This window comes from Ranitomeya imitator, chromosome 2, assembly GCF_032444005.1.
Source record: "Ranitomeya imitator isolate aRanImi1 chromosome 2, aRanImi1.pri, whole genome shotgun sequence".
Lineage (NCBI taxonomy): Eukaryota > Metazoa > Chordata > Amphibia > Anura > Dendrobatidae > Ranitomeya > Ranitomeya imitator.
The window spans coordinates 571,541,212-571,675,453 of NC_091283.1; the positions used below are offsets into that span (position 1 = coordinate 571,541,212).

At 45.5% G+C, this 134,242-nt stretch overlaps 2 protein-coding genes and 2 non-coding genes across 4 annotated transcripts; 1 reads left to right on the top strand and 3 right to left on the bottom strand.

Moving 5' to 3' along the window:
• Nucleotides 1–23,980: 23,980 nt before the first annotated feature.
• Nucleotides 23,981–24,053, bottom strand: TRNAR-CCU (transfer RNA arginine (anticodon CCU)). Its single transcript has one exon. It is a non-coding gene; the product is annotated as a tRNA-Arg (tRNA).
• Nucleotides 24,054–24,291: 238 nt separating this feature from the next.
• Nucleotides 24,292–24,364, bottom strand: TRNAR-UCG (transfer RNA arginine (anticodon UCG)). The gene has a single exon. It is a non-coding gene; the product is annotated as a tRNA-Arg (tRNA).
• A 4,669-nt stretch (nucleotides 24,365–29,033) lies between these two features.
• On the top strand, nucleotides 29,034–77,228 carry LOC138667597 (5-hydroxytryptamine receptor 3A-like). The gene is made up of 9 exons (XM_069755734.1): nucleotides 29,034–29,085; nucleotides 34,107–34,276; nucleotides 44,042–44,086; nucleotides 44,175–44,284; nucleotides 50,021–50,190; nucleotides 54,697–54,845; nucleotides 61,224–61,434; nucleotides 70,044–70,172; nucleotides 76,805–77,228. The coding sequence occupies exons 1-9, from the start codon at nucleotides 29,055–29,057 to the stop codon at nucleotides 77,050–77,052; spliced, it is 1,263 nt and encodes a 420-aa protein (XP_069611835.1). The 5' UTR covers nucleotides 29,034–29,054; the 3' UTR covers nucleotides 77,053–77,228.
• A 7,352-nt stretch (nucleotides 77,229–84,580) lies between these two features.
• On the bottom strand, nucleotides 84,581–100,753 carry ATP5PD (ATP synthase peripheral stalk subunit d). Its single transcript, XM_069752152.1, has 6 exons — nucleotides 100,639–100,753; nucleotides 93,722–93,852; nucleotides 86,301–86,397; nucleotides 86,146–86,217; nucleotides 85,519–85,581; nucleotides 84,581–84,760 (listed from the first exon to the last, which is right to left on the bottom strand). Exons 2-6 carry the CDS (start codon nucleotides 93,841–93,843, stop codon nucleotides 84,629–84,631), a joined length of 486 nt encoding a protein of 161 aa, XP_069608253.1. The 5' UTR covers nucleotides 93,844–93,852; nucleotides 100,639–100,753; the 3' UTR covers nucleotides 84,581–84,628.
• Nucleotides 100,754–134,242: the final 33,489 nt, after the last annotated feature.

Sequence of the window (134,242 nt, forward strand, 5' to 3'; positions counted from 1 at the left end):
CATGGCCGCCCCCCCAGGTCACCCAGACTGTCAGAATATACAGCGATATAGCATGGCACTCACTCAGGTGCCGGTAGCAGCTCCTCCAGTCCGGAATCTGCCTGTGCCTGATTAGTTCAGCACTGCACACAGCCAGGAGAGCAGAGCAGGAGAACTCTCCGCCCACAATGTCACACTGGCTGTGTCCTTAACCCCTATGTGCCTGGCCCTGCACTGACTGAGAAGATGCTTGTGCCAGGCAGGGCAAATTGAAAGGGTAGAAAGGGTTAAAGCGGCCAGATGGATGTATGACTGCGTGAGTGGGCCCCCCTGTCTTGTCAGGGCCCTGGCACTTGCCCGGGTGCGCCGGGTGCTGACGCCGGCCCTGTCCGTGGGCTGTGCTATATACTACGTGGCTGTGGTATATACTACGTGGCTGTGCTATATACTACGTGGCTGTGCAATATACTACGTGACTGTACTATTTACTACGTGGGCTGTTATATACTACGAGGCTGTGCTATATACTACGTGGCTGGCCGCGAACAATCAGCGACAGGCGCGTCTGCGAACTGGCGCGGGATTTGATCCACGCTTCGCTAATTGGTCGCGGCCGGCCAAATCCTGTGTATTCAATGTATTATTCTAAAATCTTCATAAATAAACTACATACATATTCTAGAATACCCGATGCGTTAGAATCGGGCTACCATCTAGTATACTGATAAAATCCATTCAATGTTAAGCAGCTGCTGGAAAGCAAATGATAGATTTCATATAATATGGTAAAAATGTGAAATGTGTATACATAAAGTCTAAATCCATGTTAGTGATTGCAGAATCCTTTAGAAAGGCAACCATACTTCTCATCTTTTTCACATCTGCAACTGGAAATTTAAATCAATACTTAAAAAGTGATTTCTAAACATAAATAAAGTGCAAAGGACACTTGGCTCTAAGTATGCAAGGGATCTTTTAATTTTACTGAAACAACTGACAATGAAAAATAAGAATTTTCTGAGCCTCGATAACCCATTTAACTACATAACACCCATTCAAACAAGTAGTGTGTAAGCCATGACTTATCCTCACCATAAAAATTGCCATGGTTGCATGGTGACATGATTGACGGTTCACATTCTAGATTTTACCAATAATTCACATGGATGGCTTTCCACCATGAAATGTTTGTAGTCTTGCACTACACTGGGCACAGGGTGGCATGTTGACCTCATTTCCATCACTACTGTAGCCAGCAGTTGGCTTCCATGGTCGCATGCTATCAAAGCTCACTGTTCGCTGCTCCTATATCACAGCATAATGTAGGCAAATGGGGTTGCATTGTGACCTGCAAGGCACTGGAACTGTTAGGACTGGCGGAACGCACCAAGAAAGGTGATGTAGATGCGTTCGCAGTCCGGGGTCCACCGTGCAGGTGAAAACCTGCTGCTAGTAAATACAGACTATATGGCGGTACACTAAAGTATATACACGTGGGTTCAACCTCACCCAGCGTGAAGGGAGCAATCCTGTTGCGTCACAGGATCGCGGTACCGCACCTAAAGCGCCAGCGAGTAGTCAGCGTACTTAACCCCAACTGGGATTGAAGTCCAATTAGACCCTCGCTGGCACTACACCGCAACTGGGTGTGTAAGGAAACTAAATATAAATATATCAATGCACAGGAGTGCGAGCAATGCCGCACTGACGGACGCCACCAACCACACTGGCTTGGGTATGGAAAGCGCAAGGCAAGCGCACGGCGCCGTACAGGCGGACACAGCAAGAGGACGCTGTAATGTGTGTATCGTGCAGATGATTAGTTGGGCGCTAGATAGCTACCAACATCCGCGAGCAGACAACAACTCTAGGGAGGGATATTTAGGAGCTTTCATCCATCGACATACATTCATCTACACACACACATATAACATTATGAGACAATACTAGCGCATGGCCGTGCGGTCATGCGCAGTTTAAATAGTTGCAGCACAGGAAGTGGCCACAGAAACTTTGCCCTTCCAAGACCTGCCAAGAGGACCAATGGAACGTGCTGCAGTGCTGCAGAGCCTGAGCACATGACCCTCGATCTCCAACGGGAGATCTTGCCCGGGGCATGCTCAGTGTGTGCAAATAAGGACTTAGATCCAGAAACGTCCACTCGCCGCTGCCCAGCACTGGCTTTAATGGCAGAAGCAGGAAAAGCAGCAGCAACTCTTCGCACAGAGTCAGACTGAGCGAGACGCTGGGATCGACGTCCCTGCTGAGCAGACTCCACTGCGGCTGGAGGAGAATGGGAGACCACAGCGGAGACGGATCGAGATTCCCCCTGTGCAGCAGAGGAAACTCGACTCCTAACATGGCCCCCCCCCTCCTTGGGCCTCGCTACGTTCGAAGGCAGCAATGAGCTGCGGAGCCCGAATGTGCTCAACAGGCTCCCAGGACCTGTCCTCGGGGCCATAACCCTTCCAGTCCACCAAATAAAATTTTTTACCACGCACCACCTTGCACCCCAAAATAGCGTTCACCTCATAATCGTCCGTAGACGAACCCGATGTCCCAGCAGATGACTCGGAGAACCGGGACATATACACGGGTTTCAAGAGGGACACATGAAAGGTGTCGGTGATACCCAGGCGTGGCGGAAGGGCCAAACGATAGACCACAGGATTAACCTGCTCGAGGACCTTGAATGGGCCCAAGTAGCGAGGAGCAAATTTAGTGGACTCAACTCGCAGCCTGATGTTACGGGCGGAGAGCCACACCAAGTCGCCAGGAGCAAAGGTCGGAGCCGGGCGCCGATGAGCATCGGCGGAGGACCTCATTCTCTCCTTAGAGGCCCGAATGGCATCCTGAGTGCGGTCCCAAATATCCCGTGCCTCCACAGCCCAGTCTGCCACCCTGGAGTCGGCGGAAGACACGGGCATAGGCACAGGTACCCGTGGATGCTGACCATAGTTGAGGAGGAATGGGGTTTGTCCAGTGGAGTCGGCTACGGCGTTGTTCAGTGCAAACTCTGCCCATGATAGCAAGGATGCCCAGTCATCCTGCCTGGCTGAAACAAAATGTCGCAGGTATGTGACCAAGGTCTGGTTGGCCCTCTCTACCAACCCATTCGTCTCGGGATGATAAGCGGAAGAGAGATTCAACTCAATACTGAGAAGACGACAGAGCTCTCTCCAGAACCGAGACACAAACTGGGGACCCCGGTCACTGACAATTTTGTCTGGCATACCATGCAGGCGGAAGATATGTCTAATGAACAACGCTGCCAAGGCCCGTGCAGAAGGTAACCGTGGTAGCGGCACCAAATGCACCATTTTTGAGAAATGATCGGTGATGACCCAAATGATGGTACAGCCGCGAGACTTGGGCAAACCCACAACAAAGTCCATCCCGACCATCTCCCAGGGCCTATCTGCCACCGGCAAGGGATAGAGCAAACCAGCTGGCCTTTGACGCGGAGATTTATTTTTGGCGCAGGAGACACACGCCAGAACATAATCCCTGACATCCCGGACCATATGCGGCCACCAGTACGTCCTCGCCAGTAGCTCAGATGTCCTCTTTGTCCCAAAGTGTCCACCCACCCTGGACGAATGAGCCCAAGAGAGAACCTCCGGTCGCAAATTAATGGGCACAAAAGTCTTGCCCGGAGGCACAGACTCTAGCGAAACCGGCGCCACGGTTCTCAGGCTCTCGGAAGGGACAATAAGCCGAGGCTCCTCTTCCTCCTCCTCAGTTGACATAAGGGAGTGAGAGCGTCAGCACGGATATTCTTCTCCCCGGCGAGATAATGAAGAGAAAAGTGGAACCGGGAGAAGAACAGGGACCATCTGGCCTGGCGAGAATTTAGCCGCTGAGCTGTCTGCAAATAGACCAAATTTTTGTGGTCCGTGTAAACTTGGAAGGGAAACCGCGCACCTTCCAGAAGGTGTCTCCACTCCGAAAAGGCCAACTTCATTGCTAGCAACTCCCTGTCCCCGATGGAGTAGTTCCTCTCCGCTGGCGTGAAGGTCTTAGAGAAGAAGAAGCATGGATGCTTCCGACCTTGAGCATCCTTTTGGTAGAGGACTGCTCCAGCACCAACGGACGAGGCATCCACCTCCATTAGGAATGGCTTATCCACATCGGGACGATGTAAGATGGGAGCGCTAGCAAAGTGGGACTTAATAGAAGTGAAGGCCTTGGAGACCTCTTCCGACCACAATTTGGGATTCGCTCCCTCCTTGGTGAGGGCTACCAAGGGAGCTACCAGAGTTGAGAAGTGGGGAATGAACTGGCGGTAATAGTTTATAAACCCCATAATGCGCTGCACCGCTTTAAGAGAATGGGGCTCTTGCCAGTCCATCACAGCCTGTAGTTTGGCAGGATCCATAGCCAATCCCTGGGCGGAGATGATATAGCCCAGGAAAGGTAAGGACTCCTGCTCAAACACACACTTCTCCAACTTTGCATAAAGAGAGTTTGCCCGTAGGAGGTTGAAAACTCTGCCAACATCTCTCCGGTGGGAGTCAATATCAGGAGAAAAGATGAGAATATCATCCAGATAGACTACAACCGAGGTGGAAAGCATATCCCGGAAGATGTCGTTGACAAAGTCTTGGAAAACGGCAGGTGCATTACAGAGCCCGAAGGGCATCACCAGATACTCATAGTGCCCATCTCTGGTGTTAAATGCCGTTTTCCACTCGTCCCCCTCACGGATGCGAATCAGGTTATAAGCACCCCGCAGATCTAGTTTAGTAAACACTCTAGCTCCCCGAAGCCTATCGAAAAGCTCAGATATCAACGGCAAAGGGTACTTGTTCTTAACTGTGATAGCATTAAGACCCCTGTAGTCTATGCATGGACGTAGTTCTCCATTCTTCTTCTGCACGAAAAAGAACCCTGCCCCAGCAGGTGACACTGACTTCCTGATGAACCCTCTTGCCAGATTCTCTTGTATGTACTGAGACATTGCCTCCGTTTCCGGGAGAGATAATGGATAGACTCGACCCCGGGGAGGCTCAGCACCAGGCAAGAGATCAATAGGACAGTCATAGGGGCGATGGGGCGGAAGAGTCTCCGCTGCCTTTTTGGAGAACACGTCTGCATAAGACCAATATTGCTTGGGGAGAGAGGAGAGATCTGCGGGTACCTCTGTAGTAGTAACCTGAACGCACTCTCGATGACACCTGTTCCCACAAGATTCACCCCATCCCAGAATTCTGCCTGAGGACCACTCGATGTGAGGAGAGTGGTACCGTAACCAAGGTATCCCCAAGAGAACCTCATCAATTCCCTCAGGAATGACGAGTAGAGATATAATCTCCTGATGAGATGGTGACATGGACAGAGTAAAAGGGATAGTTTGATGTGTAATCTGTGTGGGCAGTGTCGACCCATTCACCACTCGTACCGTTACTGGTTGAGATAGCATGACCAGAGGAATTGCGTGACGTTGGGCGAAGGCTGAAGACATAAAATTGCCCTCCGCCCCAGAATCCACGCAGAGTTCTACCGAGTGAGAGGATGAGCCCAATGTTATTGTCCCCTTAAAGGACAATTTGGAGGCAAACGTCGCCGTGTCTAGTGCACCTCCACCAACTACCACTAGACGCTGACGTTTCCTCGACCGCTGGAGACATCTGGAGGCAAGATGTCCAGACTGTTGGCAAAGATGACAAATCTGGAGTGCACGAGCGGTCCGGGACTTAGATCCTGCTCGAGACTCTTCCACAGGCTCATGGGGCTCAGGAGCCTGGTCTGAAGATTCCAAAGGTTTGGCGAAGGTGGGAGCCAGCCGAAACCTCTGCCTACACTGGGCTCGCTCTAACCTCCGCTCGCTCTAACGGAGATCAATACGAGTGGATAGAGTTATTAATTCCTCCAGTGTGGCGGGAATCTCCCTAGTGGCCAGGGCGTCCTTAACGTGGTCAGCCAGCCCCCTCCAAAATATTGGAATGAGGGCTTTATCCGACCACTCCAGCTCAGATGCTAAGGTGCGGAAGTGGACGGCAAAATGACTGACCAAGGACGAGCCCTGAGTCAATGCCAACAATTGGAGCGCCGTATCATGGGTGACACGAGGTCCCAAAAAGACCTGTTTCAGAGTGCTCAGAAACAACGGAGCACTCTGCACCACATGATCGCTATGCTCCCATAGCGGCGTAGCCCACTGCAACGCTCTGTCCGACAGAAGAGACACTATAAATCCCACCTTAGCCCGCTCTGTAGGGAAAAGAGAGGCCAGAAGCTCAAGATGGATAGAGCACTGACTCACGAAACCCCTACAAGACTTACTGTCACCAGAGAATTTCTCTGGAAGCGGGAGGCGAGTTAGAGTCGGGACAGGAGCGGCAGTGGACAAGGTGGCTGCAGCAACACTAGCAGCCTGAACAGCGACAGCAGTGACATCCACAGCTGAGGTTGAACGCTCAAGAGCCGCCAACCTTCCCTCCAGCTGCTGGATGTATCGCTGTGAACGCTGATCGTCCATCATTTACTAGCCAGACCCTGGCGCTAGTATTCTGTTAGGACTGGCGGAACGCACCAAGAAAGGTGATATAGATGCGTTCGCAGTCCGGGGTCCACCGTGCAGGTGAAAACCTGCTGCTAGTAAATACAGACTATATGGCGGTACACTAAAGTATATACACGTGGGTTCAACCTCACCCAGCGTGAAGGGAGCAATCCTGTTGCGTCACAGGATCGCGGTACCGCACCTAAAGCGCGAGCGAGTAGTCAGCGTACTTAACCCCAACTGGGATTGAAGTCCGATTAGACCCTTGCTGGCACTACACCGCAACTGGGTGTGTAAGGAAACTAAATATAAATATATCAATGCACAGGAGTGCGAGCAATGCCGCACTGACGGACGCCACCAACCACACTGGCTTGGGTATGGAAAGCGCAAGGCAAGCGCACGGCGCCGTACAGGCGGACACAGCAAGAGGACGCTGTAATGTGTGTATCGTGCAGATGATTAGTCGGGCGCTAGATAGCTACCAACATCCGCGAGCAGACAACAACTCTAGGGAGGGATATTTAGGAGCTTTCATCCATCGACATACATTCATCTACACACACACACATATAACATTATGAGATAATACTAGCGCATGGCCGTGCGGTCATGCGCAGTTTAAATAGTTGCAGCACAGGAAGTGGCCACAGAAACTTTGCCCTTCCAAGACCTGCCAAGAGGACCAATGGAACGTGCTGCAGAGCCTGAGCACATGACCCTCGATCTCCAACGGGAGATCTTGCCCTGGGCATGCTCAGTGTGTGCAAATAAGGACTTAGATCCAGAAACGTCCACTCGCCGCTGCCCAGCACTGGCTTTAATGGCAGAAGCAGGAAAAGCAGCAGCAACTCTTCGCACAGAGTCAGACTGAGCGAGACGCTGGGATCGATGTCCCTGCTGAGCAGACTCCACTGCGGCTGGAGGAGAATGGGAGACCACAGCGGAGACGGATCGAGATTCCCCCTGTGCAGCAGAGGAAACTCGACTGTGGCTGGAGGAGAATGGGAGACTGCAGCGGAGACGGATCGAGATTCCCCCTGTGCAGCAGAGGAAACTCGACTCCTAACAGGAACCAGTTGGATTTTTGGTAAATTTCTTGTGGCTATTGCAGCACCTTGTGTGTTGCAAGTCATGCCTACATGATGCTGTGATGCATCCGCAGCATACAGCAATCTTTGGTCATGCAACCGGTCTCATGGCCAAAATTGCCGCAGAGTGTCAGCATCTAACTTGACATGCAGGTTTCAAATCTACAGCGCTGGTCAATTTTATATTGAGTGTGGTTTCAGACAGGGGAGTGCAGTTTGTGTCCAAGTTTTGGAGGGGTTTTTGTAAAAGGTTGGGTATCTGTTTGATCTTTTCTTGAGCATATCATCCTGAGACTAATGGTCAGACAGAGAGGACCAATCAGTCTCTGGAACAAATCTTGCGATGTCTGACCACAGCTCGGCAGGACAATTGGTGTTCCTCTTTTCCTGTTGCTGAATTTGCTTTTAATAATCACATTAATCAGTCCGCAGGCACCTCCCCTTTCTTCTGTAATTATGGGTTTCACTCTCATTTTGGGGAATTTTCCCGACTGGATTCAGGGTGTCCCGGGGCTGATCTAGCTGTTCAACGGTTAGGGGAGGTGTGGCAGGAGGTTCAGAGGAACATTGGTGAGGTTCAGGGGAGGTATAAATTCTTTGCTGACAAAAGACGATCTGTGGGGCCACTATTCCGGGTTGGGGATAATGTATGGTTGTCCACCAGGAATATTAAGCTTAAAGTTTCTTCGGCTAAGTTGGGGCCCAAGTTCATTGGCCCTTATGAGATTATGGAGGTAGTCAACCCTGTGGCCTTCCATTTGCGCCTTTCTCCATCACTATGGATCCCCAACGTTTTCCATAAAGCTCTTTTGAAACCATTGGGGTCTTCCTCAGGAAAAAGCAAACAAAATAGTATAGGGCTATACTCAGTATATAATCCAAAAAAGAAAAACAACCCTTAAAAATATCTTTAATAAACCATGTTAACCCTTTCACGACATGCGCCGTACATCTACTGCACATGCCGTGAATCCCCCTTTGATGTGGGCTCCGGCGGTGAGCCCACATCAAAGTCGCGACATGTCAGCTGTTTTGTACAGCTGACATGTGCGCGCAATAGCGGAGGGTGAAATCGCTATTCACCCACCGCTATTAACCTGTTAAATGCCGCTGTCAAACACAGACAACGGCATTTAACTACCGCATCCGGCCGGGCGGCCGGAAATGACGTCATCGCCGACCCCCGTCAGGGGTCGGCGATGCAACACGAAGGTAACCATAGAGGTCCTTGAGACCTCTATGGTTACTGATGCAGGCCTGCTGTGAGCGCCCCCCTGTGGTCGGCGCTCACAGCACACCTCCATTTCTGCTACATAGCAGCGATCAGCAGATCGCTACTATGTAGCAGAGCCGATCAAGTGGTGCCAGCTTCTAGCCTCCCATGGAGTCTATTGAAGCATGGCACAAGTAAAAAAAAAAAGTTTTAAAAAATATGAAAAAATATAAAAGTTTAAATCACCCCCCTTTCGCCCCATCCTAAATAAAACAATTAAAAAAAAAATCAAACATACACATATTTGGTATCGCCGCGTTCAGAATCGCCCGATCTATTAATTAAAGAAAAGCATTAACCTGATCGCTAAATGGCGTAGCGAGAAAAAAATCCAAAACGCCAGAATTACGTTTTTTTGGTCGCCGCGACATTGCATTAAAATGCAATAACGGGCGATCAAAAGAACGTATCTGTGCAAAAATGGTATCATTAAAAACATCAGCTCGGCACGCAAAAAATAAGCCCTCACCCGACCCCAGATCATGAAAAATGGAGACGCTACGGGTATCGGAAAATGGCACTTTTTTTTTTTTTTTCTTTTTAAGCAAAGTTTGGAATTTTTTTTCACCACTTGGATAAAAAATAAACTAGTCTATGAACTCGTAATGACCTAGAGAATCATAATGGCAGGTTAGTTTTAGCATTTAATGAACCTAGCAAAAAAGCCAAACAAAAAACAAGTGTGTGATTGCACTTTTTTTGCTATTTCACCGCACTTGGAATTTTTTTCCCGTTTTCTAGTAAAAGACATGGTAAAACCAATGGTGTCGTTCAAAAGTACAACTTGTCCCGCAAAAAATAAGCCCTCACATGACCATATTGACGGAAAAATAAAAAAGTTATGGCTCAGGGAAGGAGGGAAGTGAAAAACGAAAACGCAAAAATGAAAAAGGGCCGCGACTTGAAGGGGTTAAAAATACAATATACTAATAATACCAACCAACATCAAAACCAGGTTGGCACCCTAAATTCGCCTTGCCGCCCCCACTCCACGTCGACTGTCCCTTCTAGCCCTATTCACACCCTACCCAACTATCCACGCCCAAACCGCAACACCATACACACAACCACAAGCCTTGGTCAAACTAAAGAAAAAAAATGAATTTTGATAAAATAGCACAAGATATAGTATTGCACTGAAAAAGTTATTGCACTTGGATACACTTAGAGTCAAAAACTGTTTCCTAAGATCACTCTTTTAGACATCAAAATATACAAAGAGTCCCCCGCAAAAAAAAAAGGGGTGCTCCAAACTTCAGCTTATTGGGAAAAAATGTAAAGTGCTCTTGTGCTAATGAATTATTCTACTGGCAGTAGAATAGTTCATTAGCACAAGAGCACTTTACATTTTTTCCCAATAATCTTGTGCTATTTTATCAAAATTCATTTTTTTTCTTTAGTTTGACCAAGGCTTGTGGTTGTGTGTATGGTGTTGGGGCTTGGGCGTGGGTAGTTGGGTAGGGTCTGAATAGGGCCAGAAGGGACTGTCAACGTGGAGTGGGGGTGCCAAGCCGAATTTAGGGTGCCAACCTCCACTGCCAGGAAGGTACAGTCTATTAGGAAGCAATTAGGGATATAGCTAGGACTGTTTTTCCCCATTAATACTTCCTGGCTCATTTATTTTTGTACCTATACCCCGCCCTGATCTTGGTTTAGGTGTTGGTTGGTATTATTAGTATATTTTTGGGGTTTTTTTTCAAATATTTTTTATTGATTTTTCATTATATGGGGATATGGATAAAGGGGTGAAGGAAAGATAAGGAAGGGAAAGAAATCCCCAAGTATTATGGGGATTGAGGGAAAAAAGACAGGCGTATGTACAAACCAGCAAGCAGTAGCATAAGTTTACCCGAAATAGCCGTCGCTTCGTAATAGCACCTAAAACTAAAGCAATCTTTCAAAGTAATAGATCAGAATGAAATGTAAACAGAGTTCAATGTTGCTTAAAAAAAAACTAAGCGTAAAAGTAATATTAGTATGCTCAGGTAATGAACTTGAAAATCTGTGAGGCAAAGGTAAAGTAAATAATGATAATGTGTAGTATAAAGCCTGCCACGTCCGGGACTGCCCCATGGCAACCCAAGGACTATGTCGAGGAAAAGTTCGGTTCGAAAAAGAAAAGTTTATAAAGTGGAAAAGAGTTATTTCAGTTACTCAAATAACCTATTATAGATTAGCCACATTGTAGAATGGTCAACCAGGGCAGAAACCCAACTTCGCTGTGGAGGGTGGACCAAAGGAGGCCCCAGAGGACTTAATTCCAGCATGTTTGAGAAATTCAATGCTCTTGTCCGGAGAAGAAATATGAAATAATCCCGACGGGAGTTTCACCTGGAGCGTTGACGATCTAGTCCAGATGTAAGAATGCCCGGCTCGTAATAGTTCACATGTCATATGCGAAAAGGCTTTTCTATTTTGGAAAGTGGCCTTTGACAAGTCCTTACAAAAGGCCAAGTGTTTGTATGGGGATGAAAGAAATCTCGGATCCCTCGACACACCAAGAAGCGCATTTCTCACCAAATTTGGATAAAACGATACAATAACGTCACATGACAAATCCTTTGGAAGCGAGGGCGGTCTACGTATTCTAACGGCTTTTTCGATCAGAAGACTTTCGTTAGCATTAGGAAATAGGTAGGAGATCATTGAGGAGATGTAACCTTCCAGCTGGGAAGACTGGATCATCTCTGGTATACCCCTGATCTTAATGTTATTCTTTCTTCTAAAATCCTCAAAATTGGCTAAGTTGGTTTTGAAGAGATCCATATCTTTTTGTATCTCATCCAGTGAATTTGAAGATTTGGGTATGGTTTGAGAAATGCTATACTCGTTCTTTTCGTTTTCGTTGTTAAATGCAAGTTATTCTGGAACAAGCGAAGAGCCAACAGATATGGTAGAAGGATTTAACTCGGTGTCAGTATTTACCAAAACTATTATTTCTTTAAAAAGCTGTTTTATGAACGTTTCAGATGCTTTTGAGTTATTTGTTTGTTTAGATTCAAAATTGACCCTTTTACTGCAAAGATTCGTTGTGATTAGAAATGCTTTAAGAAGAGACACCATGAAGCCCTCTGTTGGATAATCATCAGATGCCGGAATCTCCTCCAATAATAATGGGTTAGGGGAAGAGTTTTTAGAATTACAGATTTCAGCTGGTTTAAATTCCTCATATGAAGCCTCATGTATTGGAGAGCACCCAGAGAGGTCACCTGTATCATAGTCCGAAGTATCAGAAGTGTCAGTATTCCCAGAAAACTCCTTTGAGTGTAAATCCTCCAGTCCCTCCAAAGAACCAGTAGAACTATTCGATTGATCTGTCAATGTGTCCTCGTCTCCTCTACCCCCATGCGCTCTTAGTGAAGCATCAAATCTATCAAAAGAAGTGAGTAAATCCTTATAAAACTCCGTATTGGACTTGGTATCGTCCAATAGAGACATATGACTCTCAGAGATTCCCCCTAGTAATGTCTCTTTAAGATTCTCATTTTGCAAGTCTTTGATGTTATGGCAGGGGGGCTTATTTCAATAAGGTTATGGCTTAGTCGCATTTTAGTAAAATCAATCCTCCTATTATCGCAGGTATCCCCAGCTAGATCCCCTGCATTATGATCATAGAGGAAAGGCTGCACATGTGAATTGGGAATGTACAGCGTTCTGCTTACTGGCGCAGATGTCCCTTTGCCCTCTCCTGTCTCCTGCTCAGATCTCAGTTTTATGCCGTCCATTCCTAGAGCTGTGCTTCCCTCTTCCATGTCGGAGTTCCCCCAGCTCGGCGTCGCGTCTCCCCCTTCTGTGTGCAGCGACGCACTTACTTGTACCGCCGACGCTGCTCTCAGAGTCCGGGATCGGGCTTTTGTTAGTGAGGGTGTCCTGCTCCGGACTCCCTCACTTCCCCGGAGTTCAGAAGCATTGCCATCCCCCTGCAGAGTGACCTGACCAGCGGCCGTCGCCATTTCTCCTTTCCCCCTGCAATCTCCCGCCTCCGGGTATATTCCACAGCTGGCTCCCGCGTTCTTACCAGCCTGCAGCTCCCCGGACCGGTCCTGCTGCAGCGCCGTGTTGTCTCTCTCCGGCGCTGCTGTGTTCCGCTGCTGTGTCTCGGCAGCCGCCTGCAGCCTCGGCACAAACTCCGGAGCGCTGTGCCTTAGCTGCGGCGGCATGGGCGCCATCTTGGATCCCGGCCTGCTCCTGACGTGCTGAGTCACCTTCTCAGTCCGGCTTCTGTCCTCGGCGCTGCGGGTGTGCTCTGAAGCTGTGGCAGTGGTGTGTGCTCTGCCGGACGGGGTCCCCTGGTGCGGCGGTGATCCCTTCAGCCTCTGCTTGTATTGGGGGCCGGACCTTGTAGCTGCAGACCTGACCTCAGTCTTTGTGTGCGTTGTTGGGCCACTGCTTCTCCCCGTTTCGATCTGGCTCCAAATTAGGTTGTTCTTTGTGGGAACTAGTCCCTTCCGTGCAGAGTTGGTTCCTGGCATGATATAAATGCCTCCAATGTCCAATAAAACTAATCTTTGTAAGCTTTTAAAAGATTTTTCAGGGGTTATTGCGGGAACTCCTAAAAAGCAGGACTTCTCCCTTCCCCTAGCAAACCACGCCCCCTAGTATATTGTATTTTTAACATGGTTTATTAACCCCTTCCCGACCCATGACGCCACGTAGGCGTCATGAAAGTCGGTGCCAATCCGACCCATGACGCCTATGCGGCGTCATGGAAAGATCGCGTCCCTGCAGATCGGGTGAAAGGGTTAACTCCCATTTCACCCGATCTGCAGGGACAGGGGGAGTGGTAGTTTAGCCCAGGGGGGGTGGCTTCACCCCCTCGTGGCTACGATCGCTCTGATTGGCTGTTGAAAGTGAAACTGCCAATCAGAGCGATTTGTAATATTTCACCCATTATAACGGTGAAATATTACAATCCAGCCATGGCCGATGCTGAAATATCATCGGCCATGGCTGGAAATACTAGTGTGCCCCCACCCCACCCCTCCGATCGCCCCCCCAGCCCTCCGATCTGGCCGGTACACTGCTCCGGCTCCCCTCCGTCCAGTGCTCCGCTCCCCCCCGTGCTCTTGTCCGCTCCCCCCGTGCTCCAATCACCCCCCGTGCTCCAATCACCCCCCCTGCACTCCGATCCACCCCCCCCGGTGCTCCGTTCCACCCCCCCGTGCTCCATTCCAGCCCCCCCGTGCTCCGTTCCACGCCCCCCGTGCTCCGTTCCACCCCTCCCGCACTCCGATTCCCCCCCCCGTGCTCCGATCCCCCCCCCCGTGGTCCCCCCACCCCATCATACTTACCGATCCAGCCGGTGTCCCGTCCGTCTTCTCCCTGGGCGCCGCCATCTTCCAAAATGGCGGGCGCATGCGCAGTGCGCCCGCCGAATCTGCCGGCCGGCAGATTCGTTCCAAAGTGCATTTTGATCACTGAGATATAATCTATCTCAGTGATCAAAATAAAAAAAATAATAAATGACCCCCCCCCTTTGTCACCCCCATAGGTAGGGACAATAAAAAAAATAAAGAAATTTTTTTTTTTCCACTAATGTTAGAATAGGGTTAGGGTTAGGGTTAGGGGTAGGGTTAGGGGTAGGGTTAGGGTTAGGGGTAGGGTTAGGGCTAGGGTTAGGGGTAGGGTTAGGGTTAGGGCTAGGGGTAGGGGTAGGGGTAGGGTTAGGGGTAGGGGTAGGGTTAGGGTTAGGGTTAGGGCTAGGGGTAGGGCTAGGGTTAGGGTTAGGGCTAGGGTTAGGGTTTCGGTATGTGCACACGTATTCTGGTCCTCTGCGGATTTTTCCGCTGCGGATTTGATAAATCCGCAGTGCTAAACCGCTGCGGATTTATGGCGGATTTACCGCGGTTTTTCTGCGCATTTCACTGCGGTTTTACAACTGCGATTTTCTATTTGAGCAGTTGTAAAACCGCTGCGGAATCCGCACAAAGAAGTGACATGCTGCGGAATGTAAACCGCTGCGTTTCCGTGCAGTTTTTCCGCAGCATGGGCACAGCGATTTTTGTTTCCCGTAGGTTTACATTGAACTGTAAACTCATGGGAAACTGCTGCGGATCCGCAGCGTTTTCCGCAGCGTGTGCACATACCTTTAGAATTAGGCTATGTGCACACGGTGCGGATTTGGCTGCGGATTCGCAGCAGTGTTCCATCAGGTTTACAGTACCATGTAAACATATGGAAACCAAATCCGCTGTGCCCATGGTGCAGAAAATACCACGCGGAAACGCTGTGTTGTATTTTCCGCAGCATGTCAATTCTTTGTGCGGATTCCGCAGCGTTTTACACCTGTTCCTCAATAGGAATCCGCAGGTGAAATCCGCACAAAAAACACTGGAAATCCGCGGAAAATCCGCAGGTAAAATGCAGTGCCTTTTACCCGCGGATTTTAGAAAAATGGTGCGAAAATATCTCACACGAATCCGCAACGTGGGCACATAGCCTTAGGGTTAGGGTTGGAATTAGGGTTGTGGTTATGGTTAGGGGTGTGTTGGGGTTAGGGTTGTGGTTAGGGGTGTGTTGCGGTTAGGGTTGTGTTTAGGGTTATGGCTACAGTTGGGATTAGGGTTAGGGGTGTGTTGGGGTTAGTGTTGGAGGTAGAATTGAGGGGTTACCACTGTTTAGGCACATCAGGGGTCTCCAAACGCAACATGGCGCCACCATTGATTCCAGCCAATCTCGTATTCAAAAAGTCAAATGGTGCTCCCTCACTTCCGAGCCCCGACGTGCACCCAAACAGTGGTTTACCCCCACATATGGGGTACCAGCATACTCAGGACAAACTGCGCAACAATTACTGGGGTCCAATTTCTCCTGTTACCCTTGTGAATCAAAAAAAATGCTTGCTAAAACATAATTTTTGAGGAAAGAAAAATGATTTTTTATTTTCACGGCTCTGCGTTGTAAACGTCTGTGAAGCACTTGGGGGTTCAAAGTGCTCACCACATATCTAGATAAGTTCCTTGGGGGGTCTAATTTCTAAAATGGGGTCACTTGTGGGGGTTTCTACTGTTTAGGCACACCAGGGGCTCTGCAAACGCAACGTGACACCCGCAGACCATTCCATCAAAGTCTGCATTTCAAAAGTCACTACTTCCCTTCTGAGCCCCGACGTGTGCCCAAACAGTGGTTTACCCCCACTCATGGGGTATCACCGTACTCAGGAGAAACTGGACAACAACTTTTGGGGTCCAATTTCTCCTGTAACCCTTGGGAAAATAAAAAATTCTGGGCTAAATTATTTTTGAGGAAAGAAAACGTATTTATTATTTTCACGGCTCTGCATTATAAACTTTTATGAAGCACTTGGGGGTTCAAAGTGCTCACCACACATCTAGATAAGTTCCTTTCGGGGTCTAGTTTCCAAAATGGGGTCACGTGTGGGGGGTTTCTACTGTTTAGGCACATCAGGGGCTCTGCAAACGCAACGTGACGCCCGCAGAGCATTCCATCAAAGTCTGCATTTCAAAACGTCACTACTTCAATTCCAAGCCCCGGCATGTGCCCAAACAGTAGTTTACCCCCACATATGGGGTATCACCGTACTCAGGAGAAACTGGACAACAAATATTGGGGTCAAATTTCTCCTGTTACCCTTAGGAAAATTAAAAAATTCTGGGCTAAATAATTATTTTTGAGGAAAGAAAACGTATTTATTATTTTCACGGCTCTGCATTATAAACTTCTATGAAGCGCTTGGGGGTTCAAAGTGCTCACCACACATCTAGATAAGTTCCTTTCGGGGTCTAGTTTCCAAAATGCGGTCACTTGTGGGGGGTTTCTACTGGTAAGCCACATCAGGGGCTCTGCAAACGCAACGTGACGCCCACAGAGCATTCCATCAAAGTCTGCATTTCAAAACGTCACTACTTCACTTCCGAGCCTCGGCATGTGCCCAAACAGTGGTTTACCCCCACATATGGGGTATCAGCGTACTCAGGAGAAACTGGACTACAACTTTTGGGGTCCAGTTTCTTCTGTAACCCTTGGGAAAATAAAAAATTCTGGGCTAAATAATTATTTTTGAGGAAAGAAAACGTATTTATTATTTTCACGGCTCTGCATTATAAACTTCTATGAAGCACTTGGGGGTTCAAAGTGCTCACCACACATCTAGATAAGTTCCTTTGGGGGTCTAGTTTCCAAAATGGGGTCACTTGTGGGGGGTTTCTACTGTTAAGCCACATCAGGGGCTCTGCAAACGCAACGTGACGCCCACAGAGCATTCCATCAAAGTCTGCATTTCAAAACGTCACTACTTCACTTCCGAGCCCCGGCATGTGCCCAAACAGTGATTTACCCCCACATATGGGGTATCAGCGTACTCAGGAGAAACTGGACAACAACTTTTGGGGTCAAATTTCTCCTGTTACCCTTGGGAAAATAAAAAATTGCAGGCTAAAAGATCATTTTTGAGAAAATATATATTTTTTTTTTTCATGGCTCTGCGTTATAAACTGCTGTGAAGCACTTGGGGGTTCAAAGTCCTCACCACACATCTAGATTAGTTCCTTTGGGGGTCTAGTTTCCAAAATGGTGTCATTTCTGGGGGATCTCCAATGTTTAGGCACACAGGGGCTCTCCAAACGTGACATGGTGTCCGCTAATGATTGGAGCTAATTTTCCATTTAAAAAGCCAAATGGCGTGCCATCCCTTCCGAGCCCTGCCGTGCGCCCAAACAGTAGTTTACCCCCACATATTGGGTATCTGCGTACTCAGGACAAACAGGACAACAATATTTGGGGTCCAATTTCTCCTATTATCCTTGGCAAAATAGGAAATTCCAGGCTAAAAAATCATTTTTGAGGAAAGAAAAATTATTTTTTATTTTCATGGCTCTGCGTTATAAACTTCTGTGAAGCACCTGGGGGTTTAAAGTGCTCAATATCCATCTAGATAAGTTCCTTGGGGGGTCTAGTTTCCAAAATGGGGTCACTTGTGGGGGAGCTCCAATGTTTAGGCACACAGGGGCTCTCCAAACGCGACATGGTGTCCGCTAACAATTGGAGCTAATTTTCCATTCAAAAAGTCAAATGGCGCGCCTTCCCTTCCGAGCCCTGCCGAGTGCCCAAACAGTGGTTTACCCCCACATATGAGGTATCGACGTACTCGGGAGAAATTGCCCAACAAATTTTATGATCCATTTTACCCTACTGCCCATGTGAAAATGAAAAAATTGAGGCGAAAAGAATTTTTTTGTGAAAAAAAAGTACTTTTTCATTTTTACAGATCAATTTGTGAAGCACCTGAGGGTTTAAAGTGCTCACTAGGCATCTAAATAAGTTCCTTGGGGGGTCTAGTTTCCAAAATGGGGTCACTTGTGGGGGAGCGCCAATGTTTAGGCACACAGGAGCTCTCCAAACGCGACATGGTGTCCGCTAACGATGGAAATAATTTTTCATTCAAAAAGTCAAATGGCGCTCCTTCCCTTCCGAGCCTTACCATGTGCCCAAACAGTGGTTTACCCCCACATGTGAGGTATTGGTGTACTCAGGAGAAATTGCCCAACACATTTTAGGATCCATTTTATCCTGTTGCCCATGTGAAAATGAAAAAATTGAGGCTAAAAGAATTTTTTTGTGAAAAAAAAGTACTTTTTCATTTTTACGGATTAATTTGTGAAGCACCTGGGGGTTCAAAGTGCTCACTATGCATCTAGATAAGTTCCTTGGGGTGTCTAGTTTCCAAAATGGGGTCACTTGTGGGGGAGCTCCAATTTTTAGGCACACGGGGGCTCTCCAAACGTGACATGGTGTCCGCTAAAGAGTGGAGCCAATTTTTGATTCAAAAAGTCAAATGGCGCTCCTTCCCTTCCAAGCCCTGCCGTGCGCCCAAACAGTGGTTTACCCCCACATATGAGGTATCAGCGTACTCAGGACAAATTGGACAACAACTTTCGTGGTTCAGTTTCTCCTTTTACCATTGGGAAAATAAAAAAATTGTTGCTAAAAGATAATTTTTGTGACTAAAAAGTTAAATGTTCATTTTTTCCTTCCATGTTGCTTCTGCTGCTGTGAAGCACCTGAAGGGTTAATAAACTTCTTGAATGTGGTTTTGAGTACCTTGAGGGGTGCAGTTTTTAGAATGGTGTCACTTTTGGGTATTTTCAGCCATATAGACCCCTCAAACTGACTTCAAATGTGAGGTGGTCCCTAAAAAAAATGGTTTTGTAAATTTCGTTGTAAAAATGACAAATCGCTGGTCAAATTTTAACCCTTATAACTTCCTAACAAAAAAAAATTTTGTTTCCAAAATTGTGCTGATGTAAAGTAAACATGTGGGAAATGTTATTTATTAACTATTTTGTGTCACATATCTCTCTGGTTTAACAGAATAAAAATTCAAAATGTGAAAATTGCGAAATTTTCAAAATTTTCGCCAAATTTCCGTTTTTATCACAAATAAACGCAGAATTTATTGACCTAAATTTACCACTAACATGAAGCCCAATATGTCACGAAAAAACAATCTCAGAACCGCTAGGATCCGTTGAAGCGTTCCTGAGTTATTACCTCATAAAGGGACACTGGTCAGAATTGCAAAAAACGGCAAGGTCTTTAAGGTCAAAATAGGCTGGGTCATGAAGGGGTTAAAAATATTTTTAAGGGTTGTTTTTCTTTTTTGGGTCTTCCTCAGGGGTTGCTCCATCTCCGCCGCTACCTATTTACCTATTTCAGTGGATGGTCAGAGTGAGTTTGCGGTAGAACGGATTATTGACTCTCACATGGTCCGTCGCTCACTCCAATATCTAGTTCATTTGAAGGGTTATGGTCCTGAGGCTCGGTCCTAGGTTCCGGCACGAGCGGTCCATGCGGATCGATTGATCCAGGCCTTTCATGCTCGGTATCCTGGGAAACCTGGGGGTCCGGTGCCTCCCCTTGAGAGGGTACTGTCATGATCCAGGTCAGGGTTTGCTTCTTGCTTTTCTTTCCCCAGTCTGGTTATGGTGGGGTTAACCTTTCCTGCCTCTCTTTGGTTCATGGGTGGCTATTTATTGGTGCCATTTCTGATAGCATGTGTCAGTGATAATTCCAGTCTCTGGCTTGAGCAGCTAACCTGTATACCCTAGTGATCCTTCTGCCTCTGACTATCCGTATTTATGTCTAACCCGTTCCCTTTCCCTGACTTAGTGTGTGTTTGGTGGTTTCATACAGTGTATGACTCGGCTTGAATTCTGAACCCTGCTTCCAGCTTTCCATCTCTGTTATTACGCTTCCCATCTTGGATCCTGTGCTCCCGTCTGGTTCCGACTTCTGGCTTGTCCCTGACCTCGTGCATTGCTATGACCTCTGGTACTTCGTCTTCCTGTTTGTTGCTGACCGGCCTGTCTGACTTCTCTGCCGCCTCCTAGTGGCGCTCCGCGCTTTGCACTGTGGTGCTACACTGTGAGTGCTACGTTTTTCCCCTTACATGCGCCCCCTGGTGGAGGTTGCATGCAACTGCCTTGCAGTTGCCTTACAGCAATATGGTACAGAGGATATCTGCCAGTATTTTGATCAAAGAATATTAGTGGGCAGACATCATATACATGCTATCCGGCTAGATGCTGGCTAACTAAGCACATCACCATGTAAAAAGTAACAAGTAACATAGTAACATAGTAACATAGTTAGTAAGGCCGAAAAAAGACATTTGTCCATCCAGTTCAGCCTATATTCCATCATAATAAATCCCCAGATCTACGTCCTTCATACAGGTCCTTCTCAAAAAATTAGCATATAGTGTTAAATTTCATTATTTACCATAATGTAATGATTACAATTAAACTTTCATATATTATAGATTCATTATCCACCAACTGAAATTTGTCAGGTCTTTTATTGTTTTAATACTGATGATTTTGGCATACAACTCCTGATAACCCAAAAAACCTGTCTCAATAAATTAGCATATTTCACCCATCCAATCAAATAAAAGTGTTTTTTAATAACAAACAAAAAAACCATCAAATAATAGTGTTCAGTTATGCACTCAATACTTGGTCGGGAATCCTTTGGCAGAAATGACTGCTTCAATGCGGCGTGGCATGGAGGCAATCAGCCTGTGACACTGCTGAGATGTTATGGAGGCCCAGGATGCTTCAATAGCGGCCTTAAGCTCATCCAGAGTGTTGGGTCTTGCGTCTCTCAACTTTCTCTTCACAATATCCCACAGATTCTCTATGGGGTTCAGGTCAGGAGAGTTGGCAGGCCAATTGAGCACAGTAATACCATGGTCAGTAAACCATTTACCAGTGGTTTTGGCACTGTGAGCAGGTGCCAGGTCGTGCTGAAAAATGAAATGTTCATCTCCATAAAGCATTTCAGCCGATGGAAGCATGAAGTGCTCCAAAATCTCCTGATAGCTAGCTGCATTGACCCTGCCCTTGATGAAACACAGTGGACCAACACCAGCAGCTGACATGGCACCCCACACCATCACTGACTGTGGGTACTTGACACTGGACTTCAGGCATTTTGGCATTTCCTTCTCCCCAGTCTTCCTCCAGACTCTGGCACCTTGATTTCCGAATGACATGCAAAATTTGCTTTCATCAGAAAAAAGTACTTGGGACCACTTAGCAACAGTCCAGTGCTGCTTCTCTGTAGCCCATTTCCTGCACACGCCTGTGCACGGTGGCTCTGGATGTTTCCACACCAGACTCAGTCCACTGCTTCCTCAGGTTCCCCAAGGTCTGGAATCGGTCCTTCTCCACAATCTTCCTCAGGGTCCGGTCTCCTCTTCTCGTTGTACAGCATTTTCTGCCACATTGTTTCCTTCCAACAGACTTACCATTGAGGTGCCTTGATACAGCACTCTGGGAACAGCCTATTTGTTGAGAAATTTCTTTCTGGGTCTTACCCTCTTGCTTGAGGGTGTCAATGATGGCCTTCTTGACATCTGTCAGGTCGCTAGTCTTACCCATGATGGGGGTTTTGAGTAATGAACCAGGCAGGGAGTTTATAAAAGCCTCAGGTATCTTTTGCATGTGTTTAGAGTTAATTAGTTGATTCAGAAGATTAGGGTAATAGGTCGTTTAGAGCACAGGTCCCCAACCGCGGACCAGGACCGGGCCGTTGGGGTTTTTCAGCCGGTCCGCGGCGCCGCTGACAGCTAGCTTCGTGGCCCTGCGCCTGGTCAGAGCACGCTCTGTGACAGCTCGCAGCTCCCGGCAGAGAACATTATGCAGGACGGGGCGGGGCGTCAGGCGGGTCTTAGTGACACAGCCCTCCTGCGCAGCATGGTGTGTTCCTGACGGGGTGGGGCGGCAGGCTCTCCTCACTGACACGCCCAGTGGCGTATCTAGGGGGGCGCAGCCGGCAGGGGGGCGCAGTCGGGCCGCCTCATTCGGCGGTCCGCAGTGTCTCCCCCGGCGGCTGCATTCTGCCGCCCCCGGTCAGGGAGTCAGCTGTTCTCTGTGCCGACTGTCAAGCTGACAGCCGGCACAGAGAAACTGCAGAGCGCCGGCTCCCAACAAGTGCAGAGGTGAAGGGGAGCCCCTGCAGGGTGGCTGTGACGGGCAGGGAGAAATCCCTGCAGCTCCACTGCCCAGCGATCTGTCTTCCTGCTTCCTCTCACACAGACGCGCCGCTGGATGACGTCATCATCCAGCGGCCGGCTGTGTCAGAGGAAGGCAATGAGATGCTGTGGGAGAGTGCGAGGAGAGGTGAGAGGGGTGTGTGAATGTGTGTGTGAGAATGTGTGTGTGAGAATGTGTGTGTGAATGTGTGTGTGTGATTGTGTGTGTGAGAATGTGTGTGTGTGAGAATCACATTCTCATTATAAATGTCATAATTATATGATAAGTATGCACTAAGCTCCACCCCTCCATAACTCCACCCCCATATGACCAGAGCCCCGCCCCTGCCCCACCCCCACCCCACCGGGCCATGGAAAACTGGTCTTGCTTAAAGCCGGTCCCTGGTGCAAAAAAGGTTGGGGACCTCTGGTTTAGAGAACCTTTTCTTGATATGCTAATTTATTGAGACAGGTTTTTTGGGTTATCAGGAGTTGTATGCCAAAATCATCAGTATTAAAACAATAAAAGACCTGACAAATTTCAGTTGGTGGATAATGAATCTATAATATATGAAAGTTTAATTGTAATCATTACATTATGGTAAATAATGAAATTTAACACTATATGCTAATTTTTTGAGAAGGACCTGTATTACCCGAAGTGACATGATGCAGAAGATGGCTGCCAAATGCAGACCACAGCGTCCCTACTCACCCCTCATCGGAAACAGCTGCTTTAACGGTCTGGCAAAAGTTCATCTTTTAAAGATCTATGCCCTGATTCATCAAGGTGGCATTTTGTGCACCAGTCTTGATGAACTGGGCACAGGAGTAAGATGTGCCAAATTCAATTATAGCAGGAGCCCACGGCAAAGCCTCCTCGCGGTCGAGCACCTAATTTTGCGGTATTTCAAGAAACGTTTACTCCATAAAACTGGCGTAAACGACTTAATTAGTTGATTACTTGATGGGTCTATTAATGTCTTCTTTATCATTTAACAGTTTAAATAAAGTGGATGTGATTTCATTCAAATTAAAAATGTATATAACAAAATGCAATTGCATAAAGTGCAGAATCCTGACATTTACGCACTGAAAAAAAAACAGATTAAAAACCACTGATTCAAATTAGCACCAAAGCACAGCAAAAATGGAAAATCAGAGCAGATTGCTTCGGTATATTTTCCCAATACCTGCAAAAAAAACCACAGCGGGAAAACAAACATTTTTGATGCAGTTATAGATTGACGCAAAGTGATGGTGAATTGGAGCTGAATGTATATAGCTAATAAAAGATAAAACACAAGATCGAGATAAATTGAAACAAAAGAAGTTCCAGACCACAGAAATATATAATAGCTCACAGATATACTACGGATACCAGAAAGGGACAAACATACATCGAGGAAAACGCTCCCTTCTAATGTAAACTAAGCATGGAGAAGCACAATGTGAGCGATGACTCCCTCTACTGGTGCTTCCTGTAATGGCAGGAGTATACTGTAAACGTCGAGGTTTAGATAGTAAAAGATATAATTATTAATGTGATCACATAATTAGAAAAAAAAAGTCCTAAATGCATATAAACTTTAAATTATGTAAATAAATAAAAAAAAAGAAAAAAAAAAATCCTTACTCACCCCAGATGGGACTCGAACCCACAATCCCTGGCTTAGGAGGCCAGTGCCTTATCCATTAGGCCACTGGGGCTGCACTCTCCTCATCCACCTCTCTAGGTAACAAATAGAAATTAAGCAGAATAACAATGTTGAGATGAGATCTTGTGATTTTTTTTTACAGGCTATTCTATTCAATACAAAGGGATTTACTTACAAACACTTTTGTGATATGGAAATACTAAAATCTTAGCGTATTATGAATGCAGCATGGAGCGGTACATACAGGATCACAGCCGAAGCTCAAGAAACCGAAAGAGGAAAAAAAAAAACGACCACGAAGGGACTCGAACCCTCAATCTTCTGATCCGAAGTCAGACGCCTTATCCATTAGGCCACGCGGTCAGTGTGTCTGCTGCTCACTGCAGGTTGTATCAGACCAGCAACTCTCTCCTGATCCAAGTGTTGTGACTGACTGACAGGACTGCTGCTCAGAACAGAAAGCCTGTGCATACTGGGCCTGACAGAGAGCCTGTACATACTGGGCCGGACACTTCTTATTGCGATGCTGACGTTGGTTTCTTATTCGGCAATTTTTTCTTTTCTGTTTTTTATACGTTGAACAACAAAAAAAAATCATCACAATAATAAGGCCGGCGTCACACTAGGCGTATGAAAATACGGTCCGTTTTCTTTACGGTCGTAATACGCAGAAATGTTCCCAAAATAGTGATCCGTATGTCATCCGTAGGCAGGGTGTGTCAGCGTATTTTGCGCATGTCATCCTCCGTATGTACTCTATGGCATCCGTACAGCGAGATTTTCTCGCCGGCTTGCAAAACAGACATACAATGGATCCATGGACTCAAATATTCGTTAAAACATATATACAGTCTATCTACTATATAATTATCTAAGGGTCACTTCCGTCTGTCCTTCTGTCTGTCGCGGATATTCATTGGTCGCAGCCTCTGTCTGTCATGAAAATCCAAGTCGCTGATTGGTCGTGGCAAAATGCCCACGACCATTGCCACGACCAATCAGCGATGGCCATAGTCTGGCAGCGAAATGGCGGCTGCTTTACTTTCCTGCAGTCAGCGCTGAGCGCTCACACAGGGTTAATGCCCGCGGTCCGTTAACGCAGCTATTAACCCTATGTGACCAGCTTTTTACTATTGATGCTGCGTATGTAGCATCAATAGTAAAAAGATCTAATGTTACAAATAATAACAATAAAAAAAAAAGGTTATTCTCACCTTCCAAGGTCGCGCGCTGTGCTCGGCAGTGCAAGCAGCAGGTTCCGGTGCCAAGGACGCTATGCGAGAAGGACCTGCCATGACGTCACGGTCATGTGACCGCGACGTCATCACAGGTCCTGCGCTCATACCAACCCTGGGACTGGAAGCTGCCGCGTGCACCGCACACAGGGCCAGGACTTCAAGGGGCCTTCGGATCAGGTTTTTAAATACATCAGATAGGGATTATATACATTAGACAGGACTGCTCTATTATGGGTATACCTTGGCGATTGGTGGAGCAGCTTAACATACTTTTTTTGCAAAAAAAAGTATTAACTAAATACCCTGTATTTTTTCATTTTTTGACTAGCACTTGCTTACTTACTGTGACCTTTTTACAACAGAGTATTTTTTGACCTCTCTGTGCGCTTTTGTGTTTTCAAGTTCTTTGGTGGTGTGAACAGGTTCCTACAGACTTGTTCGCTATGCAGGTGGCCCATGTGTTTTTGGTTTTACCTACATATTCTAGAATACCCAAAATGTTAGAATCGGGCCACCAGCTAATATATATATATATATATATATATATATATATATATATATGTCAGTGAGACACACATATATATATATATTTAATACAGCCAGGGCCAGCTCCAGGTTTTTGAGTCTCAGTGGGCTCCCCCTTTAACACATACCACGATTCATCATCGCATATAAACACAGCCATGTAGTATATAACATAGCCCACGTAGTATATAGCACAGCCACATAGCACATAACACAGCCATGTAGTATATAACAGTCCACGTAGCATATAACACATCCACGTGGTATATAGCACAGCCCATATAGTATATAGCACAGCCACATAGTATATAACACGGCCCACGTAGTTTATAGAACAGCCATCTAGTATATAGCACAGCCCACGTAGCATATAACAGCCCACATAGTATATAACACGGCCCACGTAGTATATAGAACAGCCATGTAGTATATAGTGAGACTTGCCCCATATAGTGCTGCACAAACGTTATGGCCCCATAGATGCTCCATACAGACACTTGCCCCATATAGTGCTGCACAAACGCTATGGCCCCATAAGATGCTCCATAAAGAAACTTGCCCCATTTGATGTTGCTGCGATAAAAAAAAAAATCACATACTCACCTCTCCGTCGCTCAGGCCCCCGTCACTTTCAATATTCACCTGTCCTCGTTCCAGCCGCCACTCCATCTTCTTCAGCGTCTTCTGCACTGACGCTCAGGCAGAGGGCGCGCACTAACCACGTAATCACACCCTCTGACCTGAGCGTTACTGCTGAAGACGTGGAAGACGGAGCGGCGGCTGGAACGAGGAGCAGGTGAATATCGCGCAGCGCTGCACTCCCCTCCCCGTTATACTCACCTGCTCCTGGCGCTGTGTAGTCCCTGCTTCCCGGCGCCAACAGCTTCTTCCTGTATTGAGCGGTCACCGTTACCGCTCATTACAGTAATGAATATGCGGCTCCACCCCTATGAGAGGTGGAGCTGCATATTCATTACTGTAATGAGCTGTACCATGTGACCGCTCAGTACAGGAGGAAGCTGGGGAGCCGGGGACCTGCAGGGACCGCGCCAGCCGCCAGGAGTAGGTGAGCATAATTAGACAGCCCCCGGCCGCTCCCCCTCCCCTGCCGAGTCAGCTCCGTGATGTGCCGCTAGCTGAGGGCCCCTGGGGGAGCGGTGGTCCTGGGCACTGGCAGCTGCCTGCCCTTAACGCCGGCCTTGAATGGGCCCCCCTGTCTCGCCAGGGCCCCGGCATTTGCCCGGGTACGCCGGTGCTGACGCCGGCCCTGAATACAGCACAAGATAGCAGAAAAGCCGGTAATTCAATTGCCAGCTTTTGCTATCTCCTTCACAAACCCGAAAGGATATGAGACATGGTTTACATACAGTAAACCATTTCATATCCCGTATTTTTTTACATATTCCTCACTACTAATGTTAGAAGTGTATGTGTGCAAAATTTTGGGACTCTAGCTGTTAAAATAAAGGGTTAAATCACAGAAAAAACTGGCGTGGGCTCCCACGCAATTTTCTCTGCCAGAGTGGGAAAGCCAGTGACTGAGGTCAGATATTAATAGCCTAGAGAGGGACCATGGTTATTTGCCCTTTCCCCCCTGGCTAAAAACATCTGCCCCCAGCCACCCCAGAAAAGGCACATCTGTAAGATGCGCCTATTCTGGCACTTGGCCACTCTCTTCCCACTCCCCTGTAGCCGTGGGATATGGGGTAATAAAGGGTTAATGTCACCTTGCTATTGTAAGGTGACATTAAGCCAGGTTAATAATGGAGAGGCGTCAATAAGACACCTATCCATTATTAATCCAATAGTAGTAAATGGTTAATAAAATACACACATTAGGAATAAAGTATTTTATTGAAATAAAGACACAGGGTTTTGTAATAGTTTATTATACTCTCAATCCAATTGAAGACCCTTGTCACCTGACACAAAGTTAAAATTAAAAATCAACAATATCCAATACCTTCCATCATTCAGTCTTGTCCCACGCTGTAAATCCATCTGAAGGGGTTAAATAATTTTACAAGCAGAAGCCTGCTAATGCAGCCGCCCCTGCCTGTAAAAACCCGGGGAATGAATGGAAAGCAGGGGAACGTAGCTACCTAGACTTGCGGTGCTGCGCCCCCTGCTGGCATAACCTCAGATGATCTCGAGCGTGGGAGTTTTTCTGAATATTTTCTCACAGTATATATGTTTTAGGCCTGTTTCACGTGGGGCGGTCACGTGGGGCCGCAGATTACAGTAATGAATATGCGGCTCCACCCCTATGGGAGGTGGAGCCGCATATTCATTATTGTAAATGAGCGGCCCCACGTGACCACATACAGGAGAAGATGCGGCCAGACCAGGAAGCAGCGACAGCCAACGAGGGAGGCGGGTGAGTATTTTCAGAACAGCGGGGGGGCGCACAGGGGGTGGGAGGGCTGGGGACACATAGATCTTTATTTTAAACACTATTATTCATATTTTCTCTGCAGCAAACGCTGCTGCAGGGAAGATATGAATCGCGGATTCAACATGGTGCGTGTGGTACCCAGTGGGCACACGGGCGGCACACGTGTGCCACACGTGTGCCACACTGATGTGCCACGTGAGCACACGGACACCTCCAGTACCGATTTTATACGGTACTGGAATTATCTGGACGTGTGAAACCGGCCTTAACGAATATTTGAGCCCATGGATCCATTGCATGTCTGTTTTGAAAGCCGGCGAGAAAATCTCGCAGTACGGATGCCATATGGATTGCATACGGAGGATGCCATGCGCAAAATACGCTGCCACACCCTGCCTACGGATGAGGTACGGATCACTATTTTGGGAACATTTCTGCATATTACGGCCGTAAAAAACGGACCGTATTTTCGTACGCCTAGTGTGACGCCGGACTAAAAAAAAGGAGCAAAAGTTTGACAAATGTGAGATGCAAAAAGTCCAATCTGAAAAAACAATTGATTTATTCCATCGGCCCCTATATGTCTAACAGTACACCATTCATAGAAGAAATAACTGCAGGAGAAAAAAGCGTTATTCCAGTCATCCAGCGTTACCCGAAAATAGTAATTTTTGGAGATCTTAAGTGTCTTAAAGTACTCTAAAATGTATTAACATCTTAACAGAACAAAACTTTTGCACTTTAAAATCATCATGATAAGCAAAATCAATATTAGAGAATGTGTAGCGAATACACAAGAGATTGGAAATTGATGCAGACTTATCATCAGCTTCTCGCTGCTCAGTATAAATGCTCCTTCCTTCTTTATCGACAGACTGCTAGGAACGCTGGAACAATGTGGCTGCTGCTCTTGTGTCTGTTAGCCGGTATGTATAGTGCTTGTTATGTTCTCTTTAGTTTTAATATTTGGAATACTTTCTGTTTGATAGTATGGATAAGAAAGTGAATGTGAAATAAGCACCTGACAATTTATTTCATTTTTTCCTTGTGAAATTCTATCACCCAAACACATTTTCATTTTTCAATAAAGCGACTTATTTTGTTGTAATAATGCTCATTTGGGGTAAGTGAAGAATATTGATTCAACTTTCCTTATTAGAGTGGGTGTAAGAATAATAGCAGTACCGGGAGAGGTTTGTTTTTTTGGGGGGGAAATACCAAAATCACTATGTGTCTGTGTGTGTTTATATATCTTTGCTTAATAAAAAACCTACTAGAAACACAAAAATAATGCGTTTTTGGGGGTCTTCATCTGAAAGCCTTAACTTTTTCATTTTTCTACAGACAGAGCTGTGTATGGGCTTATTTTTTGCAGGATGAGTTCATGTTTTTATAGGTATCATTTTATAGGTACATAGGACTTTTATTTAGTCATTTCTTTATTAGTTGTTTTTTTCTTTTATTCTGTTCATTCTGTGGAAACGCTGATATCAGCTGCAGTATGTTTCGCAGATGGATACATAATTCCTATGCTATGAATGGGGTAAAAATTATAATCTATGGCGATTTACATATCTGTATATTTTTACAGACTGTGTGTTCGTGCTAAAAATGTCCGCTTTTCCCAGTATCACAGATGGGTCGTGATAAAACACGTACAGCACATGGATGGCATCAGTGTTCCATCCATTTTTAACACTGCAAAGTATAGGAGAAGCTTTGTAATTTATTTATCTATCTGTGAAAACACTGATGACACTGATGGATAAAAACAAACTATACACTGATGACACACCGATCCAAAACACTGATCACACTGGTGATATTTTTTCACATATGTGTTTAAACACGGATGTGAAAATGAAGCCTTATAAAGAGTGAACTAAAAAGCAATCAAAAACTCACGTGTAACCTAATATGATACCAGTGTAAAAGTAAACTACTACAAAAAAACAAACCCACGCAAAGCTGTCTATAGAAAAATGTATGGCTCTTGGAGACAAAAAAATATATATTTTTTAATTTTTTTTTATCAAGCAAAAATAATTTTAAAAAAAGCACAATATTTTGTAAATGGAAATGTGAGGTTTTTTTTTCAATCTTCTCATACTTTCGGAATTGAAAATATATGAACCTGATCTCTTATATCGTACCCTACAATGCTTCATGTATCACTTTCACCGACAGAGTGGTGTCACTAATGCATTTTCTCTGCTCTAGTTAAATACTTATCAGCTGCCGTCTTCTTCTGTTCTCGACACGGCTGCAGTCGGTCTTCTGCAGATGTGAAGCACTCCAGTGCATGCTGGGTGGACCAGATATCACTTTTCATTGTAAGTTTATGAAAGCCAGAACGAGGCCAGAACGAGGCTCTCATAGACTTACATTGAGATCTTGCGACCATTACCTCTGGCTTCGGGTCGGTCAGGAAGCGAGGACGGCAGCTGATCAGCATTTTACTAAGGGCAGGAAACAGTAATATGTCATACCACTACAGGTGCAATAAAAAAATGCCAGGGCGGTGCTTTCAGTATTGCAGTATACTGTACCTGTTGTGTGTGCAGAGCAGGATGCCATTCAATGAGGCGGTAATAGTGCGCTCAGATGAACAGAAGCAAGTGGCTGCAGGGAGAATATAATTAATTTTCTCCCTGTAGTTGTTCTTCCATTAGATTGCTGCACATGTTTAAAACAGTAATTACCTGCACTATGTCTGCAGATAAAAACAGGTTTCTTTTGCTGAGAGGTTCCCTCTAATACCTTAGTGGCCACCAATACGTCTTTTTACTGTCCTGAGATATAAGAGAATAGCATTCCCCTGCGGGGTGACAATCCTGTAGCTGTCGGCTGTACACTGTAGCTGACAACTTGCTTCATCAGCCATGATCAGTGGTACACTGTAGCTGACAACTTGCTTCATCAGCCATGATCAGTGTTGGTACCGACAATAGCACTTAACCCCTTAAATGCAGCTGTCAATAATGACTACAGCATCTAGATGGTTAACAGAGTGTGGGGATCCCTCTTTAATGCCCTCGGCACCCTGAGATCTTCATCATGTGGTCTCAGTGTTTGTGATGGAAATTCATGGCCAGATAATGAACTTGGAGTCTGCCGGTTTTAGCGGCCTGTTCAGAAGTTACCAACATTTTTATGGTAAAAATAAACTTCTTCATTCCTGTTATGCCACATTGCATTAATTCCTGAAAAGCACCAGAAGGGTTAATAAACTACCTGAAAGCAATTATGAATACGTTGAGGGGTGCGGTTTTTAAAATCTTATCACTTTGGGGGGTTTCCAATATACAGGACCCCCAAAGTCACTTCAAAACTGAAAAGGTCCCTAAAAAAATAGGTTTTGTAAAATGAAAAATGAAAAATTACTGCTACATTTTTAAACCTCCTAAAATTCTAACAAAATAAAACAACGTTTTACAAATGATTTTCATAGCTGTGGTTAAAGGGGTTGTCCAGTACTTACGGTAGATATTTTGTTGACCCATCCAAATCGTTGGGGTCTGACACCTGGCACAGATCAGTTGTTTGCAGCTCCCATATTGGATGGGTGTTGATACTGTACCTAGAACAGCACCTCTCTGTACAACTGTAGAGTGGAATTTCTTGGGTGCTGCAGCTCAACTCGCATTGAAGGAACGAGCATAGCTTATTGGTGGGGTGCCAGGTGTAAGACCCCAATCGATTTGAATAGTGCTCTTTCTTAAAAAAATGGACAACCCATCGATCTGGTATTGATGACCTATCCTGAAGCTATGTTATCTATATCTAAGTACTGGACAATCCATTTAATATAAATATAATTTTCAGTTATTGTTCTGACTACGCTGAAAAGCCTAAGAATAAAATAAAAGAAAGAAAAACCGACCAAAAAGTCCAAAGAAATATATTTTATTACTTGCTAAAAAGCTAAAATCAGAGACAATAATGGAAGAACAATGTGTGCAAGGACAATACCAAATTGTAAAAATTGTAAAAATACAAGGACGCACATCCACATATGATATATACATACTAGATGGTGGCCCAATTCTAACGCATCGGGTATTCTAGAATATGTATGTAGTTTATTTATGAAGATTAAAGAATAATGCAATGAATACACAGGATTTTCTGGGTAAAATATATACATTATCAGTGAAGCGGTGTTTAAATCCAGCACCAATATCACTGATTGGTCGCGGCCGGCCGGGCGCAACCAATCAGCGCAGCAGGGTTCAAATCCAGTGGCAATTCACGGCCGAACTGCACCTGTCACTGATTGGTCGCGGGCAGCTGGTGAGACCAATCAGCGACGTGGGATTTCCGTTACAGACAAACAGACAGAATTAGACGATTATATAGTAGATACCCGATGCGTTAGAATCGGGCCACCATCTAGTATTCATATAAACATTGGTGCTTACATTTATTTTTTTAACCCATTGGACACACTGCCATTGTTTTTCTCCTGTCTTTATTTTAAGAGTCAAAACTTTATTAGTCATCTATTGCTGTATGACAGCTTGTTTTCTACAGGATAACTTATAGTTTTCAAAGACAACATTTATTTTACCATATGATAAACTTAAAAATGGGGAACATTTTTATTCTCTCCCTTACACACTGTCCTCCATGTTGTTCTCTCCCTCACAGACTGTCCTCCATGTTATTCTCTCCCTCACACACACTGTCCTCCATGTTATTCACTCCCTCACAGACTGTCCTCCATGTTATTCCCTCCCTCACACTGTCCTCCATGTTATTCTCTCCTTCACAGACTGAACTCCATGTTATTCGCTCCCTCACAGTCTGTCCTCCATGATGTTATTCTCTCCCTCACAGATTGTCCTCCGTGTTATTCTCTCCTTCACAGACTGTACTCCATGTTATTCTCTCCCTCACAGACTGTCCTCCATGTTATTCTCTCCCTCACAGACTGTCCTTCATGTTATTCTCTCTAGTATATGTATGTAGTTCATTGATTGGTCGAGGGTTACAAACAGACTCTTAGACAATTATAGATATAGATATGAATTAGACCACTCCCTGACGAATGCTACAAGCTGAAACGCGCATCGGGTCAGCACGCCATCCACAGTGAGAGTGACTGCCTCATTTGTGTAAGCACATTTATGGTCGCTTAATTATGTACTATGCTTTTATTCACTTCATTCTTTATCAGCATTGCTAATGTATTGGCACTTTATTTTTGCACACTTGATTATTAAGCATTGATTTTATTATTAAGATTTGCTCCGTGTTCCACAAGGATGCACTTAGTATTTTATGGTGCACATTTTTCAGATTTTTTTTGCGTTATTTATGCAATATACAATTTTTTATATATTTTTGTCACTTCTTATTTTACACTTTTTTAGCTTTTTAACAGTAGCATTTGCTATTTCTGTTTGATCTATTTCATATATGTATATATCATATGTGGATGTGCGTCCTTGTATTTTTTTACAATTTGGTATTGTCCTTGCTCACATTGTTCTTCCATTATTGTCTCTGATTTGAGCTTTTTCGCAAGCAATAAAATATATTTCTTTGGACTTTTTGGTTGGCTTTTCTTTCTTTTATTTTGTTTGGTTTTTCCCGATTGTCCGTGATTTGTTTTACATTGTCCTATGCTTATGGTAGCTATATTGAATTGGTTATTCATCTTGATTGTAACTTAAAAAAAAAAAAATTATACTTTGTACTCTGCTCCCATTTGCATCCCTTTTTTTCAATATTTTTTGGTATTAAAGCCTGAGAATAGTAGTATTTGTTGCATAAATTAGTATTAATTTGTCTGCTCATAACCAATACACATTTTTATGGTAGCAAAACATTTGTTTCTCTGTTTAACCTACGGTATTGTCTAAAAAGTATAAGAACATACACAACTGTCATGTACTACATTATCATACAATCCATTATCTCCCTTTTTCATTTGCCTTTCCAGATTACCCCCCTGGAACATTGCCAAATCAGACGTGCAAGCACTATGATGTTGTCGAGTATCTTAATATCACAGAACGTGAAAATCTGCTATTAATGTCTATGCCAAAAAATGACTGGACAAAGCCATTGATTGTCACAGTGGATACAGTGTTTGTCTCCATCCTGGCTGTGGTGAGAGCATGTTCTAGGGCAGGGATCCTCAACCTGTAGCTCAGGAGCCACTTGGGTCTCGCTTGCTTTTGCGTGGCTCGAGGCTGTCTGCCAGCTTGGCGCATGAACACCAGGTCTAGTAAGAGGTATGAAGAAAAGGTGTTCAGATGGTGATTTCCATGAGTATTTACTGGCCCTTGAGAGATAAATTAAAGGGGTTGTCCAATACATGAGCTTGGCGCTAATTGGGTGCCAGGCTCACATGTTAAAACAACCATATGAGGGCCTTGGGAACATGAGTGCCGACACTGCTGGAACTATGCTGGCATGGGAGGTGAGTAAAAGCTTTTTTATTTTATCGGGGCCAGATATTTAGATCAAGAAGGGGTTTTCCTAATAGTGGACCACCCATTTAAGGAAAGAGGTACCCTAGACATAGGATGATACTGCCAGATAGAAGGGTTGCTTAAAGCTGGATACGATAACATGGTGAGAGTGCTTGATGCAAAAATACCGAATGAAGGTTAGGAGAGAACCACTAGATGCAAGTATACTGCCACGGTGTGATTTCTATGGGGAAGCTTTGGCTGTCTTTATAGCAATAACGGAGGTTTTGGGTGTCACTAGTGTGGGGGAGGCTGGAGCTGGATGTCTTTACTTGGGGGGCTCTGAATGTGATGCACAACTCTCTCTCAGGCCTTTTTCACAATGTCAATGTCTCCAGTACGTGTGGTGACAGTTTTCACACATACCGGAGACACGTACACATGTAGACCCATTCAAGTGAATGGGTCTGTGCACATGTCAGAGTGTTTCCACGGACCGTGAGTCCGTGGGCAAAGTACACTGACATGTCTGTTTTTTAACAGCAGCACAGGCTACAAAACATCCCTCACACGGGCACACGTATGACACACAGGGATGCCTGTGTGACATGTACCGGCGCCTGAGTAGCAGCAGTACAATTAGCACTGAAGACAGCTGTCATCATTCTCTGCCAGTGACCAGTGCGAGCAGGGGAGAATAATGAGAGTTGTATTCAGCCGATAACAGCGACAGCAGATGGCGGCTGATGGGACTATTACTCCCATCAGCCTACACCTGCTGCCGCTAATAACAGTGAGAGCAGGCGCTCTGATGGGAGTTGTTTGGCTGCCCCTGTTCTTTCTTCAGGGATTTATTTCTATCCCACTTCCCAGTTCCGGGTGGAACTTGCAGCTCTCTGGCACCCCTCTTACCCTCAGGTCAGTCAGGGAACTGCACCTAGGTTAATTAGTCTCCAGATAGGCTGCCTGGTCATGTACTGGCTACTGGGCACGCTGCAGTGAGGGCGATATACCTATTCCCTGCCGTAACTGGGCAATACTCTTATAAACCCCTTTCCATCACTGCCAGCTATACCCAAGAAGCTCAGACTGCTCTGCTGCCACCACCTCCTATTCCTATGATTAATAGTGGGTCAGGAGCCAACCCAATCAGTAGCATCATTTACTTCAGAGGACATTGGAGGTACGTTTTAGAACAAGGGAAGCGAAGCCAGTAAATATTATAGCTTTTACTCCAAAAAGATTAGGCAGTGTTTACAGAGTTTCTGTTAGCTGACTTCCTGGGCAAAAGACTAAAGGTCCCTAAAATTAGGTTGAACTCTTATACCCTCTGCTTGTGACATCACTGAAGGGCTGGATACACCCCCTGGGAAAGTTATGGAAAACCTTAAAAAGCTCATAGCTGTCATAACTCGGTCTGCGAGGCTTGTAGACGGGCGACAGAACTATCATCTTTCCAAGTATGAAGTTGCCGTTCATTTAAGTCCAAACATGACTTAGCTATGTGACTCGGGAAAGCAGTAATGCGTTTCTCAGGTTCTGCTAGGCGCTGAGCTCCCAAAACCCACCAGATGGGAGCCCTGTCCCTGTGGTTTCCAGAAATATGGGCTTTCTATTTCTATGAATATTCTGTGCTAATATATTTGGTCTTAAAGGACCACTGTATCTAGACAAAGAGATTGCCATGTGCTGATACACTATACTTTCAGTTTCCCAGCTGCATGCAGGAGGGAGAGGTGGAGGAATCACACACTGGAGTTTCACAATACAGCTGTATTGTCAGCAGGAAGAAGGAGCTGGGGAAAAAGTTTGGGTCAAATTTGCTGCGTGTCGGGGCTGGCATGTCACTTACAAAGACAGGAAGATGCAGCAGCCCTGAATGTGTGTGTGTGTGTGTGTGTGTGTAAACTATGGAAAATTCTAGAAGGGTACTTTTGAATAAGAGCACATTCATAATATCATTACAGGAGTATTCATCACCTACCGCATGTGCTATAAATAAATAAATAAATAAATAAATAACAAATTTGGCATGGCTTCCCTGTATTTTTGATAGCCATCCAGGCAAAACTCACAGCTGGGGGCTGCAACCCTCAGCTATCAGCATTAGTAAAGGCTGTTTATTAAGAATAGAGGGGTCGCCACGCTGTTTTTTCTTAATTATTTAACCCCTTCAAGACCCAGCCTATTTTGACCTTAAAGACCTTGCCGTTTTTTGCAATTCTGACCAGTGTCCCTTTATGAGGTAATAACTCAGGAACGCTTCAACGGATCCTAGCGGTTCTGAGATTGTTTTTTCGTGACATATTGGGCTTCATGTTAGTGGTAAATTTAGGTCAATAAATTCTGCGTTTATTTGTGATAAACACGGAAATTTGGCGAAAATTTTGAAAATTTCGCAATTTTCACATTTTGAATTTTTATTCTGTTAAACCAGAGAGATATGTGACACAAAATAGTTAATAAATAACATTTCCCACATGTTTACTTTACATCAGCACAATTTTGGAAACAAAATTTTTTTTTGTTAGGAAGTTATAAGGGTTAAAATTCGACCAGCGATTTGTCATTTTTACAACGAAATTTACAAAACCATTTTTTTTAGGGACCACCTCACATTTGAAGTCAGTTTGAGGGGTCTATATGGCTGAAAATACCCAAAAGTGACACCATTCTAAAAACTGCACCCCTCAAGGTACTCAAAACCACATTCAAGAAGTTTATTAACCCTTCAGGTGCTTCACAGCAGCAGAAGCAACATGGAAGGAAAAAATGAACATTTAACTTTTTAGTCACAAAAATTATCTTTTAGCAACAATTTTTTTATTTTCCCAATGGTAAAAGGAGAAACTGAACCATGAAAGTTGTTGTCCAATTTGTCCTGAGTACGCTGATACCTCATATGTGGGGGTAAACCACTGTTTTGGCGCATGGCAGGGCTTGGAAGGGAAGGAGCGCCATTTGACTTTTTGAATCAAAAATTGGCTCCACTCTTTAGCGGACACCATGTCACGTTTGGAGAGCCCCCGTGTGCCTAAAAATTGGAGCTCCCCCACAAGTGACCCCATTTTGGAAACTAGACGCCCCAAGGAACTTATCTAGATGCATAGTGAGCACTTTGAACCCCCAGGTGCTTCACAAATTGATCCGTAAAAATGAAAAAGTACTTTTTTTTCACAAAAAAATTCTTTTAGCCTCAATTTTTTCATTTTCACGTGGGCAACAGGATAAAATGGATCCTAAAATGAGTTGGGCAATTTCTCCTGAGTACACCAATACCTCACATGTGGAGGTAAACCACTGTTTGGGCACATGGTAAGGCTCGGAAGGGAAGGAGCGCCATTTGACTTTTTGAATGAAAAATTATTTCCATCGTTAGCGGACACCATGTCGCGTTTGGATAGCTCCTGTGTGCCTAAACATTGGCGCTCCCCCACAAGTGACCCCATTTTGGAAACTAGACCCCCCAAGGAACTAATTTAGATGCCTAGTGAGCACTTTAAACCCTCAGGTGCTTCACAAATTGATCTGTAAAAATGAAAAAGTAATTTTTTTTCACAAAAAAATTCTTTTCGCCTCAATTTTTTCATTTTCACATGGGCAGTAGGATAAAATGGATCATAAAATTTGTTGGGCAATTTCTCCCGAGTACGCCGATACCTCATATGTGGGGGTAAACCACTGTTTGGGCACTCGGCAGGGCTCGGAAGAGAAGGCGCGCCATTTGACTTTTTGAATGGAAAATTAGCTCCAATTGTTAGCGGACACCATGTCGCGTTTGGAGAGCCCCTGTGTGCCTAAACATTGGAGCTCCTGCACAAGTGACCCCATTTTGGAAACTAGACCCCCCAAGGAACTTATCTAGATGCATATTGAGCACTTTAAACCCCCAGGTGCTTCACAGAAGTTTATAACGCAGAGCCATGAAAATAAAAAATAATTTTTCTTTCCTCAAAAATGATTTTTTAGCCTGGAATTTCCTATTTTGCCAAGGATAATAGGAGAAATTGGACCGCAAATATTGTTGTCCAGTTTGTCCTGAGTACGCTGATACCCCATATGTGGGGGTAAACCACTGTTTGGGCGCACGGCAGGGCTCGGAAGGGATGGCACGCCATTTGGCTTTTTAAATGGAAAATTAGCTCCAATCATTAGCGGACACCATGTCACGTTTGGAGAGCCCCTGTGTGCCTAAACATTGGAGATCCCCCAGAAATGACACCATTTTAGAAACTAGACCCCCAAAGGAACTAATCTAGATGTGTGGTGAGGACTTTGAACCCCCAAGTGCTTCACAGAAGTTTATAACGCAGAGCCATGAAAATAAAAAAAAAAATTATTTTCTCAAAAATGATCTTTTAGCCTGCAATTTTTTATTTTCCCAAGGGTAACAGGAGAAATTTGACCCCAAAAGTTGTTTTCCAGTTTCTCCTGAGTACGCTGATACCCCATATGTGGGGGTAAATCACTGTTTGGGCACATGCCGGGGCTCGGAAGTGAAGTAGTGACGTTTTGAAATGCAGACTTTGATGGAATGCTCTGTGGGCGTCACGTTGCGTTTGCAGAGCCCCTGATGTGGCTTAACAGTAGAAACCCCCCACAAGTGACCCCATTTTGGAAACTAGACCCCCAAAGGAACTTATCTAGATGTGTGGTGAGCACTTTGAACCCCCAAGTGCTTCATAGAAGTTTATAATGCAGAGCCGTGAAAATAATAAATACGTTTTCTTTCCTCAAAAATAATTATTTAGCCCAGAATTTTTTAATTTTCCCAAGGGTAACAGGAGAAATTTGACCCCAATATTTGTTGTCCAGTTTCTCCTGAGTACGGTGATACCCCATATGTGGGGGTAAACTACTGTTTGGGCACATGCCGGGGCTTGGAATTGAAGTAGTGACGTTTTGAAATGCAGACTTTGATGGAATGCTCTGCGGGCGTCACGTTGCGTTTGCAGAGCCCCTGATGTGCCTAAACAGTAGAAACCCCCCACAAGTGACCCCATTTTGGAAACTAGACCCTGAAAGGAACTTATCTAGATGTGTGATGAGCACTTTGAACCCCCAAGTGCTTCATAGAAGTTTATAATGCAGAGCCGTGAAAATAATAAATACGTTTTCTTTCCTCAAAAATAATTATTTAGCCCAGAATATTTTATTTTCCCAAGGGTTACAGGAGAAATTGGACCCCAAAAGTTGTTGACCAGTTTCTCCTGAGTACGCTGATACCCCATATGTGGGGGTAAACCACTGTTTGGGCACACGTCGGGGCTCAGAAGGGAAGTAGTCACTTTTGAAATGCAGACTTTGATGGAATGGTCTGCGGGTGTCACGTTGCGTTTGCAGAGCCCCTGGTGTGCCTAAACAGTAGAAACCCCCCACAAGTGACCCCATTTTAGAAACTAGACCCCCCAAGGAACTTATCTAGATATGTGGTGAGCACTTTGAACCTCCAAGTGCTTCACAGACGTTTACAACGCAGAGCCGTGAAAATAAAAAATCATTTTTCTTTCCTCAAAAATTATGTTTTAGCAAGCATTTTTTTATTTTCACAAGGGTAACAGGAGAAATTGGACCCCAGTAATTGTTGCGCAGTTTGTCCTGAGTATGCTGGTACCCCATATGTGGGGGTAAACCACTGTTTGGGCACACGTCAGGGCTCGGAAGTGAGGGAGCACCATTTGACTTTTTGAATACGAGATTGGCTGGAATCAATGGTGGCGCCATGTTGCGTTTGGAGACCCCTGATGTGCCTAAACAGTGGTAACCCCTCAATTCTAACTCCAACACTAACCCCAACACACCCCTAACCCTAATCCCAACTGTAGCCATAACCCTAATCACAACCCTAACCCCAACACACCCCTAACCACAACACTAACCCCAACACACCCCTAACCCTAACCACAACCCTAATTCCAACCCTAACCCTAAGGCTATGTGCCCACGTTGCGGATTCGTGTGAGATATTTCCGCACCATTTTTGAAAAATCTGCGGGTAAAAGGCACTGCGTTTTACCTGCGGATTTTCCGCGGATTTCCAGTGTTTTTTGTGCGGATTTCACCTGCGGATTCCTATTGAGGAACAGGTGTAAAACGCTGCGGAATCCGCACAAAGAATTGACATGCTGCGGAAAATACAACGCAGCGTTCCCGCGCGGTATTTTCCGCACCATGGGCACAGCGGATTTGGTTTTTCATATGTTTACATGGTACTGTAAACCTGATGGAACACTGCTGCGAATCCGCAGCCAAATCCGCACCGTGTGCACATAGCCTAATTCTAAAGGTATGTGCACACGCTGCGGAAAACGCTGCGGATCCGCAGCAGTTTCCCATGAGTGTACAGTTCAATGTAAACCTACGGGAAACAAAAATCGCTGTACACATGCTGCGGAAAAACTGCACGGAAACGCAGCGGTTTACATTCCGCAGCATGTCACTTCTTTGTGCGGATTCCGCAGCGGTTTTACAACTGCTCCAATAGAAAATCGCAATTGTAAAACCGCAGTGAAATGCGCAGAAAAAAACGCGGTAAATCCGCCATAAATCCGCAGCGGTTTAGCACTGCGGATTTATCAAATCCGCAGCGGAAAAATCCGCAGAGGACCAGAATACGTGTGCACATTCCTAACCCTAACCCTAACCCTAGCCCTAACCCTAGCCCTACCCCTAACCCTAACCCTACCCCTAACCCTAACCCTACCCCTACCCCTAACCCTAACCCTACCCCTAACCCTACCCCTAACCCTACCCCTACCCCTAACCCTAACCCTAACCCTATTCTAACATTAGTGGGAAAAAAAAAATTTCTTTATTTTTTTATTGTCCCTACCTATGGGGGTGACAAAGGGGGGGGGTCATTTATTATTTTTTTTATTTTGATCACTGAGATAGATTATATCTCAGTGATCAAAATGCACTTTGGAACGAATCTGCCGGCCGGCAGATTCGGCGGGCGCACTGCGCATGCGCCCGCCATTTTGGAAGATGGCGGCGCCCGGGAGAAGACGGACGGGACCCCGGCTGGATCGGTAAGTATGATAGGGTGGGGGGGGACCACGGGGGGGGGGATCGGAGCACGGGGGGGGGGAATCGGAGCGCGGGAGGGGTGGAACGGAGCGCGGGGGGCGTGGAACGGAGCACGGGGGGGCTGGAACGGAGCACGGGGGGGTGGAACGGAGCACGGGGGGGGGTGGATCGGAGTGCAGGGGGGGTGATTGGAGCACGGGGGGGTGATTGGAGCACGGGGCGAGCGGACACGAGCACGGGGGGGAGCGGAGCACAGGGCGGAGGGGAGCCGGAGCAGTGTACCGGCCAGATCGGGGGGGTGGGGGGGCGATCGGAGGGGTGGGGTGGGGGCACACTAGTATTTCCAGCCATGGCCGATGATATTTCAGCATCGGCCATGGCTGGATTGTAATATTTCACCCGTTATAATGGGTGAAATATTACAAATCGCTCTGATTGGCAGTTTCACTTTCAACAGCCAATCAGAGCGATCGTAGCCACGAGGGGGTGAAGCCACCCCCCCTGGGCTAAACTACCACTCCCCCTGTCCCTGCAGATCGGGTGAAATGGGAGTTAACCCTTTCACCCGGCCTGCAGGGACGCGATCTTTCCATGACGCCGCATAGGCGTCATGGGTCGGAATGGCACCGACTTTCATGACGCCTACGTGGCGTCATGGGTCGGGAAGGGGTTAAATAAGTAATTTTAAAAAAAACGGTGTGGGGTCTCCCCTATTTTTGACAACCAGCCTTGCTAAAGCAGACAGCTGGGGACTGGTATTCTCAGGCTGGTAAAGGGCCATGGATATTCATAGTCATAGTTAGTAAGGCCGAAAAAAGACATTTGTCCATCCAGTTCAGCCTATATTCCATCATAATAAATCCCCAGATCTACGTCCTTCTACAGAACCTAATAATTGTATGATACAATATTGTTCTGCTCCAGGAAGACATCCAGGCCTCTCTTGAACCCCTCGACTGAGTTCGCCATCACCACCTCCTCAGGCAAGCAATTCCAGATTCTCACTGCCCTAACAGTAAAGAATCCTCTTCTATGTTGGTGGAAAAACCTTCTCTCCTCCAGACGCAAAGAATGCCCCCTTGTGCCCGTCACCTTCCTTGGTATAAACAGATCCTCAGCGAGATATTTGTATTGTCCCCTTATATACTTATACATGGTTATTAGATCGCCCCTCAGTCGTCTTTTTTCTAGACTAAATAATCCTAATTTCGCTAATCTATCTGGGTATTGTAGTTCTCCCATCCCCTTTATTAATTTTGTTGCCCTCCTTTGTACTCTCTCTAGTTCCATTATATCCTTCCTGAGCACCGGTGCCCAAAACTGGACACAGTACTCCATGTGCGGTCTAACTAGGGATTTGTACAGAGGCAGTATAATGCTCTCATCATGTGTATCCAGACCTCTTTTAATGCACCCCATGATCCTGTTTGCCTTGGCAGCTGCTGCCTGGCACTGGCTGCTCCAGGTAAGTTTATCATTAACTAGGATCCCCAAGTCCTTCTCCCTGTCAGATTTACCCAGTGGTTTCCCGTTCAGTGTGTAATGGTGATATTGATTCCCTCTTCCCATGTGTATAACCTTACATTTATCATTGTTAAACCTCATCTGCCACCTTTCAGCCCAAGTTTCCAACTTATCCAGATCCATCTGTAGCAGAATACTATCTTCTCTTGTATTAACTGCTTTACATAGTTTTGTATCATCTGCAAATATCGATATTTTACTGTGTAAACCTTCTACCAGATCATTAATGAATATGTTGAAGAGAACAGGTCCCAATACCGACCCCTGCGGTACCCCACTGGTCACAGCGACCCAGTTAGAGACTATACCATTTATAACCACCCTCTGCTTTCTATCACTAAGCCAGTTACTAACCCATTTACACACATTTTCCCCCAGACCAAGCATTCTCATTTTGTGTACCAACCTCTTGTGCATATTGACCCCCACAACCTAAAAATAGCAGCCTGCAGCTGCCCAGAAAAAGGCACATCTATTAGATCTGCTAATTCTCGCGATTTGCCCGGCTCTTCCCACTTGTCCTGCAGCGGTGCCAAGTTGAGTTCATATTTGTGGGGTTGATGTCAGCTTTGCATTGTCTGGTGACATCAAGCCCACAGCTTAGTAATGGCGAAAAGTTATACGTGTGGTACTGATGTGGCGCACAGTTGCCACACGTGTGCTGCAAGTATTACACACATGGACACTTATATTGCTGGTAGCATTTTTTTCCAATACTGGAAAAAAGCCGACGTGTGAAACCGGCCTCAGAGCTGAATGTGGCTGTTGAGGTAAGAAAGTTCTAGTGTTCTAGTTCAGGAACATGAAATACAGTTTTTTGAACCCGGCCTAAGCTGAAGTCATTTCTAGCAATAGTAGTAGGCTATCTACTATGTGTTTTCTTGGCACATCCATCTTGTTTTTACAGGTTGAGAAGACACAGACCATAACAACGTATTTTTGGATACATGCGGTAAGAGGAATTTTAGATCGTTCTTATGGTGTTAGTTAAAAGCACATTCGTACTGTTTCTTTCTGAAAATAAATATTTCTGTTTGCAGACATGGAAGAATGATTTCTTATCATGGGATCCTCAACAATTCTGTAATATAAGCCATATAACAATTCCTTTGTCCTACTTCTGGGTCCCGGACCTCTACCTGCTTGAACAGTAAGAAAATATTCACTGAATATGGGCAAGATGCGTGATTCTAAGCAGTGCACTTCTGTAAATGCAGAGCCTGGCCAGCATTGCAAGGAGTCAGCTGCTTAGTGGATAACCGTACATCTGCACCAAGGCCCGCAAGCATGAGAGGGAGCTGAAGCATCCACACTCAGTAGATGCCGGTTATGTTGCATAGCTTAGTGATGGAAATCAATTACATACTCCTGTCAATCTCTTGACAGCAGCATTTAAGTGGAACGTGGCACGTGCCCACCGACTCCCATTAATGTTACCATGGCAACTGCTTACTGAAGGCTCCTGTGGCTGCCATCTTGGTCCTTCTGTGATGCTTAGTCACAGGTTGAGTTTTGTAGTAAACCGCAATTCAACTATATACTGCCATACTGTTACATGTCAGCATATAGTACAAATAATCAGATGATCATTGGTTTAACACTAGGACTACTGGACTCGTGACCCCGACTAGAACTACTGAAGTGCAAGTAGTCAAAATGACTATACCAGTAGTCCTAGTGTTAAGCTGTCTAACGGTACCAGAAAGTAATGTTAAAAAGTTCTTAAAAGTGTAAATAAATATATATATATATGTATGTATGTGTGTGTATATATATATATATATATATATATATATATACTCACCACCGTGTCACCCAGACAATTTTATGTTTTCCATGAAAACTCATACTTTTATTAGATTGCCTTGCGCAGGCGTGTACTACGGAGGACATAGAATGAACTTCAATCCAATATTGCGGCCAGCATGCAGCCAGCGGGTAAGGAAAGGGTGAATCAAACACCCGAAAACTCCGCCCATATGACCGAAAACCGGTCCAGCCAAATTCAGGTGACAGGTTCCATTTAAAGGAGTTATGAATAAAGTTTGTGTTCGTGATGCCACCTGTGGTTCTCGGTCAGAAGTGACCGACGCTGCTTAAAGGGATCCACTGGGGTGGTGTTATGGCAGCTAAGATGGTATAGTTTCCCACAGGTGAAGCTGGGTTCCCAGGGCTCCCGGTGTTTAGATTAAAATGGTGGGTAGTGTAGAAAGAAACGGAGGACACAGGTTTGCAGCCTCTTTACCTGGTTTACTGAAGACTTCAGGCAGCCACAGTCCGGGGCACCAGATCACAGGTACAGGCAGGATCCGGCCGGCTTGGAAGCAAGTTCAGAGTCCCTATTACCAGGTGGAGTTAGAAGCCTTCCTACTAGCGCTGTGGTGTAGTCCCTTGCTGCCTGTGGCTTCTGTCAAGGTCCTCACTGTTCTCTCTGTCCTCCTCAAAGGTGGGACACTAACCCGTATGACAGGTGGCTCGAGCCTTTTTACAGGGTATCTATCACGACCCAGGCTCTATGCACCACTGTGTCTCCAGGTGTTAGGGCAGACAGGTGACGTGTAGTCCAGCTGTCCTGCCGGTTTCTGCTGTAAGTCTTGGGTTCCCTCACAACCTCGGTCTTCTGGCTACCGGTGTCTGCGCTCTGTAGGGAGGTAGCTCAGTTGCAGCTATTCTCCCCAGTTCTCATTCTCCTGTGCTTCACTTCTTCAGCATGCTCTCTACAATCTGTTTGTTTTTCTCTTTCTCTTTCCCTAGGAGCTGCAGCACTTCTCGTGGCTGCACGGCCCCTCAATTTCCTTCCTTCCTTCCAGGAACTCTCTCTCAGACTGGCTGACTTTCCCTCCAGACCAGAATATATATAGGGGAGCCACCCACAAGCTGTATCAGAGCTCCCCCTTCTGGCCTGGAGTGTGAACATGTTGTATACTTGTGTGTACCTGATAGAGAAGATCCTCCCTTGCTTCCAAGCGTGACATCACTCTCCCCATGAGGAAATCAATGCCACTGTAACAACCAGGAACCAGGGGTGTTACACTTACTTATTCCAAATCTCTTTTACCTTATAGAAATCTCCCAATTTACCAGCACCAAAGCAATCCCAGACCATCACATTACCTCCACCATGCTTGACAGATGGCGCTAGGCACTCTTCCAGCATCTTTTCAGTTGTTCTGTGTCTCACAAATGTTCTTCTGTGTGATCCAAACACCTCAAACTTGGATTCGTCTGTCCATAACACTTTTTTCCAATCTTCCTCTGTCTAATGTCTGTGTTCTTTTGCCCATATTAATCTTTTCCTTTTATTACCCAGTCTCAGATATAGCTTTTTCTTTGCCACTCGGCCCTGAAGGCCATCATCTCGGAGTCGCCTCTTCACTGTAGACATTGACACTGGCATTTTGCATGTACTATTTAATGAAGCTGCCAGTTGAGGACCTGTGAGTGGTCGATTTCTCAAACTACAAACTCTAATATACTTGTCTTGTTGCACAGTTGTGCAGCGTGACCTCCCACTTCTCTTCCTACTCTGATTAGAGCCTGTTTGTGCTGGATACTCTGTGTGTGATGATATCACAGCTTTGGGGGGTTCAATACCTGGTGTCATTAAATGCAGTGGATGCAGTGTGTCATTATTTTTTTAAAGTGACAGAGGGTGTAGCTCTTGTATATTTAGGGAGTTCAAATGTGTAGCAGTACTGAATTAATGGGCCTCAATGTGTGACACTACAAGTGCTTCTAACTAAATTAGAATATAATCAAACAGTTAATTTATTTCAGTTCTTCAATATAAAAAGTGAAACTCATATATTATATACTCAGTACAAAAAGAGTGATCTTTTTCAAGTGTTTATTTCTATTAATGTTGATGATTATGGCTTACAGCTAATGAAAACCCAAAAGTCATTAATTAACAAAAACACCTGCAAAGGCTTCCTAAGCATTTAGAAAGGTCCCTTAGTCTGTTTCAGTAGGCTCCACAATCATGGGGAAGACTGCTGACTTGACAGATGTTCAGAAGGCAGTCATTGACACACTCCATAAGGAGGGTAAGCCACAAAAGTTCATTGCTAAAGAAGCTGGCTGTTCACAGAGTGCTGTATCCAAGCATATTAATGGAAAGTTGAGTTTAAAGGAAAAGGTGTAATAGAAAAAGGTGCACAGGCAACCGGGATAATAGCAGCCTTGAAAGGATTGTTCAGAAAAGGCCATTCAAAAATTTGGTGGAGATTCACAAGGAGTGGACTGCTGCTGGAGTCATTGCTTCAAGAGCCACCACACACAGACGTATCCAGGACATGGGCTATAAGTGTCACATTCCTTGTGTCAAGCCATTCATGACCAATACACAACACAGACAACACCAGAAGTGTCTTACCTTGGCCAAGGTGAAATAGAACTGGACTGTTGCTCAGTGGTCCAAGGTGTTGTTTTCAGATGAAAATAAATTTTGCATTTCCTTTGGAAATCAAGGTCCCAGAGTCTGGAGGAAGAGTGAAGAGGCTCACAATCCAAGCTGATTGAGGTCTAGTGTGAAGTTTCCACAATCAGTGATGGTTTGGGGAGCCATGTCATCTGCTGGTGTATGTCCACTGTATTTTATCAAGACCAAAGTCAGCGCAGCCATCTAGCAGGAAATTTTAGAGCACTTCATGCTTCCATCCGCCGACAAGTTTATTGGAGATGGAAATTTCATTCTCCAGCAGGACTTGGCACCTGTCCACATTGCCAAGAGTACCAATACCTGGTTTTAAAACAACGGTATCACTGTGCTTGATTGGCCAGTAAACTCACCTGACCGTATCCCCATAGAGAATCTATGGGGTATTGTCAAGAGGAAGATGAGACACTAGACCCAACAATGCAGATGAGCTGAAGGCTGCTATCAAAGTAACCTGGGCTTCCATAACACCTCAGCAGTGCCACAGGCTGATCGCCACCATGACACGCAGCATTGATGCAGTAATTGATGCAAAAGGAGCCTTGACCAAGTACTCAGCGAGTTACTGAACATACATTTCAGTAGACCAACATTTTTGATTTTACAATCATTTTTCAAGCTGGTGTTATAAAGTATTGTAATTTTCTGAAATCATGACATTTGGGTTTTCATTGGCTGTAAGCCATAATCATCAACATTAACAGAAATAAACACTTGAGATAGATCACTCTGTAATGACTCCATATAATATATGAGTTTCACTCTTTCTATTGAAGAACTAAAATAAATTAACTTTTTAATGATATTCTAATTTAGTGAGAAGCACTTGTATAAGGATTTTGTGTTTCTATAGAGCAGTAGCCCAACCTTTTTTAACTTGGGAGCCACAATCGACACCCTTATCCCCAATATTAGTGTCACCTATAGCCTACCTTTAGGATTAGAGCCATAGGCACCCCACCCGCAATATAGGCTGCATAATTATATCCAAAGGTTCCCATTTTACCTTCATTCAGTATTCTAGCTTCAAGCACTTGCATCACACTATTGCCTCAAGCTTCAAGCTCCACTCTAACCGTATCCTATTCTCTCCATGTTACAATATTTATCTTGCCAACATCTCCGCGTACCTGCTTTTCTGCACAGAACTACCCATTAAAGTCACCATCTAGAGACCTACTCTTCAGAGCTGCTTTTCTAGACCTGGTGGGCTAAGGCACCAAGCAGGAAGACAGTCTCCATAAACACTTCTTGGGCTCACAGGCCACATTGTAGATCCCAAGCCACAGGTTGATGACCCCTGCAATGTTCTGCAGAAGCAAGATGCCAAACACATCTGAGTATCAAACTCAACAAAGACAACTTGTGGCTGGGAGAAATCATCATAGTGGTCTGAAACGGATGGAGGGAAAAAAAGCAGAATTTCGACAATCAGAGAACATTTCACCCTAGACCTAGAGTGAATGTGTATTTTGCCTCAGACTGTATTTACTTAGTACTGGATTGATTTGTTGATGTTCCTGTGGGTTAACTGTGGATTTAAAACCCAGTTACCTGTGATGCCTTTATAAGACAGGTGAATGTTTACAAGTTAAGATCAGGTTTAGAGGTTCAGTTTTCACAATCCGTATACGGACCACAATGCCCAGACTGACAGCAGGGATCCGAAACATATAGCCTCATAGACACATATGAGGCTGTAAGTTCAGAATGGAAGATCCACGGTTAGTTCAGGAATTGTGGTCTGTATATGGCTCATATACTATTCCCAGGTGAACCAGACCTAAGGGTGAGCTGCTACTCATGCACCAAGGCTGCGTGCTTGCTCCTCAGACAGGCTGCAGATGCATATCCAGAGAACTCAGATGATTTTCTTCCGTGTGCCATCTGTGTTGTGATGTCCATGTGCAATCTGCTTTCATACATCTACATTAAAAATTGTACATGATCAAATACAGTTTCTTAAGTTATTAACAGAAATGTATCCATAAAAATAGAATGCCACATTGATGTTCTTTGTGGGGTCAGATTTTTTTTTACGTACCCATAAATTTAAAGGGGTGAGTGTCAACTGATATACACAAGAAAGTTGTGCATGTTGCAATTTTTTTTCCCCCCACGGACAGTTGGACAGAGAAAAATAGCTAATCTGAACAGCCCTAGTGGACAGCATGGGTGGGTGTGCTGTGCTTGTGCTGGCCAATCAAAAATCAGACTGCGTAAGTCCAATTTATATGACTGTCTGCATGAGCTCCAAGAATTGCAAACCAGTCCCCTATCGTGACTCGTGTCGGTACCCTTTACAGGACCATTTTACAATGCGGCCTTCAGACTTACAAAAAATTACATCTGATCATCCCAAGACTCATGTTATGATTATTCTCAGCTGCAGAATAATTTGAAGTTTGTGGTTTCAGATTTTATAATTATGATTTTTTTTTTTTGCAGAGTTCTTGAGGATACGTCCACTTGGATGAAGTATGCCAATTTGACCCACGATGGCATGATTAAAGCTATTAAACCAATTCGTTTGACAAGCACATGCGTTTTGGACTTTCACTACTTTCCATTTGATACTCAGAAGTGCTCTGTTTCCCTTGTCAGTGCCATGCATCTAGGTAAGTTTTCCAGTAGGGGCTTTTATTAGCCATTGAGCAGCAAATTTCCATTTACCCAATGAGTGCCTATAAATATTATACATTGGGTATGGAAAATATTCAGACCCCTTTAAATTTTTCATTTGCAGCTGAATCACGGACACCATGAATCAAACACTTGCTGCATGATACCAGGAGTGTTTTACTCTGAAAACGTTCATACTCATGTCAGAATAGCCTCCCAAAGATGCTGTTTTGATGTGAACTGCCTCCCTTCCTCGTAATCTTTTGCTTGTGGATACTTCAAAGGTTCTCAATATGGTTGAGGCCACTATGAGTTTCTCTCCTTTTATGCCCATGGCAGCCAATGACTCACAGGTATTCTTTTCAGTATGAGATGGTGCATTGTCATGCATGAAGATAATTTTGCTATGGATGGCACGTTTCTTTTTATGCTATGGAAGAAAGTGGTCAGTCAGAAACTCTATTTACTTTACCGAGGTCATTTTCAGGCTGGCGGGCATGGCTGATAGACAGGCAGGCGAGTACTGGGACTTGAGAATTGACAAGGATCTTAGGAACACACAACGCTGCATAAGCATCTCCCACCTGGTGGAGGTGCCTTAAATAATAAGTGCTCCCCAGCAATTGTCTGAGGACACTCTAGGACAGCGCACTGTCCCTCTAAGAAGCCAGCACCTAAACACTGTTTCGGGGGGAGCTGAGAGCAGTGTGCAGTCCCCGGGCAACCGCAGGGGAACGAGTGACAGCTGCGGTGAGTGTATCGGCGTCTCTGCTGGGGGAGAGTGGCGCAGAGCAGAGGTGCAGGAGACAAGGCGGGAATGGCAAGAGGAGGATAGGGAGGTGCAGGGCTGCGGCAGTGAGAGTGTTGGTGTCTCTGCTGTGGAAGGGGATGCAGAGACACCGGCGTTACAATCAGAAGTCATATAAAGTAGACAACAAATAAATACGTGTTCCCAACATGTAAAAAACAATGACGTTACATGGAATAAACAGTTACATTAATGTAGTAAATAATGTACTAAAAGGCTAATAAGAATAAGTGCTCCCCAGTCAAAATAATTAACCATCATATGATCTTCATGTGAAAAATTAAAAGTAAAGTTGGTCAGTCATACAGTGGGCGAAATAAGTATTTGATCCCTTGCTGATTTTGTAAGTTTGCCCACTGACAAAGACAGTCTATACAGACAGTCTATAATTTTAAGGGTAGGTTAATTTTAACATTGAGAGATAGAATATCAAAAATAAAATCCAGAAAATCACATTGTATAAATTATATAAATATATTTGCATTTTGCAATGAGAAATAAGTATTTGATCCCTCTGGCAAACAAGACTTAATATTTGGTGGCAAAGCCCTTGTTGGCAAGCAGAGCAGTCAGACTTTTTTGTAGTTGATGAGGTTAGCGCACATGTCAGGAGGAATTTTGGTCCACTCCTCTTTGCAGATCATCTGTAAATCATTAAGATTCTGAGGCCGTCGCTTGGCAACTCGGAGCTTCAACTCCCTCCATAGATTTTCTATGGGATTAAGGTCTGGAAACTGGCTAAGCCACTCCATGACCTTAATGTGCTTCTTTTTGAGCCACTCCTTTGTTGCCTTGGCTGTATGTTTTGGGTCACTGTCTTGCTGGAAGACCCAGCCATGACGCATTTTTAATGTCCTGGCGGAGGGAAGGAGGTTGTCACTCAGGATTTTACGGTACATGGCTACATCCATTCTCGCATTGATGTGGTGAAGTAGTCCTGTGCCTTAGCAGATAAAAACCCCCTAAACATAATGTTTCCACCTCCATGCTTGACAGTGGGGACGTTGTTCTTTGCGTCATCGTCAGCATTTCTCTTTCTCCAAACACGGCGAGTTGAGTTAATGCCAAAGACGTCAATTTTTGTCTCATCTGACCACAGCACCTCCCAATCACTCACAGAATCATAAAGGTGTTTATTGTCAAACTTTAGACGGGCTTGCACATGTGCCTTCTTGAGCAGGGGGACCTTGAGGGCACTGCAAAATTTTAAACCTTTACGGCGTAATGTGTTAGCAATGGTTTACTTGGCGACTGTGGTCCCAGCTGCCTTGAGATCATTAACAAGTTCCCCCTGTGTAGTTTTAGGCTGATCTCTCACCTCCCTCATGATCAAGGATACCCCACGAGGTGAGATTTTGCATGGTGCCCGAGATCAATGTCAATTTATAGTCACTTTGTATTTCTTCCATTTTCTTACTATTGCACCAACAGTTGTCTTCTTCTCACCCAGGGTCCTACTTATGGTTTTGTAGCCCATTCCAGCTTTGTGCATGTCTGTGATCTTGTCCCTGACATCCTTATAAAGCTCTTTGGTCTTGCCCATGTTGTAGAGATTAGAGTCTGACTAATTGAGTCTGTGGACAGGAGTCTTTTATAAAGGTGACTATGTAAGACAGCTGTTTTTAATGCAGGTAACGAGTTGATTAGGAGCGTCTAACTGGTCTGTAGGAGCCAGAACTTTTAATGGCTGGTGGGGGATCAAATACTTATTTCTCACTGCAAAATGCAAATACATTTATATAATTTATACAATGTGATTTTCTGGATTTTATTTTTGCTATTCTATCTCTCAATGTTAAAATTAACCTACTCTTAAAATTATAGACTGTTCATGCCTTTGTCTGAGGGAAAACTTACAAAATCAGCAAGGCATCAAATAATTATTTCCCCCACTGTAAGTTAGAACACAAGGAAAAAGTGGTAATAGAGCAGAAAGAGTACTGGAAAATTACATGGTCATAGTGACAGCAATAATGTTCTGGAGATGTTTACCTGAAACGCCTGACGTACGTTTCGCCTAAGCTAACAATGGGGTGATCACTTATGGGAGCATTTCTGTCTTTTTGTTACATCTGGAGAGTTTGTAAATCTTTGATCAATCTTTTATTGAATTCTTCTCAGCTGATTTAATATCACAGACCACAGGAATGTTGAATGTTCAGGGAAACAAAAAGCCTTTAAAAGCTAAACGGTGCAACATTTTTAACAAAACCCAATTGCACAAATTATTTGTAACCCCAGGTGCATGTATTTAAGTTTAAATAAAAAAAAAGCCAAGATTCTGTGTTACAGCATGCAAAGCATAATCAGAAATGTAGTCTGAGCATGAAACTGAGATAACAAAAAGACAGAAATGCTCCCATAAGCAGACCAACAATGTCAACAAACAAAACTCAATGAGAGCACAGCAATCTGTCATTAACATTTTTTTTCTAAACAAATGGTCTTCTTAGATTTGATAGATTGTTGTATCAAGATTTAACTTTTTCTTTGGGGCGGTGCTCTTGAAAACACCTTCAATTACATATTTACCAATTAGCAAAAGAAGAGGTTCATTGTTTAAATACATTGAGGTATAACAAGAGACGCAGCCTCCATTTTCCAGTTCTCTTGTGTTTTCATAATTAATACATAATACATCTACATACAAGGGATGGGGGAACTCATCGCAAAGATTGTTTTTTTTCCCAAACAGGTCACAAGGGCTAAGGCCCCAATTCATAAGGTGTGCACGAACGAAAAGTTAAACAATAAGACTTATACTCAATTCTGGTTCCAGCAGTGTCGGCAATGGCTCTCACGAGGCTTGTGTGACATAACAATATGTCTGGACAAATCAGACATCTGGAGGAAGTACAGTAAAAGAGCAACTGCAACTCTCTCTGGATGTCAGTTACATTTGAAGGAGGAGACTGTAAAGCAGCTAATAATTGGTCACGGGTTTTCGTGTGATGTAACAATGTCACACAAACCCTAGAATAGCCAGTGTTGACACCCCTGGAATGATGCCAGTAATGGAGGTTTTACTTGGAGAAACAGAGTGATTGAGAAAGAGTTGTCCAAGTAGCGGACAACCCCTTTAATGAAGTGTTTATTTCCTCCTCCACACCTTGTACATTGCTGCAGATTTAAGCTTTCAGCACAATCATTCAGCATTCAGACAGTATAGGAGACTGAACTGTTATCTTGGGAAATACTGCAACCGTTGTCTTAATCATCAAATACATGGAAGATACAGAGGAGATCTGACAAACAAAACTGAGGTCATACAATAGATTCTAAACATTAGTAAACTCCAGCAGTTCCCACAGCGCTATCTGATGTCTCCTAACCCTAGCCCTTCATGGGCAAGATGCAGCTGTGGCTATTACTCGCACATTCACGACTTGTGAGCCAAATCATGACCCCTTTGCTTGCTGTATAAGTTCTTGCCACTGAGTAGAAAAGTGGAAGGGATCAACTTGGCCCAGGACCACATTCTCCTAGGACTCCATAGCTGCCTCTGGGGTATGTAAGTGAACTTACTAATAATGTCTTAAATGGCATGACTATCGACTCTTGTACAACACGATCATATTAATCATATTTCCTCATGCCCCCTATAATCACCATAATTATTACCTAAGTAGAGTTCTTTTCACTAGGAATAGCAGGATACACCTCATGTAACTCTATTGCGATGTCTTCTCTCTAGAGAACAGTATTGTTTTGAAGTCCCTGAGAAATTCCTCAGAAGTAGACAGAGAACGCTTGAAGCACTTTGTTGACAATGGAGAATGGCATCCATTGGAGTTAGTGATGGAAGAAAAAACAAAGGATGGCCGCTCAATGATCTTATTCACGGTATTTAGATTGTGTATTCTTACTTATTACTACCCATGCCCATAACTAGCTTTCCTTGATTCAGTAGAAAAGATACAACTTACTGTTTCCTACAAAATAAAATGTTTCTGATAAACACCTTAATAAGTCCACCCTAAAGAAATACTGAAGAGTTGAAGTCATGGTGTTTCCCTTTATATAAATGTGTGTATCATGGGCAATACAAGCTTCCAGGAACATAACAAGTAAGTATGAGGCCCCATAACTAAATTTGGAAGGGTACCTGATTTTACCATGACCATCTGCAGCAGCAAGAACAGAATATGAAAGCTAATATCTATACTACTCTTAAATGTGTATACAGTTAGGGCCAGAAATATTTGGACAGTGACACAAGTTTTGTTATTTTAGCTGTTTACAAAAACATGTTCAGAAATACAATTATATATATAATATGGGCTGAAAGTGCACACTCCCAGCTGCAATATGATAGTTTCCACATCCAAATCGGAGAAAGGGTTTAGGAATCATAGCTCTGTAATGCATAGCGTCCTCTTTTTCAAGGGACCAAAAGTAATTGGACAATGGACTCTAAGGGCTGCAATTAACTCTGAAGGCGTCTCCCTCGTTAACCTGTAATCAATGAAGTAGTTAAAAGGTCAGGGGTGGATTCCAGGTGTGTGGTTTTGCATTTGGAAGCTGTTGCTGTGAGCAGACAACATGCGGTCAAAGGAACTCTCAATTGAGGTGAAGCAGAACATCCTGAGGCTGAAAAAAAAGAAAAAATCCATCAGAGAGATAGCAGACATGCTTGGAGTAGCAAAATCAACAGTTGGGTACATTCTGAGAAAAAAGGAATTGACTGGTGAGCTTGGGAACTCAAAAAGGCCTGGGCGTCCACGGATGACAACAGTGGTGGATGATCGCCGCATACTTAATTTGGTGAAGAAGAACCCGTTCACAACATCAACTGAAGTCCAGAACACTCTCAGTGAAGTAGGTGTATCTGTCTCTAAGTCAACAGTAAAGAGAAGACTCCATGACAGTAAATACAAAGGGTTCACATCTAGATGCAAACCATTCATCAATACCAAAAATAGACAGGCCAGAGTTAAATTTGCAGAAAAACACCTCAAGAAGCCAGCTCAGTTCTGGAAAAGTATTCTATGGACAGATGAGACAAAGATCAACCTGTACCAGAATGATGGGAAGAAAAAAGTTTGGAGAAGAAAGGGAACGGCACATGATCCAAGGCACACCACATCCTCTGTAAAACATGGTGGAGGCAATGTGATGGCATGGGCATGCATGGCTTTCAATGGCACTGGGTCACTTGTGTTTATTGATGACATAAGAGCAGACAAGAGTAGCCGGATGAATTCTGAAGTGTACCGGGATATACTTTCAGCCCAGATTCAGCCAAATGCTGCAAAGTTGATTGGACGGCGCTTCATAGTACAGATGGACAATGACCCCAAGCATACAGCCAAAGCTACCCAGGAGTTCATGAGTGCCAAAAAGTGGAACATTCTGCAATGGCCAAGTCAATCTCCAGATCTAAACCCAATTGAGCATGCATTTCACTTGCTCAAATCCAGACTTAAGACGGAAAGACCCACAAACAAGCAAGACCTGAAGGCTGCGGCTGTAAAGGCCTGGCAAAGCATTAAGAAGGAGGAAACCCAGCGTTTGGTGATGTCCATGGGTTCCAGACTTAAGGCAGTGATTGCCTCCAAAGGATTTGCAACAAAATATTGAAAATAAAAATATTTTGTTTGGGTTATGTTTATTTGTCCAATTACTTTTGACCTCCTAAAATGTGGAGTGTTTGTAAAGAAATGTGTACAATTCCTACATTTTCTATCAGATATTTTTGTTCAACCCTTCAAATTAAACGTTACAATCTGCACTTGAATTCTGTTGTAGAGGTTTCATTTCAAATCCAATGTGGTGGCATGCAGAGCCCAACTCGCGAAAATTGTGTCACTGTCCAAATATTTCTGGCCCTAACTGTATATGGCCTTTCTTAAGGCATAGACATAAATCTCCCAACCATCCAAAACCAGCGGGACATTTCCAAATTTGGGGAACTGTCCTGCTGTACAGAGAGGTTAGGAAAATGTCCTGTATTCAACTGTGTACGTGTCCTTGGAACATACATTCAGTTGAAAACAATGGTAGAGCAAAAAGTCAGCATATTCCTGCTCCTGGCATCAGTTCACATATCACATAACTTTCTCAGGCTACGTGACCGGGCAATAAATACCAACAAAAGAAAATAGTGCTCTAAAGTCGCATAAATAATTTTGTTTATTGAGGTTAATACAGTAATAAAAAAGTAAAATAAATAAATAAGGCAGAGTAACCCAATGGAGGACCACAAAAAAACAAATATGTACAAACGATAAGCTGTTAAATACATAGTATATATCCCAGTGCCTATATGTTTTATCCCTATGAACTATACTATGCCAGCATGTTGTATGATAGTAAAGGCAACACTTACATCAAGTCATGAAGAAAATGTGATAATTGCTTTGTGGCCCAGGTGCCCCAACGTATGTTTCACTCTTGCTTCGTCACTTGAGCTCAGAGAAAAAGACAGATGAAAAAGAGGTATAAACTTTTCTGTTAGAGTATGTTCACAGAAAAACACTGTCGAAAATACTTTTTTTTACACTTTTTTGTTGTGTCTTTGATGCATATTTACTGGCATTTTCTTCTAATTCATTAGACTAGATGAAAAACGCTGCTAGACATTAAAAGAATTGATATACTGCAGATTTAAAAAAACGCAAGGGGAAAAAAAACTAGTGTGTGAATGAGAATTTTAAAATCTCATTCACTTTGCTGGTACTGTAAAATGCAGCATTTTTGTGGCAGAAAGAAAACACTGCAAAAATACAGTGTCTGAACAAGTCCTTAGACTGTTACAATGACATCAAGGACTTTTTCTCAGCCTTCTCCAATAGAAAATCAGCTTTCCCATGTGAGGTGTTCTACAATTGAAAGTGTCTGATGAACAGTTCTGGTCACATGCTCCTCCATCAGCTGCCAGCAGCATTCACCCCATTGGCTTGTACCTATGTTGTTACATTACAACCTGTGTCTAAATATTTTTGTAATCCGATTTGTGTTTGATGAATCAGCACTAAATAGTCTAAGTTGGTGAAATCAAGTGAGAAAAATATAGGCATAAATTAAATTTATGGGGTCAAATAACTACAAATTTGTATGTGCATATGTATTTTTGCCAGCAAGGTAAATCCTATGTTTGGAGCCAAACCAACACAGCTCATGACCTCTAGAACACCATCCCCACAGTGAAACATGGTGGTGGCAGCATCATGCTGTGGAGATGTTTTTCGGCAGCAGGGACAGGGAAAATGGTCCCAGTCGAGGGGAAGATGGATGGTGCGAAATACAGGGATATTCTTGATCAAAATTTGTTTGTCTATCAGTGATTTCAGAGTGGGACGGAGGTTAACCTTCCAACAAGACAATGACCCAAATCATACTACTAAAGCAACATTTGAGTAGTTTAAGGGGAAACGTGTAAATGTTTTGGAGTGGCCTAGTCAAAGCCCAGACCATAATCCAATTGAGAATCTGTGGTCAAACTTGAAGATTGCTGTTCACCAGAGTAAACCATCTAACTTGGAGGAGCTGGAGCAGTTTTGCCTTGAGGAATGGACAAAAATCCCAGAAGCAAGATGTGGAAAGCTCAGAGACTTATCCAAAGCGACTTGCAGCTGTAATTGCCACAAAATGAGACTACAGAGTACTGACTTTAGGGGGTGAATAGTTATGCACAATTCAGTTTTTAGTTATGTTGTCCTATTTGTTGTTTGCTTCATAGCAATAAGAAAACCAAATGTCTGGAGTTGTAAACAAGTACTTTGCATGAACTGATGCAAACCCTCAAAAACCTGTGAAATTCCAGGTTGTGAGGTAGCAAAACATGAAAAATGCTAAGTGGGGGGTGGTGAATACTTTTGCAAGTCACTATATATGGACAGAAGTGCTGCTCAGTGTGTGAAGCTGAAAAGTCAAACAGCTGCATTCTCAATTCGTGTTGCTAGTGAATCATTTAATCTGTAGAAAATTGACACCATATAAAATTATTTTTGATGAACAAGGTACAGAATCAAGTAGCGTACGTGACGTTTCAACCCTTTGGAGGGTCTTTCTCAAACAACGCTAGCTGTACATTCAATATGGCCCACAAGGAAATGGTGTGCAAATTAGGTGCTATAGGTATGCAATGGGATAAGAAAATAGTGTCCTAGGGTGCGTATCGCAGTCACACTATCCCGGTTCAGCTTGCACCTCGTCCTCCTCTTGGCTGTGTGCACCTCCTTATTTTTTCTGATTCAGTGTGTGAAGATGACTCCACTAACAAGAGAAAGTGGCCAAACTGTACTTGAGAATCAGTCAATGAGCTCTTTCTGACAGTCTAGTAGGAAAGTTTGCAACTTTTTTTATATCTGTTTTTTTTCTGAGCTCATATCAGTTGATTTATTACTATTGACTACATTAAAGAGAATCTGTCAGGTACGATAACGCTACTAACCTTGAGATATAGGGTTATTCAGGCTTATAGCATTATGAAGGTCCTAGCCACCGGCTTTCAGTCATGCAGGCATGCCCATAGCAATTACAGTCACCGCTTACAGCACTGCCAGCTGTAAGCACACCCTGGAATTGATTGATAGCCAACTTTACACTGATGAATTGCAGACCTGGCTGCCAGTCAGTGCTGGGGCATTCTTACAGCCACCGCTCTCAGTGCTATGAACAGTGACTGTTACCGTGCCTGCACACCCACATAACTGAAAGCCAGGGGCTGCTGGGAGAAAAAAAAGTTCAGTTTCTCCCGGGTGTCACACCTTCAGTTTAGCTGCCAGGCTCATTCATAATGCTATTAACCTGGAGATTAGCCCTATTAAAAGCCTACTTAAAAAGCCCTACTTAAAAGCATTAACAGACATGACATATTCAATTTAAAGTTAAATATGCAAGAAACCAAGAGTTAATGAAGGCAAAATGGTGCAAAATTTTGGGGGGAAATCCAATTCCAAAAATAATTTTTAGCCCAAAATTCATGTATTTGTGTAAAAAAAAATAACAAAAAACAAAGAGCAATAAATTGTGGACAACTCCTTTGATGTCCTATCCTTGGTCTCCGTGCTCATTCATTGCCATTTCGGCACCTCATCTCTGACTACAGGCCAGCTGAGAAAGGTGAGAAAGAGTAATGCCACACCTGTCAAGTATTTTATAGTGTTTTCTAGGTTTCAGACATATTTAAAAACCTTACATGTAATAATTGAAAATTAAAAGGCTTAGGTTCTGATTCATCTGTGTTTACCCCCACAAAACTGTTATAGGACATAAAAAAAAAATGCATTTTGTTTGTGCGCCATGTGACATTCAGCAAAAATGTTGCAATTTTTTTCTGTTTTCATGCTAGCTTCTTGCAGCTCCATGAAAAAAATGCAGCTGGGGAGGATTCGGGACAGGGCGCGACTGTAACAACCCGTCAAATTCATGTAAAGTGTCATTGTTTCCTATGCCAGAAATGTTTTTAACTGGAGTAACATTTCTGGTGAGGTGCACACCATTGATAATATACACTGAATTTATTAACGATGGTGTCCACTATTTTAGCATTGATGACCAATCTTTAGGATAGGTTGTCAATGTCTGATCTGTTAAGGTCCGACACCCTGCACCCCTGCCGTTCAGTTGTTATTGGCGGTGCTGCTCCATCTTCAGATAGTGGCCGAGGCTTGGTACTACGCATTGGCCTCCTATTCAAATCAATAGGAGGCGGATGTGTTGTACCCTGCAGCGACCACTATCAGAAGATGACCAGCTCCACGATTGAGTACTTCCGGATGGTAGCTGCCGCCATCGATAACCGCTGATTGGCTGGGGTGCCGAGTGTTGGACCCCAACCGATCAGACATTGATGGCCTATCCTAAGGACTGGTCATCAATGCTAAAGTAGTGGACAACCTCTTTAAATGGTGTCTACCTCTTAATGAATTTGGTACATCTCAATCCTGCAAGCCCATTATTAGATTGGCGTATGAAACATCAGTGTTAATTAATCAGGGTTATAGTGTTATAATGATGTATTAAGCCCAGAAATCCTTCTTTTTTTCATCAACAGGCTACATCAGTCTTTATGGGTCTCAGGTGTTTGATAAACAACAATAACTTTTGGTCTGTAGTGATGTGATGACATGTTATGTGGCTGTATTTTCCAATTGCCACAGACCATAGTTCCCCTCAAATTATGCAGTAGTCACTGGATCGCATATTCAAGGGACAGTTTAGAGATTTGAGCACTGGTTAGTATGGATTAAGACTTTTAATTTTCTAATTCCTTAGGTGGTCATCGAGAGGGAATCAAGTCTTTATGTACTTGCCTTAATCATACCGTCATTGTCTCTGATGCTTCTGGACCTGTTAAGTCACTACGTTCCCAAATCATACAATGAAAAAATCAACTTCAAGATCACTTTGCTCTTGGGGATATCTGTCCTCATGCTCCTATTGAATGAATTTTTGCCTGCATCCTCTGATGATCCTCCTATTATTGGTAAGAAGAGAACTTATAACATACTTTTTGTATTTTTACACAATGGTTTGTGTGTTCTCAAGTAAAGCATTAGAGCTATTGGATATATAAATTTTGGCCCTGATTCATCATTTGCTTTTTTGTCTTTGTCTTATGGTTTTGTTAACGAAATTGAATTGTAAAATAATGTGAGTCTTTAAATATGAGAAGAAATCCTATGTAGAACAAGACAAATACTTATAATACAATCTGCAGATGATTTAAGCATTTATTAATTTTCATCCTTGAAGGGCAGTTCACATTTTGCTTCCTCACAAGTGCCCCTTCTGAGGAAGTAAAATTCGAAACCACGTCAAGGGTGCTTTGGTGTGCCTGCATGCTAATAGTAGCCTTGTTGTATATGCCTATCATACATGTATGTCTTACACGGTCATGCTGAGTTTAGATACGCTGGTCTTCACATCACTCTGAAATGGTGATTTACTCTTGTATTATGAGACAATACTATTTGCGGCAGCGGCGTTTCCGCCAGTGAACTTAGTGAGACAGTGACCCAGGCAAGATAAATCAAATGTCCTTTATTCTCCAAATACTGCATACAGGAAATAAAGTCCAGTGCCGCTGGCACTTGAACCCCCATAAGGTTCTTGGGTGCTCTCGTGCTTCACACAGCCAGGCATACGTCCACAGCGCCACCAGCTTTTGCTACATGTGAAAATCCAAACAAAAAACTGATACACCCAAACCTCAACTGAAGATTTATATGAAAACCGTGGACATGGGACACTTGTAAGACCCGGACTGGAGGGAGAGATCCGTTCCACTACTATCCTACATACAATGGGTATGGAAAGTATTCAGACCCCTTTAAATTTTTCACTCTTTGTTTCATTGCAGCCATTTGGTAAATTCAAAAAAGTTCATTTTTTTCACATTAATGATGGAATTATGGGAATGATGCAGCAAGTTTTTCACACCTGGATTTTGGGATCCTCTGCCATTCTTCCTTGCAGATCCTCTCCAGTTCTGTCAGGTTGGGTGGTGAACTTTGGTGGACAGCCATTTTCAGGTCTCTCCAGAGATGCTCAATTGGGTTTAGGTCAGGGCTCTGGCTGGGCCAGTCAAAAATGATCACAGAGTTGTTCTGAAGCCACTCCTTTGTTATTTTAGCTGTGTGCTTAGGGTCACTGTCTTTTTTGAAGGTAAACCTTCAGCCAAGTCTGAGGTCCAGAGCACTCTGGAATAGGTTTTCATCCAGGATATCTCTGTACTTGGCCGCATTCATGTTTCCTTCAATGACAACCAGTCGGCCTGTCCCTGCAGCTGAAAAGCACCCCCATAGTATGATGCTGCCACCACCATGTTTCACTGTTGGGATTGTATTGGGCGGGTTAGTGAGCAGTGCCTGGTTTTCTCCACACATACAACTTAGAATTATCACCAAAAAGGTCTATCTTCATCTCATCAGACCAGAGAATCTTATTTCTCATAATCTGGGAGTTCTTCATGTGCTTTTTTAGCAAACTCTATGCGGGCCTTCATATGTCTTGCACTGAGGAGAGGCATCCGTCGGGCCACTCTGTCATAAAGGCCCGACTGGTGGAGGGCTGCAATGATAGTTGACTTTGTGGAACTTTCTTCCATCTCTCTACTGCATTTCTGGAGCTCAGCTACAGTGATCTTTGGGTTCTTCTTTACCTATCTCACCAAGGCTCTTCTCCCTCGATTGCTCAGTTTGACTGGATGGCCAGATCTAGCAAGACTTCCGGTGGTCCCAAACTTCTTCCATTATGGAGGCACTGTGCTCTTAGGAACCTTGAGTACTGCAGAACTTCTGTTGTAACCTTGGCCAGATCTGTGCCTTGCCACAATTCTGTCTCTAAGCTCCTTGGCCAGTTCTTTTGACCTCATTATTCTCATTTGGTCTGACATGCACTGTGAGGCTATGTGCACACGTATAATGGTCCACTGCGGATTTTTACGCAGCGGATTTGATAAATCTGCAGGGCAAAAACGCTGCGTTTTTGCTGCAGATAAATTGTGGATTTACCGTGCATTTACCGCGGTTTTTCTACAGATTTCACTGCGGTTTTACAACTGCGGTTTTCTATAGGAGCAGGTGTAAAACCGCTGCGGAATCCGCAGAAAGAAGTGACATGCTGCGGAATGTAAACAGCTGTGTTTCCGCGCGAATGTGCCCAGCATTTTATGTTTCCCATAGGTTTACTTTGTAATGTAAACTCATGGGAAATTGCTGCGGATTCGCAGCTGCGGAAACGCTGCGGATCTGCAGCGTTTTCCGCATCGTGTGCACATACCCTAAGCGGTGAGGTCTTATATAGACAGGTGTGTGCCTTTCCAAATCAAGTCCTATCCGTTTAATTAAACACAGCTGGACTCCAATGAAGGAATAGAACCATGACAAGGAGAATCACAAGGAAATGGACAGCATGTGACTTAAATATGAGTGTCTGCGCAAAGGGTCTGAATACTTATGACCATGTGATATTTCAGCTTTTCTTTTTTTTATAAAATTTGCAAAAATTTCTACATTTCTGTTATTTTTTTTTCAGTCAAGGTGTGGTGCAAAGTGTACATTAACGAGAAAAAAATGAACTTTTTTGAATTTACCAAATGGCTGCAATGAAACAAAAAGTGAAAGATTTAAAGGGGTCTGAATACTTTCAATACCCACTGTATCTCTCCAAAAATAAAAGCCCAAGACAAATTTTCCTAACATGACCCAGTTCTCACTTTTATTTTGCATGATAACCACATCTGTGTTTGTGATTACAATGCACTCCAGCTGTTCAGTATGCTTTGAAGCACATTCTGGGGGATACATAACAGCCCTCACATATGGTTCCCCTCACTGACTCACAACTGTTTATAACCTGGCTTCGGACGTGTGAAGCTCAATTCTACATTAGCTTGAGGTTTACTCTCTTAGCATTGATATAAAGCATTTTTTGACCTATTATACATATATCTATATTATAGTTTTGCAGCACACCTTTCTTCATTCTGTTTTTGTACCATGCAAATTACCTTGGATTTTTTATATGGTAAAATAAGAAATATTTCAATTTTTATCTACATTGTGTACTCTAAGTCTTTGTGTTTGAGTCTTATTCTACTTAGGATTTATTTTGTCTTGTGGTATTAGTTGTCGTTTTTGTTGCCAAATTCTTCTAAATGGTGCACGCAATTCATGAATTTGGAGCAGAAGTCAAAAATAATCTTTTTTTCCTACCTCCAACTGTATTGCAACTTTTTGTTTGACAAAATGGTGCAAAAATTGCTCCAAAATACTGGCATACTCAAAAATAAATCAGAGGGGGACTGAAAGTAAAGTTACATAAAATTTTGGGCTTTTTAAAGGGAACCTGTCACCTGAATTTGGCGGGACTGGTTTTGGGTCATATGGGCAGAGTTTTCGTGTGTTTGATTCCCCCTTTCCTTACTCGCTGGCTGCATGCTGGCCGCAATATTGGATTGAAGTTCATTCTCTCTCCTCCGTAGTACATGCATGCGCAAGGCAATCTTGCCTTGCACAGGTGTTTTCTACGGAGGACAGAGAATGAACTTCAATCCAATATTGCGGCCAGCATGCAGCCAGCGAGTAAGGAAAGGGGGAATCAAACACACGAAAACTCTGCCCATATGACCCAAAACCAGTCCCGCCAAATTCAGGTGACAGGTTCCCTTTAAAAAGTTGCAATAGATGAATCAGGCAAAGAAATTTGGATTGCTAAACTCCATCCACAAAGTGGAAAACAAGCGAATAAAAACAAACAGTAGAGCACATATAAAATAGACTTCAAGAAAGGCGCAAGTACAATAATGAATTCAGTGCAAACAAAAAAAGGAGCAAAACACGCAAAACTAGACAAAAAAAACAGGTGCCAAGACAATGATGAATCAGGACCATAGTTTCTTAGAACAAAATAAACGTGGTGTATTTCTTCTTTTTACAATTACCCATGTTTCACAAAGAAAGGTGTATAGTATGCATCAATGAAAATTGAGCTGACGACGAACTCAAAGATAGGAAATTTGAGGTAGAAATGGGTTTGCTTTCTAAGGCAGCACAGGAATGCAACTAAAAAAGCAATTCAAATGAACAAACCAGGGAAACGTCAACATCTAATGGCTTCCAAGAGCACTCTTCGGCTGAAGTCTGAACCCTCTGAGGAACGATTGTCCTGTCAATGCCTTTAGTGTCTCATAAAAGTTGAGGATGAATCCCAAGTTGTTTCTTCATAGATTTGGTCAAGAGGCACAAGAGAGTCGTCTGCCCAAAATGCAGCTGATGATCTAGTAGAATGAGAGTAAGTGTGGTGGTCCGTCCTATTGTGTTCCTGCCCTTGAAGTCACCAAGAGTGTTATAATATATTGTGAACAAGGTTAGGTGTCTTTTATATGTATATGGTAATGTGTAATGCATAAGTAAGATGTCTAGTGTAAAGTATAGAGTAAGACATAGGTTAGGCTTAGGACAAAAGATAGACTACGGGAAGCATTATAAGTAGAATGTCACAGGGTTACCGCGACAGCGCGGAGCCAGAAGGCCGCAGCGTCTGGTTGCTCCTACTCCGGCACTGAGATGAAGCACTTCTTCGTCTTATTAAATGTGTTTATTTCTCACGGCAGAAAAGGTGTTAATTGGCCATGTTGGAAATCCCTATTCTCAGCTGTGCTTGGTTAGACACTTCTTTTTCCTAAATAATCTGGGCTCTATTACTAATCCTCGTCAGAGTTAGCTTTTAGCTGCATGGCTAAAGGAGGGAGAGAAGTTGGCATGAGAAGGAGAGCTGGAGGAGTTATAGGCGACTGTTGTATGGTTTGTACGCTTGATAATTCTTTATCCTTCCCTATTTTGGTTTCTTCTCCTTCCTACACATCCCGGTGGATTCCTCTGTTATATGTGAGTGAATACTTTGTGTGTGTGTGTGTAGTTTTCAGCTACCCCTTGTCTTTGTTGCCCTGTTTGTCAGGTTGGTGTACTGAGGTGTACTGTAGCGGCCCCTCTTCCCTGGGTGGGGGAAGAGAACAGACGGAGGGCTATCTTAGGAGATAAGGCAAAGGTGGAGGCCCCAGCATTTTTGCCATCTGAAGTATCCCGGGGAACAGGGCGAGCTAGGGTGCCCCCAAATTTTAGGGCTAGGAAGGGAGATCATGGTCTCGGGTCACCTGACAGCTGTGTCGTGACAGAATATGTGTAGCATATGTAAAGATAATAGTGTTTGTGATGGAGATCTGCCCAGCTACATGCTGTAGGGACAGGCATAGTTAAAGTTTTGGACTGGCCCATAGTGGGAGGGGCAGGCCCTAGTAAAAGTGGACTGCTTCCTGATAGTTTGTCAGATAGGGAAGTACAGTAACCAAGGTCAAGTTGCAGTGGGTAGTCAGCTATCGTTCAAGGCAATGGGAAGCCTTACTGAAATCTCTTGCAGACATTCCTACAACGCCTGGAGCCTAGGGTTCGATACAGGTACTACGGAGGGCACCTTATCCTCTGGCGTACAGAGGAAGTTGGTCGTGGAACCGTGTTAAGGGAAAGTAACGGATCTCGGGTGCAGCGCAGGACTGGATGGGAGATCCCTGGGGCTGACAAAACTAGTAAACATTGGGATAGTCCAGGAGGAACGGATAGTAATGCTGGAAACATACTGTACTAAGAAAACAAGGAATAAGAAGTGTTGTGCCAGACATAAACTGTGTGTTATAATCTGATGAACTTGAACTGCCCAGTAAACATTCGCTTGTTACCATGAAATGAGTGTTCCCTGAGTTATGTGCGCCGCCTCCTGAAGATGGAGGCCTGGAGACAATGGAGGCCTGCATCCAACAAGTCAGTGTGATGCACCCCAGCCTTGATACCACATTGGGACTGGGACACAATTTTTCTGTAGGGTGCCAGGGTGTTATGGGGCAGCAGTTCGTCCACTGCTACCGCCCTTGGTCACTTTACATGAGACTGCAAATTCAGAGGAGATTCCAAACCTTGCAAATCATAACAGTCAGTAAAGGGAATCTGTCACCAGGTTTTTGCCATCTAACCTAGGAGCAGCATAATGTAAAGACAGACACTCTGATTCCAGCAATGTGTCATTTATGAGGCCGCTTGGTGCACATCATCAACAAGAGAGAAACTATCACTATAGGACTAGTAAACCTGCTGCCATGTAGTCCTCCATCTTCATGTGCTAGGTAGAACACCGCCTCCACCACTCAACCCCATCCCCACAACTGGCAGCTTTCTGCCTATGCACAGTGTACATTCACAGAAAATACTATACCATAAAAATCCTTTATAAGATACGCATTAATATGATTAATGGTAAAACTATTCCAAGTAATCCAACAACACATAACTACGCTAGAGGCTGAGCGACCAGTCCCAATTGTAACACTTAATACACCAAAAGAAAATCACAAAGTCTAGGGTTCAGTTATATTTCTCTGTTAGACATAACCGCTGAGGTTGGCACCTGAAAAAATGCAATGGCGCCCTTCCTCAACCAGGACTGTCCCTAATGGGCCAAATCTATAATCAAAGAAACATACAGTATGACCAATGTTCTTTTACAAAGGTAGACCAATCATAATATCCAAACCCTAGCGCCTAAGAATGAAAATCAGTACAGTACTTTACTCCATGTAATCAAAACATAATCATGCCACAACTGGTGGCCAGACCAAGAATATACAATAATCCTAGTACCTGAGGAAAAAGAATTAATATGACATTGTAATCAATGTTGCCTGATTTGTAACACCCCTCAATCAGTGCCATAAAAAGAAACTCCACGCATTTCCCCTGCAGCATCAGTTTCTTCAGGAGTTAATTAATGGTAGATTTGCATCATGAAAGTCAGTTGAACAATATGATGGACTAAGGTACTTAGCTCAGGTACACAAAGATGTCGACTCTTTCGGTAGATATAGGCAAGCTTGGATACATGTATCAATATATGGGAAAGTTTGGTGTCCCCATCAGGTGTACTGGTTCGCTGGATTGTCTCTCCCTCTGAAAGAGTGATCCTGGGCACCGACACCTTAGTCCATCTTATTGTTCAGCTGAGATTGAGTTGATCAGAAGACAGTCTGCTGGAATAGATCTGAACTCCAGAGAGTTGAAGATAATAGAAGTGACCCACACATCTGAAAATGTTTCTATCCGACCATACGTATTATTCCAGCCTTCTTCTTACTGGCCGGTGTGGCGGAATGGCATCATAAATCAGTGTTATGTTGAGAATGTGTTTTTTTTAAGAGAAGTTGGACTCCTGTTGAGATTTGAATTGTCACTGATTGTCAGATTGACCAAGGTTATGCTGACTTCTAGATCTTCTCGTTTGACCTCTGAAAAGTATATAATTTAATGGTATTCAGGATTTCTTCCAAATGGGGCCCAAACAGAGAAGAGGGATGAAGTGAGAGTACACCACAGAAGTGAATATTTAATGGAATCTTACCCCCCATGGCTTGATCCATTCAGCTCTCCATGCTGGGATAGATAATATATCCTGGAAGAAAATTTTAAAACCAACTTCAATTTTATACGTAGACTTTATTTTTCCACCTTCCCTCTTTTCTTATTGATCAAGGGGGAATCAGACTAATGGGATTCACTGATCAGCAGAAGGGGGTACTTTTATCGCCACTGGACTGGAGCAGGAGTGTGCATGCTTGACCACCACTCCATTCATTCCCTATGGGGCGGCCGAGCACTGCATTCAGCCTTTTTGTTTGCAGCTCATAAAGAATGAATGGAGCAGTCGGAAGCTCTCCATTCTAGAGATACATTGCAAAGCTGTTTGTTTTTGCGCAGCCTTGTTCATGGCAGAGGTAGGGGCCTTTTTAGCCCAATACTGCTGTCAGGATCTTATTAGCACCCCATGCACGTTGTGAGAAAGCCACTGGGCTTCCCTTTTGTAAACTAATTAGATGCCGCTTTCGTTATGGACTGCAGCATCCAAGGTGTTACAAGGGCAGGAATGGAGTAACCCTCATCAGTGGCTATGTTCATATAGCGTTTTAGCCTACGGTCAGTGACTCCATCGGGGCTTACATCTGAAGCCTTGGAATAGGGCATTTGGACATTTGCACTAACGGGGCCTTTGAATGTAATGATGCAGACGGGTCACTGTGTCTGAATCCCTTTTTCCAGAGCTGCAGAAGTAAGCATACATGGAGCCACTGAGCGTAAGCTAAAACCGTATATGAACATTAGATAGGCAAATAACTGCTCCAACCAGCACAAGAGAATGGCAGAATTAAACAGCTAAAACTAAATATATTCTATGACCTCACACAGTACTGGAAAATTTGACTAGACACATAAATGCTAATTGATCCGAATGACAGTGACCACCCCTGATTCCTCAATATCAGAAATATTCAGTAATTCCTAGCGGTGGGGATGAGGGGTGGATACTTCTGGCACTATAAAATAAGACACCCATGAAAACAAACAGTCACTCTAAGAGCAGACATGAATATACCTTTGGCAATCTCAGAAAGCTGCATAAATCTGACTACAGGACTCCAATGTGTCTGGGCAACTTAAATGTTATTCTGATATGTCGTCTGCATTTATAGGGTTCTCTTCTGTTTTGTTGCAGTGACATTCTTTATTGGTACAATGACTCTCATGTCTATTGGCATCATAGAAACAATATTTGTTATGTACATTGGAGGTAAAATACAAAAGCAAGATAAAACACCGGGTGGAACATTGCCATTATATCAAGGTAATGTAATCATAATTTATATGTGGAAGATGATGTTCCAAGGATGTCCTGGGGATAATTTGCATCTTTTTTTAAAATTTGTTAAAAGGGGTTGTTCAAGATTTGTAAGAAGCAGATGAATAGCAGAAAGTGTTACATTAGAATAATGAAATACAAATGCCTGGTAACAGTCAAGTATTATTTCACCATTTTTACAATTTTCAATAAAAATAAACACATAATTGAGAAACAACAAACTATGAACATACTAAACCTCTGGCATACCAGAGCTGACGTTCCAGTGATAGCTACAAGTCCTACAGCAGCAATAGTCTCACATCTAACATTCACATATCCGCGGACAATCAGTTGTATGAAAAGCACTCTGTCACCTCGGAAAATGCTATATACCTGCAGATATAGGGTTAATCTGCAGGTAAATACAAGTGCTTCTCACAAAATTAGAATATCATCAAAAAGTTAATTTATTTCAGTTCTTTAATACAAAAAATGAAACTCATATAGAGTCATTACAAACAGAGTGATCTATTTCAAGTGTTTATTTTTGTTAATGTTGATGATTATGGCTTACAGCCAATGAAAACCCAAAAGTCATTATCTCAGAAAATTAGAATAAATAACAAAAAACACCTGCAAAGGATTCTTAAGCGTTTAGAAAGGTTCCTTAGTCTGTTTCAGTAGGCTCCACAATCATGGGGAAGACTGCTGACTTCACAGATGTCCAGAAGGCAGTGATTTATACACTTCACAAGGAGGGTAAGCCACAAAAGGTCATTCCTACAATAGTTGGCTGCTCACATAGTGCTGTATCCAAGCATATTAATGGAAAGTTCAGTGGAAGGAAAAAGTGTGGTTGAAAAAGGTGCACAAGCAACTGAGGTAACCGCATCCTTGAAATGATTGTTAAGAAAAGGCCATTCAAAAATTGAGGGAGATTCACAAAGAGTGGACTGCTGCTGGAGTCATTGCTTCAAGAGCCAACACACACAGACGTATCCAGGACATGGGCTACAAGTGTTGCATTCCTTGTGTCAAGCCACTCATGACCAATATACTATGTCACTAGGCCAGAAGCGTCTTATCTGGGCCAAGGAGAAACAGACCTGGACTGTTGATCAGTGCTCCAAGGTGTTGTTTTCAGATGAAAGTAAATTTTGCATTTCTGGTGGATATCAAGGTTCCAGAGTCTGGAGGAAGATTGGAGAGGCCACAATCCAAGCTTCTTCACAAGGTCTAGTGTGGAAACTTTAATCAAAAGAGAACTAGAGTATAATCCAAAATATTTCATTTTTATTAATCATATAAAATATTTAATATATCAATGGAATACAGAGGCTGCCAAGCTACACTAAAAGGAACACACTGACCGAATAAAGTGCAAAATTAAGTAAACTATAAATGTGCAAAAAACGCAGATTGCTATTGAATTTCTTTCAAAATGTCACAGGTTAAAGGGAACCTGTCACTCCCAAAATTGAAGATGAGCTAAGCCCACCAGCATCAGGGGCTTATCTACAGTATTCTGTAATGCTGTAGATAAGCCCCTGATGTATCCTGAAAGATGAGAAAAATAGGTTAGATTATACTCACCGGGGGGGACGGTCCGATCCGATGGGCATCGCGGTCCAGGGTCTCCCATCTTCATACGATGACATCCTCTTGTCTTCACGCTGCGGCTCCGGCGCAAGGCGTACTTTGTCTGCCCTGTTGAGGGCAGAACAAAGTACTGCAGTGTGCAGGCGCTGGGCCTCTCTGACCTTTCCCGGCACCTGCGCACTGCTGTACTTTGCTCTGCCCTCCACAGGGCAGACAAAGTACGCCTGCGCCTGAGCCACAGCGTGAATACAAGAAGAGGACGTCATCGTAAGAAGATGGGAGGCCCCAGACCACAACACCCATCGGATCAGACCGCAGCGGGACTGCCCCTGGGTGAGTATAATATAACCTCTTTTTCTCATCTTTCAGGATACATCAGGGGCTTATCTACAGCATTAGAGAATGCTGTAGATAAGCCCCTGATGCTGGTGGGCTAAAGCTTTAGTCACACTAAACGACTTACCAACGATCACGACCAGCGATACGACCTGGCCGTGATCGTTGGTAAGTCGTTGTGTGGTCGCTGGGGAGCTGTCACACAGTCAGCTCTCTCCAGCGACCAACGATCAGGGGAAAGACTTCGGCATCGTTGAAACTGTCTTCAACAATGCCGAGGTCCCCCTGCAGCACCCGGGTAACCAGGGTAAACTAAGTGCAGGGCAGCGCTTAGTAACCCGATATTTACCCTGGTTACCATTGTAAAAGTAAAAAAAACACTACATACTCACATTCTGATGTCTGTCACGTCCCCCGCCGGCGTCCACAAGGTTAAAACTGCTTTCGGCAAGAGCGCTGCTAATGCACGCGCTGCTGCCGAGAGCTTCCCTGCACTCACTGACTGTGTCAGCGCCGGCAGTAACTGCGGTGACGTCACCGCTGTGCTCTGCTTTACGGCCCGTGCTGACACATTATCAGCGCTCCTGCCGAAAGCAGTTTTAACCCTGTGGACACCGGGGGACGTGACAGACATCAGAATGTGAGTATGTACTGTTTTTTTTTTTTACTTTTACAATGGTAACCAGGGTAAATATCGGGTTACCTTGTGCAGGCATGTACTACGGAGGACAGAGAATGAACTTCAATCCAATATTGCAGCCAGCATGCAGCCAGCGGGTAAGGAAAGGGTGAATCAAACACCCAAAAACCCCGCCTCCATGGCTGAAGATTGTTCCCTCCAAATTCAGGTGACAGTGTCCCTTTAACACTAACTTTCCTTCAGTGAGGAGTCTATAGAAGGTGCAACACACCTTAAATACACCAAGCTGGAAAGCAAATGCAAATGATACCACTATCCATAGCTTTATCACTATAAAGGCTAAGCACCGCAATTTGATCACACCTAGCTTATATTATATAGACATTGTAATAGAGGAAGGAAACTTACAAGAGAAGCTAGTAATCCACTCGCCTCAACGCACGTTTCGTTACTACTTCATCAGTAGGCGCCCTGATCATTTGCATTTGCTTTCCCGCTGGCTACAGTTATATTACTGGTTATTAGCCTTTATAGTGATAAAGCCATGGATAGTGGTATCATTTGCATTTGCTTTCCAGCTTGGTGTATTTAAAGCGTGTTGCACATTCTACAGACTCCTCACTGAAGGAAATTTAGTGTTAATTTGATTTTTCACAATTAACCTGTGACATTTTGAAAGAAATTCAATAGCAATCTGCGTTTTTTGCACATTTATAGTTGAATTAATTTTTCACTTTACACTTTATTTATTTGGCCAGTGTGTTCCTTTTAGTGTAGCTTGGCAGCCTCTGTATTCCATTGATATCTTAAATATTTTATATGATTAATATACATTAAATATTTTCAATTATACTCTAGTTCTCTTTTGATTGAGGTTTCCATAATAGTTGAGTTTTCTGATCAAAAAATTGTTTTGGATGTAGTAGTGGGCAATTTTGTGCATAATAATTGAGGTCTAGTGTGAAGTTTCCACAATCAGTGATGGTTTGGGGAGCCATGTCATCTGCTGGTGTAGGTCCACTATGTTTTATCAAGACCAAAGTCAGCGCAGCCGTCTACCAGGAAATTTTAGAGCACTTCATGCTTCCCTCTGCCGACAAGCTTTTTGGAGATGGAAATTTCATTCTCCAGCAGGACTTGGCACCTGTGCACACTGCCAAAAGTACCAATACCTGGTTTAAAAAACAATAACATCACTGTGCTTGATTGGCCAGCACACTCGCCTGACCTTAACCTCATAGAGAATCTATTGGGTATTGTCAAGAGGAAGATGAGACACAAAACTCAACAATGCAGACAAGCTGAAGGCTGCTATCAAAGCAACCTGGGCTTCCATAACACCTCCGCAGTGCCACAGGCTGATTGCCCCCCCGTGCCACGCTCCATTGATGCAGTAATTGAAGTAAAAAGGAGCCCCGACCAAGTATTGAGTGCATTTACTGAACATACAGATCAGTAGACCAACATTTCTGATTTTAAAATAATTTTAATTTTTCAAGCTGGTGTTATAAAGTATTCTAATTTACTGAAATAATGACTTTTGGGTTTTCATTGGCTGTAAGCCATAATCATCAACATTAACAGAAATAGACACTTGAAATAGATCACTCTGTTTGTAATGACTTTATAAAATATATGAGATTCACTTTTTGTATTGAAGAACTGAAGAATTGTTATTGAAGAACAGAAATAAATTAACTTTTTGATGATATTCTAATTTTGTGAGAAGCACTGTGCAGCCTGACATCTTTAATGAAAACGCACCTACCAGGAGAAAATTAAAGATCTCCAGCATTTTGACAGCTCGCTCTGCACAGATGCCTTGCAGTGTCGGCTGTCAATCAAAGGTATGTGGTCAGGGCGTGCTTACAGCTTCCACTCACACCTCCAGGCTGTATAACCGAGGGGAGGGATGGAGTACTGCGTCAGATGACATGGCTCCACAAATCACCTGAGCTCAGACGAAATTAGATGTTTTTAGTACCTCCGGGAACTCATTTAGACTGTTGGAAAACCATTCCAGGCAATACCTGAAGAAGCTGAGTGAGGAAGTGCCAAGGGGTTATAAAGCAAATTTAAAAAAAAACTGACCGTCACATCCAAACATAAGCTAGGTGTTAACAGGTGCTTACCTACAGTCACCAACTTATATACAATCAAACAAATAAAGCAACACTCTGTGGCGCCATAGCATGCAAATATGAAAATTGAACTGCATTACTGCACTCGGAATATGAAAAATTGAGAATCCTTAGCGCATAAATTGGCCAATTCATGTGTACCTGAAAGCCACATTAAGGGGTTATAAAGCAGTCATCAGAGTAAAAGGGGGTACACTGAGGATTCTAAGGTTTAACACATATTTTGGTTTGTGTCACGTGTTTCTTTTCGCCTTGTTTGCATATGCGATCCTTCATTTATCTGCAGCCTTCAGTCTGAATTTACAGTGTGCACACTTCAGAAGAGAACGGAAAACCATTGCATATTTCTGGTTGAAAGCAATCGCAATTACTAAGACTAACATCATAAAATGTTTACAACTAGTATTTAAGTGATTATCCACTACTTTAGAAATTGATGACCTATCTTTGGGATAGGTCATCAATGTCTGATCGGTCGGGGTCTGGCACCCAGAACCCCAGCCTATCAACTGTGTTGGTGTCGGCAGCCAGAAATACTCAATTGTGGAGCTGCTCCGTCTTCTGATACTGCACATCTGTCTCCTATGATTTGAATAGGAAGCGGATGTGAGGTACTTGGCCACTATCAGAAGACAGATCCGCTCTGAGATTGAGCATTTCCAGCCAGCAGATACCAAGTGCAGCTGATAGGCTGGGTTCCAGGTGTTGGATCCCGACCGAACAGACATTGATGACCTATCTTAAGGATAGGTCAATGATGATAAAGTAGTGGGCAATCGCTTTAAACTCAGTGGTAACTGTGTAAGCCTATATGACGGTTTTTCAGAAGGTTGGGCAGGCAATTTACTGCTTGACTCTTCCAAACAGAGCCTTCAAAAAAGTAAAGTGCCCAAACTGTAAATTAGGCACAAAACACTGGTCATGCACCTCTAGATCAAGCAGAACATTGGCAGATTACTGCACCTGCTGCTATAATCACATAGCACACCTCTAAACTGGCAGCTCTGGCACTGGAGGACAGTGTAAGGCTACTTTCACACTTGAGTCGGTACGTGGCCGTCGCAAAGCATCGGCACGACGTACCAACGGATGTTGTGCAAATCCGGCACAACGTGGGCAGCTGATGCAGTTTTTCAATGCATCCGCTGCCCATTCTAAGTCCCGGGGAGAAAGGGGCGGAGCTCCGACCGCGCATGCGCAGTAGGAAATGGCGGATCCGACGTATGAAAAAACGTTTTTTCGTGCCGACGGTCCGCCAAAACACGACGCATCCAGTGCACGACGGACGCGACGGATGGCCATCCGTCACAATCCGTCGCTAATACAAGTCTATGGGAAAATGCAGGATCCTGCATTCTCAAAAAACGACGGATTGTGACGGAAGCTGAAAAACGCATGTGTGAAAGTAGCCCAACCTGTGAGAAGCAGGCAATTGGTTACCAATAGTGATGAGCGAATATACTCGTTACTCGAGATTTCCCGAGCACGCTTGGGTTTCCTCCGAGTATTTTTAGTGCTCGGAGATTTAGTTTTCATCGCCGCAGCTGGATGATTTAGTTATTAGCCAGGCTAAATACATGTGGGGGTTGCCTGGTTGCTAAGGAATCCCCACATGTAATCAAGCAGGATAGTAGCTGTAAATCATCCAGCTGCGTCAAAGAAAACTAAATCTCCGAGCACTAAAAACTACTCGGAGGACCCCCGAGCGTGCTCGAGAAATCTCGAGTAATGAATATGTTCGCTCATCACTAGTCGCTAACATTGCCGGAGGAACAAGGTCGGAACAGAGCAGTAACAGAAGATTTAGGCATTATGCTCTATATAAGTTTGCAATAAAAGTTTTGAGGTAATGACATTATTTATAATAGTGTGACATGTAAGATCATTTTTCGCTTTTTTCCCCCCTCTCTTCCTTTAAGGACTCCTATTGGAGTCTTGCTCCAAGGAAGTGCAGCCGGTACTGGAAGATGGAGCGGTCTCAATACTAGAAAGGATTTCCAGAGACATGCACTTGGTAAGAGAACAGATCCTGTCTCAGCAAAGCATGGAAAAGATGGAGACTGAGCAGGAAAAGCTGCAGGAAAAGATAGAGAAAATGGTCTTCTATTGCCATCTTGTGCTCGGTTCTGCTTTTTATATCATCATTTTTAGCAAATGGAAATGGTGACAAACGTGTAAGAAAAGGACATGGTCTGCCGCATCAGGCTTTTATTGCATGCATATATACCAATGTCTGCTCCGCAACTATAGATCTGGCCTATATTAATTACACATAAATCTGTGATGCTCACATGGGGTTCAAAACACTAACTGTACTGAATAAAATTCTCCGCTAACAAGGAATACTATGTGTGAATGGATAATTGCTGTTATATACTGCAAATTTTTTGGGTTAACATTTTAACCCTTTAAAAAAATAGGAAAAAAAAAACCTTTTAATGTATCTGGCTTACACACTGGTAAATATAAAATGAGTCATACCCACACAACACAGATGAAGTGCTGCCTCTCCTCTACCGACGCCTGTCTTTATTGACTGGCAGCAGCAATGACAATTTGACTATAGTGGATATGACCGCTGCAGCCAATCATTGAGATTAATGGTGATAGCAAATGTGGTTTGCGCAATACCACAGAGCCCAGTGAGGGGTGGCATCGATTCATTTATTATAGATTTCTTTATTTTCTTCCTCTCCCGATTTTGAAAGTTATAATTTCTATTTCTGCATTTGTTTTATTACGTTTGTGTTGCATTATTCCAAGACCAATGACATTTATTTGTTAGTGGAGAAAATCCCTTTAATTTTCCACCATCATGCTTAAAATGACTGCAACTATACCTGGAGTAGAAGAAGTGATAACATTTTAGCCAGCCACACTGGAGTACAAGAGTGCAGATTAGCACTTCAGAATTATTTGACCATCTCATGGCTGCTGTAAAAAGCGCCTACGTGCACAATATATTTCAGTCTTTATGAAGACTTTTTAACAGAATTCTACATGAGAGCAAAAGATTGGACAACCTGAAGTCCAGCCCGTTTGACCTTCGCTTACCCCATGGGAGGACAATGTGATTTTCCATTGAAAATGTATGGGATCAGCTGACATTTATGCAAGTTTAATGAACTGCTAGACAGGTTTTATATCAGAATACTAGATAGTGCAAATCAATAGAATTAGCACAGAGCCAGCATGCGGCTATTTTGGCTAAATACTATTACAGAATTCACGTTTAAAAAAAAAAAACCCTGATCAGATAATGGTCTTAGAAACCGTGCTCATCTTACTTTTAGGTTCTGCTCAAAGCATCATGAGGAGCAACAGACTCCAGTTGTATCATATAGTCAATTGAGTCCCAATTATAGCACTGTCTAAAAAGGCTTGCAATCATCTGACAACCTAGAAAATCGGGACTTCATCAGGTGTGATGATTTTTAAGCCAGTGTTAACCCCTTAGTGACAGCCAATTTGGTACTTAATGACCAAGCCAATTTTTACAATTCTGACCACTGTCCCTCTATGAGGTTATAGTTCTGGAACGCTTCAACGGATCCTGGTGATTCTGACATTGTTTTTTTCGTTACATATAGTACTTCATGTTAGTGGTAAAATTTATTTGCTATAACTTGCTTTTATTTATGAAAAAAACGGAAATTTGGCGAAAATTTTGCAATTTTCAAACTTTTACATTTTTGTACACTTAAATCAGACAGTTAGGTCACACAAAATAGATGATAAATAACATTTCCCACACGTCTACTTTACATCAGCACAATTTTGGAAACAACATTTTGTTTTGTTAGGACGTTGTAAGGATTAAAAGTTGACCAACGATTTCTCATGTTTCCAACAACATTTACAAAATGTTTTTTTTAGGGACCACCTCACACTTGAAGTGAGTTTGGAGGGTCAATATAACGGAAAATACTCAAAAGTGACACCATTCCAAAAACTGCACCCCTAATGGTGCACAAAAACCAGATTCAAGAAGTTTATTAACCCTTCAGGTGCTTCACGAGAAATAAAGCAATGTGGAAGGAAAAAAATAACATTTCACTTTTTTTCACAAAAAAATATACTTTGGAACCAATTTTTTTTAATTATTTTCACAAGGGTATCAGGAGAAAATTGACCACAAAATTTGTTGTGCAATTTCTCCTGAGTACTCAAACACCCTTAACCCTAATCCCAACCCTAACCATAACCCTAACCACAAACCTAACCCTAACCGTAATCCCAACCATTACCACTACCCTGACCATAGCCCTAACTCTAACCCTAACTTTAGCCCAAACCTAACTTTAGTCCAACTCACTTGAGCCCAACTCTAACCCCCAATGGAATTTTTTTTAATTTTATTATTTTTACCTAACTAAGGGGGTACTGGGGGGGGATCGGGGGTCCCCTTTTCTCTCTCCTCTGATGTGCGATCACATCAGAGGAGAGAGACATTAAATGTAAAATCTGACCTTTCTTGGGGGTCGCTGTTATATCGTTAATAATGGCGATCACAACACTGGGGTTGGTAAAAAATGATGTTCTCTGGGGTCTCAGCTACCTCTGGTAGCCGAGACCCTGGAGAAATTCCAACTCTGTGGGCAATATACACTTATTTCTCAGCGCCGTTAAAAAGCGGCGCTGAGGCATAAGTATCCTTAACTGCCACCGTTAAAAGGCGTATCGGCGGTCATTAAGGGATTAAAATTGTCTCTTGGCAGCACATTGTTTGTCTATAAAAGTGACAGTGTGTGCACAGAATGATCACATTAACAATCTTTCTGCATGCATAGAACGTTAACAGCCTGTTAAGACTCATGTTTGGAATCGTGACAGCTCTGATTCTGCTTTAATTTAAATGTGTTTCTTACTTTTGGGCTAGCAAGGGTTAATGTCAGTTTGCTGGTCAGTTGATGTGGGTGGTGACCACTCCCACCATCCTTTAGTCACATGACGCATCAGCTGACTGTAATAATATAGTTTGTTTCAGAAGATCAGCCTAGGCGTTTGCAGCTCTCTAGTGCTAGTTGTGTATCAGCTGCTTCGGTGGAGTTCGAGGTCCTGGTTATGTATCCTCTGCTGTGTGGAGCTTTGCAGCAAAGCTCCACACAGCAGAGGCTTGAGCTATGTTTTCATTGTTCCTTTCCTTGTCTGTCTCGTGTGGTCACTACCCTGTGTTGATACCATCTGCAGTGGTGAGGCTAGCGTTATTGTCGGCCAGTGCACTAGCCAGGGTATAGTGAGGTGACAGCTAGGGACTAGGCACGTGATGGCAGTGGGGGGTAAGGACCTGCAAAGGATGTTAGGGGAGCTTAGGGATAGGCTCAGATTGTTGTTAGGAAGTGCCCCATCCCTTGTTCCCTACCGATAGGCCCTTCCTCTACCTTTTTCCATCCCGTTGTTTGTGTGTGCTGTGTCGTCCGCTGGAATTTCCCATCCCGACCATTTTTTCCGGTGAACCTATGGCGCAAGCAAGAGGCTTTTGCTCGCCTGATCCAGACCATCATGGATGAGGCAACGGAGCTGTGGTCTCAGGTGGTGCAGCAGCTTCAGCACGTGTCAGGGTTCTTGGTCTCGGCTCATGTCCAAGCTAAAGCAGAACCCAAAATATCTCTCTCTGACAGGTTCTATGGCGGGTCTCTTAGTTTATTTTATTCAAGCAAGCCTGTAAATTATATTTTAGGCTTCGCCCTTGTTCTTCAGGGAGTGAGGAACAGCATGTGGGGATTATAGTCTCCATACTCAAGGGTGATCCCCAATCCTGGGCCTTCTCTCTGCCAACCGATTCACCATCTTTGTGTTCAGTGGATGAGTTTTTTAAGGCATTGGCGCTGGTGTATGGGAATCCTGAGACTATGTGCACAGGTTGCGGATTGGTATGCGGATTTTTCTACAGTTTTTGCAAAATCCGCAGGTAAACCGCACTGTGGATTACCCGCAGATTTACCTTGGTTTTTGTGCGGATTCCACCTGCGGTTTTACACCTGCGGATTCCTATGGAGGAGCAGGTGTAAACGGCTGCGGACAAAAACGCTGTGTTTCCGTGCGTTTTTTTCAGCAGAATGTGCACTGCGGATTTTGTTTTCCATAGTTTACATGGTACTGTACAACGCATGGAAAACAGCTGCAGATCCGCAGCGTCAAATCTGCAGAAAAATGTGCAATGTGTGCACATAGCCCGATGGCGTTTCCCTGGCTGAGTCTCGACTCCGTAACATCAAGCTGGCTGAGTAGTACTGCTTAGAGTTTTGGAGATTGGCCATAGACACTCAGTGGAATGACCCTGCTCTTAGGAGTCATTTTCGTCAGGGTCTGTCAGCTGGGCTTCAGGATACTCTGGTGCAGTATGCTACTCCTGGGTTGATGGAGGCTGCCATGGCCCTTGCAATCCAGGTGGATAGACGCCTCATGGAGGGACATACATCAAATCTACCCCCCTGTTGTTCATTCTACAGAGGACACACTGGTGCAGACAGACGAACCTATGCAGGTGGGAGTCTCTTCTGATACTGGGTTGCCCGCGATTCGCCAAGGGACGGGGGCATGTTTTTACTGTGGTCTTACGGATCATTAATGTCTGCCCATCTCACGCCAAAGTTGGTACTTCATCACCAGAACCAAGTTCCCCTGGTCGTATTAAGGGAGGCGACCACGGTGTGTACATTTCCTCCACCTTCACGTCTCACTTTTCCATTTCTGCTGAAGTGGTGGTTGGTGGGGAAACAGACAATAGCAGTTCTTGTGGATAGTGGAGCTGGGGTCAATCTGGTGGATTCTCGAATTGTTCAGACTCGTGGTATGATTGGTAGGACGCTGGTGAGACCCATTGCCATTCATGCGATTTGACTCTGTTCCTCTCAGCAAAAGGAGTCTGACCAAAGTCGTAGACAATATTAACCTACGTCTAGGAACGCTTCACTATGAGTCCCTGTCATTCTACGTCTTGAAGGGTATGCCAACTCCCATGGTCTTAAGCTTTCCCTGGCTGAAGAGACAATTCCAGTCATAGATTGGTGGTCTAGGGAAGTAGTTAGTTGGGACCAGCCTTGTAAAGACTATTGCCTGGGAGCTACGGTCTCGGCCGTCCTTCTCAAATCTACCCCTTCTTCTCCGGTGGAGGCAGCTAAGGTGCTACCAGGGAATAGGGGCAGGATTCAACCCTCACAACAAGTAAACCCTGAGTCTCTGGGACCACTCGGAAGGACAGATCAGGGGAGAGTGGTGGTTCTCATTAAATATAGTGAGGGCATGAGTTTGGTGACTCAGGGTACCACTCTGTTGTCTGTTCCTCAAGGAGATTACTGTCTGTTTGCAAATATACACATGGAAATAAAAGTTCAGGTCTGGACCTGTGTGTGAATGAGTACATGTGTGGTGGGAGTCCATTAAAAACATCAAGTGGGAGCACGCATCTGGGACCTGGAGTTCTAGGGTGATCGGGCCATATTGGGTGTTGGCCGTTCTCAGCCCTAAGACTTTCCAGTTGGTTACCCACAGTAATGCAGGCACATAACGTATTCCACAGGTGGTCTCACTGGAGATTTATTGTGCCTACGGTATTTCCTTCCCTCTCCTAGTGTATGTATCCTCACCCACCCCCTGCAGACTGTGAGCCCTCGCGGGCAGGGTCCTCCCTTCCTTGTGTACTCATGTGCCTTGTTATCTGCTCATGTTTAATGTATTTGTCTATATTTGCCCCGTATTCACATGTAAAGCACCATGGAATAAATGGCGCTATAAAAATGAATAATAATAATTGGACTGCGTTTGCCATAAACCTGAGGATCAGGTGACTGCGGGGTGAATCCTAGTGGGTTGAGGCTTCCTCACCACATTTCCGGTGTAATCTCGGGTTAAGGGTCCAGAGGCCCCTCATTGAAAGGGGGTACTGTCACAACTCATTTTTGGATTTGTGACAGCTCTGGTTCTGCTTTAATTTAAAGGGTCCTCTCACTTATCTCAGAGCTGCCTACTGACAAGGAGCGGGCAGCGGCATCTTGGAGGAATTTTTTTTCTTCTCCAGTAAGTGGCATCGCAAGCACATGTGCAGTAGCAGCTCTCGGATCACATCTAGACACCGATAGCAGCTACCGCCCAGGGCGCCATTTTCAAATTGATTTTTTTTTCTGTAGCTGAATAAAATGTATTATTGGCACATAAAACATGTGATGTTGCTGCAGAGTAGGTGACATGGCTGGCACTGGCTTGCAGAAAGGTGCTTTTTATTTTTTTAAGTATATACAAATATTCATTATGTAGACTAGGGGGCAGGTCACTCAGGGATCAGTGACCTGTCCAGAGTCCGCATTATGAATATCTAATCAAAGCACCACATACACCAACCCCGCCTTAGGGCACGAGAATCTCATTAACAAAAAACTGAAAATAAAGATTTAAGAACAACTATAAGACGGATTTGATCAACCAAGGTATCATTTTAATCAGTATAACGACGACGAACTTTCAATATGTTTAGGTTACTGTGCACAATCCTGCTTACAGGTTCTCTTTAAACATGTTTTTTACTTTTGGGCCAGCAAAGGTTAATGTCAGTTCCTTGCTGGCAGCTGCTGGTCAGCTGATGTGGGTGGTGACCACTCCCACATCCTTTAAATAGTAACATGACGCATCAGCTAACTGTTGGTAATAGAGTTTTTCACGGAAGACCAGCCTAGGAGTTTGGAGCCCTCAGGTGCCCGCTTTGTATGAGCTGCTTCGGTGGAATTCAAGGTCCTGGTTCCGGATCCTCTGCTGTGTGGAGTTTTGCAGTAGAGGCTTGAGCTAAGTTTTTGTTGTTCCTTTCCTTGTCTATCTGGTGCTTCTCATTACCCCCTGTGTTGATACCATCTGCAGTGGTGAGGCTAGGGTCCTTGTACTAGACAGGGTATAGTGAGGTGACAGCTAGGGACTAGGACATGTGACGGTGGGTGGGGGGAGAGGACACGCATAGGGCAGAAGGGGAGCTTAGGGATAAGCTCAGATTGTGGTTAGGAGGTGCCCCATCCCTCGTGCCCCACTGTTAGGGCCTTCCTCTCCCTTTTCTCATCCTGTTTGTGTGTGCTGTGCCGTCCGCCGGACTTTCCCATCCCAAGCCAGTTTAAAAACAGGCCATTAAATGGCCACCAGTCAGCTTGCATGTTGCCGATCAGCAGTGGCTTAGAGGGAATCTGTCAGCAGATCTGCACTACCCAATTTGACAGTAGTATGATGGAGGGGCAGAGAAACCTGATTCCAGTGATGTGTCACTTACTGGGCTGCTTGCTGCAGTTTTGATAAAACGGTGATTTTGTTGGCTGCACATCTACCAGAACTTTGAATGCTGGGCCTTGCTATAACTGTGCCCACCACTGATGGTCAGCTTTTTGACTATGCAGAGTGTATACAAAAAGCAGTCAGTGGTCAGGATGGGGTTAAACAGAGCTCACGAATAAGGAGAACTACATGGCAGCAGGGTACCTAGTCCACTTTCTTATCAGCCTAAGAATGTCCACTACAGTAAGAAGCCAAGCAAGTGACATCTTTCGAATCAAGGTTTTTGTCACTGCACTAATCTGCTTTCAGATTATGTGACGAACCTGGTGATAGATTCTCTTTAACGCAAGACAGGAATGTGACAGGCAGCATACAGTAGGTTCTGTTTCCTTCTGGATAAACAACGAGCAATAAAAGTTATAGTCAATATGAAGGGTGAAACGGAGTCATTACAATGTGATTTATTGACTTCTAGAATGGATTAACAGCGCAGTTTATAACTCGGAGATGGGCTTGTGTGGCCAGTAGACATACTTCTCTTTATCCAACTTGGTCTCAGGGAAAACCTCATTAACATCTTCAATGGTCATCTGGTCAAATGGAATCATGTTCCTGAACTTGGCCAGCTGCAAGACAAGATAAATGGTCAGGCTCCAGAATGAAAATAACCAAGAACGTTCAGAATAGAATGCAGCATTCACAGCAAACACAATGGCTGCAACAGTTAGTAAACAGCTTTGCCTCGGCGTCACAATTCAGATCTCTCTTGTGCCTGGCATCCAGCTGAAGGAGTACTTTGTGAAGACAGTACTGTCCGCAGCTCATAGCTATGGATATGCTAACATTATTATTAGTGATTGGGGGGAGCAGGGGATTGTCAGACAGGAACTGACACTGTCCACCTAAACCTCAATGGTGTAATGTGTATAGCACCGAATGGTCACAGTTACCGATGCCATCCATGATTTTCTCAGACAATGTAAACAGCCTCAGACTATAAGGAAAGACACCAAAGGAACACGTGCGCGACTCACTGGTGTCTGAATGAGGCCTTAAAGACATTGTGAGCTCCTATAGAGAAACTTTTTACCTTTTTAAAACCACATGAATTTACTCTAATTTTTGGCACATGAAAGTTTCATTCATACCATTATTCAACATTTCCCTATAAACTGCAATTGTCTCCAAGCTGATACTATCAAATCTTTTTCACTAGTGTCCGTCATTGCACCACAAAAATTAAATAACTAGAACAATCAAAATTCACCACTAAAATAAAAATAACTTTTCCCCCATGTTTTTTGTGCCTTCAAGACGCAGAACCTCTTGCAGCACGTCTGGAATGTACCAGCGGATAGACCACAATTCTACAAGTACTACTCACCTCTTTCTCATACTGTGCCACTCTGGCTTTGGATTCCTCAATATAGGAAAGAGCGGATTTATTCTGTACAGTACAAAATAGGACACCAATATAATCTTACACAATAATATAAAACTATTACATTGGAAATTTTGAACATTTTGTTTACAAGGAAAACATTTTTTTTTTATATTATGTTTAATAGTTTTATGTGGGCATACAGCCACTCAGTAACCCGTTCACTTTTAGATGGATTATCCGCTGCCTATGTGCAAATGGCCTAAAAAGATCAGAGCCGTTTATAAAAGAGTCAAAGAATCCAGATCCCCCAGTAGTGATCCCTTACAGGACCTGTTATGGTGCTAGTCTCTGCTTCTGGATCACATCCTGGACACATCCTGTAAAAGGGCAGGTAAATGGCCACCATGCCAATCACTGGCATTTCTATGTGTTGAATAAGGGCCCAGGCAAAAGATTAATGGGGGCTGAGTAGTTGTCTAAATGGGGTGTGCGAGTATCATTTTTTTTAACCTTTTTAAAGAGGATTTTAATCTCCTGGAAAACCCCATGGCACCTACAAATGTATTCTGTAGCACTGAGACGGCCAGAGCGGGCATACAGCGGAGGCGTACAATGAGGACTACTTACAGATTCCTGCTCCTGTGCACTAAGCTTCTCTGTCTGGGTGTCCTTTGGCTCTGGGATAGTAGTAGCATTGAACTAGAAGAACATGAACATTTTTATTAAACCAAACGTCTACAATTCTAAAAACAATTGTAGTCCAGGGCGACACGTCATATTACCTTAGTCTCAAACTCGTTCACTAAGCCGGCCTTGGCTATGGCAGTGCGGTAGAAAGCCCAATCAATGGTAGGAGGTTTGTCTGGGAGAGAAGTCAGCCTGTAACAATAAACTAGAAGAGTTAGCCAAGATTAGGTGCTGAATGGAGATTGCAGAATTAACTGTAAGTTAACGACACTAAACTCTACTAAGTACCATAGTCACATCCCTAGACGTGCAATAGATGCCATGGGAGGTGTCAGAACCCAGGAAACAGAGAAATAAAAGAAAACATAGGCGAGCTTGTGGTTAATATTTCATCTAAGATTCTAACCAAAAATGAGCATTACCATTTATTAAAAAAATATTCATTGGTACCAATGTACAGTGTGCAGAAATGTGACTGTGTATTTTTATGGTTGTGGCAATATTTCCATCTTAACAGCTTTAGACTGGCAGGACGTGCGCTTGAGAATAATAATAATAATAATAATCTTTATTTATATAGCGCCAACATATTCCGCAGCGCTTTACAGTTTAACAGTTTCAAACACAAAAGTCATAAGTAACGTTAACAATACGAGAAGGATGCATGCCCCGAAATGTAGGACCAGCTTGCTGCTGCCTACACCTCCCCGCTCTTCCATATGTCCGCCATATACACTGACTGTGGATTTTATTCAATCCAAAGTATCTGGCCATATTCTATGTCTGATGAACATGCGCCTCACTATTCATAGGAGAACCTACTTCTATCTAATTACGACATAATAGAAGATGGGGCATGTGAGACAAGTATACGCATACATAATTGTGCATTTAACAGTACATTTATCTAAGGGGGTAAAGCTTCTCCTGGTGGAGAGCACCAATCTGGCGTAAGGAGACTTCTAGGCCATGCAATGTTCCCCTGCAAATGTAAATATGCAAATAGTCTCCCAGTGCAGCATTGCATGACCTATACGTCTCTTTACGCCAGATTGGTGCTCTCCACCAGGGGGAACTTTACCCTATAAACTCACTGCCAGATGGTTCTCATCCAGCCAGGTCAGATCTCCTGCTTGGCACTGATGAGGCATAGACATCCCATAGCACCTGTCTGCAAATTCAGTTTCTAGTTTACATTGCTATCCTAAGTCAAATAGCAAGGATCATTAAATGGATCTGTCACCTAATCTGAGAGAAGCATAATGTAGAGACAAAGACCCTGATGCTAGCAATAGGTCACTGGCTGGGCTGCTTAGTGTAGTTTTGATAATCTCCTGCTGATTATATCACTAGAAGACTAGTACACCTGCTGTCATGTAGTCCTTCATATTCATGGGCTATGTATATCCCTGCCCCTACTGCTAATTGGTAACTTTGTGTACACTGTGCATAGGCAGAAAGCTGCCAATCAGTGCTGTGTGCGGTGTTATACACGGCTCAGGAGTCAGAGAAGTGGCAGATCTGCAGCAAATAATACAGTGATTTTATAAAATTACAAGAAGCAGCCCAGTAAGGCCGGGTTCATATTAGCGTATCTCTGCACAGCGTATGATCCACATGCGTCATGCGTTCATATCTTTAACATGGTGTACGAAGGGACATGCGTTTGCATGTGGATGTGTACGCATGCGTTGTATCGCGGTGTGCAGAGGTGGCCGTCGAAAGCAATGTGCTGCATTTTTTGAGGCGTTAAATATTGCGCAATAATGCACATGTGGATGATTGCGTAAAAAAAAACATTACTGTCTATGGGAAAGCATTGGTATGCAAGGACATGGGTACACATGTGTTCGATACGTAAGCGAACTTTAGACTGCGCATGTCCAGGAAATGATGTCACCAACTCCACCATGCGCATAAACGAAGATGCATGCCAAAATGCATTTAAACGCATGCACACGCAGCGCTTTTTTTTTTTTGCGTCATACACAAGATGATGTGGAGGCGTAAGCATGCGTTTGCACGTGCAGATGATACGCTGCACACAGAAACGCTAGTGTGAACCTAGCCTAAGTGACGTATCATTGGAATCAGGGCCTCTCTTGACATGCTGCTCTCAGATGGGGCAGCAAACATATAGCTTCCTATAAAGGGTTTAAAAAGGTTTGATACTTCAAGTAGGTGGTACTAGAGTTCCAGTTGCTGTTAAATACAGCAAGTCTATGACACACTAAACATGAACACATACAATATAACATAGTATGCACATGAGGACTTATCAAAGCTTTCTGCCCACCTCTAAGGTGTGACGTTAGGGAAGTGGGCTGCTGGTGCAGTTGCATATGTTTAGTTTAGGTGGAGTAAAGCAACCTTTGCGTGTTTTCAGCGCATTGCACCAGTATTTGTGAGCCAAAACCTGGAGTGGAAAGTACAGAAAAAAATAAAAAAAAAAGTATAATGGACAGAGGCTACCTGTGAATAAGTAGTACCAACAATGAGCATCTGCTTGCCTCATGCAAAATGCTGTAGATCTGCATTTCTCTACATGTATGATGACCCTGCACCGCAAAACGAAGCGGCAGGCAAGCGCTGGTAAATGGCAGCAGCAACCTCGGCCCGCTGCTCCAGAGAGCCATAGCTTTTATTTTTAAAATTTATTCCCAATTTGCAATTTATATCGGTACCATTTTGGGGTCCTTGTGACCTCTTTATTGCTTTTTTTTCCTCAGGGGAAGAGGAATGGTGATCTGAATAAGATTTTAAAAAAATTCTTGCTTTTTATGTTTTGGCATACACTAGATGGAATAATGCATTGTTTAACATATTTGTTAGATTTCACTATTTGAATTACAAGTAAAGGAAGATAGGGGAGTATACTGCTGTGATCATAATAGTTACATTCTGGTGCCAGCTGTATAATGCAGCCAAGACGTTTGCTTTATAGTGCGGGCTCAGCTCCTGAGCCCACGCTATACATGCAAGACATACGTTTACCGTAGATGATGTCAAGCAGTCAAACATCGCTAGAGTTGCTCTTTTCTTCAATCATCACTATGTAATAAAGTATTCTCATCTACCTTCGCCATGGCTGTAGCAGGCGACATAAAGGTCTCGCTGTGACTTTCTCCGGGCTCTGCTTCAAGCTCAAATGATACAACCCCTAACATGCCTAAAACTCACTACTGTGTCCTTTCTCTGGTCACTAACATGGGAAACAGGATGTCCGAATTTATATTTAGTGGTCATTTCATTTCAGCTTAAAGGAAATGGTCACCTTCTGGGGTTACTTTTTTTCTTAAATGCACGGATTTAGACTAAAAATAACTTTTGCAATTGAGCTGAAGTTGTTGTAAATCAGCGTAGGAGTTATGGGAAAGATACAAAGAATTATAAACCCTTCTGTGAGGAAGAGCTCACTGATCAAGTCACTGTTAACTCATTCTGCGGCCTGCTACAGAAAGTCGGAGAATACATAAAAGCTAATATCCAAAATTCTAAATAAAACCCAATGACGACATTTGCAAGGAGTTTGTATGGGCTTTATACTGGTACTACAAAGACATACTGATAGGGAATCTAGTTTGTGAGCCCAATGGTGATGGTGATGCTCGTAAAATGCTGTGGAATGGCGCTATATTAGTGACAAAAATGGTACCGGATAAATTATTTCTGACCCATAATAAATAACAAGATGCCCCGATAATGTTCAAATATTTCAAAAACATCACAGAACACTACATCAGAGGGATAAAGGGGAAGGCCGAGGGCACAGCCGGCAGAAGGGCACCGTAGGGCTGCCTGAACCGACTGTCCATGGATTCTCCCCGACGTCTGAATTTTGCAGCCCCCCCGTAGTGGGAGTCTGCTTTCAAGTTGTCTTTCAGGCAGTACAATTAAAGCTCTGACCTCCAGCACTTCACTTCCATGTCAGGTCATGTGATCACACTGCTGATGCCACTCCTTGGCGCCACACAGGCAGAAGTTTGATGTGGTGTAAGTGTTCCAATGGAGAGGAAGACAACGAGGATTTATTGTAATTAGGGGAAGGGGGGAGAAATTTTTAGTACACAGTATGGGGAGAGAGGGTGGGAGATGGGTGCGAAAACAGTATGGGGAGCAAGGGGGAGAGAAATTTGAGGATAATGTGGGGAGTGTGGAGATGGGATGGGTGCAGACAGTATGGAAAGCAAGAGGGGAATGTATGCAAACAGTATGAGGAATAAAAAGGGAGATGGGTGCGGACACAGTGTGGGAAGCGAGGGAGGGATGAGTGTGGAAACAATTTGGGGATCAGGGGGAATATGGTAGGAGACTATTAAAAGAAAGTGTGAGGAGACAGTATGGAATAACAAAAATGTGAGGGGGCACATAATAGAGACTGGGTAGTGTGGATGGGGACCCATATAGAAAGGGGGCAGCAAGGGGGTACAGTGTGAGGCCACAGAAAAGAGGGAACCATATTTGAGTGTGATGAGGGAACACAGCATATAGAATGGGCAGTTTAGGGGGCACAGTGTGAAGATGGGGTCTGCTGCTGTACAAGACAGGAGAAGATCGAAGTCTGCAAAGAGGAGTTGCGATTTTAAAAAGTCAGAATGGCGTCCCAACAAGATGAAGAAAAAGAATGATTCCAATCACAGAGAAAGTCATCTATAAGATACCTGGATGTAAATGTTTAATTGTGATACTGACTAAATGTAATCCGTTCTGTGGCTCCTGTATGGTCTGCAATCTGATGATGACTGAGAGCAACAAGTCCCAGTATCTCCTTACCATCGTTAAGGTGTACTGTAAGTTGTAGGTTCACGTGATTCAAACGTATATGGGTCTGACCAGACATGTCAATTGATGTACCACATATATTCCATGGTGGTTCTGGTTATATATTCCTGTATTGATGAGGGTTTGGATACTGTGTTTCTGTACTGAAGAGGATTATACCGATGTATTTTTGTACTGCGGGTGGTTCTGATGATTACTTTCTATACAACTAGTGGTTCTGGTGACTTATTTCTGTACTGATGAGGGTTGTGACGCTGCGCTTCTGTACCGACGAGGGTTCTAGTGATGTGTTTCTTTACTGCTAGTGATTCTGGATTCTTGTGCCATTATTGGTTCTGATCCTGTACATATGTAACAATCCATAACTTGTAAACTACGTGATACCTGGCTATGTTAATAAAGTCTTCTGCTCTCTGAAAAGTTAAGCGTTACTATGTTTTTATTTATGTTAGGAGCCTTAAAGGGGATGTTCAGGTTTGTGATGAGTCTGCAGTCATTCTATTTGACTGCAGACTTCAGAATTCTCATAGCGCGCACTGCACGCGGTCAGGATTCTCTGGTGCCAGCAGTGAGAGTGGGGCGGGAGGTTACGAAACCGCAAGTATACGATTTGCAAACATGCGGTCACGTGCCGGCTGGATATGTGTGGCTTTACTCAATTAAACTGAATTGACACGTCTAGTCAGAATGTGGCCAGAAGGATAAAAATTACATGTGTGCTCATATGACCGTCCACCGTTGACACCGGCAAGGGAGAATTCTAAAAGTGGGCAGTGCATGTGCTGTAATAATTCAGAAGTCTGCAGTCACCTAGAGTTACTGCAGACTTTCATCCAGGGAAGTGGAGTCGGAATAAAATGGACTGACTCCTAAAATATATAATAAATTGGGTTCAGTAGTACAATGTGCTGTAAATGTTGGCACCCTCAAACCAGTCCAGCAAAATGTGAACTTCAACATGGCGCCTCTTCCCTTCTGAGCTTTGCACTGTGCCTCAAAAATCGTTTTTGACAACATGTGGGTATCAGCACACTCGGGAGGAATTGGACAACAAATTTTGGGGTCCATTTCCTCCTATCATTGTAAAAATGCAAAATTTAAGGTAAAAAAATTTTTGTGGGAAAAATTATTTTTTTTATTTTCACAGCTAGACAAGTTCCCTGAGGGGTCTAGCTTCCAAAATGGTGTCACTTGTGGGGGAGTGTTCCACTGTTTAGGCACATCAGGGGCTCTCCAAACACAACATAGCGTCAGTCAATTATTCCAGCAAATTTTACATTCAAGAAGTGAAATAGTGCTCAATCCTTTCCGAGCCCTGTCGTGAGCCCAAACAGTGGTTTTCCGACACATATGGAGTATCGGCATGGTCTGGAGAAATTGCACAACAGATTTTGGGGTCCATATTTTCCTGTTACATTTTTTGTAAAAAAAAATAAATGTTAATTTTTTTTCCTTCCACATGCCAAAAATGCCAGTGAGGCACTGAAGGGTTAATAAACTTCTTGAATGTAGTTTTGAGCACAGTGAGGGGTGCAGTTTTAGAATGGTGTCACTTTGGGGTATTTTATGTCTTATAGGCCCCCCAAAGCCACTTCAAATGTGAGGGGTGATCCTTAAAAAAAAGTTTTTTTTTTTTTTTTTTAATTTACTTCCTAACAAAAAATATTTTTATGTTTCAAAAAACTGAGCGGATGTACAGTAGACATGTGGGAAATGTTATTAGTTAAGGCTTGGTTCAGATTGCGTTAATGGGACCGCGCTAACGAACAGCGTTGCACGGCGAAATTAACGCCGTGCAACGCGTCCGTTAGCGCGCCCATTGGCAGCAATGGGAACGCACATCCCTAGCGCGTGCCATTTTCGGCACGCGCTAGCGATGTGCCGGTGTTTTGTGACGTGCCTCGGACGCTGCTTGCAGCGTCCGCGGCGCGCCTGAGGTCCGTTCCCCGCTCTCGCAGATCGGGGATCTGCGCTAGCGGGGACGTTAAACGCGACCCCGAAAAAGACATTGCATTAGCGCAATCCGCTAGCGCTTAGCGCTAAACGGATTGCCCTAACGCAATCTGAACCTAGCCTAACTGTTTTGTGTGATATGACTCTCTGATTTAAGGGCATAAAAAAATAAGAGTTCGAAAATTGCAACATTTTCAAAGCTTTCGACAAATTTTCATTTTTTCCCAAATAAACGCAAGTCACATCAAAGACATTTTACAACTATCATGAAGTACAATATGTCATGAGAAAACAACCTCAGAATCACTGGGATCCATGGGAGCGTTCCAGAGTTCTTAGCTCATAAAGTGACAGTGGTCAGAATTGTAAAGTTTTCATTGGTCAGGAAGGTGAAAACAGCCTTGGGGGGAGATAAAGAGGTTAATAATAAAATGAAGCCCCGCAGCCAATCCTAACAGGGTGTAATATCCTCTCAGTCAGGATTCAGCTTTTCTTGCTGGTTCCTGCAGTTATCACATGACCACTCAAATGCGATTTTCATACTTACAGCCACGTGACAACGAGCTTTTCTTCCGGTTTCTCTCAAGCTTTTCACTGAACATTAAGAGGGTTAGGGAGCGCAGCTTGTGGCACGTGACTGTATGTGTGCAAATTGCATATGATCACATGATGACTACTTAAAACCGCTCAGCGGAGACAAACAACTTTTGACTCAGGTGCCAGAAAACCTAGATACACCTCTGGTTACAATAGATGTTCAAAAAGCTACTCTTGTTCTCACTTCGCGGCTATGGCATCACTGCGAGTCTTCAATGCGTTGAACATTGTCTTCTGGTTGGGGGGAACTCTTTCAGCAAATGCCATCCAGTCCACCGCCTTGATTGCAGCTCTTCGACCCGCCATTATTAGGAACTGAAGAAACAAAAATACAAAATGTCATGAAACAAGGATTTTTGTGTTACTCACCGTAAAATCCTTTTCTCCGAGTCGTTCATTGGGGGACACAGGACTGTGGGGTATGCTACTGCCGCCAGGAGGCTGACACTAAGTAGACACAAAAAAAGTTAGCTCCTCCTCCGTAGTATACACCTTGACACTGGCCCAGACGGCTCCAGTTTGGTGCACAAGCAGTAGGAGAGAGAAAACAAACAGCATTAGTGCAAGGTCAACATGTCTAGAATAACTCTACTGACTGAACAACCCTATTGACAATCAGAAGATGAATAGGGCGGGAGCTGTGTCCCCCAATGAACGACTCGGAGAAAAGGATTTTACGGTGAGTAACACAAAAATCCCTGTTTCTCCATCGTCTCATTGGGGTACACAGGATGGGAAGAAGACTCACTGGAATAACTAGGCACTTACCGCCTATAGGTGTGATACCGCAGCCTGAAGAATCCTCCTTGCCAAACTTGCATCAGCAGAGGCCTGAGTGTGTATATTATAATGTTCGGAGAAGGTGTGCAGACTGGACCAAGTTGCCGCTTTGCAAACCTGTTCTGCTGATGCTTGGTGCCGAAGTGCCCAGGAAGCCCCTACCGCTCAAGTGGAGTGTGCCCTGATCCCAGCCGGGATGGCTACGCCCTTGATGCGGTAGGCCTCCTGAATGGTGGCTCGTATCCATCTGGCTAAGGTCGATCTAGAGGCTGAGAGTCCCTTCCTATGACCCACAGGAAGAATGAACAGCACATCAGTCTGTCGAAAAGAGGCGGTCCGAGAAACGTATCTTCTCAGAGCTCTCACCAGATCCAGGGTATGGAGGGCTTTTTCCACACGGTGCGTTGGCGCAGGACAAAAAGAAGGCAAGACAATGTCCTCATTGATGTCAAATGAGGAAACTACCTTTGGCAAAAAAGAAGGTGCTGGTCTTAGCACCACCTTATCCTGATGAAATTGTAAAAACGGAGCCTGGCAGGACAAGGCCGCCAATTCCGACACCCGCCTAATGGAGGTTATAGCTACCAAGAACAAAACCTTCCAAGAAAGATACGTTAAAGAGACGTCTTGGAGGGGCTCAAATGGAGCTTCCTGAAGAGCACTCAAGACCAAGTTAAGGTCCCAAGCTTCTAGTGGAGCTCTGTGAGGGGGAACCATGTGAGAGATTCCCTGCAAAAAAAAGGTTTAATTGCGAATTGATAGCGATCCTGTGCTGAAAAAGAACCGATAAGGCTGATATTTGCCTTCTAAGGGTACTTGGTGTGAGACCTGAGTCCAGACCAGCTTGGAGAAAAGCTAAAATATTAGAAATGGAGAACCGTAGAGGAGGAAGACCCTGCTTCCTGCACCATGAGAGAAAAACCTTTCCAGGTGTGATGCTAAATGTGCGCTGAGACGGTCTTTCAAGCATTAATCATTGTGGAAGCTACCTTTTGAGAAAAACCAGCCTGGGTCAGAATCCAAGATTGAATGGCCAGGCCGTCAAACGCAGGGCCTCTAAGTTCTGGTGGAATATCCGCCCCTGCGACAGAAGATCTGGCTGTATTGGAAGTTGCCAAGGAACCCCGGCAAGCAGCTGTACCAGGTCTGCATACCATGACCGCCGAGGCCAATCTGGAGCGACTAGTATTGCTGGAACTCCCTCTGCCTTGATCTTCCTGACTACCTTTGAGAGCAGTGCCAGAGGGGGAAACAGATATGGGAGACGAAATTGGTTCCAAGATAGGACTAGTGCATCTACGGCAATTGCTCTTGGATCTTGATACCGTGCGACGAACCTGGGTACCTTGGCATTCAACCCAGAGGCCATTACATCCACGTCCGGTGTTCCCCAGCGTAGGCATATCTGCCGAAAAACATCGGGGTGAAGAGACTATTCCCCGGACGCAAGACCCTGTCGGCTCAGAAAATCCGCCACTCAGTTCTCCTTGCCCTGGATGTGAACTGCCGAGATCACCGAATGGTTGTTTTCGGCCCAGCGGAGGACTTGCTTTACCTCGTGCATGGCTGACCTGCTGCGGGTGCCCCGATGATTTATGTAGGTCACAGCCGTGGCACTGTCCGATTGGATCCGGACCGGGCGACCCGCCAGAAAGTGGCAAAAGTGCTGCAGTGCCAGCCAAATCGCCCTTAATTCCAACAGATTGATCGGAAGAGAGAACTCCCTTGGGGACCAACGTCCCTGTGCTGTGTGTTGGCGAAACACTGCTCCCCAACCGAGAAGACTGGCGTCTGTAGTGACTACCAGCCAATGGTCTGGAGGAAAGGCTTTCCCCTGCTGCAGAGAGAAACTCCTTATCCACCATATTAGGGATTGCTTGACCCGGGGTGACAGACAACACCTGAGATTGAGTGAAAAAGGACTCCTGTCCCAGGCTGTCAAAAGTGCATGTTGGAGTGGGCGAAGATAGAATTGTGCGAATGGTACTGCTTCTATAGCAGCCACCATCCTTCCCAAAACCTTCATGCAGAACCGGATTGTGCGGGAACTCGGCTGCCGAAGAATTTTCGCTTCCTGCTGGAGGCAGAGTACCTTGTCCTGGGGAAGGACAGTCAGACCCCGAGAGGTGTCGAAGACCATCCCTAAAAAATAAATTTTTCGAGATGGTACTAGAGATGACTTCTTTAAATTGACCAGCCACCCTAGGCAAGATAGTGTCCAGGGTGATGCTGACGTTCTCTTTGCATGCCCGAAAAGTTGACCCCTTGACCAAGAGGTCGTCTAAGTATGGCAGAATGACTATGCCCCGAGAGTGCAGGATGGACACAACTGCTGCCATTACATTTGTGAACACCCTGGGAGCAGTGGCGAGCCCAAAAGGCAACGCCGTGAATTGGAAGTGTAGTTCGCCTATGGAAAAACGTAAAAATCTTTGATGTGGAGGAAATATGGGGATGTGCAGCTAGACATTCAAGATGCCTATGGAAGCTAGGAATTCTCCCTTTTCCATAGCCGTAATGACAGAGCGGAGAGACTCCATTCGGAAGTGACGAGTGCTGACAAATTTGTTTAAACACTAGGTCCAGAATGGGTCTTACGGCCCCATCCTTCTTGGGAACTATAAACAGATTGGAATAGAATCCTTGAAACCTTTCTTCCTTTGGAACGGGAACAATGACCCCGTTGAACTGAAAAGACTCGACTGCCTTGAATAAAGCTCGTAAGCGAGATTTTGAACTGGGAAGACTGGACGGAATAAAACGGCCTGGAGGGAGAGTGATCAACTCTATTTTGTACCCTGAAACCACCAGTTCTCTTACCCATCTGTCGTGAACGACCGACAGCCAGGACTGATGGAACAGAAGTAGGCGACCGCCTACTCTGTTGGAAACGACCTGAGGCTGCCTCCAGTCATTTAGCCGAAAACCGAGGATACCTAGATCCCCTTGATCTTGGCGGTTGGGATCTCATTCTTGCCAATGGATTGGCCCTATATGAAACCTGGTGCTCTCTGTCTTGGTTAGGCCGACTTGGAAAAACTGAGCTTGGCGCTGCAGTCCACCGGGTGTTACGAAAGGATTTAAACCTTGCTTGAAATTGGCGACAAAACCGTTGTTTAACCTTTTGTTGTGGAAGAAAATTGCTCTTTCCTCCTGTGGTATCAGATATAAGCTGATCCAACTTTGCGCCAAATAGTCGGCCACTCTGATAAGCAAGAGATGTAAGGGACTTTGAGGTAAAGTCCGCCCGCTAAGTTCTCAGCCATAGAGCCCTTCTGATAGAAATAGCATTTGCAGCTGCCAATGCTGCACAATTTGCCGCATCCAGGGCTGCGTTAATCAGGAAGCTTCCAGCTAAAGATATCTGATTAGAAATCTCTGTCACTTCTATAGGTAACTCCCTATCATGAAGAGCCTTAGTTACGGACTCTGACCAAGCTATCATGGCTTTGGCAACCCATGTCGCCGCAAAAGACGTCGCGAGGGCTGAACCTGAAGCCTCAAACACAGACCGAGCTAGACTCTCTATGAGCCGATCAGTCGGATCCTTAATAGCAGACCCATTGCGCAGAGACAGCAGCGTGTTAGAGGCCAAACGGGACACGGGGGGGGGGGGGGGTGGATCCACTGAAGGGGATTCTGCCCACCTTTTACAAAGCTCTGGTGCAAAAGGATACCTTGCACCTATAGGGCCTTCTGGCCTAAAAAAACGTTTATCCGGTCGCTCCATGTGGCATTGGACTAAATCCTCAAACTCAGGATGAGTAGAAAACACCTTATGAGGTTGCTTGAATTTCTTAAAAGACACCTTATGACCTGAAGGTAAGGTGGCTATGTCCTCTACTCCCAAAGTCTGGGTAACGGCCTCAATGAGACTGTCAACTGATTCCTGATAATCAGGAGCTTCTAAATCAAGAGACCCTTCTGAATCATATTCTGAACCGTGTTCACTTATTTCCACAGGTGAGGGAGAACGAGAGACGGAACTCAAAGATGCTGATGCACTCGACGGACCGGGAGACGCTCTGTGGGTTTGTTTCCCCTGCGTCTGCCTAGAGGGAGCACGGCACCTGCAGGCCAGAGGATCCTGAGAACCGGAGGATCTTTCCAAGACAGGCGGATGAATGTCCCTGACAGGGGCTTGAAGGGACTCAACCGCCTTTGATAGTGACGCCATAGACTGCGTTAAGGATATGACCCACTCAGGGGGTGATACCGCAGTCTCAGGTACAGGCACACTGGACAGGGTCGCAAGGGGGGGGGGTCCTGAGCGCGTTCGGAGTTGCAAGCCTCACAGAAACGGTTAGTTTGCGCATGCGGAAAAGCAGACCGACAGGTAATACATGAGGTATACAGAACTGTATGAGTCTTAGTCTTTCTAGACATGATGACTGCTGCGGCTATGATCCGTACCCTTCATGAGCTACTGGATCTAAAACAATGCCGCTGTCAGGCTGAGGGAGGTAGCACTTACCCCAGTCCTGTGTCCCCGTATATGTCTTGACCCGACAGTGAACCATGCCTCTGTGCAAAACCTCCTTATGTCCAGATTACAGGGCGGATGTGCCCGAAGAAAAAGGGGGAGGAGTTACCGGCGCACGGCCCCAAAATAGGCCGAAGCAGGGGGCTTGATTTTTCATTCCCTGAACTCTCCCAGGAAAGCTGGGCGCGCGCGGCCGGAAGTAAGCGCGGCCGGAAGTAAACGCGGCCGATGGGGGCGGGACTTCCGCCCGTGTCCTTGCTGGAAACTACAGGATCCATGATGCAACAGACCGAGGGTCTCAAACCGGAAGTAGCCGATAGGGGCGGGACATCCGCCCGCGCTGGGGAATAACAAATAAGCAGTGCACGTGAATCCGGACAAAAGCACCGCGTCGGGTGCAGTATGGCGCTTTGCACCAGCAGAACGCGCGACGAAGCAGGAGCCCCCCCGCAGCCTCTTGACAGAGCATGAGATCAGAGAGACGTACATATGAAAAATATATATATGGAAAGACGGTGCAGGCACCCTAACTCCGTACATCCTTCAGAAGGTGAGGAGAGGGGCCGTCTGCCTCCTTTAAACACCGCAGCTGTGCATTGGTGATGAAGTGGAGGCTGCACGGACAGAGCATGTATGCCTTTACAACCTAGGGTTCCGTTACCTCAGGGTGGTCAGGTTTTAGTCCGGCAAACGAGGTCCCACGTTGCGGGAGAGGATACGTGGAGGCGACACTCCACGTGCTCGCCCGTTGTTGGTTTGGGGAGATCAAACCCCTTCAAAAGGATCCGTCGCCCCTATCTCATCCTCAGAGAAAATGTATCTGGGGAAACCCAGAGATGTGCCTCCTACGGACACTAAGCATAAACTGAAGCTGTCAGGGCCAGTGTCAAGGTGTATACTACGGTGGGGTGTCCACTTAGTGTCAGCCTCCTGGCGGCAGTAGCATACACCCACAGTCCTGTGTCGCCCAATGAGACGATGGAGAAAACAAGACAACTTTTTTACAAGGATATCATGGATTCTCATGTAAGGGCTCTTTCAGACATCCGTGCAAATTGGATGGCAATGCCCAGACTGACTTTCATGACACTCATAGAAAGCAAAGCGGCTATGCTCGGGGTCGTGAGACCTGCAGCCAGTCAATGCATGGCGGTCCGATCTGCACAATGTCTGCCGGAGCCCTAAGGCTTTGTTCACACTTGTGCCATACATTCATCTTCCACGACGGATACGTTTCGGATCAGATCCCACTGACCTGAATAGGGTCACCCAACGTCTAGGTGTTCTGCTCCTCCTCACATGGAAATATAGCACATCAGGGTTCTATTGCAGTGTAGGAGAACCCCCCCAATGCTTAAAGACCTGTGCCCACTAATATCCTCCTCCTGTAGATCTACTAGCCCCATTAGTAGGGTCGGAGGACCTGTGCAGGCCACCTCCAAGCCCCCGCACCCCGCCAGCAGCCTCTGGATTCTGCTGATCGCGCTGCGGAAGGCAGAGCCAGGTCACAGCCTAGTCCCCTGCCCTCATCCAGGAACAATGCGGTAACAGGTGACATCTTGGCGCATGCGGGCACACACTGTCAGGGCAGTGCCTGGGGGAAATGTGGAGGCAGGTAGCGCTCCCATGGGGGGCACTGAGCAATGCTGAGGGGGAGGCTGGAGACACAGACTGGGCCGGCATCACCAAGCTACCGCCGGACAGAGGTCACCACCCTGCAGCGCCGGCACCGCACACACCGCTGTAACGTGCGGACATACAGGCACGCCCATATCTACGGTGCCGCCGCCTGCAGTACCGGACAATGGAAGCACACAATGAGGCTGCCGCCGTCTCACCTGCCCGTTCTCCGACCTCCAACCTCACAAGCCGGGACACTGCAATGGCCACCACCGAGTGTGACGTGCGGCAGCTCCTCAGATCAGCCAATCACATGCATCAGTACAACACCCTACAGCCAATGAGTGAAGGGATGCCAGAGCAAACGGGAACAGTGATTGGCCGACTCGTGCCATGTGACTCAGAGAAGGACGTGCGATTCCGTCATGACCTTGAAGACCGACGTCATCACGTTGTATAAATAAAAGGAGTGTGGGCGGGGCTCAGTAGTTGGGGAGTGACACACATTAGGTAGGAGCTGGTGGTTGCATGAAATCATCTCATGCAGACTCCTACAGTGTGTAGGTCTGTTTGGACACTAATTATTATCACGTGACAGAGTTTTACAATTTTAGAAACGTGAACAGATTAGATTGTGGTGAAATATATGTAGTATTCGGGCCAGCACTATCTGTGCCGCTGCTGTGGTGTCTGCTTTTGTGGACGGTCCAAGCAGCGGAGTGAGTAACTAGTATCGGTCACCGCTGCAGCCCAAACACATCGTGCGGAGTACATAATAGTGTGGCTACTAATGGGGTGAAGGATGTGGGGTCATCATACTATATGGGGGGCTACTAATGGGGCCATCATACTGTGTGGGGGGCTACTAATGGGGCCATCATACTATATGGGGGGCTACTAATGGGGCCATCATACTGTGTGGGGGGCTACTAATGAGGCCATCATACTATATGGGGGGCTACTAATGGGGCCATCATACTGTGTGGGGGGCTACTAAAGAGGCCATCATACTGTGTGTGGGGCTACTAAAGGGGCCATCATACTGTGTGTGTGTGTGGGGGGGGGGCTATTAATGGGGCCATCATACTATATGGGGGGCTACTAATGGGGCCATCATACTGTGTGTGTGTGGGGGGGGCTACTAATGAGGCCATCATACTATATGGGGGGCTACTAATGAGGCCATCATACTGTGTGGGGGGCTACTAATGGGGCCATTATACTGTGTGGGGGGCTACTAATGGGGCCATCATACTGTGTGGGGGGCTACTAATGAGGCCATCATACTGTGTGGGGGGCTACTAATGGGGCCATCATACTGTGTGTGTGTGGGGCTACTAATGGGGCCATCATACTATGTGGGGGGCTACTAATGGGGCCATCATACTGTGTGGGGGGCTACTAATGGGGCCATCATACTGTGTGTGTGTGGGGGGGGCTACTAATGGGGCCATCATACTGTGTGTGTGGGGGGGCTACTAATGGGGCCATCATACTGTGTGTGTGGGGGGGGGGCTACTAATGGGGCCATCATACTGTGTGGGGGGCTACTAATGGGGCCATCATAGTGTGTGTGTGTGTGTGTGTGTGTTACTAATAGGGCCATCATACTGTGTGTGTGTGGGGCTACTAATAGGGCCATCATACTATATGGGGGGCTACTAATGGGGCCATCATACTGTGTGGGGGGCTACTAATGGGGCCATCATACTGTGTGGGACTACTAATGGGGCCATCATACTGTGTGGAGGACTGCTAATGGGGCCATCATACTGTGTGAAGGACTACTAATGGGGCCATCATACTGTGTGAAGGACTACTAATGGGGCCATCATACTGTGTGGGTGGCTACTAATGGGGCCATCATACTGTGTGGGGGGCTACTAATGGGGCCATCATACTGTGTGGGGGGGCTACTAATGAGGCCATCATACTGTGTGGGGGGCTACTAATGGGGCCATCATAGTGTGTGTGTGGGCTACTAATGGGGCCATCATACTGTGTGTGTGTGTGTGGCTACTAATGGGGCCATCATACTATATGGGGGGCTACTAATGGGGCCATCATACTGTGTGGGGGACTACTAATGGGGCCATCATACTGTGTGGGGGACTACTAATGGGGCCATCATACTGTGTGGAGGACTACTAATGGGGCCATCATACTGTGTGGAGGACTGCTAATGGGGCCATCATACTGTGTGAAGGACTACTAATGGGGCCATCATACTGTGTGGGTGGCTACTAATGGGGCCATCATACTGTGTGGAGGACTACTAATGGGGCCATCATACTGTGTGGGGGCTACTAATGGGGCCATCATACTGTGTGGGGGGCTACTAATGGGGCCATCATAGTGTGTGTGTGTGTTACTAATAGGGCCATCATACTGTGTGTGTGTGGGGCTACTAATGGGGCCATCATACTATATGGGGGGCTACTAATGGGGCCATCATACTGTGTGGGGGGCTACTAATGGGGCCATCATACTGTGTGGGACTACTAATGGGGCCATCATACTGTGTGGGGGACTATTAATGGGGCCATCATACTGTGTGAAGGACTACTAATGGGGCCATCATACTGTGTGAAGGACTACTAATGGGGCCATCATACTGTGTGGGTGGCTACTAATGGGGCCATCATACTGTGTGGGGGGCTACTAATGGGGCCATCATACTGTGTGGGGGGCTACTAATGAGGCCATCATACTGTGTGGGGGGCTACTAATGGGGCCATCATAGTGTGTGTGTGGGCTACTAATGGGGCCATCATACTGTGTGTGTGTGTGTGGCTACTAATGGGGCCATCATACTATATGGGGGGCTACTAATGGGGCCATCATACTGTGTGGGGGACTACTAATGGGGCCATCATACTGTGTGGAGGACTACTAATGGGGCCATCATACTGTGTGGAGGACTGCTAATGGGGCCATCATACTGTGTGGGTGGCTACTAATGGGGCCATCATACTGTGTGGAGGACTACTAATGGGGCCATCATACTGTGTGGGGGCTACTAATGGGGCCATCATACTGTGTGGAGGACTACTAATGGGGCCATCATACTGTGTGGGTGGCTACTAATGGGGCCATCATACTGTGTGGGGACTACTAATGGGGCCATCATACTGTGTGGGGGCTACTAATGGGGCCATCATACTGTGGGGGGGCTACTAATGAGGCCATCATACTGTGTGGGGGGCTATTAATGGGGCCATCATAGTGTGTGTGTGTGTGTGTGTGTGTTACTAATGGGGCCATCATAGTGTGTGTGTGTCTACTAATGGGGCCATCATACTATATGGGGGGCTACTAATGGGGCCTTCATACTGTGTGGGGGGCTACTAATGGGGCCATCATACTGTGTGGGGGACTACTAATGGGGCCATCATACTGTGTGGAGGACTACTAATGGGGCTATCATACTGTGTGGGGGGCTACTAATGGGGCCATCATACTGTGTGGGGGGCCACTAATGAGGCCATCATACTGTGTGGGGGGCTACTAATGGGGCCATCATAGTGTGTGTGTGTGTTACTAATGGGGCCATCATAGAGTGTGTGTGTGTGTGTGTGTGTGTGTGTCTACTAATGGGGCCATCATACTGTGTGGGGGGCTACTAATGGGGCCATCGTACTGTGTGAGGGACTACTAATGGGGCCATCATACTGTGTGGAGGACTACTAATGGGGCCATCATACTGTGTGGTGGACTACTAATGGGGCCATCATACTGTGTGGAGGACTACTAATGGGGCCATCATACTGTGTGGAGGACTGCTAATGGGGCCATCATACTGTGTGAAGGACTACTAATGGGGCCATCATACTGTGTGAAGGACTACTAATGGGGCCATCATACTGTGTGAAGGACTACTAATGGGGCCATCATACTGTGTGGGTGGCTACTAATGGGGCCATCATACTGTGTGGAGGACTACTAATGGGGCCATCATACTGTGTGGGGGGCTACTAATGGGGCCATCATACTGTGTGGGGGGGCTACTAATGGGGCCATCATACTGTGTGGGGCACTACCAATGGGGCGAAGGATGTGGGGCCATCATACTATGTGGGGGTTACTAGTGGGGCCATCATACTATATGGGCGACTACTAATGGGGCCATCATACTGTGTGGGACTACTAATGAGGCCATCATACTGTGTGGAGGACTACTAATGGGGCCATCATACTGTGTGGAGGACTGCTAATGGGGCCATCATACTGTGTGAAGGACTACTAATGGGGCCATCATGCTGTGTGAAGGACTACTAATGGGGCCATCATACTGTGTGGAGGACTACTAATGGGGCCATCATACTGTGTGGGGGCTACTAATGGGGCCATCATACTGTGTGGGGGACTATTAATGGGGTCATCATGCTGTGTGGGGGACTACTAATGGGGCCATCATCCTATGTGGGGGACTACTAATGGGGCCATCATACTGTGTGGGGGCTACTAATGGGGCCATCATACTGTGTGGGGGACTACTAATGGGGCCATCATCCTGTGTGGGGGACTGCTAATGGGGCCATCATGCTGTGTGGGGGACTACTAATGGGGCCATCAAGCTGTGTGGGGGACTACTAATGGGGCCATCATACTGTGTGGAGGATTACTAATGGGGCCATCATACTGTGTGGAGGACTACTAATGGGGCCATCATACTGTGTGTAGGACTACTGATGGGGCCATCATACTGTGTGGAGGACTACTGATGGGGCCATCATACTGTGTGGAGGACTACTGATGGGGCCATCATACTGTGTGGAGGACTACTGATGGGGCTATCATACTGTGTGGAGGACTACTAATGGGGCCATCATACTGTGTGGAGGACTACTAATGGAGCCATCATACTGTGTGGGGGACTACTAATGGGGCCATCATACTGTGTGGAGGACTACTAATGGGGCCATCATACTGTGTGGAGGACTACTAATGGGGCCATCATACTGTGTGGAGGACTACTAATGGGGCCATCATACTGTGTAGAGGACAACTAATGGGGCCATCATACTGTGTGGAGGACTACTAATGGGGCCATCATACTGTGTGGAGGACTACTAATGGGGCCATCATGCTGTGTGGAGGACAACTAATGGGGCCATCATGCTGTGTGGGGGACTACTAATGGGGCCATCATCCTATGTGGGGGACTACTAATGGGGCCATCATACTGTGTGGGGGCTACTAATGGGGCCATCATACTGTGTGGGGGACTGCTAATGGGGCCATCATCCTGTGTGGGGGACTGCTAATGGGGCCATCATGCTGTGTGGGGGACTACTAATGGGGCCATCAAGCTGTGTGGGGGACTACTAATGGGGCCATCATACTGTGTGGAGGACTACTAATGGGGCCATCATACTGTGTGGAGGATTACTAATGGGGCCATCATACTGTGTGGAGGACTACTAATGGGGCCATCATACTGTGTGGAGGACTACTGATGGGGCCATCATACTGTGTGGAGGACTACTGATGGGGCCATCATACTGTGTGGAGGACTACTGATGGGGCTATCATACTGTGTGGAGGACTACTAATGGGGCCATCATACTGTGTGGAGGACTACTAATGGAGCCATCATACTGTGTGGGGGACTACTAATGGGGCCATCATACTGTGTGGAGGACTACTAATGGGGCCATCATACTGTGTGGAGGACTACTAATGGGGCCATCATACTGTGTGGAGGACTACTAATGGGGCCATCATACTGTGTGGAGGACAACTAATGGGGCCATCATACTGTGTAGAGGACTACTAATGGAGCCATCATACTGTGTGGGGGACTACTAATGGGGCCATCATACTGTGTGGAGGACTACTAATGGGGCCATCATACTGTGTGGAGGACTACTAATGGGGCCATCATACTGTGTGGAGGACTACTAATGGGGCCATCATACTGTGTGGGGGACTACTAATGGGGCCATCATACTGTGTGGGGGACTACTAATGGGGCCATCATACTGTGTGGTGGACTACTAATGGGGCCATCATACAGCGTGGGGGGGCTACTAATAAGGCCATCATACTGTGTGGGGGCTACTAATGGGGCCATCATACAGCGTGGGGCCTACTTACCAGCCAAGTACTAACAAGGAGTACTGTGCGCACAACTATATAGAAGTGTGCCTGGGTAGGTTCCCACACCGTAAGTATATATTAGATAAACCCAGCACTCATCTTAAGTGATCAAACAGAATTTAATATGGTACACTGTAGTGAAAATGTTTCGGTCTTGACTTCAGACCTCAATCAGTTACAGTGTATAAAGAGTACAAACTCGCTTGTGGGAGTCAGTCGATCACAATTAGATAGCTACCTCGAAATTGCTACTAGGAACGGAATTGGATGGCATGGTAAAGTAGGCCTCTGTGCAGAGAAAGTGCAGCATGCCACCGGGGTTCTCATGGACGCGGTGTCCGCCGTTTTGGTTCTATGACTGGTCTTCAATACACATTTATTAAGAAGCTTCAGTATCAAGGCCAAAACTGCGAGTGGAATATAGAGAAAGTGTAATGGGGAAAGATTTGCACTTTATCTCATTTTAGACTCCCATTCTTCAGTAACCTGACTGTTGCGGCCCGTGATTGCAGCAGACCGGTAGCTGAAAATGGTCCGTCATCAGAAACACATCTGTTGATGCACTGTCACAGTTACTTGACCTCTGCAAGCAAAGGCCTCAGCATTCGGGTGACCAAAGAGTTGTCGCCGCAGGGCTTTGTAGCGGAGAGTTGCATGATCATCCTGCAACATCTGACAGCCTTTACTTTCTAGCAAGGTTACTACTAGTGATGAGCGAGTATACTCGTTACTTGGGTTTCCCCGAGCATGCTCAGGTGGTCTCCGAGTATTTGTGAGTGTTCGGAGATTTAGTTTTCATTGCCACAACTGTATGTCTTGTGGCTGCTAGACAGGCTGACCACGTGTGGGAATTCCCTAACAGGCAACCCCACATGTATTCAGGCTGTCTAGCAGCTGTAAATCATGCAGCTGTGGCAACAAAAACTAAATCTACAAGCACTAACAAATACTCGGAGACCAACCGAGCATGCTCGGGGAAACCCAAGTCACGAGTATACTCGCTCATCACAAGTTACTACTAAGGCTACACACACTTCCGTCGGTACAGGCCCGTCGCAATGCGTCGGGCCGACGGACATTGTGAAATAACTGCAAGACGTGGGCAGCGGATGCAGTTTTTCAACGCATCCACTGCCCATTCTGCAGTCCGGGGAGGAGGGGGCGGAGTTTCGGCCGCACATGCGCAGTCGAAAATGGCGGACACGTCGCACAAAAAAGTTACATTGAACGTTTACACTGAACGCCAAAACACGACGCATCCGTCGCATGACGGATGCGACGTGTGCCCATCCGTCGATAATACAAGTGTATGGGGAAAAAACGCATCCTGCAAGCACATTTGCAGGATCCGTTTTTTGCCCATAACGATGGATTGCGACGGAGGACAAAAGACAGAAGTGTGAAAGTAGCCTAAATGACAAGAATGAATGAGCTCTGGGGAGGTGCTTGTGTCCGCAGCTGTAGCCTATTTAATGCATTTTACAATAAAATGGGAAATCTGTAACTATTTTATTCCTACTGTGTAAGGCTGGTTTCACATGTCAGTGGCTCCGGTACATGTGGTGACAGTTTCCTCACGTACTGAAGACATTTACACACCTAGACACATTAAAATGAATGTGTCTCTGCAGATGTTAGTGTGTTTTCACAGACCGTGTGTCCGTGTGCAAAACACGGAGACATGTCAGTGTTCGTGGAAGCGCACGGATCACTAGGACTCGTTAAAGTCAATTGGTGCGTGTAAACACGTACGGCACACTGATGACATCCGTATGCGTTTTTTAATTCATAGGGTTAAAATGGAAAAAAAAAATGTTTCAAAAAACAGACACACACTGACAGCACACGGACAAGAAAAACGGACACACGGATGACCTACGTGCACACACGGATAGCTCCGGGACAGTTTCTTCTTGTACTGGAAAAATCTGGACGTGTGAGACTGGCCTAATTGAATACGTAACATGTTTAGTTTAAAGGGGTTGGCCACTTTAGGAAACATATTTTCCCTTAAATACATGTATTAATGGCTGAACATCATTTTCCCAATTGAATTTTATTTAAAAACTTGGTAGTTTTGGTTTTTACAGGCTCTTGGTTTCTCACAATCTAGCATTTCTGCACCTATTAGGCAAGTTGTGTTACTTACATTTTTGCCTCCTTGTACGTTTTCTTTTTTTTTTCTTCCTGTTATTTGGCTTTGCAAAATGTTATTGATATGGGCATGTGTAGATTGCATGTAGTTTCTTTATCTACATATTTTCTTCACCTAATGCAATTCTATGTGGAATTATCAGCACATAAAACATAGCGTACCCACAAGAGAAGGCCAGATTTTGTAACGTTAAAAAAAACGTAGGCATGAGATTTCTACAAATCCCATCCGCTTTGCTGGCTCTGTAAAAAAAATTTTTTGCACAGCGAAAGTATGCAGCATCAAAAAACTGATTTCTCAGTTACATCATCAAAACACACATTACCACGGTCTGAAGTTCTTTCCAGGCATGTGACTGATCACATGCCCTAAAAGGTTCTTGACCTACTTAGGCTACTTTCACACTGGCGTTTTTTGCAATACGTCGCAATGCGTCGTTTAGGGGAAAAAACGCATCCTGCAAAGTTGTTTGCAGGATGCGTTTTTGCCCCATAGATTAACATTAGCGACGCATTACCACACGTTGCAACCGTCGTGCGACGGTTGCGCCGTGTTGTGGTGGACCGCCGGGAGCAAAAAACGTTAAATTTTTGCTGCCGACGGACCGCTTTTTCCGCCCCCACCTCCCCGCACCTTACAATGGGGCAGCGGATGCGCAGGAAAAATGCATCCGCTGCCTCCGTTGTGCCTCCGTTTCACTGCTAGCATCGGAACCTCGGCCCGACGCACTGCGACGGGCCGAGTCCGACGCTAGTGTGAAAGTAGCCTTAAAGTGTGCAGCATGATCAATCAGTGTGGGTCAGGATACAAGAGAGCTGTTCTCTCAGTGATCAAAAAGGATATGGTTTCAGCATCATTGATCACAGAAAGATGCCTCCGGGCTATAAGATGATCACACTTTTTAGCAAGAATCCACAGTGCCGGCTAATCCACAGTTTTAATGAGGTCCACTGGGTTCTATCACGGAGTCCAAACGATTTGCTGGAATAAATATTACTACATGCAGCACTTTTTTTTCTGCTAAGTGATGGAGCCTCAATGTAAACTGATTCTAAAGTCACTCATACATATTGTGGCAATCCAAAACTACCCATATCAGCCAACCACCTAATATGTACAGAGGCCCCCTGGCTCTACCCTAACAGTTGAATTCAATTCTCCAGATGGGCTGCTGTCAGAGGTGTCTGTCAGTGGCTTACTCCCCTATCCCTCATTGGAGACATACCAATGGTATTGGCTGCGGCACTGATGTCACGTCAGCAATCAGTGGGCTCAGCATCTCTACCATTGTAGACTGCACGTCCTCTTCAAAAACTACTGATTGGCTGCTATAGTGTAGAAGTGATGTCAGCACTGCAACCAATCCCTGATACCAGATTCTCAGCGCCAGACAGAAGAATGGTGAATTTTTTGTGGTTTTGACTCTATGTGGAGCACAGAATTGTTGTTCTCAAGACCAGTGTCCAGAGATAAGACCCACACAAAACATTTATGGCACATCTAGTGTCATTTTTAGGGTTTGAGTACTTTTATCATAAACCTGGGGAGCAAGAAAACGATAAACATAGCAAGAATAAGCATTGAAGTGCATATAATTCCCACCTGGTATGCTCCACTCAGCTTTCCTGCTTTGTCTGTCTATATGAAGTGCATATAACTCCCACCTGGTGTGCTTTGCTTACCCATTATTTTCTATCCACATGTACTACACTCCTCTTGCGTCTTCCTTGCATACCTGAGTGGCCATCTACCCCACCCCCTCTTTATGACCTGGCTTAACTGCGAACATGTGCTCTGGACACACACGTCCACATCCTCTCTCAGCTGTGAGCCCTTAGGTGCACATAAATTCAAAGCCATGAGTCTGACCATCTTAGAAATTGCAGATTTTTAATTGCTATGAATTAGACTAGAATAGGACTGGAATTGACTGAAAGGTAAAGGAATAGAAAACCACTATAATGTTTCGGTTTCTTTTAACATTCACCCCCATACTAGTTTATTTCTTCCTATCTCCTGTAGTCCCTCCACCCAGTAAGGAACTAGTCATTTCTTCCTCAATCCTCCCCAGCCACCTCACCTCCTCCACAGAACTGTTCCTCCACACACAATCCTTTCTCTCCAGGCACACACGGCCACATCATGACCTATCCAGCTCACACCTTCTAACGCTCAGTCTGCTCCTCATTGCTGGCGACATATCCCCAAATCCTGGCCCTCCTCAACACATCCCAACACTCATTTCTAATCCCCTGCCACGATCCTCTACACGTCCTCGCAACCACAGTAACCTCATACCCGTTCATCCAGCCCCCACTCCCCCAATTTCCTTATCTGGAGCACTATGGAACACACACTCTGTCTGCAATAAACTGTCATTTATCCATGACCTCTTTATCAATAACAAACTCTCCTTCCTCGGCACCACTGAAACCTGGCTCACCCCCTCTGACTCAGCCTCTCCAGCCGCGCTTTCCTATGGTGGATTCCACCTCTCTCACACCCCTCGCCCCAGCGGCAAGCATGGCGGAGGAGTTAGTTTTCTCCTGTCAGATAACTGCTCCTTCACCCCAATCCCACTGCCACCCTCTGTTACCCTCCCTTCCTTTGAGGTGCACTCTGTGCGCATCTACTCCCCCTCCAACTGGCTGTCATCTACCGTCCCCCAGGGCCAGCCACCACCTTCTTTGACCACTTCACCACCTGACTACTCCATTTCCTCGCCGCTGACATCCCCACTATCATCATGGGCGACTTCAACATCCCCATTGCCACTTCCCTCTCAGCTGCCACTAAACTTCTATCCCTCACTTCCTCCTTTGGCCTTGCTCAATGGTCTTCTACAGCCCCCCAAAAAATTGGTCACACACAGGACCTCATCTTCACCCGCCTCTGCTCCCTATTTAACCTCTCAAACTCACCTCTTCCTCTTTCTGACCACAACCTACTCACATTCTCTTCCCTCTCCACTCCTTGTCTGCAACCCCCCCCCCCACAAACTCTCACACCCTTGCAGAAATCTTAAACACCTTGATCTTCACTCACTCTCTGAATCCCTCCTCCCTCTCACAGACATAAGCTCCCTACACAATGCGGATGATGCTGCCGCTCTATATAACACCACAATAGCTGCAGCTTTGGAATCTCTTGCCCCTCTCACACATACCAAAGCTCGCAAAATCAACAAACAGCCCTGGCACACCAGCCTGACTAAAGAACTGAGGCGAGCTTCCAGAGCTGCTGAGCGCAGATGGAAAAGATCCCACTCCAACGAGCACTTCATCACATTCAAACAGTCCCTCACTACTTTCAAAACCACGCTCGCCACAGCAAAACAAACCTACTTCTCATCTCTCATATCCTCCCTGTCTCACAACCCCAAACAGTTATTCAACACCTTCAATTCTCTCCTCCGCCCCCCCCAGCACCTCCTCCCTCCCCACTCATCTCAGCTGAAGACTTTGCCTCATTTTTCAAGCAGAAGATTGAGAACATCAGAGACAGTTTTAGTAAACAACCCCCAGAACCCTTCCTCCCAACTACCCAGCCCTCCACCTCCAAAACCAACTTCTCTACCATTACAGAAGTCGGACTGTCCACTCTACTCTCAAGATCGCATCTCACCACCTGTGCACTTGACCCACTCCCATCCCAGTTCATCCCAACCCTAACCCATCTCTTCAACCTATCACTAACAACTGGCGTTTTCCCCTCAAGCTTTAAACATGCCTCAATCACACCTATTCTCAAAAAGCCCTCTCTTGACCCATCCTCTGTATCTAGCTATCGCCCTATATCACTTCTCCCCTATGCCTCAAAACTACTGGAACAACATGTCCATCTTGAACTGTCCTCCCATCCATCTTCCTGCTCCTTCTTCGACCGCTTTCAATCAGGCTTCCGGTCACACCACTCCACTGAAACTGCCCTAACTAAGGTCACCAATGACCTATTAACCGCCAAGAGCAAGCGACACTACTCTATCCTCCTCCTTTTGGACCTGTCCTCTGCCTTTGACACAGTGGAACATTCCCTGCTGCTGCAGACCCTCTCATCCCTTGGCATCACAGACTTGGCCCTATCCTAGATCTCGTCATACTTAACTGACCGGACATTCAGCGTCTCCCACTCACACACCACCTCCTCACCTCGCCCCCTATCTGTCGGAGTCCCGCAAGGTTCAGTTCTAGGACCCCTGCTCTTCTCCATTTACACCTTTGGCCTGGGACAGCTCATAGAATCTCACAGCTTTCAGTATCATCTCTATGCTGACGACACACAGATCTACATCTCTGGACCAGATATCACCTCCCTACTAACCAGAATCCCTCAATGTCTGTCTGCTATTTCATCCTTCTTCTCCACTAGATTTCTAAAACTTAACATGGACAAAACAGAATTCATCATCTTTCCCCCATCTCACACGACCTCCCCAACGAACCTATCCATTACAGTAAACAGCTGCCCACTCTCCCCAGTCCCACAAGCCCGCTGTCTTGGGGTAATCCTTGACACTGATCTATCCTTCAAACCACATATCCAAACCCTTTCCACTTCCTGCCGCCTCCAACTCAAAAATATTTCACGGATCCGTACATTCCTAAACCAAGAATCTGCAAAAACCCTAGTCCATGCCCTCATCATCACCCGCCTTGACTACTGTAACCTCCTGCTCTGTGGCCTCCCCTCTAACACCCCTCCAATCTAGTCTAAACTCTGCTGCCCGACTAATCCACCTGTCCCCCCGCTATTCCCTGGCCTATCCCCTCTGTCAATCCCTGCACTGGCTCCCCATCACCCAGAGACTCCAGTACAAAAGCCTAACCATGACATACAAAGCCATCCACAACCTGTCTCCTCCATACATCTGTGACCTCGTCTCCCGGTACTCTCCTGCACGCAACCTCCGATCCTCACAAGATCTCCTTCTCTACTCCCCTCTTATCTCTTCTTCCCACAATCGCATACAAGATTTCTCTTGTGCATCCCCTGTTGTGAATTCCGCTCTTGGGCTCCCTCTGGTGGTTGTAAGTAGCATTTTTGTGAGTTCTGCTCTTGGGCTCCCTCCTGTGGTTTTGAGTGGTATGGCTGCTTCTTGGATTTAGCTTCAGCAGCTGTTTTCACTGATCGTCTTTCTGGCTCGGCTATATTAGTCTGGCCTTATCCCTCATTCAATGCCAGTTGTCAATTGTTCCTGCCTGGAGTCATTGCTCTTAGGATTTTCCTGACACTCTGACCAGTTCAGCAAAAGCTAAGTCCTTGCTTGTCCTTTTGCAGTTCACTTGTTGTGGACTTTGTTGTTCAGCACTTTCTATGTTTTGTTCATTTGTCCAGCTTATCAGTATGGATCTATTCAGCTAGGCTGGAAACTCTGGGCAGCAGAGTTTGCCCTCCACACCTTTAGTCAGGTGTGGAGATTTTTGCATTCCTCTGCGGTGGACTTTTTCTAGTTTTTATTACTGACCGCACAGCGTTCTGTCCTGTACTATTTCTATCTAGCTAGAAGTGGCCTCCTGTGCTTAATCTTGTTTCATACTACGTATGTCATTTCCTTCTCCTCTCACAGTCATTACTTGTGGGGGGCTAATCTATCCTTTGGGGATTTTCTCTGAGGCAAGATAGTTTTCCTGCTTCTATCTTTAGGGGTAGTTAGCTCTTAGGCTGTGATGAGATGCCTAGGCAGAGTTAGGCTATAAAGGCACAGATGATTGGCCTCGGGGAGACCAAAACATCCAACACTGCGGAGACACCATCACGTGTTTCTCAACGCAGTGATTCCAGAACACTGCCCCCATCCCTTATGGGAAATATGCAGATGCAGGTAAAGAAGCTGCGGAGACACCATCACGTGTTTCTCGACGCAAGCAGTGAATAGCCAGGCCTTTCCCCGGGAAGGAACAACCACGGGAAGGGCAGCATCCTATGAAGGAAAGCCACCTATGCCAAGCATGGTATCCATCCACAGACAGCTGTTTCGGGGTGTTTGCCCCTCATCAGTGTGGAGTAGGAATCTGGCTATTAGGAGCAGTGCCTAGTAAAAAGGCTATAAAGGCACAGATGATTGGCCTCGGGGAGACCAAAACATCCAACACTGCGGAGACACCATCACGTGTTTCTCAACGCAGTGATTCCAGAACACTGCCCCCATCCCTTATGGGAAATATGCAGATGCAGGTAAAGAAGCTGCGGAGACACCATCACGTGTTTCTCGACGCAAGCAGTGAATAGCCAGGCCTTTCCCCGGGAAGGAACAACCACGGGAAGGGCAGCATCCTATGAAGGAAAGCCACCTATGCCAAGCATGGTATCCATCCACAGACAGCTGTTTCGGGGTGTTTGCCCCTCATCAGTGTGGAGTAGGAATCTGGCTATTAGGAGCAGTGCCTAGTAAAAAGGCTATAAAGGCACAGATGATTGGCCTCGGGGAGACCAAAACATCCAACACTGCGGAGACACCATCACGTGTTTCTCAACGCAGTGATTCCAGAACACTGCCCCCATCCCTTATGGGAAATATGCAGATGCAGGTAAAGAAGCTGCGGAGACACCATCACGTGTTTCTCGACGCAAGCAGTGAATAGCCAGGCCTTTCCCCGGGAAGGAACAACCACGGGAAGGGCAGCATCCTATGAAGGAAAGCCACCTATGCCAAGCATGGTATCCATCCACAGACAGCTGTTTCGGGGTGTTTGCCCCTCATCAGTGTGGAGTAGGAATCTGGCTATTAGGAGCAGTGCCTAGTAAAAAGGCTATAAAGGCACAGATGATTGGCCTCGGGGAGACCAAAACATCCAACACTGCGGAGACACCATCACGTGTTTCTCAACGCAGTGATTCCAGAACACTGCCCCCATCCCTTATGGGAAATATGCAGATGCAGGTAAAGAAGCTGCGGAGACACCATCACGTGTTTCTCGACGCAAGCAGTGAATAGCCAGGCCTTTCCCCGGGAAGGAACAACCACGGGAAGGGCAGCATCCTATGAAGGAAAGCCACCTATGCCAAGCATGGTATCCATCCACAGACAGCTGTTTCGGGGTGTTTGCCCCTCATCAGTGTGGAGTAGGAATCTGGCTATTAGGAGCAGTGCCTAGTAAAAAGGCTATAAAGGCACAGATGATTGGCCTCGGGGAGACCAAAACATCCAACACTGCGGAGACACCATCACGTGTTTCTCAACGCAGTGATTCCAGAACACTGCCCCCATCCCTTATGGGAAATATGCAGATGCAGGTAAAGAAGCTGCGGAGACACCATCACGTGTTTCTCGACGCAAGCAGTGAATAGCCAGGCCTTTCCCCGGGAAGGAACAACCACGGGAAGGGCAGCATCCTATGAAGGAAAGCCACCTATGCCAAGCATGGTATCCATCCACAGACAGCTGTTTCGGGGTGTTTGCCCCTCATCAGTGTGGAGTAGGAATCTGGCTATTAGGAGCAGTGCCTAGTAAAAAGGCTATAAAGGCACAGATGATTGGCCTCGGGGAGACCAAAACATCCAACACTGCGGAGACACCATCACGTGTTTCTCAACGCAGTGATTCCAGAACACTGCCCCCATCCCTTATGGGAAATATGCAGATGCAGGTAAAGAAGCTGCGGAGACACCATCACGTGTTTCTCGACGCAAGCAGTGAATAGCCAGGCCTTTCCCCGGGAAGGAACAACCACGGGAAGGGCAGCATCCTATGAAGGAAAGCCACCTATGCCAAGCATGGTATCCATCCACAGACAGCTGTTTCGGGGTGTTTGCCCCTCATCAGTGTGGAGTAGGAATCTGGCTATTAGGAGCAGTGCCTAGTAAAAAGGCTATAAAGGCACAGATGATTGGCCTCGGGGAGACCAAAACATCCAACACTGCGGAGACACCATCACGTGTTTCTCAACGCAGTGATTCCAGAACACTGCCCCCATCCCTTATGGGAAATATGCAGATGCAGGTAAAGAAGCTGCGGAGACACCATCACGTGTTTCTCGACGCAAGCAGTGAATAGCCAGGCCTTTCCCCGGGAAGGAACAACCACGGGAAGGGCAGCATCCTATGAAGGAAAGCCACCTATGCCAAGCATGGTATCCATCCACAGACAGCTGTTTCGGGGTGTTTGCCCCTCATCAGTGTGGAGTAGGAATCTGGCTATTAGGAGCAGTGCCTAGTAAAAAGGCTATAAAGGCACAGATGATTGGCCTCGGGGAGACCAAAACATCCAACACTGCGGAGACACCATCACGTGTTTCTCAACGCAGTGATTCCAGAACACTGCCCCCATCCCTTATGGGAAATATGCAGATGCAGGTAAAGAAGCTGCGGAGACACCATCACGTGTTTCTCGACGCAAGCAGTGAATAGCCAGGCCTTTCCCCGGGAAGGAACAACCACGGGAAGGGCAGCATCCTATGAAGGAAAGCCACCTATGCCAAGCATGGTATCCATCCACAGACAGCTGTTTCGGGGTGTTTGCCCCTCATCAGTGTGGAGTAGGAATCTGGCTATTAGGAGCAGTGCCTAGTAAAAAGGCTATAAAGGCACAGATGATTGGCCTCGGGGAGACCAAAACATCCAACACTGCGGAGACACCATCACGTGTTTCTCAACGCAGTGATTCCAGAACACTGCCCCCATCCCTTATGGGAAATATGCAGATGCAGGTAAAGAAGCTGCGGAGACACCATCACGTGTTTCTCGACGCAAGCAGTGAATAGCCAGGCCTTTCCCCGGGAAGGAACAACCACGGGAAGGGCAGCATCCTATGAAGGAAAGCCACCTATGCCAAGCATGGTATCCATCCACAGACAGCTGTTTCGGGGTGTTTGCCCCTCATCAGTGTGGAGTAGGAATCTGGCTATTAGGAGCAGTGCCTAGTAAAAAGGCTATAAAGGCACAGATGATTGGCCTCGGGGAGACCAAAACATCCAACACTGCGGAGACACCATCACGTGTTTCTCAACGCAGTGATTCCAGAACACTGCCCCCATCCCTTATGGGAAATATGCAGATGCAGGTAAAGAAGCTGCGGAGACACCATCACGTGTTTCTCGACGCAAGCAGTGAATAGCCAGGCCTTTCCCCGGGAAGGAACAACCACGGGAAGGGCAGCATCCTATGAAGGAAAGCCACCTATGCCAAGCATGGTATCCATCCACAGACAGCTGTTTCGGGGTGTTTGCCCCTCATCAGTGTGGAGTAGGAATCTGGCTATTAGGAGCAGTGCCTAGTAAAAAGGCTATAAAGGCACAGATGATTGGCCTCGGGGAGACCAAAACATCCAACACTGCGGAGACACCATCACGTGTTTCTCAACGCAGTGATTCCAGAACACTGCCCCCATCCCTTATGGGAAATATGCAGATGCAGGTAAAGAAGCTGCGGAGACACCATCACGTGTTTCTCGACGCAAGCAGTGAATAGCCAGGCCTTTCCCCGGGAAGGAACAACCACGGGAAGGGCAGCATCCTATGAAGGAAAGCCACCTATGCCAAGCATGGTATCCATCCACAGACAGCTGTTTCGGGGTGTTTGCCCCTCATCAGTGTGGAGTAGGAATCTGGCTATTAGGAGCAGTGCCTAGTAAAAAGGCTATAAAGGCACAGATGATTGGCCTCGGGGAGACCAAAACATCCAACACTGCGGAGACACCATCACGTGTTTCTCAACGCAGTGATTCCAGAACACTGCCCCCATCCCTTATGGGAAATATGCAGATGCAGGTAAAGAAGCTGCGGAGACACCATCACGTGTTTCTCGACGCAAGCAGTGAATAGCCAGGCCTTTCCCCGGGAAGGAACAACCACGGGAAGGGCAGCATCCTATGAAGGAAAGCCACCTATGCCAAGCATGGTATCCATCCACAGACAGCTGTTTCGGGGTGTTTGCCCCTCATCAGTGTGGAGTAGGAATCTGGCTATTAGGAGCAGTGCCTAGTAAAAAGGCTATAAAGGCACAGATGATTGGCCTCGGGGAGACCAAAACATCCAACACTGCGGAGACACCATCACGTGTTTCTCAACGCAGTGATTCCAGAACACTGCCCCCATCCCTTATGGGAAATATGCAGATGCAGGTAAAGAAGCTGCGGAGACACCATCACGTGTTTCTCGACGCAAGCAGTGAATAGCCAGGCCTTTCCCCGGGAAGGAACAACCACGGGAAGGGCAGCATCCTATGAAGGAAAGCCACCTATGCCAAGCATGGTATCCATCCACAGACAGCTGTTTCGGGGTGTTTGCCCCTCATCAGTGTGGAGTAGGAATCTGGCTATTAGGAGCAGTGCCTAGTAAAAAGGCTATAAAGGCACAGATGATTGGCCTCGGGGAGACCAAAACATCCAACACTGCGGAGACACCATCACGTGTTTCTCAACGCAGTGATTCCAGAACACTGCCCCCATCCCTTATGGGAAATATGCAGATGCAGGTAAAGAAGCTGCGGAGACACCATCACGTGTTTCTCGACGCAAGCAGTGAATAGCCAGGCCTTTCCCCGGGAAGGAACAACCACGGGAAGGGCAGCATCCTATGAAGGAAAGCCACCTATGCCAAGCATGGTATCCATCCACAGACAGCTGTTTCGGGGTGTTTGCCCCTCATCAGTGTGGAGTAGGAATCTGGCTATTAGGAGCAGTGCCTAGTAAAAAGGCTATAAAGGCACAGATGATTGGCCTCGGGGAGACCAAAACATCCAACACTGCGGAGACACCATCACGTGTTTCTCAACGCAGTGATTCCAGAACACTGCCCCCATCCCTTATGGGAAATATGCAGATGCAGGTAAAGAAGCTGCGGAGACACCATCACGTGTTTCTCGACGCAAGCAGTGAATAGCCAGGCCTTTCCCCGGGAAGGAACAACCACGGGAAGGGCAGCATCCTATGAAGGAAAGCCACCTATGCCAAGCATGGTATCCATCCACAGACAGCTGTTTCGGGGTGTTTGCCCCTCATCAGTGTGGAGTAGGAATCTGGCTATTAGGAGCAGTGCCTAGTAAAAAGGCTATAAAGGCACAGATGATTGGCCTCGGGGAGACCAAAACATCCAACACTGCGGAGACACCATCACGTGTTTCTCAACGCAGTGATTCCAGAACACTGCCCCCATCCCTTATGGGAAATATGCAGATGCAGGTAAAGAAGCTGCGGAGACACCATCACGTGTTTCTCGACGCAAGCAGTGAATAGCCAGGCCTTTCCCCGGGAAGGAACAACCACGGGAAGGGCAGCATCCTATGCAGGAAAGCCACCTATGCCAAGCATGGTATCCATCCACAGACAGCTGTTTCGGGGTGTTTGCCCCTCATCAGTGTGGAGTAGGAATCTGGCTATTAGGAGCAGTGCCTAGTAAAAAGGCTATAAAGGCACAGATGATTGGCCTCGGGGAGACCAAAACATCCAACACTGCGGAGACACCATCACGTGTTTCTCAACGCAGTGATTCCAGAACACTGCCCCCATCCCTTATGGGAAATATGCAGATGCAGGTAAAGAAGCTGCGGAGACACCATCACGTGTTTCTCGACGCAAGCAGTGAATAGCCAGGCCTTTCCCCGGGAAGGAACAACCACGGGAAGGGCAGCATCCTATGAAGGAAAGCCACCTATGCCAAGCATGGTATCCATCCACAGACAGCTGTTTCGGGGTGTTTGCCCCTCATCAGTGTGGAGTAGGAATCTGGCTATTAGGAGCAGTGCCTAGTAAAAAGGCTATAAAGGCACAGATGATTGGCCTCGGGGAGACCAAAACATCCAACACTGCGGAGACACCATCACGTGTTTCTCAACGCAGTGATTCCAGAACACTGCCCCCATCCCTTATGGGAAATATGCAGATGCAGGTAAAGAAGCTGCGGAGACACCATCACGTGTTTCTCGACGCAAGCAGTGAATAGCCAGGCCTTTCCCCGGGAAGGAACAACCACGGGAAGGGCAGCATCCTATGAAGGAAAGCCACCTATGCCAAGCATGGTATCCATCCACAGACAGCTGTTTCGGGGTGTTTGCCCCTCATCAGTGTGGAGTAGGAATCTGGCTATTAGGAGCAGTGCCTAGTAAAAAGGCTATAAAGGCACAGATGATTGGCCTCGGGGAGACCAAAACATCCAACACTGCGGAGACACCATCACGTGTTTCTCAACGCAGTGATTCCAGAACACTGCCCCCATCCCTTATGGGAAATATGCAGATGCAGGTAAAGAAGCTGCGGAGACACCATCACGTGTTTCTCGACGCAAACAGTGAATAGCCAGGCCTTTCCCCGGGAAGGAACAACCACGGGAAGGGCAGCATCCTATGAAGGAAAGCCACCTATGCCAAGCATGGTATCCATCCACAGACAGCTGTTTCGGGGTGTTTGCCCCTCATCAGTGTGGAGTAGGAATCTGGCTATTAGGAGCAGTGCCTAGTAAAAAGGCTATAAAGGCACAGATGATTGGCCTCGGGGAGACCAAAACATCCAACACTGCGGAGACACCATCACGTGTTTCTCAACGCAGTGATTCCAGAACACTGCCCCCATCCCTTATGGGAAATATGCAGATGCAGGTAAAGAAGCTGCGGAGACACCATCACGTGTTTCTCGACGCAAGCAGTGAATAGCCAGGCCTTTCCCCGGGAAGGAACAACCACGGGAAGGGCAGCATCCTATGAAGGAAAGCCACCTATGCCAAGCATGGTATCCATCCACAGACAGCTGTTTCGGGGTGTTTGCCCCTCATCAGTGTGGAGTAGGAATCTGGCTATTAGGAGCAGTGCCTAGTAAAAAGGCTATAAAGGCACAGATGATTGGCCTCGGGGAGACCAAAACATCCAACACTGCGGAGACACCATCACGTGTTTCTCAACGCAGTGATTCCAGAACACTGCCCCCATCCCTTATGGGAAATATGCAGATGCAGGTAAAGAAGCTGCGGAGACACCATCACGTGTTTCTCGACGCAAGCAGTGAATAGCCAGGCCTTTCCCCGGGAAGGAACAACCACGGGAAGGGCAGCATCCTATGAAGGAAAGCCACCTATGCCAAGCATGGTATCCATCCACAGACAGCTGTTTCGGGGTGTTTGCCCCTCATCAGTGTGGAGTAGGAATCTGGCTATTAGGAGCAGTGCCTAGTAAAAAGGCTATAAAGGCACAGATGATTGGCCTCGGGGAGACCAAAACATCCAACACTGCGGAGACACCATCACGTGTTTCTCAACGCAGTGATTCCAGAACACTGCCCCCATCCCTTATGGGAAATATGCAGATGCAGGTAAAGAAGCTGCGGAGACACCATCACGTGTTTCTCGACGCAAGCAGTGAATAGCCAGGCCTTTCCCCGAGGCCAATCATCTGTGCCTTTATAGCCTTTTTACTAGGCACTGCTCCTAATAGCCAGATTCCTACTCCACACTGATGAGGGGCAAACACCCCGAAACAGCTGTCTGTGGATGGATACCATGCTTGGCATAGGTGGCTTTCCTTCATAGGATGCTGCCCTTCCCGTGGTTGTTCCTTCCCGGGGAAAGGCCTGGCTATTCACTGCTTGCGTCGAGAAACACGTGATGGTGTCTCCGCAGCTTCTTTACCTGCATCTGCATATTTCCCATAAGGGATGGGGGCAGTGTTCTGGAATCACTGCGTTGAGAAACACGTGATGGTGTCTCCGCAGTGTTGGATGTTTTGGTCTCCCCGAGGCCAATCATCTGTGCCTTTATAGCCTTTTTACTAGGCACTGCTCCTAATAGCCAGATTCCTACTCCACACTGATGAGGGGCAAACACCCCGAAACAGCTGTCTGTGGATGGATACCATGCTTGGCATAGGTGGCTTTCCTTCATAGGATGCTGCCCTTCCCGTGGTTGTTCCTTCCCGGGGAAAGGCCTGGCTATTCACTGCTTGCGTCGAGAAACACGTGATGGTGTCTCCGCAGCTTCTTTACCTGCATCTGCATATTTCCCATAAGGGATGGGGGCAGTGTTCTGGAATCACTGCGTTGAGAAACACGTGATGGTGTCTCCGCAGTGTTGGATGTTTTGGTCTCCCCGAGGCCAATCATCTGTGCCTTTATAGCCTTTTTACTAGGCACTGCTCCTAATAGCCAGATTCCTACTCCACACTGATGAGGGGCAAACACCCCGAAACAGCTGTCTGTGGATGGATACCATGCTTGGCATAGGTGGCTTTCCTTCATAGGATGCTGCCCTTCCCGTGGTTGTTCCTTCCCGGGGAAAGGCCTGGCTATTCACTGCTTGCGTCGAGAAACACGTGATGGTGTCTCCGCAGCTTCTTTACCTGCATCTGCATATTTCCCATAAGGGATGGGGGCAGTGTTCTGGAATCACTGCGTTGAGAAACACGTGATGGTGTCTCCGCAGTGTTGGATGTTTTGGTCTCCCCGAGGCCAATCATCTGTGCCTTTATAGCCTTTTTACTAGGCACTGCTCCTAATAGCCAGATTCCTACTCCACACTGATGAGGGGCAAACACCCCGAAACAGCTGTCTGTGGATGGATACCATGCTTGGCATAGGTGGCTTTCCTTCATAGGATGCTGCCCTTCCCGTGGTTGTTCCTTCCCGGGGAAAGGCCTGGCTATTCACTGCTTGCGTCGAGAAACACGTGATGGTGTCTCCGCAGCTTCTTTACCTGCATCTGCATATTTCCCATAAGGGATGGGGGCAGTGTTCTGGAATCACTGCGTTGAGAAACACGTGATGGTGTCTCCGCAGTGTTGGATGTTTTGGTCTCCCCGAGGCCAATCATCTGTGCCTTTATAGCCTTTTTACTAGGCACTGCTCCTAATAGCCAGATTCCTACTCCACACTGATGAGGGGCAAACACCCCGAAACAGCTGTCTGTGGATGGATACCATGCTTGGCATAGGTGGCTTTCCTTCATAGGATGCTGCCCTTCCCGTGGTTGTTCCTTCCCGGGGAAAGGCCTGGCTATTCACTGCTTGCGTCGAGAAACACGTGATGGTGTCTCCGCAGCTTCTTTACCTGCATCTGCATATTTCCCATAAGGGATGGGGGCAGTGTTCTGGAATCACTGCGTTGAGAAACACGTGATGGTGTCTCCGCAGTGTTGGATGTTTTGGTCTCCCCGAGGCCAATCATCTGTGCCTTTATAGCCTTTTTACTAGGCACTGCTCCTAATAGCCAGATTCCTACTCCACACTGATGAGGGGCAAACACCCCGAAACAGCTGTCTGTGGATGGATACCATGCTTGGCATAGGTGGCTTTCCTTCATAGGATGCTGCCCTTCCCGTGGTTGTTCCTTCCCGGGGAAAGGCCTGGCTATTCACTGCTTGCGTCGAGAAACACGTGATGGTGTCTCCGCAGCTTCTTTACCTGCATCTGCATATTTCCCATAAGGGATGGGGGCAGTGTTCTGGAATCACTGCGTTGAGAAACACGTGATGGTGTCTCCGCAGTGTTGGATGTTTTGGTCTCCCCGAGGCCAATCATCTGTGCCTTTATAGCCTTTTTACTAGGCACTGCTCCTAATAGCCAGATTCCTACTCCACACTGATGAGGGGCAAACACCCCGAAACAGCTGTCTGTGGATGGATACCATGCTTGGCATAGGTGGCTTTCCTTCATAGGATGCTGCCCTTCCCGTGGTTGTTCCTTCCCGGGGAAAGGCCTGGCTATTCACTGCTTGCGTCGAGAAACACGTGATGGTGTCTCCGCAGCTTCTTTACCTGCATCTGCATATTTCCCATAAGGGATGGGGGCAGTGTTCTGGAATCACTGCGTTGAGAAACACGTGATGGTGTCTCCGCAGTGTTGGATGTTTTGGTCTCCCCGAGGCCAATCATCTGTGCCTTTATAGCCTTTTTACTAGGCACTGCTCCTAATAGCCAGATTCCTACTCCACACTGATGAGGGGCAAACACCCCGAAACAGCTGTCTGTGGATGGATACCATGCTTGGCATAGGTGGCTTTCCTTCATAGGATGCTGCCCTTCCCGTGGTTGTTCCTTCCCGGGGAAAGGCCTGGCTATTCACTGCTTGCGTCGAGAAACACGTGATGGTGTCTCCGCAGCTTCTTTACCTGCATCTGCATATTTCCCATAAGGGATGGGGGCAGTGTTCTGGAATCACTGCGTTGAGAAACACGTGATGGTGTCTCCGCAGTGTTGGATGTTTTGGTCTCCCCGAGGCCAATCATCTGTGCCTTTATAGCCTTTTTACTAGGCACTGCTCCTAATAGCCAGATTCCTACTCCACACTGATGAGGGGCAAACACCCCGAAACAGCTGTCTGTGGATGGATACCATGCTTGGCATAGGTGGCTTTCCTTCATAGGATGCTGCCCTTCCCGTGGTTGTTCCTTCCCGGGGAAAGGCCTGGCTATTCACTGCTTGCGTCGAGAAACACGTGATGGTGTCTCCGCAGCTTCTTTACCTGCATCTGCATATTTCCCATAAGGGATGGGGGCAGTGTTCTGGAATCACTGCGTTGAGAAACACGTGATGGTGTCTCCGCAGTGTTGGATGTTTTGGTCTCCCCGAGGCCAATCATCTGTGCCTTTATAGCCTTTTTACTAGGCACTGCTCCTAATAGCCAGATTCCTACTCCACACTGATGAGGGGCAAACACCCCGAAACAGCTGTCTGTGGATGGATACCATGCTTGGCATAGGTGGCTTTCCTTCATAGGATGCTGCCCTTCCCGTGGTTGTTCCTTCCCGGGGAAAGGCCTGGCTATTCACTGCTTGCGTCGAGAAACACGTGATGGTGTCTCCGCAGCTTCTTTACCTGCATCTGCATATTTCCCATAAGGGATGGGGGCAGTGTTCTGGAATCACTGCGTTGAGAAACACGTGATGGTGTCTCCGCAGTGTTGGATGTTTTGGTCTCCCCGAGGCCAATCATCTGTGCCTTTATAGCCTTTTTACTAGGCACTGCTCCTAATAGCCAGATTCCTACTCCACACTGATGAGGGGCAAACACCCCGAAACAGCTGTCTGTGGATGGATACCATGCTTGGCATAGGTGGCTTTCCTTCATAGGATGCTGCCCTTCCCGTGGTTGTTCCTTCCCGGGGAAAGGCCTGGCTATTCACTGCTTGCGTCGAGAAACACGTGATGGTGTCTCCGCAGCTTCTTTACCTGCATCTGCATATTTCCCATAAGGGATGGGGGCAGTGTTCTGGAATCACTGCGTTGAGAAACACGTGATGGTGTCTCCGCAGTGTTGGATGTTTTGGTCTCCCCGAGGCCAATCATCTGTGCCTTTATAGCCTTTTTACTAGGCACTGCTCCTAATAGCCAGATTCCTACTCCACACTGATGAGGGGCAAACACCCCGAAACAGCTGTCTGTGGATGGATACCATGCTTGGCATAGGTGGCTTTCCTTCATAGGATGCTGCCCTTCCCGTGGTTGTTCCTTCCCGGGGAAAGGCCTGGCTATTCACTGCTTGCGTCGAGAAACACGTGATGGTGTCTCCGCAGCTTCTTTACTAGGCAGAGTTAGGAGCATTCCACGGCTACTTCTAGTGTTGTGTCGAGCTTAGGGACTGCGGTCAGTATAGTTACCACCTGCTCAGAGCTAGTCGCATGTCGCTCCTTAATCACCAGACCATAACAGTCCCCCCTACTCTGGAACTCTCTACCACAACATATCGGACTCTCGCCTACCATCGAAACCTTCAAAAAAGAACCTGAAGACCTACCTCTTCCGACAAGCCTACAACCTGCAGTAACCACCGATTGACCAAACCGCTGCACGACCAGCTCTACCCTCGCCTACTGTATCCTCACCCATCCCTTGTAGATTGTGAGCCCTCGCGGGCAGGGTCCTCTCTCCTCCTGTACCAGTTGTGACTTGTATTGTTCAAGATTATTGTACTTGTTTTATTATGTATACCCCTCCTCACATGTAAAGCGCCATGGAATAAATTGCGCTATAATAATAAATAATAATTGAGTGCAGTCTTATCATGGCGTCTTCTCCTGATAAATCACATTTCTTCGGTCCACACGAGCTAAAGAGGAAATATAGCGGCTTTAAATTACTTTCAAACTCACTAGTGCAAAGGAAGGAACTAATTATACTGCTCCCTATACACTTCTCTCAGACTATGATCCTCCTCTCTCATTATTGCCACACACACGGCCCCCTTTGCCCTCCACTGTCACATACACACTGCCAACATCTGTCACACACACTGACCCTGTGCCTTCATCTGTCACACACACTACCCCCTATGCCCTCCTCACACACACACTGCCCCCTCCTCTGACTGAGACACGCACTCCTGTGCCCTCCTCTGCCTCACACTCACTGCCCTTCTCTGACACACGCACATTGCCTCCTGTGGCTCTCCTGTCACACACACTGCCCCAATGCCCTCCTCTTTCTCACACACACACTGTACCCTCCTGTCACACCTACACCTGTGCCCTCCTCTGTCACGCACACACTGACCCCTGTGCCCTCCTCTGTCACGCACACTGACCCCTGTGCCCTCCTCTGTCACGCACACACTGACCCCTGTGCCCTCCTCTGTCACGCACACACTGACCCCTGTGCTCTCCTGTCACCTTCTTGTCACACACACACACCGACCCATGACCACCTTCTGTCACACATACACACTGACCCCTGTGCCCACCTGTCACAGGCACACTGACCCCTGTGCCTTCCTCTGTGACGCACACTGTCTCCTGTGCTCTTCTTCTGTCACAGGCACACTGCCTCCTGTGCCCTCTTCTGTCACGCACACTGCCCTTCTTATCACACACACTGACCCCTGTGCCCTCTTCTCTCACTCTCTGCCCCCTCCTCTGACTGACACACACTCCTGTGCCCTCCTGTCACGCACACTGCCCCGTCACGCACAGTGACCCCTGTGCCCTCCTCTGCCCCCTCCCCTGACACTCCTGTGCCCTCCTTTCACGCACACTGCCCCGTATCTTCCTGTCACGCACACTGACCCGTGCCCTCCTCTGCTCCCTCCCCTGACTGACACACACTCCTGTGCCCTCCTGTCCCGCACACTGCCCCGTGTCTTCCTGTCACCGTCATACGCACACTGCCCTCAGGAGTCACCTGTGTCCTCCTGTCATACACACAGTCACCTGTGTCCTCTTCTGTCACCGTCACACTGATGCAAACCCCCCCCCCCCCCAATCCAATATTGAGGACTTCTCCCATGGATAAGGCATCAATATCACACTCCTGTATCAGCCCTTTCAGAAACCTTTTAATATACCTCATGTTTTAAGCTCATTGCTTGTTACTAAGGGTGAGACCACCTATTGCTTACCTTAGGGCAGAGACAGACTGCCGTATTTCTTGTGCCAGAATCACATCGTAAACCTCGTACTGGCTGTTGGTCCTCCTGACCTAAGCTTGAAAGCTGCATAGTTATCAATCATACTGTTTTGCTCGGGTCAGGAGAGGTGCCGGCCAGTCCGTGCACTGCGATGCTTGCACGAGTTATACAGCAGCCTGTCTCTGCCCTTAAAGTCCTTCCCAGCGTAGCTGAATAGTATCCCAATTTTGGGTCGGTGTGTGAGACAAGAAGGTGACAGGAGAGCACAGGGGTCAATTAGACCTACTCAGACTCCTTTGGCTTGGTTTCTTTCAGGTGTGCATCATGGAGATGCTGGTGCCCGCTGTTTTAGGAAAGTTATAATTTTCATTGGAAAGATTGCAGCAGCTTCATACCCCAGACGTGTTTACATCAGGCAGCCATCTTGTATTGCCGCAGATCTTTGTGGATCGGCTAGCAGGTCCCCATAATTGAGTGAACGGCAGCCATTTTAGGCCTCCCCACCACATGTTCCCCCAGGCCACCATGAGGGCGGCAATAAAATGGCACTCAAAACAAACATTGGCAAATATTCAAAGACCCATCACATTAATGAATGCAATTGCCCCATATTACAAGCTCAGATATGGAAACCTTCTTGTACAGTAAGGACTGGATGGCAGTTCAAGTATATAGTACTTTTTTGCACAGCCAGGAACTGCATGGAAAACCACTTGCAGCATTTTACGATGCATTTTTTTTTTTTTAGCTGCACGGCTTGTAAAGGTGAAGAATATGAATACAACATATTTCACATATACAAGTCGTGATGCTGTGGAAAAAAAGTCACGGTAAAACCGTGTGCAAGGTCCCATCCTTAGGCTGGATTTACATAGTGTTACTGTAAAACTGCATCAATTTGAAAACCACATCCATCAAATTGTCAGCAGTTTTGGGGCTGAATTGTTGTCGCACCTTAGCTGCAAATTTACATGTCACCCCTTTGTAAAATAGCTTACAAAAAATGTGATACTAATATATATATATATATATATAGTGGGGCAAAAAAGTATTTAGTCAGTCAGCAATAGTGCAAGTTCTACCACTTAAAAAGATGAGAGGCGTCTGTAATTTACATCATAGGTAGACCTCAACTATGGGAGACAAACTGAGAAAAAAAAATCCAGAAAATCACATTGTCTGTTTTTTTAACATTTTATTTGCATATTATGGTGGAAAATAAGTATTTGGTCAGAAACAAACAATCAAGATTTCTGGCTCTCACAGACCTGTAACTTCTTCTTTAAGAGTCTCCTCTTTCCTCCACTCATTACCTGTAGTAATGGCAAAGGTTTAAACTTGTTATCAGTATAAAAAGACACCTGTGCACACCCTCAAACAGTCTGACTCCAAACTCCACTATGGTGAAGACCAAAGAGCTGTCAAAGGACACCAGAAACTAAATTGTAGCCCTGCACCAGGCTGGGAAGACTGAATCTGCAATAGCCAACCAGCTTGGAGTGAAGAAATCAACAGTGGGAGCAAAATTAGAAAATGGAAGACATACAAGACCACTGATAATCTCCCTCGATCTGGGGCTCCACGCAAAATCCCACCCCGTGGGGTCAGAATGATCACAAGAACGGTGAGCAAAAATCCCAGAACCATGTGGAGGGACCTAGTGAATGAACTGCAGAGAGCTGGGACAAATGTATCAAGGCCTACCATAAGTAACACACTACGCCACCATGGACTCAGATCCTGTAGTGCCAGACGTGTCCCACTGCTTAAGCCAGTACATGTCCGGGCCCGTCTGAAGTTTGCTAGAGAGCATTTGGATGATCCAGAGGAGTTTTGGGAGAATGTCCTATGGTCTGATGAAACCAAACTGGAACTGTTTGGTAGAAACACAACTTGTCGTGTTTGGAGGAAAAAGAATACTGAGTTGCATCCATCAAACACCATACCTACTGTAAAGCATGGTGGTGGAAACATCATGCTTTGGGGCTGTTTCTCTGCAAAGGGGCCAGGACGACTGATCCGGGTACATGAAAGAATGAATGGGGCCATGTATCGTCAGATTTTGAGTGCAAACCTCCTTCCATCAGCAAGGGCATTGAAGATGAAACGTGGCTGGGTCTTTTAACATGACAATGATCCAAAGCACACCGCCAGGGCAACGAAGGAGTGGCTTCGTAAGAAGCATTTCAAGGTCCTGGAGTGGCCTAGCCAGTCTCCAGATCTCAACCCTTTGGAGGGAGTTGAAAGTCCGTGTTGCCAAGCGAAAAGCCAAAAACATCACTGCTCTAGAGGAGATCTGCATGGAGGAATGGGCCAACATACCAACAACAGTGTGTGGCAACCTTGTGAAGACTTACAGAAAACGTTTGACCTCTGTCATTGCCAACAAAGGATATATTACAAAGTATTGAGATGAAATTTTGTTTCTGACCAAATACTTATTTTCCACCATAATATGCAAATAAAATGTTAAAAAAACAGACAATGTGATTTTCAGGATTTTTTTTTCTCAGTTTGTCTCCCATAGTTGAGGTCTACCTATGATGTAAATTACAGACGCCTCTCATCTTTTTAAGTGGTGGAACTTGCACTATTGCTGACTGACTAAATACTTTTTTGCCCCACTGTATATATATATATATATATATATATATATATATATATATATTTTTATCTCCTCTTCCCACAATCGTATACAAGATTTCTCTCGCGTATCACCCCTACTCTGGAACCCTCTACCACAACACATCAGACTCTCGCCTACCATCGAAACCTTCAAAAAGAACCTGAAGACCCACCTCTTCCGACAAGCCTACAACCTGCAGTAACCACCGATCGACCAAACCGCTGCATGACCATCTCTACCCTCACCTACTGTATTCTCACCCATCCCTTGTAGATTGTGAGCCTACGCGGGCAGGGTCCTCATTCCTCCTGTACGTTATGACTTGTATTGTTTAAGAATATTGTACTTGTTTTTATGTATACCCCTCCTCACATGTAAAGCACCATGGAATAAATGGCGCTATAACAATAAATAATAATAAATATATATATATATATATATATATATATATATATATAGTGTATCTCAGTATGTAAGGTAGGACACCTGAAAAAAGACAAAAAAAACTCCATAAGTTTCTTTGAAAACATAAAAAAATATATATAAAATATACATTTAGGAGAGAATATAACCAATATCACATTTACATGATTGAATTGTTTGAAATCCACTTTAAGACCATAAGGTTTTAAAGTATTGAGTTTTTTTTATCCACTCCAACTCCTTCTTCTTAAGTAACCGTATACGGTCACCTCCTCTTCTCTGAGCCATATCAATAATACGGAAATGCAGTTGTTTTTCAGTATGACATTTCTCCATGAAATGCTTAGACACTGGTAAATCCGAACGTTTCTTCCTTATGGTATGTCGGTGTTGATTGATTCTAGTCTTAAAATCACATGTAGTTTCACCGACATACCATAAGGAGCAAGGACACTGAAGTAAATATACAACAAACTCTGAGTCGCATGTCAAATAATGCTGTATCCTATATTCCTCATTCGTGATGGGATGAAAGAAATTAGACCCCTTGAGCATCAAATTACAATTAATACAGGACAAGCATGGAAAACAACCTTTCCTACCGTTGCCAGTAAGTGTGGCCTGACCCTGTTTTTTGAATGACCCTATATCGGACTTCACCAGAATAGACGCAATAGTGCGACTACGTTTATATGAGAAAATTGGTGGTTTAGAGAACTCCTTCACTTCAGAACATTTATATAGCATTCCCCAATGTTTGCATATAATGTCAGCAATTTTGCCACTCTCCTCACAATACGATGTTACAAAAGGAATACGATCAAATTCTTTCAATTTAGTTTTTTTCTGTAGTAATTCTTTTCTCGGTAATAAATCAACCTTATTCTTTTGTATCTGCAACAATTTTTTTGGATAACCTCTTTCAGGGAATTTCCTACACGTCCCTTACATAGATTTTTTTTAAAGAATCTTCATTACTTTCAATTCTTTTGACCCGCAAAAGCTGACTGTACGGGATTGACTCTTTAGTTTTTCTGGGATGTTGACTATTGAAGGGCAATAAATCATTTTTATCAGTGGCTTTAGCAAACAATTGAGTAGTAAATTTACCATTCTCAATTTGAACATTAACATCCAAAAATTGTATGTTAGTACATGAGTGTACAAGGGTAAATTTAATTGTTTCATCAATTGTATTCAGGTAGTCATGAAATTTAAGTAAATACTCTACTGTACCCGTCCATACGAGGAAGACATAGTCTATGTATCTCCACCACGCGGCCACCTGGCCGAAGTGGTGGGACACATAGACGAAGTCCTCCTCGATGACACTCATAACTATATTTGCATACGCGGGCGCCATGTTCGCGCCCATGGCGGTCCCGCGTAATTGCAAATAAAACGTGTCTCCAAATAAGAAATAGTTTCTAGTCAACACTAGTTCCAACAGCTGTATTACAAAACCCCTAGCCTCGCTAGAGTAATGGGTAGTTAGTAACTTTTTATTCAATGCGGCGAGCCCCCGAGCGTGGTCAATCGAGGTATACAGCGAAGTGCCACGCCAATCAGGCATTAAAGTCCACTTTTTTTCACTTATTTTGTGCTGCTTTTCCTTTTCTTGAATATAATATTATATATAATCTCTCTCTCTCTCTCTCTCTCTCTCTCTCTCTATATATAGTATTGCAATGAATACCAAGCCCTCCTTTATTAACCAATTCTCACCCACTACAAATACAAAACCTTAAAGTGTATTTACTTACCAACAATAAAAGTTACCACTATGCTGTGAGAAAAATATCACAAACTACTAATATATCAAATACATTTTGCATACAAACGGCACCGCGCTTGGGTTGCTAAAATGACCTCCCCTGATAGCAGGGGTGCAATAGTCCCGAGTAAACTGATGGACACGTATGTCACACTGAAAACAAAGCGCCGGGAGTCGCGCTATTAGTGAGGCGCTGCACTGGTATGTGCCAGAAATGTTTGCCCCTAAGAAACAATACTACGAACCTAAATAAAGAAAGTGGATCTCTTACCGTGGGTAATGAAAAAGAGACCCTCCGCTGCTGATGGACGTAAGTGCGGCTGTGATCCAAGACGAGCAAATGGCAATGACCGGAGGGTGGGCGTGCAGGAGCACATGCGGACAAGAGCGGTATAGAACGCCGCTGCCAAGTGCAGAGCCAGGGGACGTCCCGGCCAGAGGCGTCCCTGGTTACACTGGAAAAACAAAGATGGCCGACGCTGACACGCAGCGTGTGAGGTCACGGGCCTACGGAAGCACCCAAGGACCAAAAAGGTAAACCGACGCGTTTCGAAGGGAGAACGCCCTTCTTCATCAGGGTTATGGCCCTACAGGGGAACTTCACTTAACTATATACCTTCTCTCATCCTGTGTCCCCGCCCACTGAGATACATTACCCGCCCCAGTCCCTGAGATGACCAGTGGCCCTTTGCAACCTATCCACATCCAGTGCTCGTTACACTCGTCCTGAATGGCAAGGTATTATTAGTCATTAGGGTCCATGCCCCACAAATATACATGACATGTGCATGCTGCATACTAGGAGAAAATAATCAAAAAAGCATATAAAAAATATCTAATAATAAAAAGTGTAGTAAATTCATCCAATTTATTGACTAAAAATTTTTATTGCTGCTAAAAGTAAGAACTTTATTATTAAAACATCTAACAATAAAACTTAAAAACTGTAGATATTACCCTACAATGAAATGGTCCTAGCCTAATTAAATACACTAAAATCCATAAAATAAAAACAAACGTAGGCCTATTGCTCTATTGCAGATTGTACAATACCCTGTCACTACTCCATTCAAAATGCATAAGAAAGGTGAATTCAAACTTATAAGTGAACCCCACCTAATTACATCTAATGAGGCTAATCATATGCATAATAAATAATCTAAAGTGCATTGTAGTGCTACATGACATGTCTGGTTACCACTCCCGCCATTAAAATGCGTGTAATTCAAAATCATGGTTGAGGCCCCTAGGGGTAAGGCAATCCAGCCTGAATATCCATTCTGACTCGACTTTGGACATTTGTTTCAGGAAATTACCCCCCCTCCTACTTTGATGGACTTTTTGAATCCCACAAAACCGGACATCCTTCATTTTATCATTATGTTGCTCCTTAAAGTGACGGGATAGGGGGTGGCCCAGAAACCCCTTCTGAATATTCTTAAGGTGCTCTTTAATTCGTACCATGAGTCTCCTCTTGGTTCTACCCACATAC

Bases quoted from the DNA above. Each gene is read 5' to 3' on its own strand.
- ATP5PD (XM_069752152.1), bottom strand. From the start codon at position 93,843: ATGGCGGGTCGAAGAGCTGCAATCAAGGCGGTGGACTGGATGGCATTT. The intron at 85,582-86,145 runs GTAAGTAGTCCT...TGTACTGTACAG, and splicing joins GTGCACAGGAGCAGGAATCT to AATAAATCCGCTCTTTCCTA. The intron at 84,761-85,518 runs GTGAGTAGTACT...CTTGTCTTGCAG, and splicing joins TGGCACAGTATGAGAAAGAG to CTGGCCAAGTTCAGGAACAT.
- LOC138667597 (XM_069755734.1), top strand. From the start codon at position 29,055: ATGTGGCTGCTGCTCTTGTGTCTGTTAGCCG. The intron at 34,277-44,041 runs GTGAGAGCATGT...TTGTTTTTACAG, and splicing joins TTGTCTCCATCCTGGCTGTG to GTTGAGAAGACACAGACCAT. The intron at 70,173-76,804 runs GTAATGTAATCA...TCTTCCTTTAAG, and splicing joins AACATTGCCATTATATCAAG to GACTCCTATTGGAGTCTTGC.